We start from the raw sequence: 144,179 nt of genomic DNA, 5'->3' as shown, positions 1-144,179 counted from the left end.
TGCGCTGTTTTGTGGTGGAGAATCAGGAGGATTGGTGTTCTTTTTTGTCCCTTGCTGAGTTTGCTTTAAATAACCGTCGTCAGGAGTCCTCTGATAAGTCACAATTTTTTGGTGCATATGGGTTTCATCCGCAGTTTGGGACTTTCTCGGGAGAGGGGTCTTCTGGTTTACCTGATGAGGACAGATTCTCGTCTTTGTCATCTATTTGGCAAAAGATTCAGGATAATCTAAAGAGCATGAGTGAGAGATATAAGCGTGTGGCAGATAAGAGACGTGTGCCTGGTCCGGACCTGAATGTTGGTGATCTGGTGTGGTTGTCTACCAAAAATAAAGGTACCCTCCTGGAAGTTGGGTCCTAGGTTTATTGGGCCTTACAAAAAACCTGTCTGTCATCAATCCTGTTGCCTACCGTCTTGATCTTCCTCAGACTTGGAAGATCCATAATGTTTTTCATAAGTCCTTATTGAAACCTTATGTTCAACCCATTGTACTCTCGCCTTTGCCTCCTCCTCCGATTATGGTTGATGGGAATCTTGAATTTCAGGTCTCTAGGATTGTGGATTCTCGTCTTGTCCGCGGTTCTCTCCAGTACCTCGTTCATTGGGAGGGTTATGGTCCTTAGGAGAGGATGTGAGTCCCAGTGACGGACATTAAGGCCACTCGTCTCATCAGGGCTTTCCATAGGTCCCACCCTGAGAAGGTGGGTTCTGAGTGTCCGGAGTCCACTCGTAGAGGGAGGGGTACTGTCACAACCAGACAGCTGAGAAGCTCTGACAGAAGCCTTTCAGAACCTACTCCTTGAGTTTTCTTTGTTTTTGGTTTTCAGTTCCTCATCTCGTTAGCCTCTCTCAGCTGTCATGTAGTTGGACTGATTGCATCCCTTTAAATTCCTCCCCATAATGCATTAGTGTGCAGTTTATACAGCTTCCTGGAGTGTGTGTGCATGCTTAACCTATTTCCCCGTCTTCTACAAGTTAAGTGTTGTACATTCATTTGTGATTTTCTGTTTGCTGGATCCCAGGTGACCCTGACTCCCTCCGTGTCTAGTGTAGGGAGCCGGTGGTCGTGTCCCTTCCCTATTGTAGGGTGTTCAGGTGTTATATAGTCGAGGTACGAGGATATGCGATCATCCACCATTGGGATTATCGCATAGGCTGAGCAGTAAGGGAGAGAGCCAGGTCTGATGCAGGGGTTTCCCTTTTTGTTCCTTAGTTTTGGATCCAGTGAGTCATATATTCATTTTGCATTGTCTTGTTTCCTGTACACCTTCCGTGACATTTTGTCCCGATTCCAGTAGCACAAATATACTTTTGTATCCTGAATTATGAACCAAATCTTTTAACACGGGGTCATGCTGCCGTTCCCTTATATTTTGTAACTGGTCTGCCAGGTAGTAACCTCAAAAACAAGGAACACCCAATCCTTCTGAACAACCAGGATAGTGCAAATATCTTATTTTGATTCTGATACGTTTTCTCCCCCAAATCAACTCGCTTAGTAGCTTGTCAATGAGTGAGAACGTGCGGTTATCAATTGTGGGGATTGGCTCTGGTAGACAGGCTAGCGGACGCAGTACAGAGGCAACAACAAAGTCTTTAACTTAAACAGTTCAGTGTTTATTCACACATAAGGAAAAACAAAATGACAGTTCGCAGTTTTGGTGTTCGTTCACACCATGGAAAGTCCACAGAATACAAACATTCACCTTGTTAGCAGTTTCTCATCAGCGGTCCTCAGCAGGCTTTAGAGGCCTGTTTTTCAGCATGCGGCTCTCAGCCCTTTTGCACGGCATACATCTTCAGATCCCAAACCACAGAGACTCCACAGCTTCACTGTAAAATGGAGGATAATCCACCACACCTGACAGTGCTGACTGCTTTTTATAAGCCTTCCAAGACCTGGCCTGGAATGTGGGGAGTAGCCACCCACCCAGCACTTTGTCTACTCCCAGTAAGAGCTGTCCCGGATCAACCTTACAGCTATACTAACCAGCTGAAGTGTCAAATGCAATCTGCAATTCTGACACTTCAGGAAAAAAAACGTCTCTTACATCACCGAGACCAGGAACCTCGGTGACACATACCGACCATCAATCATGGCCCCTTGTTCCTTCCTACACAATCCACACTGGTGCAGCCATAAACTGATACAAAAGTTAAGGAAGAATAATCATTTTAATAAGTGAAATTATATCCGCCATTGATAGTGGCAATTTAGACCAAATTGTGATCTTGGCTTTTATTTTTTTAATTAACGGGGTAATGTTAAGTGGAACAAAGCCATCTATAGGGAAAAAAACTCTTATGCCCAGGTACTGAAAGGATTCCTGTGGCCCCAGTATCCTCACTCCCCCTGTGTTATTATGGACGTTCCTGTGGCAGGTGCCAGGAGATCAGTGAGACTGGCAACATGTGGTTTGATCTGACAGGTTCAATTCGTGTCTGTGTTGTTTCTGGTGATGGCCACACTCCTTGCCTCAGGTGTTGCTTATGTGGTCATTTATCCTTCCCTATTTATTGTGGCTTCTCCCGCCATGCTGTGCGGTTTATAGCTTCTGTCTGGTTTTGGATTGCTGGTGTTTGAATCTCAGCGGAGTTCCTGTGCTTCCATTGCTATTTGAAGTTAAAGGGGTTGTCCGAGTTATGAAAAAAAAAAGATATAGCACTGTAAATGTGATGGTCAGCGATATATAACTAAGCTAAGCAAGTTTTCGGCAATTTTTTTTTAATCTATTTCCTCATTTCCCTGGTTCTGGCCCTTTTTTTTTACTTGCAATAAAAACAATCTCTGCCCCTCCCCCTGCACTGCTAAGGGAGTGAATACAAGTGCTGCCCTGAGTGACATGTCTGCCTGCTGGGAGACTCAGCAGCATGTTGTTTGTGCCCAGCTCCTGTGCCCAGCATTTGTCTCTTCACTGCCTGCATCTACACAGTAAACACTTCAGCCCTGAGTCTGTGCAGCTGAAGGGGTTAAGAATCCTGGAGAGCGCAATAAGCAGCAGCCGGCAGTGCAAGGGGCGTGGCCAGCACAGTGAAGTCTTGTGTACAGATCTCTCAGGCTTGTGCGCAAACACTATCAGAGCAGGGAGAGAAGCTGACATGACAGGTCATGTGACCCTTAGTGACATCTGAGAAACCAGCCACTGGAGATAAAGTGAGTTAATTGAAAAGATGCTACATTTGCCTATTTAGAAAACATAGAAAGAATTTTAAAAAAACTCGGACAACCCCTTTAAGTGTCTTCTTCCCCTTTTGTTGATTGTTCGGGTTATATTGTTTTGCTCTTTTCCCTGTCATTTGTGTTTAGGCCTGAGAAAGACATCTGTTTGTACTACCGTTTGGAGGAACAGGTTGTCTCTTGTCCTGACATCAGGGCCCTACAGGGTGAATTAGGACTTTAGGTTACTGTGTATAAACTCACCTACCTCTGGGATCAGTTCATATTTGCAGCCAGTCAGGACTTTGACTAGGGTTTCTCTAGGAGGTGACCAGCTCCTTTCCCTAGTTTCCAGGCCTTTTCCCCTTTCTCTCCTACATTCAGGGTGGGTTTCCCTCCCACACAAAAACATGACAGTTATCCAGCATCATATCCTCCAAAGGTAGCAAAATAGTTTTGTTCCAATTATTCTCCAACCCCGCCATACCCCCGAACTCCTCCACACTATGTACAATATTTGGTAAAGTATCCGGGGTATAGCCTAAACAAAATAAAATATCATCAGCCTATAAAGACACTTTACCTACACTCCCATCCTCTCCAAAGCCTCTTATTGAAGAGGAGATAAGGGGCATCACTGACGCATACTTCTCCATAATATAACAGAAGGAGGATGAATAATCAACTCTATAACTTTCCTGAGTCTGATAGACAATAGCTTGGCGATAATTTTAATATCTGTATTAAAATTATCGCCATTATCGGTCTGTATGCACCGTCCATCAGATCTTTCCCCTTTTTGCCTATTAGCACAATAATAGCCTCCATCATAGATCTTGGAAATTCCCTCTCCTGGACTGTTTTACAAATGACCTCATCCAGGCAGGGGAGCAACACATCCTGGTATCTCCTATAGACCTCGAAGGGTAACCCATCTGAGCCCGGAGAAGTATTACCTTGAATTGATTTCAGGGCACTCTGTAGCTCGCTCACAGAGATCGTGCATCCAGAGCAGATCTCTGCTCCTCAGATGGTTTTGGGAGTTCAATGTGGTTAAAATATTCTTCTATCTCCTGTTCAGTTGTCTTTCAGTTCTATATAGGCCTGTAAAATAACAGTAAAAGGCGTCTCCAATTTCATCTTGACTGTATAAAGTATTACCTTGTAATGACCTTATTTCAAATATGGAGGGGGCGCTGCCCTGATTCTTCACAATGGAAGAGAGGGGGCCTACCAGGCTTCCCTGATTCTCTGAAGGCATTGTAACCAGAAAAAAAAAAAATTTGTTGTGCTTTTTCGTACATAAAGTCACCGTACTTCCGCTGAGCATTTATCAGTTCCTCCCTCTTAACATCTATCTGATTATTATAGTATTCTTGCTCTTCTTTAAAGGGGTTCTACAGTTTGTTTTAACTGATTATCTATCCTCTGGAAGGCAGCCACGATGCCTAAGGAAGACACAGCAGCGCAGGGACCCCATGGACACGGCACCCCTGAGGATACCACACGTGCTGCAGTCAGCGCTGACCGCGGCATCAGTGTTTTCACCGATGCCGGCGCATACAGCTGGGGTCCGGCTATCAGTGACTGCCGGACCCCTGTCACTGATGTACGGCGCGGGTCCTTAAGGGGTTGATATTCCGTATAGAAAAGTAAAAAGTGAAAGTTGTGTATGATACTCTGTGTTCTGCTAGGACTGTATATATGTATGTATATGCGCTTTCAAGACAGCAATGTGCGGCCTGGCCGGGGGAAGAAAATGTGTTCTACGCAGGCGCGGCCCACTGGTTCGGGACACAAGCGGTGGCCATATCTAGTGGATACCATAAGACAACAGTGGGGTAGGATTGAAAGATTTTTTCCAGGATAGGTAGGGATTTGCTAAAAGAACATAATTACAAAAATGCTCACAGGCACTTCTATAACAAATTAAAATAGGATCAATGAGCTGGTAATACCCCTTTAAGTCAAAGACCGCATTAGTGATGTCAAAGTGACAGGGACAGTGGTAACAAACAGCCTGTTTAATAACGCACTGCATTGAACTTGTCAGATTTGTTATGCTTTTTTAAATTACAAAAGTACATTCCAAAAAATGCAGATGCTTGCTGGTGTTTATACACACAACAATATCAGAAGAAGCAAAAGGCTTGTTCTGAACAAGCGTTCCAAAAATGCTTTTTTCAAAAGCAGTACAATATGGAAACTGACAGTTAAGGCAGGTCATATGCAGCTATGTAGGGGTATTCTTTTTTAACTTACAAAAACACATTCCAAAAATAATCCCTTAATGTGAGCAGATGCCTGCTGGTGTTTATGCACACACAGCAGTATTAGAGAAAGCTATGGCTTGTTCTGACCAAGCTGTCCAAAAATGCTCCCTTTTTTTGGAAGCAACAGCAGTACAGTATGGAACCTGATGACAAGGCAGGAGATATGCAGCTGTGTAGGAGTACTAATAGCAGCAGTGCAGTATGGAACCTGATGGGCAGAAGATGTGTTGTTCTGTAGGCATAGTAGTAGTGGCAGTAGGGGTAGTAGTAGTTGCAGCAGCAGTATAGTATGGAACATGATGGACAGGCAGACAGCAGCAGTAGCATCATTGGGCCGGTGATTAATAGCCACTGCCAACAATGGAAGATGAATTCATTGGCATCAGCCGGAGATGTGTGAAAATCAACATGGATCCATGCTTGAGTAATTTTTTAAAAATGTTTTCCACCCTTTTTTTAGGCTTCGGTGTGACACAGAACACATCCCTTGTTCCCGAGCAACAGTTTTGGAGAAACAAATGTCCAACTGGAAAGAGTCCACTACAATATATGGTAACTGTGAAGCAGGAATATAAGTCAGGTGGCACACTAGTCTGTGTGAAGTGAAATTTTTGTAATAAAATTTTAAACATTTTAGAAAATATGCAGTTGGACAGAATCCAATTCAATATCGGTCGAGAAATATTGTTGAGAAATATTTCAATAACGAAGATACCTGCATGGAGCCACCTCCAACAATACTCACAACATCTCTGCCACAACCACTACCACCACCAGACTGAAAAAATGTCCAATTGGAAACTTTACTACAATGTAACAGTGAGTGACATACAACAAAATATCCGGTACACTAATCTGTGATAGATTGAATCTTTTAAATTTTTAAACTTTTTTATTTTTAAAGAAAATGCAATTTGATAGGGTCCACTACAATGTAACAGTAAGACGCAACATGTCAGTTTGGGTCCATTCATTAGTTTGTAATGGATGAGATTTTTGTAGTTACATAACATAAAAATGCACAACTAGACATGTCTCCAGCAAAAAAACATATACTCACCATAACACTGCATGAAAGAAACTTTGCAGTAGCTTTATTGAAAACAAATGTGCAATTGGACAGTGTCCAGTGCAACTATGATGCTTCAAAAAATCAGCAGCCAGTACATATTCTTTTTTTTCGATATAAACTGGCCTGTTAGCGGACTCTTGAAAGTTAGAAAAAAGTAAGCTAGCTTTAAAAAGCAAAGCAAGCATAGGATTGGCAATGGTTGGCTGCAGCAAAAAGAACACATAGTACACTAAATAACCTGGTCCTTAGCAAAAACCTCTCTTATCAATTAATTAAATCAATTAATCTAACTAAATCGCTAAATCTTTCCCTATAAGACCCTGAACTCGCTGTATTGGCTATTCGTCTAAAGAGAAATTAGCTCAGTCAGTGAGAAAAGGTGATACGACATTCTTCAGATACATAAATGAAAAAAGGAAACTAAAACAAGGAATTACCAAATTAAAAACAAAAGAAGGAAGGTATATGGAAGAAGATAAAGAACTCGCTGACTGCCTCAATGAATACTTCTGTTCAGGTTTTACAAAGGAAAATGAAGGAGAAGGACCTCAGTTAGGAAGGAAGACGAATTAATCTTTTCATCCATGTGTCTTTACAGAAGAAGAGGTTCTAAGTCAGCTGTCTAAAATTAATACAAATAAGTCACAGGGGCCCGATAGGATACACCCAAAGCAATTAAAAGAGCTCAGCGGCGAACTAGCAAAACCATTAACAGATTTATTTAACCAATCACTGGTAACAGGAGTCGTCCCAGAAGATTGGAAATTAGCAAATGTTGTGCCCATTCACAAGAAAGGTAGTAGGGAGGAATCGGGCAACTATAGGCCAGTAAGCCTGACATCAATAGTGGGGAAATTAATGGAAACCATACTCAAGGAGAGGATTGTGGAACATCTTAAATCCCATGGATTGAAAGATGAAAAACAGCATGGGTTTACTTCAGGGAGATCATGTCAAACTAATCTTATTGATTTTTTTGATTGGGTGACTAAAATAATAGATGGCGGAGGTGCAGTAGACATCGCTTATCTAGACTTTAGTAAGGCTTTTGATACTGTCCCACATAGAAGGCTTATCAATAATATGCAGTCTTTGGGCTTGGACTCCCATATTGTTGAATGGATTAGGCAGTGGCTGAGGGACAGGCAACAGAGGGTTGTAGTCAATGGAGTATATTCAGACCATGGTCTTGTTTCCAGTGGGGTACTTCAGGGATCTGTTCTGGGACCCATATTGTTTAATATCTTTATCAGCGAAATTGCAGAAGGCCTCGATGGTAAGGTGTGTCTTTTTGCTGATGACACAAAGATTTGTAACAGGATTGATGTTCCTGGAGGGATACACCAAATGGAAAAGGACTTAGGAAAACTAGAGGAATAGTATGCAGAATATACAACCAGTGATACAGTCCTAGTGAGACCTCACTTGGAGTATTGTGCGCAGTACTGGAGGCCATATCTCCAGAAGGATATAGATACTCTAGAGAGAGTTCAGAGAAGAGCTACTAAACTAGTACATGGATTGCAGGATAAAACTTACCAGGAAAGGTTAAAAGACCTTAATATGTATAGCTTGGAAGAAAGAAGAGACCGAGGGGATATGATAGAAACTTTTAAATACATAAAGGGAATCAACTCGGTAAAGGAGGAGAGCATATTTAAAAGAAGAAAAACTACCACAAGAGGACACAGTTTTAAATTAGAGGGGCAAAGGTTTAAAAGTAATATAAGGAAGTATTACTTTACTGAGAGGGTAGTGGATGCATGGAATAGCCTTCCTGCAGAAGTGGTAGCTGCAAATACAGTGAAGGAGTTTAAGCATGCATGGGATAGGCATAAGGCCATCCTTCATATAAGATAGGGCCGGGGCTATTCATAGGATTCAGATATATTGGGCAGACTAGATGGGCCAAATGGTTCTTATCTGCCGACACATTCTATGTTTCTATGTTTCTATGTTTCTAACCTCAGTATCTGAGGAAAGGTATTAAGGGGTCATTAGTTCAGAAGACTTAAAGGTAGGCAGACAATGTCATAGAGCAGCAGGAGATGCTAGCAGAATGCTGGGGTGTATAGGGAGAGGCATTACCAGTAGAAAGTGGGAGGCGCACATGCCGCTCTACAGAGCACTAGTGAGACCTCATTTGGAGTATTGTGCGCAGTACTGGAGACCATATCTCCAGAAGGATATTGATACTTTGGAGAGTTCAGAGAAGAGCTACTAAACTAGTACATGGATTGCAGGATAAAACTTACCAGGAAAGATTAAAAGACCTTAACATGTATAGCTTGGAAGAAAGACGAGACAGAGGGGATATGATAGAAACTGCTAAATACATAAAGGGAATCAACAAGGTAAAAGAGGAGAGACTATTTAAAAGAAGAAAAACTGCTACAAGAGGACATCGTTTTAAATTAGAGGGGCAAAGGTTTAAAAGTAATATCAGGAAGTATTACTTTACTGAGAGAGTAGTGGATGCATGGAATAGCCTTCCTGCAGAAGTGGTAGCTGCAAATACAGTGAAGGAGTTTAAGCATGCATGGGATAGGCATAAGGCCATCCTTCATATAAGATAGAGCCGTCTTCATTTTCTATGTCATGCTATGCACACTACTATATCGTGAAATGTAAAATGGTGGACGCCATTTTTAGCAATTCATACAAATCAAATCTCTAAAACTCTGGCTTCATTTGAAATACAAATTTGGGGAAAATTCTAAGCACATTCATTTAGTTTAGAATCAATTAACTCGAGTCTAACCTCAATAGGTTCACATGCTTAGTAACGTAGTCTTCTTTGATCCACTTTTATGGTCATCTGTTGGATATTACATTCACAATCAGACAGCTTGTCACAACATATTTTGCAATAGATACTGTACAATGGACACTCTTGCGGAAGGTTGAATGTGAAGCAGGTTGCCGATATGAGGATATTTCTCATCTCACATGGCTTGAAGAAGAGCACCTCCGATTGCTAAGGGAGGAGCGATTGATAGACAGATACGGTATTTATAGGATTATTAGATGATTTCAGTAGTTTTCCCTCCTAGTCTTGACGTTAATGTTGTGAAATACATCTTCCTCCCCTATAAATAGCTCCATTCACAGCCTTGTAAATCAGCGTTAATGTCACCAGCTCCTGTCCATTTCATTGTTTATAAGTCTGGAGTGGAGCCCAGGATTGATGTGATTGCAAAACCTCTTTTTGTGGTTGTGAAGAATCTCTTGAGAATTTGTGAGAGTGCAGGGTTGTCAGGCCAACACAAACGGAAAACTACAAATACCCGTAGTCGTGATCCATGCCGAGTGATGAACTGATCTTCATCGGATCTTCTGCTGAAGTGAGGACATTGTTGTCACATTCAGGGTGATGGAGCTAAAGTCAGCTGGCATCACATACGCAGATATTTTTTTTAGTTTCCTCAATGTGACCAAAGACCGGACAGATGTTTGTTACATATACTTTTTTTTATAACAAAGCCCATAATGATAAAGTGAAAACAGAATGTGAGAAAACTTTGCTAATTTATTGTAAAGGAAAACCTAAAATCTTGCATTGACATAAGTCTTCAGACTCTTTACTCAGGACTTAGTTGAAGCCCCATTTGGCAGTGATTACAGCCTTTAGTCTTCTGGGGGATGATGCCACAAGATTCGGACACCTGGATTTGGGGTTTTTCTTCAGATCCTCTCCAGCTCTGTCAGGTTGGATGGGGACTATTCATGGACAGCCATTTTCAGGTCTCTCCAGAGATGTTTAAGCTCTGGCTGGGCCACTTAATAACATTCACAGAGTTGTTCCTAAGCCTCTCCTGTGTTGGCTTGGCTGTGTGCTTAGGGTCATTGTCTTGTTGTAAAGCAGGGGCGGACTGAGAACCCTCAGGGCCCCCGGGCAAAATAAATCAAGGGCCCCCTTCCAGGCCCCACCCATGTTCCACCTTCAGCCACGCCCATGCCCCGCCTCCAGCCACGCCCATGTCCCGCCTCCAGCCACGCCCATGTCCCGCCTCCAGCCACGCACTACACAAAGAACAAAAGTGCAATAATTTATTAACAAGTGCAACATAAATCCTGAGCGCCTCTGCTCTGGCGCTAGTCAGTGTGTGCGCTAGGCTAGCTAGCCTAGCGCTTTGCGCTCAGATGGCCCTGGCCCCTGGACACTCATCTCATCATTTTGAATTAATTTTAAATCATTCAAATGATCATATTAATTATTATAAAATAACATTCAAAAAGAAAAATTATATTGGGACCTACCCTAACAAGTCCTGACCAAGTCTGCCGAGTGCCGTCTCCTGCGCTGCTGCTGCTGGCTGCCGCCTGCCAGAGTGCCAGTGTGCGTCTGTGACCTGTCAGACGGTCTGACTCTGCTGAATTTATATGACTGACTGAATGAATCATCTGATTGATTCTGATCATCTAATCTGATAATTCTGATTCAATTTCTTGGCGGGTTCGGGCTGCGGCTGCCGTCTGACTCTGCTGAATATATTATGACTGACTGAGTGACTAAGTCACTCAGTCATATATATTCAGCAGAGTCAGACGGCAGCCGCGGCCCGTGCCCGCCAAGAAATTGAATCAGAATTATCAGATTAGATCAGATGATTCATTAAGTCACTGTGACTTAAAGGGTTTCTACCACCTCATTTTGACCTAATTAGCTCTCAGACACTAGAGATCTGCTAGTGTCTGATCTACCTAACAATGCTATTTTTAGACCTTTGTGTGGATCCGTTTCACTAAAAAATTAACTTTTATTGATATGCTAATGAGCCTCTAGGTGCTATGGGGGCGTCTTTTCAGCACCTAGAGGCTCCGTCTACTCACACTGTATGCCGCCCCGCTCGTCCGTCAAGCCCGCCCATCTCCTCTAGAATGCCATCCTCCATCTCATTTATCGGCCGAATTCTCGTGCCTGCGCCGTGTGCGTCTGTATTCGGCGCAGGCGCAGTGACTGTCTGAACGCTCCCTGCGCTGGCATCTTCACTGCGCCTGCGCCATCTGTTCCTCGGAGCACTCTGACGTAATCGGCGCAGGCGAGGGAGCGGACAGACATTCACTGCGCCTGCGCCGAATACAGACGCGCACGGCGCAGGCGCGAGAATTTGTCCGCTGGCTCAGATGGAGGATGGCATTCTAGAGGAGATGGGCGGGCTTGACGGACGAGCGGGGCGGCATACAGTGTGAGTAGACTGAGCCTTTAGGTGCTGAAAAGACGCCCCCATAGCACCTAGAGGCTCATTAGCATATCAATAGAAGTTTGTTTTTTAGTGAAACGGATCCACACAAAGGTCTAAAAATAGCATTGTTAGGTAGATCAGACACTAGCAGATCGCTAGTGTCTGACAGCTAATTAGGTCAAAATGAGGTGGTAATTAATGAATCATCTGATCTAATCTGATAATTCTTCTGATTCAATTTCTTGGCGGGTGCGGGCCGTGGCTGCTGGCTGTGTCTACTCACGCCCCCTGTGCAGAGGCAGCCTGAGCGGCGAGCTGAGCCAATAAATGAATCTCATCAGACTCTGCCTAGCTATGTTGCCCTGACTACGACGGCCGGCCCGGCACAGCTGCACACGCACACGCAGGCTGGGGTATCTGTTGCCCTGACTACGTCTACGAGTCTACGATGAGCACCGCGGCCACTGGCCGGCACACGCAGGGCGGGCGGCGGGTTCAAGTAGGTCACAGGTGCAAAAAAAAACAAAACATTCATTTTTTTCCGCCCTCCGCACACCCCGAAGTGCCCGACCGCTCAGTCCGCCCCTGTTGTAAAGTAAACCTTTAGCCCAGTCTGAGGTCCAGGGCTCTGGATCAGATTTTCATTAAGAATATCTCTATACTTTGTTCAATTCAGCTTTTCCTCAACTCTGACCAATGTTCCTGTCCCAGCCACTGAAAAGCATCCCCACAGCATGACGCTGCCACTACCATGCTTCATTGCAGGGATGGTATTGGGTAGTGCCTGGTTTCCTCCAAATATGATACTTAGAATGAAAGTCAAAAAGTAAAATTTTGGTTTCATTAGACCAAAGAATCTTGTTTCTGAAAGTCTGAGAGTCCATTAGGTGCTTTTTTGCAAACTTTCATCTGTCTTTTACTGAGGCCACTCTGCTATAAGCCTAGATTGGTGAAATGCTGCAGTAATGTTGACCTTCTGGAAGTTTCCTCCATCTGTACTCCATGATCTTTGGAGCTCAGCAAGTGTGACTATTGGTTTCTTGGTCACCTTTCTTGCCAAGGCCCTTTTCCACTGATTAGTTTGCATGGTGGTGCGGGGGTTCTAGCCCTCTAAGGGGGCCAATAGTTAAAAAATATTAAAAAAAGAAGCATATCCAGAGGATGATAAGAGGACCTTCTACACACATGCTGTTGGCCATACCAGTGCCGGAGGCTCCACACCAATAGCGTGTGTGTAGCTACACCAGTCCTCTTATTATCCTCTGTGTATGCTTCTGTTCGGCTCCTGATGACGCTTATATAAGCAGAAACGCATAGAGCTTTGGAACGGGCAGGGGGGTCGTGCTGTGGATGGGAATGGGTAAAACCTATAGGAGCAACTATCTGATAAGTGAGAGAGATACCGTTCCTGTCTTACAGTGTAGTATTAGTCAGCTCCAGCAAGCAGTGGCTGACACCAGCCTATCCTAACACAGCTGTAGCTTTTAGGAATCAGGGGAACCACCCATTATTGGGGTCGAGGGAGTTAGACTGAGCCATATTTGGCCAGGTGGGCTCCACGTGTGATTGACCCGCATGGTGGACTAGTGGGAGCTATTTTTGGTTCCCCATTCCTCCCCACCAGGTCACACTTAAGTGTGTGGGCGGTCTTTACGCCTACTTCCCTGGTTGAGTGATGTAGTTGATATCGGCGGTGGCAGCTCTCCTGCTGTTTACATCGGTACTTTTTCTTTTGTGTTTTGTTCCTACCTTTTTTTTTATTATATTTCAATAAAGAATTATTATTTTGTTTTAAGCGTTACCCCACACTAGCAGTGATTTATTTATTTTTTTCGTCAATGATGATGATTTTTTTAAAGGTTTTTATTTTTTTTAAGTAAAAAATAAAAATAATACACTAGTTTGGTATCGCTGGATTGAGCTGTGATGTCAAAACCCGAAAAACCTTGGTGGAATTGTGTTTCTTTTTTTCAATTTAACCCCACAAAGATTTTTTTTCCTGTTTTCCAATAACAGAAATGGTGCCGTTAAAAAATGCATCTTGTCCCACAAAAAATAAGCCATCATATGGCTATGTGAACGAAAAAATAAAAAGGTTGTCGCTATTTGAACGTGGGGAGGAAAGAACCAAAATGCAAAACCAAAAATGGGTCTGGTACTTAAGGGGTTAAACTGCAGGTTGAAATCTGTTGAGCACTGCTGATCCAGCAGAGTCATGGGAGTTGCATTAATGTTTTATGTATTTTTTCAAATAAACTATATTTTAAAAAGTTTTGCATTTTTATATGTTTTTTTTTGTTTTTTTTTTTTATCTCATAGTACCGTGTAGAGGCTTTAACATTCCACTCTTTATTTTTTTTAAACTAACAGTATTGCGGCTCACACATTTGCACAGGCCCCTATTAATACAAATTTGCCCTCAAAGACATACTTGTGGGGATCTGTTTTGGGCTCTCACCATTGTGATCCAGCCTGCCATTTACCATAGAACCAGGCTCCCTGTACAGGGCTTCTTGATCACAGCAATGAAGGCATTTTCAGTCGGGACCAATGGCAAGAGTAGGGCTATGGGTCACAACCACACTGCTCCTGATCATGGGTGTAGACAAGAAGCAGTCATATGGACAGCCACCTATGATATACATTGTCATCATGGGTCAGGAAGGAGTTAATATCTCAAAAGGAGGTACTGTATGTTCTCCATTACACTATTTTGGGAATGGATTAAGATTTGTGGTGGCTCCCACGCAAAAAATAAGGAGCATCTGACCGTTTCTATGCGTTTGTATTCAGGAATAAACTATATTCATTGGTGGCGCAGTGGCCACAGCCCCTCCCTCCTCCTCCCTGCTATCAGTCCATTGGTGGCAGCGGCACAGGAGGGAGGGACTGACTCCTTCTCCCCTGTGCTGATGAGGAGAACATGGCACGCTCTGACAGCAGCGTGTCCCATGTCAGTTCAGCTCATGTGTGAAAGAGGTAGAACAGTGGAGGGTCTAGGCGCGAATGGCGACAAGACTACAAAGTATTGAAGCCATTTTGCAATTCTAAGTCGCATTTGCAACCATTTTGGTCGCCATCTGGAGCCCTGGAGAAGTCGGCCCAGTTCTCCATGAACACAAACCCTTACTTACTGCACCAGCTTCTGAGCCACTTATTTAACTCCTTAAGCTCCCATTGTCTCTCTGATGACGCTCGTGGCACTGGTAGTATTTCTGAAAACACTACCTTGGAGGTCTTGGACTTGAGCTTCTCTCCTAGTTCCCTAAAATCATTTTTAAGAACCTTCCATCTCCCCCTGACTTTGTCATTGGTAGCAATGAGTGCCATGACCACCGGGTCTTGCCCAGCCCCACCCAGCAATCTGTCAATCAGATCCACAATATGCCGTACCCGAGCACCCGGAAGACAACACACTGTCGGCATTCACGGTCACGATGACAGATGACCCTGTCTGTCCTACTAATAATAGAGTCCCCTACCACCAGCATCTGTCTGACCTTTGCTGCACTCCTTTTCCCATCCTTCCTGCAGCGGTCAGCCTCCTGGGTGCTAGGAGAAAAGCCCTGCTGCAGTGTTGCTGGCCCTGGGATTTCATCCCTAATATCAGCCCAACAGTCATATATAAGGCGTTCCAGCTCATGAATAGCCTCCCTGGCACTTTTCCCTCGACCCCTGCTTCCTACATTAATCCAACTGCTGACCTGATAGTCCTGATCTTGCCCTCCTCCTCCCACTTCCATTTCACTGACCTCAGTAAGTGCCTGCACAATGAGGTCTAAGCATCTCTCCAGGTTTGCAATGCCCCTAGGTATTGCGAGCTGCTGATTTTAGATCCAAGATCTGGGCTTCCAAATATGCAACATGATTGCATCTAGTGGAAATGTATTCACCCTCGAATGGCTCTTCAAGGCACGCATACATAGCGCAGGATACACACTTAGTGGCATTGTCCATAGGGCACATGTTTAAATGGGGATGAAGAGTAAAGAAGGAAAACAGTAAATATGAGTTAGATTTAGACCCTGTCTGCTGTAGTTGGAGGACTTGCTAGAATCAAGCCAACAACACACAAGGAAAATCTATCAAACCTTAGTTTCTTGCTCCTTGTCTTAAACTCTGGTTCTTTAAACTCCACTTATTCACGAGCCCACTTAGTACAGCAAGCCCAGGTAGAGTGAGCTCAGGATGAGTTCAGTGGTGCAATTAATAGCAATTATACGATACCCAAATAAATAGTGACCACCAGTCGTAACTAGAAAATAATGAAGGCAGTGGACCCCTAGGTGGTGACCCCAGGGAACATGACTCATGAAGATGTTTCACTGACGTATGAAGAGGTTTCTGCATTGTGAAATCCATAAACTGATATGGAAAGGGGTGGTTGCCATGAGATAACCCCTTTGAATGCTGCAATATACCTCAATGTGACAGTCGTGCTAGAAAATGTTAAGGGCTTCTGTTCTGCATGGACCATCAAGGATAACCTGATGTAAAGCCTATGACTTGCAATGACTCATCCTTAACAGTGAGTAAAACAAATACTCAAGGAAGATCAGTGGAGACTCATCCTTCTACTCAACGTTGTATCTGAACAGCTGAAGATATGAACTCAACAAAACAGAACACATCGTGCTCGGCACCATCAATAATGATCAGATTGTTCTGGAAAATAACCTCTAATTTGTATGGAATTTCAATAGAATGTGAACCACCTTAATTTGGACTATTTACATCTAGTTTTCTTGGACAAAATAAACAGTAAAACACTGAGGTGTGCCATGAGGCATTCCAGAGATAAAATACTTGAAAGGAAGACAACTATTAAAGAGTGGGAGAAGAATAGGGAAGAACATGAATGCCAAGGGCCAGAAGGAAATGCCAAGACGAAGAGAAAGGGAATTATTGGTCTACAAGGTAATGGAGTTAGGAATGGTAAGCCAGGGTGAAGGAATAAAGGGTCCATTCACACGTCAGTATTTTTACCTTTCCAGATAAACGTTCCTTTTTTTTGCGGATCCGTTATTCAGTACAACCTTCTATTTTTTACTAAAGTGCTTGCGAATCCGTTCCGTGTTTCCGTTTTTTTTTCCCATCCATTTTCCAACGTATCCGCAAAATCGGATGACATTCGGATGGTTTTTGTGCATGTCATCTGCATTTATGCGGATCCATTGATTTGAATGGACAACGGACCCGAAAAATAGACAGAAAGTAGGACAAGCTTAATTTTTTTTCAGGATCCGCATACTCGAAAATAGAAAAACGAAACAGATTCCGTGATTCGGACAGCACTATGATTGGTGTTCGCATTTTTGCAGAGGCAATTGAAATGAATGGGTCCGAAAAAAACTTCCGATTTAAATCAGAACGGAAACGGAGTGTTATAACGGACGTGTGAATGGACCCAAACTGTAAGATCATTTATCCTCTTAAAGGAGGTGTCTCATTAGACAACCTCAGTTCATATGTCCTATTAGGTCACATGGATCTCCTTGAGGGGGTTCTACCTCTTGGGCTTACTCCCTATGAACCAGAACAGTGTCAGACTGTAATAGCACCTCATGTTCTTGAGGACATGAGCTGTTCATATATTACATAGATGGACATTCATATCTCCCCTGATGGGAAAAATGTCTGGATGCATGTAGCTTTCCCTACATAATGGGTGCTGTGAGCTGGTATCCATATAAAAAAGATCACTTTAAAGAGTTCTTCCAAGACTTAAGTATTGATACTGTATCCTCAGGGTAGATCATCAATATCAGATTGGTGGGAGTCTGACAACTGATGCTCCTGCCCATCAGGTCTTCTTAGTATACCAAGCACAGCGCCATACACTGCAGAGTGTCTGTGCTTGGTATTGCAGCTGAGTCCCCTTCACTTGAAGGAACTAATCTGCACAAAGGCAATGTGACTGATGGACCTGACGTCACAGGCTGAAGAAGAGGCTGCTGTCCTCAGCCTAGCTCTGCAGCCCCTTTCAACAGCTGATCAGGGAGGTTGCCAGTTGTTTGTATTGAAGACCTATCCTGGAAAAAACATTATGAAATTCTGAGTAAACACAGGGGGCCCTTCACTTAGGACCATACTCTGAGCCATAGTGGACCAGTACATCCATACATTACATGAACAGCCCATTGATTTCAATGGGCACCATTTAATGCTCAATTTTCCCTGTAGTGGCGGTCAATGGAATTATGTCAATAAATTAAGGATTAAGCGAGCCTCCTCTCCCCTACTGGGGACTGCTTGTGTGAATAGTGAAAAGTGAAAAGCTCCTTATACAAACATAAGCTCACTACTTTTCTGACTCTGGATGGGGAAACATATACCATATTACACATGTAGATAGAATTTCGGAGGATATGACATTTTCTATATTACTCTGCACTTTAGACTATTGGACTTCAGTATGACACAGCTATACCATGCCATCTGGACATTCTCCCGGAAAGGGTTTCCTTGGATATTATTCTTATCAGATTTGGATACTAGTGATTTTGTGTAACTGATTGTGTTCTGTCTTCATACACGTTCACACAGTGTGCAGTCTGACATTCAGCATAAACCAGTCCTGCCTTCCAAATAAGAGGACTGTTCTTTGTTTGATTGGTAAAACAGGAGTATTTTGTAAAACGACAAGAATACAAATAGCATGTATAAGTATAAAGTATAGCATAGCATGTACTATAACATATTCATTCACACTGAAAGCATATGGTAAAATGGCTGCCTATACATAGGATTACATGTCTAGCTAACAGTAGTAACAACTACCCTGAGTAACAGTTACAACTAGCTGAACAGCTCTGCAACACACAATATCCCTGAAACAAAGGAAGATCTCTCACCAGATATGCTTTTACAAGGATGGTGGAGTTTGAGAAGGAGATATGCAAAAGGACAGCTCTGCTGATGTATCCTGGAGACTGGAATTTCTCTTTCCCAGGATGCTTTGCACTCCCACAATGCAGTAACAGGAAAAACAAAGTGTAATACAACTTAACACCGCTAGATGGTGCTATAACCACACTAATCACTACAGAAATACCAAAACTGGGGCAGATGTGATCTGTAATGATTCTCAACTCTGCTGGGCAGAACAGATTCTTCATATTTAGTTTCCCTGCTATGCTACATACCATTTTCATGTTTTGGTATTATTTTGTGTTACACCTACTGTTGGATTATTTTCAGGGAGCTTTAGAATATGAAATGTATGATGTTCTTGTATTATCTAGTATAAGAGCGATAGCTATGTATGTATTGCTTCGAAAGTCCATATTATTGTCTTTCTAGTGTCTGAAGAAGGTCTGGTGAAGGACTGGAAACGTTCACCTGTATATGTTTCTTTGTGGAATTCTTAAATAAATGCACATATGAACAATATCAGAGTGCCAAATCTCATTACGGTACTGAATATGGACTAGGATCCTACTTGTGCACCTGTTCAACTATGCAGTAGCTCATAAACTCACCATCACACGTGACAGTAGTCAAAGGTGTCCAGTTTTTTTTTTATCTACCTCTGGACCTAAAACTTTAGATGTAAGGGCTGTATGTAAATACATCTAAAAAAACAAACAAAAACATAATAGCTGTTGTACAAATGAGAGTCATTTCTCACAACCTCTGTCTCCTCGAGACCTCTGGCAACCTATGTCCTGGCACAAGAAAAGGTTTCTTACATTAGCTGTTCATCATTACGTCAACCACTGCAAAAATATTAACCCACAGTGCCTCTATAGCAGGGGTCTCAAACCCAGCCAGATATATGGGCCACGCACAGAAAAAATTTACAGTTCACAGCCCAAGTGCATTTCAAATAAGATACAATACTCGCGTCGAACTCACCGCCCCGCGTTTTACTTCGCCCGAGATTGACCCCAAGAGCTTCTCTAGTTATGAGAGAGGTGTCACTACTTTTTGTGGCGTTCTAATCAGTTATCAAAAATAAATTTCACATGGATGGACAACCCCTTCTTAATGCAGACCCCATACTGGACCCTAAAAGTAATAAAGACTACCAATTCATACAGGCCTCAGATCAGCACCCAGATTCATACAAACCCCAGATTAAACCCCTAATCCATAGACACCCCAGATCACACCCCAAATTTATTCAGACCCCTAGATCAGGCTCTAAATTTATACAAACCCTGTGAGACCTCAAACTCATATAAACTCCAGATCAGACTGCAAACTTATACAGACCCCAGATTACACCTCAAATCTGACCCCAAATTCATACAGACCCCCACTTTGCATTCTAAATTTATACAGACCCTCAGAATAGGCCCCGAATTCTTACAGACCTGTATGCTTTCCGGAAATAGGGAAGTGCTTAAACCCCAGACAAGGACCAGGGAGTCATAACTAGTATCAGCGCAGCACTAGTGGCGTCATACTCCCCGCTCCCTGGGCCTCCTGTCCTATACTAATGAGCACATCCTGCTTGATGTATTGCGGGCCGCACAAAATTATCAACGGGCAACATGTGCTCCGCAGGACACGTGTTTCACACCCATGCCCTATAGGGTTGGCATTAGACAAACCAGAGTTTAAGATAGCCTCCTATTGCTCCCAGTCAGGTCAACGTGCAGTCCTATTCTTTCTGTCCAAATGACAGGACCCACACTGGAACCCCTATGGATCCAGATATAAGTCAATCATGCTGGTCGAGCACCACTAGGATTTGTCCTATGAGGGATCTGCCACTACATGCTTTAGTGCCAACGCAACATACCTGCCTCCATACAGCCCATATATGCAATCCACAAGTTTCACGATAAACATGTATACAGCACAGGACCCAAACAACCCTCCACAGGCAAAGTTGGAGTCATTGTCAAAATTATGTTTCTTTTGGAGCCCTCTGAAGCTCCATGAAGATATCAACTTGTACAAACACTTATCTGATTGAGCAGAAGCCACCGGACAATGTGTACTTGTAATACTCGCTGTAGGCTTTCGTTTCTTACCCCTTTAGAATTAAGTAAATGGAAGGTGAGCCTATAAAGGCTCAGCCATGCAGAAACATGCCAATCACAGGGCACAGATGAAAAATAATTATGTTTTGAAGACTACCTGGCCAGGGTTTCTGAAGTAAGACCCCCCCAGCCGGAGGAGAGTCCAAGGGCTCAAACTCTATGATCATGTGATCTCAGAAATATTATGGTCCTCAATCATTTCTATTGGTGTGCTACAGGTCTTACCATTAGATAAAACTTAAAAATACTAAGACTCCCCTAGGTCCATCTTAAATGTGTCTCCATAGGTCAGTCCTCTGTGTGACTGAAATCATCACCCAACCTTTCTCTAAACCTGTTTACGCATGAATAAAATAAGGGAAGTTTTAAGCCTTTTTCAAAGCTTTCCTCAAGGTTTGCGCTAATGATTCATATTTTATCACCGGCTTTTCATGGATTATAAGGTTTTGTCCATAATTACACAGATTTATAACATGTGGTAAATAATTCCCCATAAATCTATACAGCGAGGCAAAGTCATCCAAAGGTGGCTGAAGTCTGTGACAGCATTTATTGAGTGAGAGAGTTTTTGTTAGCAGATCTCGTTAATAATTAATGGTCCTTTATGTTGCAGCATATGATATACGCAGGAGGTGCTGAATAGCGCAGCAGGTTAATGTCTCACAGACAGGTCGAGTTTATGTGACCGCTCTTATCGCCAAACACTAAAAACAACACCCCTCTCATTGTACATTGACAGGACCATGACATGGACAACGTATCATTCCTATAGTTCAAAAAATAACAGGACTAAAAAAATATGGCTTATACAGGGCATTTGAAAAGTCTTTAGACCCTTTCACTTTTTCACATTTTGTTATGTTCTGGCCTTGTGCTAAAATAAAAAAGTTAAAAAATGTTACCCCCATCATTCTGCACTCAGTCCTCCATAATGAGAATGTGAAACCAGAATGTTCGAAATCTTTACTAATTTATTGTAAAGGAAAAAAATAAAATCTTGCATTGACATAAGTCTTCAGACCCTTTGCTCAGGACTTAGTTGAAGCTCCTTTGGCAGTGATTCCAGCCTCTAGTCTTCTTGAGGATGACGCCACAAGGTTTACAAATGGATTTGGGGATTTCCTGCCATTCTTCTCTGCAGATCCTCTCAAGCTCTGTCAGGTTGGATGGTGACCGTCGGTGGACAGGCATTTTTAGGTCTCTCCAGAGATATTCGATGGGGTTCAAGTCAGGGCTCAAGGACATTCACAGAGTTGATCCTAAGCCTCTCCTGTGTTGTGTCTTGGCTGTGTGCTTAAGATCATTGTCCTGCTGGAAGGTAAACCTTCGGCCCAGTCTGAGCTCCAGAGCTCTAGATGAGGTTTTCATTAAGAATATCTCTATACTTTGCGCTCTTCAACTTTCCCTCAACCCTGACCAGTCTCCCTATGCCAGGCACTAAAAACACCCCCACAGCATGATGCTGCCACCACTATGTTTCCCTGTAGGGATGGTATTGGGCAATGCCTGGTTTTCTCCAGACACGACAGTTACCAAAAACCTGACATGATGACAAGATGATTTGTGTTACGACAAAATACATTCCGTGTGCTATTAATCACAAAATCCTGTGGAGTGAAAAAACAAGCACTGCCGTAAAAAAAAATTGTGACAGTTGTTCCTGGTCATCAAGCAAAGCATGCCAGGTTAGGAGAACCTGAGTAAAGTCCCATGCACATGACAGAGCCAAGCCGATGACAGCAGATGAAGGAAGCTCTCAGTACAGTGTGGGGTACAGTATAAGAGAGCACTGCTTCTAGGAGAGAATATTGCCATACATACAGCACCCAATGGAGCCTGTACAGCAGCATGTGGAGGCCATTCAGGCTCCGCCGTGTAGATGAGCCCTTAGGACATATTCACACAGTATAGTCTTAGATGCAAATGTTTATCCTACACGTTGTTATATTTAGGATCTGTATCACACTGACCTCGAGTACGGCGCCCACTATAGGCTCATCCTGTTCCTTTCATTGTTATGTGGAGACCTGTGGCAGAATTTTAGTATCATGAGGAAAGTATGTCTTTTAGAGCAGAGTATTTTCCTCATGGAGGCATCATACCATGACATGTAGCGCCTATAGTCTCACACGTGACTAAACTATGGCTCCATTATAGGGGTACAGTAGATACAGCCTCTACTGTACCTCCATATAGTCTGTTTTCATACAGAAGGCTACAGAGAATGTTCCTGTGGAATTCCATATGAATACAATATAAAAACTGTGCCCTGTCCAGATGGCCTCCTTATTGCCCTGTCCGACTCTAAAGTCATTTTTCAGATGTTTATGACATTCATTTGAAGAACAAAATCCAACACCCTCATTACCCAGATGAAAAAGTAGATGCCTTCTTAAGGGATTTTCCAGACCACTATTAGGGCTCTTTCACGCGTCAGTGAATCACGGATGTGTGCTGTCCATGTTCTACATGGACCACTCACGTATCCTTCAACTTTAGTTTGTGTATTTACACATCAGCGGATTTCCACAGACTGTGGATTCGTGGTGACACCATGGAAGCATGCCCTATTTGATTACAAACACCTCACACACATTATAGTCTATGCTTATACGCAGGAGTCGCCATCCATGTTTGATCCATAGTTTTCACGGACCATTGGTAGGAGATCCTTTGGAACAGGGACCGTCCACCTCCCGCACTCCAGCTGAAACTACAACCCCCAGAATCCCTTTCACTTCTATGGGAGTTACAATAACAGCCGAGTAAGTGTGCATGCTGGGAGTTGTAGTTTGCCGAGTGCCGTAGGTTGCTGATCCCTGCTCTGGAAACTCATTTTCAGCCTAGCAGTGTCCATGGAATATGGATGGCACACTAGGATATGCCCCCATTGTCTTATAGGTGCGAGTCAGGAACGGAGCCCCGTAAAGTGGTGGCTGGAGCACTCTGGTCCGGCCACCACCAAGGGCTCTCCCCATACAAGTGAATGGGAGCGCACCGCACGTGACCGTCCGCCGCTCCCATTCACTTCTATGGGCCTAAAGGGAATAGCCGAGACAGTGCCCGGCTATTTTCAGGGGCCCCATAGAAAATGAATGGAGGATGGTTGACGGTCATGCACGGTGCTCTTGATATAGGTGTGGGTCCCAGAGGTGGGACCCGCACTTCTAAGACAATGGGGGCATATCCTAGTGATATGCCCCCATTGTCTGAGATGAGACAACCCCTTTAATAACTTTCAGGATTAGAAAAAACATGGCTGCGGTCTTCCAAAAGCAGTGCCACACCTGTCCTCAGGTTGTGTGTGGTACTGCAGCTTCTCCCCATACACTTCAGTGGAGCTCAGTTGCAATACCAGACACAACTTGTAGACGGGTGTGGCACTATTTCTGGAAGAAAGCAGCCATGTAACTCAGGTCTCTCATTAAACATAAAATTATTAGACAATCACAAATTGTCGGGAAGAGAGGGGAAATACTTTCATCACGTGCTTCTCTTCTTCTAGATGATGCACCCCCGTCGCAGTCACAGTCTAGGTATGTTTAGCTATGCACAGTATTTGCCAATGCCGCCATTGTTCTTTATATTAGATCAGCAGGTATTTTAGCTTTCCTTTACTCGCATGACCGGCCTTGGGACCTCGTGACTGCAGGATGATTGAAGAGACATGGGCGAGATTTATGGGCATTCGTATACCGTGAATCATACTGTGAAAGTTTCGGTTATCATCAGTTATGAGAAAAGGTGTTGAATGAAAAAAAGATCCAAAATAATAGATCCGTGCCTACGGGAACATCAGTTAGGCTACTTTCACATTAGCCTTTTTTGCGGATCCGTCATGGATTTGAAAAAACGCTTCTGTTACAATAATACAACCGCATGCATCCATCATGAACGGTTCCGGTTGTATTATGTCTTCTATAGCCCTGACGGATCCGTCTTGAACACCATTGAAAGTCAAAGGGGGTTGGATCCGTTTGCTATTGTGCCAGAGAAAACGGATCCGTCCCCATTGACTTACATCGCGGACAGAAAAAACTGCTTGCAGCGTTTTTCTGTCCGCGATGGGGACGCAACCAAACGGAACGGATGTTGGTGAATTCCGTTTAGTTCAGTTCAGTTTTGTCCCAATTGACAATAAATGGGGACAAAACGTTTTTCTTCCGCTATTGAGAGCCTATGACGGCTCTCAATAGCGGAATTGAAAACGCTAATGTGCAAGTAGCCTTACCTGGAAGGACTCTGAATCTCAAGTGCTAAAAAGTTAAGGTGACAGAAGCTTCTGACATGTCAATCAAGTCTGTGGGAAGGTCACCAAGGTGTAGGGGTTTCATGAACTGCTGTCTACAGTCAACCAGATCTTTCTTTGCCTATGCAAGCAGAGGTGCCTAGCAGAGAGAGGCAGCCATCTCAATAGAGTCACCATTTGGCGCGGCTACCTGTAAGTCAATGTCCAGCTTTTCCACAAACCTTGGAGAATGACGAGAGAAAATAACCAAGCCATATTATACCCAACCGAAGACCGCTGTTTGGGGTTACTTGTTCCTCATCAGTATGGAGTAGGATTCTGGCTGGCATGTTCCAAGGCTTGTCCAATAGGTGCCACTAGCAAGACGGTTCTTTTTCTTTTGGAGATACCTCTTTCAGTAAAAGCAAACACAGAATATATGGACTAATACTATAATTAGGGATGAGTGAAGCAGAAAACCTTGTGGTACCTTGGAACCGAACCCGAGTTCGGGAAATGGTTTTTTACAGTACAAATTAATTTATGAAGTTATTGCACGAAGAGAGACTTTGCGAAGCAATAACTTCTGCTCATTGGAGCCAATACATTTGGCTGAAGTTTTATGCGAATCGACTTCGTATGTTTCATCCGAAGTTGATTCGCTCATCTCTAACTATATTCACTAAATAAAATGAATAGGAGGAATTTGGCAAATAATTTTGATCAAAGTAATTTGTGCACATCTACTAGGACAAGATGGCCACTTTCTGGATGGTAACCTACTCTACGATACCTCTCTCTGTGCCATCCAGCCTCCTGATTCAGGGTAAGCAGGTTCCACATTTCTCTCAGTGCCAACAGGCCTCTGGATGTAGGGAGAACACACTACAGCTATAGGGCTCATGCACACAAAACATTTTTTTGCGTTCCGTATACGGGCCGTATTTTGATTCCGTATGCGGAACCATCTATGTGCTGTCCGCATCTGTTGCTCCGTTCCGTGGCCCCGCAAAAATGATGAGGCATGTCCTATTCTTGTCCGTTCTGCAGACAAGAATAGGCATTTCTATAATGGGCCTCCTGTTCCGTTCCGCAAATTGCGGAAGGCACTCAGGCGGCATCGGTTTTTTGTTCGTGTGCATGAGCCCATATACTTTTATACTGCACACACTTAAAAAGGCCTGTGGAAAGGTTGTGCACTCCTAACTTCACCCATCCTTTCCATGGGCCGATTTTAATTAGTGCGGTAGAATAGCTGTAGTCTGCTCCGGGTGGCACATAGAGAATTTTCGCACAGTAGGTTCCCACCCAGAAAGAGGCAATCTTGCCATGATGGAAGGTCATAAATCTGTGATGGCTAACCTCCGGTAAGACTGCAACTCCCAATCTGTCAAATTGCTGGGCTGTTATTTCACCAGCAAAAAAATGCGACGTTTCGACCGTAAAGGTCTTTCTCAAGCTTGAGAAAGACCTTTACGGTCGAAACGTCGCATTTTTTTGCTGGTGACATATATTCCACTGAATTGAAGACAGGAGAGTGCGGCGGTTTCTTCTATATGACGCATCTAATGTCTACTGGTGACTGGACAGAAGAGATTTTCGGATTCATCGGCTCATCATTGGAAGTTATTGTTTGTGCCCACATATTCATAAGGGGTGTGTATGAAATCTGTACATCTCAGACTTTCATGACTAGGAGGAGTTGTGTCTCCGATGCTCTGATTGGGCCAGTAGGTTTCATGAAACATTAGTTTACTGCATAATTACATGAAAGCACCCATGATTGGTGGCATTTTCCAATGTACCAGGTGTCTATGTTATCAGTTAGGGGTGTCAATAGATTTTTTTATTTTATGTGAAAGTTTTTTTTTTATTTTTTTTAGAAAGGCGGAGTACAACCATCCTCCTGATCTAATGTAATACAACCAATAGTTTTTTCGTAAAAATACAAAATACAATCGCACTCTGCAACCAGCACTCTGCCTTGCCTTTATGCTGGATGTTGAATAAGGCATTGGTGTACATTTTGGCCAAAGCGTAATAAGCCACTCACCACGTCAAGGTCGCCTCTATGAGTGGTCCCTTACCCTGGGTTCACACCTGTTATGGGCCATGACAGCCACATAAAGTCCAGGCAGCGCAGGTACAGCATGCACGCCAAGCACACTCTGCTTTTAACCCCGTCCGGTGCCATTGCAGCTTTCATGGGATCCAGGGATGCAAGTACCAACATGCATGCTGAGCCCACTATATACTTCTCCTGGAGCCTAATGGCTACTGGTAGGTGCTATGTTTTATATTGACTTTAAAACCAGCCTCCAGGGGGCAGATTAACTGGACTGCTGGTTGCAGTGTGCGATTGCATTTTGTATTTTTACGTTTCTATCTGTATTTCGCCATAGCAATCTGCACCTGCTAGGGGTTGTGCGGGCTGAATCTTCCATATTTTCTCTTTGTAGTACGTATTGGAGGTGTGGCGATCTCCAAGCAGTCAAGCACACCTGTCCAGTTAGTCTGCCCCCTGGAGGCTGGTTTTAAAGTCAATATAAAACATAGCACCTACCAGTAGCCATTAGGCTCCAGGAGAAGTATATAGTGGGCTCAGCATGCATGTTGGTACTTGCATCCCTGGATCCGATGAAAGCTGCAATGGCACCGGACGGGGTTAAAAGCAGAGTGTGCTTGGCATGCATGCTGTACCTGCGCTCCCTGGACTTTGTGTGGCTGTCATGGCCCATAAAAGGTAGGAACTAGTGTTACCCTGGGTTCACACCTGAGCGTTTTACAGCGCGTTCAAACGCGCTGTAAAACGCTTAAGACATGAAAACCAATGCTTCCCTATGGGAAGGGTTCACACCTGGGCGTTTTACAGCGCGTACGAACGCGCTGTAAAACGCCCGACGCTCAAACAAGTACTTGAGCTTCTTTGGGGCGTTTTGACGCGCGTTTGTGGCCATAGGACACTGCAGTCAATGACACAAACGCGCGTCAAACGCGCGTTTACTATTACAAAAAACGCGCATAAGAACGCGCGACTAAAACGCGCGACTAAAACGCGAGTTTGAGGAACGCTCAGGTGTGAACCCAGGGTAAGGGACCACTCATGAAGGCGACCTTGACGTGGTGAGTGGCTTGTTACGCTTTGGCCAAAATGTACACCAATGCCTTATTCAACATCCAGCATAAAGGCAGGGCAGAGTGCTGGTTGCAGAGTGCGATTGCATTTTGTATTTTTACGTTTCTATCTGTATTTTGCCATAGCAATCTGCACCTGCTAGGGGTTGTGCGGGCTGAATCTTCCATATTTTTTCTTAATAGTTTTTTCGGTTAACATAGCACTGAATATTGTAATACCAAATCATCGGTCATTTACGTCCCTCTTGATGTTCTCCCAAAGAGCCCAAACCTCAGTTGAAGCTGGTGGAGATGACCCATAGAGAGCTTCTAGAGGGGTTAAACATAGGAATGTTGTGGCTGATGTAGAAGCTTTGAGATTCACAGTGAGGACATCTCTATATATATATATATATACATAACTGGATCAGCAGCCGTAGATGGATCCTCATCATAATTAAAAATACACACACCAACAGGAAACCAGCCACGCTGTGATGTGCAAGGAGAACATTCAGTCACTGGTTCTGGTTGCACCTTGTGGACCTCTGCCCTCGTGTGCGACAGTCACCAGCAAGAGCGCGCCCTTGTGTCACTCTTAATGCATTACAATGGGTTGCAAGAGTAGGCCATGTGCCTCCAACAACATGGAAAAAAAGCCTTGATATCTAGACTTGTACAAGATCTCTGACTGATTTCATTCAGTGGACTATCCTCAAAAGCAGGGCAGGTTCTAGCTCTCGGCAAGGACATGATGTCTGCAAGTGTGTTTTGAGAGATTAAAAAGGGAGAGAAGTAAAGCCTCATTCAGTGCACATTAAAAGTGGCCATGCGTGTGTGCAGTACCATCTAAACTCCATGATAGCAAGGGTCTGCAACATCTGGCACCTCAGCACACGTGGAACTACAACTCCCAGCATGCACCCTTGCTCCGCTGTAATCCAAAGTCCCATTGAAGTGAATGGAGTATGCTGGTCGATGTCATTTTACAACAGCTGTGGTGTCGGAGGTGGCTGACCTCTGCATTATAGTCAATGGGGGGGGTTAGTAAGAAAACTGGGACCGGCCCTAGCAGACACTTAGGATAAATCCGTGGGGCATGCCATACGTTTTTTTTTCTATATAGGTTGTTGCTTAAAATGCACTCCTGGTTTAAAAAAAAAAACTCAAAGAAGGCACAAAAAAATCTAGATCGGATCAACAGGAAGACAGACCGTTGATTAAGAGACAGTAATATTTTTACGCTAGACCGCCTATACCATGTTGTTTTTGGCGCCTCCAGGACGGTCCCTTTAAATCCGGATGTTTGGGATTTGATGACTTGGAACCTGTCGCAAACAGATGAAGCAAAAGTCTGGCTTATTATGAAGATAAAGTAATTGGATGTTAAGACACTTCCTCTCTCTGCCTAATAAAAGAAGTCAAGTGCCAGATCCTTACCTGCAATAAGGAAAATACTTGTGAAGATAGTGTTATCCAGACAATGGGGCAGTGTGATCTTTATCTACAGACTACACCCGAAAACTCCGCTGCCTGCAGAACAACACATCCTCCGTCCAGACAGCATTCACACCCTTGTACTGTTTTCACATTTTGTAAAAAAGTGTTTTCCAGAGGGTACAATATTGATGACCTACCCTCAGGATCAGATTGTTGGGGGTCCGACTTCTGGCACTACTGCCAATCAGCTATTTCAAAGGGCCACAGTGCTCAGACCAGCGCTGTGGTCTCTTCACAGCATGCCAAGCGCAGCGCCGTCCATCGCATAGTGCCTGTGCTTGATATCGCAGCCTGGACACATTCACTTGAATAGGACTGAGCTGCATACAGGGCATGTGCCCAACGAATATGACGTCACTAGCCTAGATACAGGCAATGGAGCATGGGGGGCTCTTCAGAAGGCTGATCGTGGCGGTGACAGGCGTTGGACCCTCACCGCTCAGATAGTGATGACATATCCTAAGGATAGGTCATCAATATTTTACTGCCAGTAGACCTTGTTAGGGCACTTTCACACTTGCGTCACCAGAACTGCCTGCCGTATGCAAACGGAAACCATTTGTAGATGGAGCCGGATGTGGATCCGTTTCACAAATGCATTGCAATACCAGATCAGTCTCTCCGGATTCGGTATTTTTTTTTTTACATTTTTAAACCGGAAGACCGGATCTGTCAATGCGGCAATTTTAATGCACTAATACATTCCAATGGCATTCCATCAAGTTCCATCAAGCATTCCATGCTGCGTTTTTTTCTCCGTCCAAATACTGTAAAAGGACGGAACTGAAGACATCCTGATGCATCCTGAATGGATTGCTTTCCATTCAGAATGCATTAGGATAAAACCTAGGACGGGACTCAATACCGGAAAACTTTGACGCAAGTGTGAAAGTACCCTTAGGTTACAGCTTTTTCCAAAAATGGGCAATACTCATTTTGTGTTTTCAAAAACTGCTTAAAAGAGAGTCTGTCACCTACCTGACCGGTTTCAAACAGGTGACATTGTTCAGTGGGGCACAAAGACATGACACAGATGTTACCCTTGTTTAGTTCTTCAGATGCTTCAAATCGCCCAAAAAGTCGTATCATATCATATGAGCCGTCGCAAGTGCCCAGGGGCGGAGAGTTTTCTGAAAGTGCCCAAGTTTCCCCCGCCTCACTCTCGCCCAACTCCGCCCCTCAGTAAGCTGTGACATCATATTTCCCTATAGGCTGTTCGCACATCACTGCCGGGCCCGGGCATGCGCACTGTTCTGCCCACTGTTGTCAGAGGCACAGAGATATGCAGTGCGCATACGCCAATTTTACTCCAATAACTGGTGCATGCGCACTTCATATCCCTGTCCCTCTGCCCACAGTGGGCAAAACACTGCACATGCCCAGCCCGGCAGTGATGCGCAAACAGCCTATAGGGAATTATGATGTCACAGGGCCACAGGGCTGGCCTGAGCTTACTGAGGGGCGGAGTTGGGCGCGAGTGAGGCGGGGGAACTTGGGCACTTTCAGAAAACTCTCCGCCCCTGGGCACTTGCGACGGCTCATTAGCATATGATAAAAACGACTTTTTGGGCGATCTGAAGAACTAAACACAGGTAACATCTGTGTCATGTCTTTGTGCCCCACTGAACAATGTCACCTGTTTGAAACCGGTCAGGTAGGTGACAGACTCCCTTTAAAAAAAAAAAAATATGTGGAATTCCAGCCAAAATCGACTGACATCCAATTGTGGTACTGTCAACTGATTAGACATTACTTATCAATGCCCCAGACATATCAAAGTAAGTGCCCAAAGTCATGCAGTCAAAAGAAAGATCGTATCAAGGAACTGATTTGGTGAAGGGTACCAAAGAAAAATTGCAGTATTGAAGCTTTTGAAGAACACAAGCCAACTTATTCCTACATGGAAAAAGTCTGAAGCCAATTGTTCTCTTGCTAGTTAGTAGTTTGGCTAAAATGAGCAATGGGGAAAAAAAGGCCTTCGGTCAAGTAGTTAGTCAAAAATCCAACAGTCAATCTGACAGACCTCCAGAGTTCTATTGTGAATATGGAAGAACCTTCCAGAATGACGACCATCTATGCAGCATTCTACCAATCAGGCCCTTACGGTAGAGTGGCTAGACAGAAGCATCATGTCTGAAGTCAACTACACACTACTACTTATTATCTGACCAATACCATCCATATGTTGAAGCATTGTTGTGGTGGTATTAGCATGCTCTGGGGATGCGTTTCTGCAGCAGGAAGAAACTACTGATGATCCAGGGTAAGAAGAACATAGCAAAATGCTGAAAAATTATTGAAGAAAACCTGCTCCATATAGTGCTCTGGACCTCAGAAGGTTCACCTTCTAACAGGACAGACACACTGAATACAGCCAAGACACCACAGGAGTATTCATACAGTAAATGTCCTTGAGTTGCCCCGCTGAAGCCCAGACTAATGCTGGTCACACACATTCAATAGCTGTCGGGCACTTACATGTTCGGTTACGTGTGCATGGGTTGTCAATGCGGACAGAAGATAAAGCCACCACCAGACACTTCTGGTAGCAGCTTATCTCCTGGAGAACCACAAGTATTGGGCAAAAAGATTAAGTTCAACCATCCATTTCTCCCCCAACATCACCTGTCAAGGGAGATTCGGACGCTTCTCAGACGGTCGGCCAAACCCAGCTTTCTCTACCGGTTCAGCCAACATTAAACTAATGTGTATGAGGGCCTTGGACCTAAACGAACATCAGTAGAGATATTAAAAAATAGTTGAACCTGACAGCTTGTGAGGGTGTAAACCGTGGGGGATACTTTCTCTGTGCACTTTTTACTAATACGGATTATCGATATGCACCGACTGCTACAGAATCGATCTGTATACTCATCCCAAGTATCTATATATGGCAGTACCAACTGTGGTGACTGGCATTCAGTGACCAAAAAGTTATACTGACTGTCCAAAGTACTATATCTGATGGCGGTCTACCAAGTTTTCCGTGCCTGGTAGAAGTCCAATCTTCTCTATCTTGTTACTTTATAGTCAATCATTTTGCCTTTTTCTGCATACTTCTTTGGAATCGATAGCAGCTGTGGGCAGATCACGTGGGCTGTACCAGCCTGGGTCTACTTGGCATGTGTTAGTTGACATTTCAAGCCCTTTGATCTATAGCTGTGGTTTGGGCTCCGTCCAGCCATAACATTACCAGATCCTGTTGAGGTAGAAAGGAAGGTGTCGTATGACATGCTTAAGGGCAAAAAGCAGGTAAACTGGGTGTATGGTCATAAATTGATTGAGCACTTATATAAAGAGACCTGTACTTTCTGTTATCGTGGAGATGTTTCTCAGGAACGTGTTCAGTGCTGGTAACTTCACCCTAAGCTAACCCCCATTAAATACCTGACCGTCAGCATCACTTCCAGGCTTGAAAATTAAAGGTCAGTGTTGTAACACATTAAAGCAAATAAAATGGTGAAGAGCAGACCAACATCTGTTCTCACCAAAGCCTTCTACTAGTGACCAGAAAGACAATTTTTACTATAGTACATAGTAGATGACGTAACGACTCAGCTCAGTCCCACTGGGCGATGGAGCACCTACCATCTTAGACACAGTCTAGAGACAACTGCATCTGAAGCCATGTCGGAGTAGGAAGGGAAACCCATGGGAATGGCAGCTTGCTACAAATATAAGGTTTATAACTTCGGGGTAACTTGCCTGACAAAAAAAAACTGTTAAAATGGCCGTAACTATAAGGAGAAAGCGCCACCCACCGGGCTGAGCAAGTTCGGCAGGGACCAATCAGGAAATGTAGGTGCATCAGTCAAATGCACCCCCTGATTGTATACATGTAAGTTTCGTTAGCAGTAGTACAGTAGGGACCATGCATTGCATGGGTTTTTATTTTTGGGTGATCGAGATGTAGTTTACTAAAAACTACTGCATAAAGAGGCATCATCACCCTCGTTATGGAAAGTATTTTATTTGGATTTACGTAATACTAGAGGAATAAATACTAAAGCCATAGGGCCACCAATGTTAAGCCATCCACTTAGATGAAGCATGCACAAGATATAAAATCATTCTGAAAAACAAAACAAAAAAAAAAACAAAAAAAAAAACAATGTTGTAGGTGGGTCTAAATGGACAGAAGGTTGGAAACACAAGTAGACAGGGACAACAGTAGCATAACATCTTCCTTGGTTACTCGTATTATTGAGCGTACAGACGTGCTCTCTTTAGTATTAGCCCAAGTCTATATATTGCCTTAACCAATATCTTTATTTTTTTTTTTTTTTTTTTTTTTTTTTTTTTTTTTTTATGCACTTATATAACCCTACTATATTCCACAGCGCTTTACAGACATTAGCTTCCAACTGTCCCCAATGGGGCTCACAATCTAAGGTCCCTTATTAGCATGTCTTTGGAGTTGTGGAGGAAACCCACGCAAACACGGGGAGAACATACAAACGCCATTATCCTCTATATGCATATAGTCCAGTTGTATGGCGTCTGATTACTAATGGCGAATATTGCTTCTTTAAGGAAGTATATAGATATACGTTTTTTCATACTATCAGCTGAGTACTTTACATTATACTGTGAGCATTAAAGCTTTCATTATCTGCTGTATGCACACAATTCATTCATCAGTGGTGGGTTTTTCTTTGGACCAATCAGTCCTATATGACACTATATGGGTCTTGCGGATTTAAGTTAAGTTGCACATATATTTTTCCTTCATCTTTAAAGGTGATGATATTTTTGTTGATGTGGTCCCCTGATGAACCGACTATTACACGGGTCAGGGAAACGCGTTGGGACAAAGTAAAATATCTGGCGCACATGATGGGTGCTCTACTTATCTGGGGGGTAATCATAAAATCGCGATGCCATTGGATCTATAGGTGCAGATTTGGTATGTGCATGATACTCATATATTAGTCATTTTTTTGGTTTTTGATGTATATCTGGACCACTGACATTATATACTGGACAAACAGTTATAGTAGTGCTTGTATTGGGTGGTGGTACCTATCCCTTGTCAGGGACATATAGGGTGAATAGGAGGTTCCTGACACAGGTTTGCCCCTATCGGGGCGGCCATTACGTTTTTGTAGGCAGGGACTTCGTTATATAAGGCAAGTGTGAGGATGTCCCACTGTGCCATGTGTCCTACCTCCTCTAAGGGCGCTTGTCTAAGTGAACCCCTCGACGATCTAAACAGTACCACTGATGGTGGGGATAGACTTTCCCGAGGGGAACACCAGGTCGCTACCTCTTGAGGAGGATTGGCACACAAGGCAGCTGGTCCAGCGGACCTGGAGGTACCTGAGCGAGGTACCACAGGTACAGACGTAGTCAGCAGGCTGAGTCGTAACCAGGAGCAACAGTGCAGGACCGAAGGATGAGGCAGAGGTGAAGTCAAACAGGCAATAGGTGAGGGCAGGTGGCACAGATACAGGTCAGGCAATCCTGGTCGGCAACAGGAGAGTCAAGGCAAGCAGGCAGGGATCAAACAGGTAGCGGAGTCCAGGTACGAGTCAGGAACACAAGCAGATATCAGGAACCTATGCAGGACACAAGGACCTTAACACTGAGGCATCTGTGAGGGGGATGAGACACATATATGTGCCGGAGGGCTAGGATTTGTCAGCGAGGTCACATGACCTAACCTATAAAGCACAGGAAGTGACGATCACCGGCCCTTAAAGGGGTTCTGCACTTTGTTTTAACTGATGATCTATCCTCTGGATAGATCATCAGCTTCTGATTGGCGGGGGTCCGACACCCGGGACCCCCGCCGATCAACTGTTTGAGAAGACAGCAGCACCGCGGCCTTCTCACTGTTTACCGCCGGCTCACTGACGTCACGACTAGTATCAACTAGCGTGGGCGGGCTAAGCTCTGTTCACTTGAATGAAACTAGTCGTGATGTCAGTGGGCCGGCGGTAAACAGCGAGAAGGCCGCGGCGCTACTGGAGCACCGCTCCCTTCTCAAACAGCTGATCGGACGGGGTCCCGGGTGTCGGACCCCTGCCGATCAGAGGATAGATCATCAGTTAAAACAAAGTGCAGAACCCCTTAAAGGAAGTGCTGCAGGGAAGAAGCAGCTCGCATGCTGTGCCCAGGCCTGAGAAGAAACTGTGGAGGGGATCCCAGAACAACAGTACCTGCAAGGACAGAGCCCAGGACTGCAGCGGTGAATGGAAGCACTGGCAGCAGATCACCGCTGAACAGCGGCGCACAGCAGCCTCTGTTACAGAGGGCAAGATATTTTCTTTTCCTCAGCCTACCAGTCTAAGTTGTTTTATTGGCACAATTTGGGTTATTTTTAATATCATCAATAAAGGCTAGCTTTACACTGGTGAAGGTGCTCTGTGATTATAATTGATTTAGTTACACCAGTGACTGACTCTGATTACTGATATCCTTATTGATCAGATCTGTGACCTGTAGTATCTATGGTCAGTCCGCCCCTGAAATCATTTAACCCTATAGCCTGCAATGTAAATGTCCACTGCGCTGCTCTACGCAACAATAGGTTGTCTATGTCGCCCCCTCTTGGTGACTGTCTGATATGTTCAATTCCATGGAAATAAATGACCAAGGCAAAGGTGAAGCACAATTGAGGCAGCCTCTTTCTTACTGATATCACACATATGCTCCTCAAATCTTCTTCTGAACTACTTCATTTTACCCACATATTTCTTCATACAGATTCATGTGACCTTGGGCGAACTGGCCATAGACCCCACAGGGAAATTTCCTGGAGGGCCACCCAAGTCCTCCTGTGGGCTGCCAGGCAGGTGATAAAGATCTAATGTTCTCAGCATTAATAAATGTCGGCAGTATTTTGTGCTGCACTGTATTATTTTGCTCTGTCTTTTGTCAATTAGGATTTGCCTACAAGCTGGGGCCACTTTTAGTTTTTTTCCCCAGGGACACTTTAAGTTCCTAGTCAGCCCTGCACGTGGCCACATTCATAAATTGTAGAACAATTGAAGTCATGTATGATCGCGTTTCATAGTTGGTTGAATTCGTTATCTGTTTGCCTTTCTTGATTGTTTTGCGGACTACAGTTACCACAACTAAATGTACCCAAAGCTTTAGATGAGATCCGTGTCTCTTGGATCGGGGTCTGAAAAATAACTATGCACCAACCTATCCTTCAGATTGCCTCCACACAGATAGCTCATGGCTGGTCTTTTCCCTATTAGAGGGCCATCATCCTCGTCTGATCTCAGTATCCCCCACTGGGTTTCCAGAATTGTCCTTACTTCCTTATTGGCACAAAATATCTGTGCCAATTTCCTTAGGATGGAGCAACCTCTCATGATCACAATCTAATTAAAGATAACAACAAATTCCGGGAATTTCTTTTTGCTGCCATTCCAAAGGATGAAAAAATTGTCAATGAACCTCAACGATAATCCTGTCGACGATCCATTCCCTCATCTAAAATCACTTTCTTTTCCCACCAGCCCAGGTAGAGAATGGAAAAAAATAAGGCTATCAAACAAAAATATTATATTGTAGAATGAACCAAATGAGACACATGACGAACTCACTATGTCTGGAGAGATGTGAAGTTGTATGGGCATTCCTACAAGAAAGGGGATCACATCTCTTCACATGTAGAATGGAAATGTACAGGGCTTCCACATCCTGGCTCACCAAAGGTGTATTTTCTTCACAGTATACCCCACTCAGCCTTCTCAAGGCATCTATAGCGTCTCTTACATATGAAATTACAAATGACCTTGGTATTTTGTCCAGAGATGCTTATTTTCTTTCTATGCCGGCCACTATTGGTCTCCCCTATAAAGGTTCCAGAGGCTCATGAATTTTTGGTAGATTGTAGTAGGGGCGAGTCAGGAACAAACCCTAATAGTGGCCCTAATATTGTAGGTGGGTCCAAGATGACAGAAGGCGAGCAACCTCAAGTAGATATGGCCAACACAAGTAGGAGGGGTCAGCAACACCACAGTGCAACACAAAATACCTCCCAGAAGCCAGTGTCTCAGTGGTGACCATCAATAGCTTCCACATTCTGTCTTCCATAGAAGGTGAAATGTGGACAACAGCACCAAGCCAGGCCTAACTTCATCATGCTGACAGTCCTTCTACTAATAATGACCTGATATTGCCCACAGTAATATGCTCCTTAAGTGGTCCAGAAAAGAAGAAAAATATAAAATACCTAATTTCTGTTCTAAGTCACCACCTCTGATGCCCCATTTGTACACCGACTCATATAGTGGCCCATGAGGTTTAACAGCAGGGAGCCATGGGCTCAAAGGCCCCGCTGCGGGTATTCAATTGTGTCACCTGTAATACAATTGAATTCAGGAAGGCGCCTGTGGCCTCTGGCAAGGTACAGAAGAACCTGATGATCCGGGTGTTAATTACCCCTGAGAGCATCAGATCATTATGTACCACTGGCAGTGAGGGGGGCTTGGGTGGCCCCATGATCATTGGCCCAATGGGAAAATTCCCTTTAGGGCCTATGGCCAATGTGCCCCTGGAGTGAATGCTGCTACCACTGGATATTGTGGTAGCAAGGCCAGTCCATTCTTACCGATTACCTTCTTCACGACTCCTTCTAATTCCTGATTGTATGCCTCAGTGGGATTTGACTGAAGACCGTTATAACACCTTTTATAAAGATACTGGGACAGGGAAAGATATGGTTATCCTGATACCTAGTCACCCTCTGCCTTGCCTGAATTGATATGTGGGGAAGCTAATGGGAACAACAAACAGTTTAACCCATCCCCCACTGTTTTACGGTAGTAATAACCATGAAGAGATCAGTGCCAGTCACAAACACTCATTTCTTCATGGTCATCGTATGTACAACACCCAGATTACATACCGCAGGGTCACCAGTACTTATTAAATTCACCGGTTTGCCAGAGACTTCCATAATTTGGCCTCACAACCATCAAGCGGAATGTGGTTCACAACCATCAAGTTGAATGTAGATCGCAAGGCACGAAAGGCTGGGGACCTCTGTTGCAAGTCCTATCGCTTGTAACCTCTTGCATGTCCCATGGGAAAGGAGAGGTGCGAGATACTTGGCCAATAGGTTAAAAGATAAGGAAAATTACTCCACATTACAGCCACAGTTACACCGTGCTGAAGCATACAACACACACACACATATGGAAAAAGGGGAAGGGGGGGGGGGAATGGACTCTTCACCCTTCCTCCCACCATCAAAGAACAGAGCCTCAGTTTTGCTGAAATATCATTTTATTTACATTAGCTTTAAATCAAATCTTTTATAAATACAATGTAAGCATTATAACAGGTCTCAGCTGTTAAACCGGTTCTTCTACCAAAAGATAGCAGCTACATCACAGTCCTTTTATATAAAAAAAAAACAATAATGAATAAACTTCAGAGAGGAAAAGAGCTGCTACATCCACATGAAAACCTGCCCTGTATGCATTAAGGTGCAGTACAGCCATTGTCTTAGTCATTTATGAGAACATGGGGTAGGAGACAACCACATTTTTGGGACTTTGTAGTGCAGGAACTTTCACTGGTATGGGCAGGGCTACAGAAGACACTAAAAACGTTAACATCTGAACGTGGTGAACTTCGTAACGCCATGGAGTCCACAACCATCTGTAAACCACCTTCTCCATCAGCCATTTGAAACTTGGGTTTAAGAAAGCCTGTAGAAACTATATGTGAAGAAATGGAAATATCCTCTAAGACGAAACAAGTGGTTTTGCTTTTTAATCTTTCGAAGTAGGGTCGACTGGATTTTCCTACAAGAACTACATGAGTTTAGACTTTTAATCTTTGGCATGAAACGTAACACACCATTGGCAACAACCACCAAGAGAGCAACCACTTTGTGGATGGAACCAACGATGGCCTTTCTGTTGACAAGCATTGGGTGGCATCATGTCTACATGGGACACCTCCAATATAACACAAGGAACTTCTTCTAGCCAGGACGTAAATGTCGTAAAACCGTTGACGTCAATTTCAAGCGATGACTCAATTTACCAAACACAATGGTCTTTGATCAAGACAGGTTTATGATCTTCTGCCCACGACGTCCATCCATTTCTCAGCCAAAGGGATCTCCCTAAACAAACGAAATAACTCGCTTTCGCTATGTCATTGTGTTTTCACACAATACGGCCGGGGCCCTTAACAACAAGTCTCAAATATTTATCTGGGGTCCAGAGACTTAATAAATAATCTGGAAAAATACCCCATTGTCTAGATCTCTAGAAAGGATTAATCTCGGAGACAGCTGACAAAAAGGACTGCGCTGCCACCCCTGGAACACAAATAAAAAAAGCTGTTGCATAAAGAGTGGCACACTTGTGACGAGGACTGAGGATTACACAGCGGAGGTGTAAAGACGAGACGAGCTCTAAACGTGACAGCCTGAAAAACAGGTCGCGTAATACCAAGGGGCGTGACAAATTACGATCCAAGACAAACTAAGGACCTGCAAGGCGTGAAAAAGTTGAAGCTTAATCTGGCTATACGTGGACGGATCACAGGCCGGAAAGGGCTGAGGATAACGAGAGCTTCCAACACGCACACAGAAGAAAGATACAAATCCCATTTACAGCGGTGATAATATCCTTTAATAGCCTTAGATACAGGTCGGGTTGGTTATCGATGAAGAGTCCAAGTCATTGATGTTAGATCATAAATTATCTTGTGAGAATTCGGCGGCCAGGCCAGGGTTTAGGGGCCGTAAATTCCATTATAATTGCATGATTAGAGATCAAGGTACCGCGTGAAATATAATAAAAAAAAACAAGGCCTTGTGATGCATTTTTCCATTTATTTGGACTTTGAAATAGCCAAACCGATGAGGCCAGCGATCCCTGCGGCTCCCAGGGCCATTCCGCCTACAATCGCCATGCCGACTAAGCCCTCTAAAACGAGAAAAACAAAAACAAACATGAGAATGTTCCTTTTCTTCCAGTACTTGTGCCTGAAGAGGTCCCACACCTCCCCATACTCTATACTGAAGACATTCCCACCCTGAAGAGCTCCGGTCCCCTTCCCTACACTTTGTAAACACCTTCATGTCCTTCCCTTACTACTCTGTGCACCCAGTACATTCATGATCACTACTATCTCCTTTCCACACCAAACACCGTCCTGTCTTATCTCCCCCTTATTTCTGTACCAACGCATTTCGTAATTCTCCTACTCTGTTCTGTACTGGACACATTCTCTTCCATGTATTACTCCAGATTTGTACTCTTTTCTGTACAGGATGCTTTCTCACTTATCTCCTGAAGGGACACTTCCTACAGAAAGGGGTACTTTTATTACTCAATATTCATAGAAAACAAATAATTTCAGATTTTATTTGCCGTTCTCTCTCATTTCGGCAGTAATATACTTTAAAATTAAAACACAGATATTGTACTTTTGTAGAACCTCCTATACAGGTATGTAATCCACTGTCCGTTTACTGCTGCTGTGATGGGAAGATGTTATCTGCAGGGTAATCCTCATGATACTAGTAGTTGTAAGACTAGGATAAAAATGTGACCGCTCTAATGTTCTCTCAACAGGTCTAGATCAGGGATGGCCAACCTGTGGCTCTCCAGCTGTTGCAAAACTACAACTCCCAGCATGCCCAGACAGCCTACATACAGCAGGGCATGGTGGGAATTGTAGTTTTACAACAGCTGGACAGCCGCAGGTCTAGATAAAGATGCCCACAGAAAAAGACTTAGAGCAGGCATCCTCAAACTGCAGCCCTCCAGCTGTTGTAAAACTACAACTCCCACAATGCCCTGCTGTAGGCTGTTCGGGCATGCTGGGAGTTGTAGTTTTGCAACAGCTGGAGGGCCACAGTTTGAGGATGCCTGACTTAGAGCGTCACACTTTACACTAATCAATGCAGTGTTCCTCAACTCCAGTCCTCAGGGCCCACCTGCCGGTCAGGATTTGAGAATATCCCACAGAGTGAATACCTGTGGTAAGTCCTGATGCACTGACGCTAATTATGTCACCTAAGGAAATCCTAAAAACATGACCTGTAGATGGGCCCTGAGGACTGGAGTTGGCCAACACTGCTCTAATTGAGTCGCTCATCCCTCTCAGTGATGGTCTGACTAAAAAAGTCTAATTAAATGGTCTGCTGTGGTAAAAGTCCAAGCAGAGGAAGTTAAAGAGCCAGGACTGGAGGCAGAATACTGGAAGGGACTTCAAAAATGATACTCAGGAAACTATTCTAGAACATTAGCTGTTAACATGTGATAAACATCTGATCCCCCCCTATACACATGTGCTCAAATGGGAGAGGGAAGAAAGCTGCTATTAGACAAGTCTGATGCCGCCTTTCCTCCCCCAAAACAAAAGGATCGGGCACATGTTGATAAAAAGCAGCCAGATGCTCGTTTTCTCAGACATCTGGTGTCAGGTGGAGAGTCAGGAGGACCCATGGACATCTGATGACATAGGTCAAAGGGTCCATTCACACGTCTGCAATTTCGTTCCGCAAAATTGCGGACCCATTCATTCCTATGGGGCAGCATGATGTGCTGCCCGCACACGGAATTGCGGATCCGCACTTCCGTTCCCGAAAAAAATAGAACATGTCCTATTGTTGTCCGCAATTGCGGACAAGAACAGGCATATTCTATTAGTGCCGGCAACGTGCGGTCCGCAAAACACGTTGCGGACGTGTAATTGGACCCTAACGGGTATGGCCAGCTTCTAAGAACTCGCCCATTACACTATCGTGCTGCTTCTACACTGTGGACACATTCTCCTCCTCAACTCTGTTCCAAGTAGCTCACCTTTCACTGCTCTTCAACAACGCTGCTCTTTGTTCCTGACACTCAGATATTTTCCTTGATTGATGTGACCATACATATTAGAGCGGGCATGGCCAACCTGCGGCTCTCCAGCTGTTGTAAAACTACAACTCCCACCATGCCCTGCTGTAGGCAGTCTGGGGATGATGGGAGTTGTAGTTTTGCAACAGCTGGAGAGCCGCAGGTTGGCCATCCTTGTATTAGAGGAAAGCCAGCGATTTCAACAGGATCAGCCTTCTAATGTGCATGAGGGTGTCCTGACTTTCCTCTGATACTAGACGTCAGAAGAAGAAGGTAGGACCAGGCAAGCTTGACAATTCTTTCCCACAGGAGATATCTCCTCACTTCATGGGTACCTTTAGGCAATTGTATATCACTCTTTATCCACAAGATAAGCCCCATCCCTGCTCGTCTGTTACTCCTGCCCTGAGGTCCTGTCTTTGATTAACGCCCGATTACCTTTTTGCATCTTTTTCTCTATGACCTTCTCCAGCTCCAGAGCCTGTGTGTTCTTCGGTTCCTTACCGAGAAGCGTCCTCACATACTTAAGAGCTTTCTCATATTCCTGAGAACAGAACCACATTGGAAGTTACTCCACCAATCACTGAAGGACCCCCAAATTCCTACAACAAAAGGAAAATAGAGGTGGGCGCCCGCTTTACCCTCACCTTTAATCTGTGGTGGGCCACTGCCAAATAAAACAGATAGTCTCGCTGCTCATCTTTACTGCCCTTTGGTAAAAGATCTGGAGGAAAGAAAAAGCACAGAACTTCAGGATATTACTGGCTGGTTAAAATGTACACCTTTGGGGGCTTTTTTATGATGGGATTTTACTCATTTTGGGGCTAAAATTATTTTTTTGTCAATTGGTCTTTACAAAAAAACAATGTTCAGCTGTTTCTGAGATACATGGGTTACAAAATGGGCTTGAAAACGGTCACAGTCTGTTTTACTTATAACTGATCTCCTGACTTTCATAAACACTTATTTAAAGCGCGATTTAATAACATACGCTCCCCGAGCCCAGGCCTGGAGAAGAGATTGCCCAATGATTCCATTAGATGACTGGGACAATATATTGGTACATTTAGGATAAGTTTCTTATCATTTTAATCACGTTTTGGTTCAATTTATTATTTTACACAGAATCCAGATTACACCTTTACGGCTTAAATGGGGTCTGAGAAACACTTCTAAATGTCCGCAGTGCGACTCACCGGACGCCGATCATCGGCATATGGTCGTCTGAATGAGCCCTTAGTCTTATTAACGAGATTCTGAGTTGCGCACTATGACCTGACGCTGCACACAGGTGTCAGGTGCAGCGCGGGCCGGAGAACACAGGGGAGCAAGACCCGGAGATGAAGAGGAGCCGCGGCGCAGGAGAGGTGAGGAGATTATTATTTTCTTCATCTGAGGTCTGACAGGGGGTCAATAAAGGGCTGATCTGAGGTCTGACAGGGGGTCAATAAAGGGCTGATCTGAGGTCTGACAGGGGGTCAATAAAGGGCTGATCTGAGGTCTGACAGGGGGTCAATAAAGGGCTGATCTGAGGTCTGACAGGGGGTCAATAAAGGGCTGATCTGAGGTCTGACAGGGGGTCAATAAAGGGCTGATCTGAGGTCTGACAGGGGGTCAATAAAGGGCTGATCTGAGGTCTGACAGGGGGTCAATAAAGGGCTGATCTGAGGTCTGACAGGGGGTCAATAAAGGGCTGATCTGAGGTCTGACAGGGGGTCAATAAAAGGGCTGATCTGAGGTCTGACAGGGGGTCAATAAAGGGCTGATCTGAGGTCTGACAGGGGGTCAATAAAGGGCTGATCTGAGGTCTTTATTCAAATTTCCACCACCTCAGTGACTACCAACTAATATAATATATATGTTATGAGATATAAAATATCCGGATAAATTATCGGCTATCAGCCTGAAAGTTCAGATTATCAATATCAGCTCTAAAAAAAAAATAATAATTAAAAAAAATAAAATAAAAATAAATCAATATCGGTCTACCTTGTATCTCAGAAACTGCTGAACATTCCTAATAAAGACCAATTGAAAAAATTTGTTTTAGTCTAAAATGAGTGAGACGCAAATCATAAAAAAATTAATTGCCCCAAAGGTTTTAAACGTTGGGCATTTGTTGATCACAGGAGGTATCACACTCTTGCTCCTTATAGACTTATTATAGAATAGGTCTTCTTGGAAGTTATCAGCCATGCAGCCCCCCCCCTGTGTCCACAAGGTTTAGCCATCAGGAACCGTCCTTGGTTCTGAGCCCTGAGGAGAGTCTTCTCTGTGCAGCAGACATAGGGCATGGCGGCATGTGACAATGACATGAATCCGGTCCAAACCTTTAGGCACTGAGTGAATACTGAAAAACGTAAGCAAGCATCTCACTGGCCGCCATAAGAGAACGCAATACATCCAACAGGACAACTTCCCAGAAATCATTTGCCAGTCGTCTAAGGCTACTTTATCACCTGCGTTAGGTGCGGATCCGTTTTGTATCTGTACAGACGGATCCGCACCTATAATGCAAAAGCTTGTATCCGTTCAGAACGAATCCGCAATTTATTTTTTGTTCACGATAATGCAAACGGATCAGTTTTGACTTGCACTGAAAGTTAATGGGAGGCGGATCAGTTTTCAGTTGCACCATATTGTGTCAGTGAAAACGGATCCGTCCCCATTGACTTGCATTGTAAGTCAGGACGGATCCGCACGGCCAGGCAAGCAGCGTTTAGGTGTCGGCCTCCAGAGCGGAATGGAGGCGGAACGGAGCCAAACTGATGCATTCTGAACGGATCCTTATCCATTCAGAATGCATTGGGGCTGAACTGATCCGTTTTTGGCCGCTTGTGAGAGCCCTGAAACGTATCTCACAAGCGGAACCAGAAACGCCAGTGTAAAAATAGCCTAAGAGATGCCCAAAGTAACTAAAAAAGTGCCAGCCGCTGCGCTTACCTTCCAAAAACCCTGCCCCTTTCTGGATGTCGGAAGTGTACTTGCTTCGGATCAAGCACCAGGCGTACTCGAACTGCGTGCTCTTGTTCAGCGATCCTGCAGAGATTTCGGCTAGATACTTCTTCTCAAATCTCTGCAAATCCAAACACAATCAGAAACAGAATGATTTGGGAAAGCAATATTTACTGTGCAAATGTAGAACAAGGGCGAAGAAACCGGAAGCAGAATTTTATCTTAACGAGCTGACAAGACAACGCCTTCCAAAAAGTGGCCGAGAGCCCTGGTCCCTTCTCAACCACTGGAAGCTAACCATGGCCAGGTAGGGAGCTCCAGCCAGGAGATACAAGGCTGGAAGACTCCTCCATGATACCCATGTGCCGCAATAGGTAGAAATACAATGTCTACTAGACCCCCCTATAATATCCATATATCCCAATAGATTGAAATGTAATGTCCGGTAGACACCCCCCTATGATATTCATATACACTAAAAGGTTGAAATACAATGTCCGGTAGACCCCCTCTATGATATCCATACACCCCACCCAATAGTTTGAAATACAACGGCCGGTAGACCGCCTCTATAACTATAAGCCCTAATAGGATGAACTACAACATTCAGTAGCCCCCTCTATGATATCCATACACCCCACCCAATAGGATGGAATACAATGGCCGGTAGACCCCCTCTATGATACTCTATACCTCAATAAGCCACACGGACAGCCATTGTCTTCATAAGGTAAATGCTTTACATGATCACCATGGACAAGCTGTGAATGAAGGTGGTCAGTTTGAGTACAGCACCGTCACGTCATGTGGGTACGCCGTAGTGACAAGCGCGGAGAATGCGGCCCCGGGTTGGGCATGTATGTACGCTCTGCACTCTGAGGTCTCTTGGCTCTTCCTATAACTTCAGCTCACAAGCATGACAAGGTAAAGGGTTATGACAAACTCTGTTGGAGGGCACAACTCGGACAAACTCCGAGGGCACATTTGAAGAGCAAATTACTTCCATACTTGATGCCGGAGTGTGAAGGACACGTCTGTCATATGGCGACATCTCTTAGAACGTCACTCTGCAAATGTGGTGACTCAACCCATCAACACACTGGGAAAAACGCCTGAGGTGTCTCCTTCCTGGTGGACAGATTCCCGAAACAGGAGATGGACGGCAGCCAAGGGGTCAAGTTGATAATTTCCAATGAATGCCATCGAGAATTATATGAGGCGTAAGGCTGTAATGTGAAATCATTCACAGGAACGAGTTAAGGAGGTGAGCTAACATTCGCCACCTACGTGATGGGAACCGTGTATTACCCATCCAGGAAGGGCACAGCGACTAAGGAATAACCGTCTGGAGAAATGTCAGACTCACCTGAAATTCAATCAGATGTTAAAACATTTGACGACCTGAAGAATCTGATTAAGTATCACAATGGACAAATTTTAAGGTAAGGTCAAGACGCTCTATGGAAGTGGTTTTGGGGGCTTCTGGCTCAAATGAATGACATCACAGTACCTCCAAGGCTATGATCATATACTGTGCCACTAGAGGTCGCAATAACGTCTTCTTCTTTAAAGGGAACCTGTCACCTGGATTTGGGGTATAGAGCTGAGGACATGGGCTGCTAGATCGCCCCTAGCACATCTGCAATACTCAGTCCCCATTGCTCTGTGTGCTTTTATTGTGTAAAAAAAACGATTTAATACATATGCAAATTAACCTGAGATGAGTCCTGTCCCTGACTCATCTCATGTACAGGACTCATCTCAGGTTAATTTGCATATGTATCAAATCGATTTGTTTACACAATAAAAGCACACAGAGCTATGGGGACTGGGTATTGCGGATGTGCTAGATGCCATCTAGCAACCCATGTCCTCAGCTCTATACACAAAATCCCGGTGACAGGTTCCCTTTAAGGTGTACCGATACGTCTTAGACTTTTCCTGCCTTTCATCAGTGAAGGGCACACTGAACGGCACGGGCAGCGAAGCGATGCTGCTGCCTGAAACAACCAATAACAAAGCTCCTTACAGCAAGCAGCTTTGTTATTGGTTGGTTTGAGCGGCACGCCTCTCTGAAGCTACGGTGCGCAATCTAACTACATGGGCACACCATCTGCACAGGACAGCTCTAGCAGAGGGTGCTGCCAACACCCTAAAGCACCCGGAGGACCATGTGCAGGAACTAGAGCAGGTTCACCCTCCGGTCCCAGCTGCTGCTCAGAATGAGCCCAGTAAGTTAGCTCCTCTATTCCTATGCTGAGAGGAGCTGTGTATAGGGGGGCACCATGGCATATGGACACAGAAGGAGCCTCCAGTGTGTGTATGCTCTGAGGAGTGCCCCTGGCACCGGGGTTCTGAAGTTGCCCTGTACATGTGGAGGGTGGTGGCAGGAGGACCTGTGCCCTGCTGTGGCTCTCAGGCCTCTCTGCAGCACTGAGGCTGAAAGTGGAGCTAGTCGCTCTCCATAGCGCTGGTTCACTCCCATGTTACGGGTCATACATGTGTGTGACATGTCATAGGATCCACTGGTGTGGACAAGGACAGGGTGCCAGAGCTAATGGACCTACGTGCAGCTGTATGCCACCTATAACCAGAGGGCTGCTGCGGCCTACTCATTCTGTCAGGGGAGCCGTCACTTTTATGACTGACCTGTGATGAAGTACAGAGGAGATCCACTATATTGGACTTTATCACTTTAGCTTTTTTGTCCGGTCTTTTTGACAGAATCTGCAACGGAGGCTTCAAACACAGATGTGAACAAGCCCTTAACATTATGTAGGCCTACGTATTATTTCTATTACTGCAACTTTTGCACTCCTCCTCGGCTAAAAATAAACCATCAAAAACGCTCAGGACCCCTATGAGCCAGAACAAGGAGCCACTCTGTGAGAACAGCTCTTCTTCTGGTGGACTCAAGCCATCTTTGTATTACATGGACAACCATTCATCTGAACGGCCAACCTGTAATTATACAACGGAAATGCAATGGATAAAGCCATGGCTGGAAGTTTATGATGAGGTAGTCCCTTTAGTGACACAATCTCAACCACACATACAAGGTAGAGGGGCTAAGTGGTCCTCAACATGTATAGAAGGTAAGACGATGGAGGAAACTAACTGAAACCGATACAATTCTGAAAGCAGCCGTCAATCTGACTAAAGTCAGGATGTCCACCAGAAGAAAAGCAAAGGACTTCTCTACATTTTGTACACCTCAGAGGGATTAATAGCCTAGGAAAGTATAGCTGTATGTCCTCAGTGACACCAACCACAAGTTGTCACCCAGTAGGCTCAGAAATGTTTATACAATCATGTAACAAGTGTCTGAACACAAGTCTGGCAGGAGACACCTCAGTGTATACTCAAGACAACAGCACTTAGCAACTGCATACAAGAAGAGACATGCTCTCCTGAGGTGTCAGATGTATGGAGTGGACAGGTTGTGGACTGGAGATGACATGTGGGGAGGTATCAGGAGACGTGGTCAGAGATGTATGTAGAGGACAGGTTGTGGACTGGATATTATATGTGGGGGGGTATCAGGAGATGAGGTCAGAGATGTATGGAGAGGAAAGGTTGTGGACTGGAGATGACATGTGGGGAGGTATCAGGAGATGAGGTCAGAGATGTATGGAGAGGACAGGTTGTGGGCTGGAGATTACATGTGAGGAGGTATCAGGAGATGAGGTCAGAGATGTATGGAGTGGACAGGCTGTGGACTGGAGATTACATGTGAGGAGGTATCAGGAGATGAGGTCAGAGATGTATGGAGAGGACAGGTTGTGGGCTGGAGATTACATGTGAGGAGGTATCAGGAGATGAGGTCAGAGATGTATGGAGTGGACAGGCTGTGGACTGGAGATTACATGTGAGGAGGTATCAGGAGATGAGGTCAGAGATGTATGGAGAGGACAGGTTGTGGGCTGGAGATGACATGTGAGGAGGTATCAGGAGATAAGGTCAGAGATGTATGTAGAGGACAGGTTGTGGACTGGAGATGACATGTGGGGAGGTATCAGGAGATGAGGTCAGAGATGTATGGAGAGGACAGGTTGTGGACTGGAGATTACATGTGGGGAGGTATCAGGAGATGAGGTCAGAGATGTATGGAGAGGAAAGGTTGTGGACTGGAGATGACATGTGGGGAGGTATCAGGAGATGAGGTCACAGATGTATGGAGAGGACAGGCTGTGGACTGGATATTACATGTGGGGAGGTATCAGGAGATGAGGTCAGAGATGTATGGAGAGGACAGGTTGTGGGCTGGAGATTACATGTGAGGAGGTATCAGGAGATGAGGTCAGAGATGTATGGAGTGGACAGGCTGTGGACTGGAGATTACATGTGAGGAGGTATCAGGAGATGAGGTCAGAGATGTATGGAGAGGACAGGTTGTGGGCTGGAGATTACATGTGAGGAGGTATCAGGAGATGAGGTCAGAGATGTATGGAGTGGACAGGCTGTGGACTGGAGATTACATGTGAGGAGGTATCAGGAGATGAGGTCAGAGATGTATGGAGAGGACAGGTTGTGGGCTGGAGATTACATGTGAGGAGGTATCAGGAGATGAGGTCAGAGATGTATGGAGAGGACAGGTTGTGGACTGGAGATGACATGTGAGGAGGTATCAGGAGATGAGGTCAGAGATGTATGGAGAGGACAGGTTGTGGACTGGAGATTACAGCCCTGCCCTGTTATCCTGAGGGTGCTCTCACAGGAACATTTGTGGCAATTGGTAGGTCTTCCGATTTACAGATTTTCTAGGCTGCAATAGGATTTGTAACCTGAAATAATAGGAGGTCCATGCTAGGGTTGTTGCGGGTATCGAAATATCGATACCCAATCGATACTTTTGTCCCGGTATCGATATGATACCGGGATTTGACATTTATCGATACTAGGCTGCCCTACTGCACAGCCTAGCATCACAGAACATGGCGCGCACTACTGTCAGCGCGCTGATGTTCCCTCAGCTGCACAGGGTAGAAGGAGTCACTCTCTCGCTCCCCCTGTGCCGCTGCTGCCAATAAGAAGATGGAGGGGCGGGCACACTGTGCCACCAATGATAGTTTACAATGTTTGGACCCATGAAAGGTCCTCTATCAGGATATGTCGTTCGGCGCCCAGGGATCTCACTGCACTTACTAATATTCCTGGGCGCCGCTCCGTTCGCCCGCTGTTGCCCCCGGTATATTCTCCTGCTCTGTATGCTAATTGCTAGCATTGAAGCAATGGGGAGGAGCCTGCCCTTTTTCTCAGTGGGCGTTCCTTCTCCCTGGATGTAGCGCAGAGCGTCACAGCCAGGGAGAAGAAATGCCCATTGAGAAAAAGGGCAGGCTCCTCCCCATTGCTCCGATGCTAGCAATTAGCATACAGAATCGCATAGCCGGCACCTGCCTTTGACGGGGAGCTGCGTTCAGCCGGCACCAGCCTCCTGTATTAAAGGTTAATTATCATTCACCCCCCTCCAGTATTAAAATTATTAGTGGCAGTGACCACAGGGTCCCAGCAGTGTAATCCAGGGGCTCTGATCGGTTACCATGGCAGCCAGGACGCTACCGCTATTGTAGCCCTGGCTGCCATAGTAATCTCCCTGCTGCTGTGTGCACAGGACAGGAGGGAGAGTGTAAGGTCCTATTCACCCTAATACAGCTCTATCAGGGTGAATAGGACAAGGGTTCTAGCCCCTAAGTGGGGTAATAGTTAAAATAAACAAAAAAAAAAAAAAAAAAAAAAAAAAAAAAAAAAAAAAAAATAAAAAAAAAAAAAAAAAAAAATATATATATATATATATATATATATATATATATATATATATATATATATATATATATATATATATATATATATATATATATATATATTATTATTATTATTATTATGTATAAATCACCCCTTTCCCAATTTTACATATAAAATATATAACCAATAAACAAACATCACATATCGCCACGGCCAAAAAGTCCAAACTATTAAACTAAAAAAAAAAATCTCCTATGTGGTATCAAATGGTATCGAGTATCACAATACTTTTTTATGGTATCGAAATCGAATAACATTTTTTTGATCGCAACAACCCTAGTCCATGCAGCAATCAGGAGCAGATCGTGAGCACCAACCGCCGCTGCTAACATCACCATGTAACCCTTTATTTGCCATAGACATTTTGGGGATTTCGCTGTGGATTACCTTCGGCTATGCAGCAAAAATCTAATAAAAAAAGTAATGAAGAGAAGCAGTAAAGAGGACGTGAACAGCTGACATTCCGAACGCGTCACATGTGACCACTGCAGCCGACCACTAGCTGAAGTAGCCATATGCTGGAGGCAGACATAGCGATACTGGGGGGAGGGGGGGGGGGCTCGAAATCAGAGAGATGGCGGGGCTGTAACGCAGTCAGCTGTTGTCCGTACAGTGCAGAACTGCGATGGGTTCGTTGCAGATTTCACCCTGTGCACTAGCGCCATCTGCTGTCTCTTTACAGGAACTGCACCCGCTGTGTGGTCCACGTGAGACACGTCTGCCAGGAATAACGAGGACGATGGGCAGCAGGACCCAACAGAGCTCAGCTGTCATTTCTTAAAGGGGTTGTCTGGACAGTGAGTGATGAAGGAAGACCAGCGCTATATAAGCACGGCTGCCGACTTCCAGAAAAAGCGCCACCCCTGCCCATGTCTGGTACTGCAGCTCAGCCCCACCGACGTGAAGGACGTCCCCCACCACACCAAGAGGGGACCTGCTCTAAAAAGGTGTTGGCTGTTAACCCCTTTTTTGTTTAGTTTTTTGGTGATTTTGCACATGTGCCGATAGTTTTTCATTACTCCCTGGGCGAGCGGAAGGATTGCGTTTTATAGTTGTGGTTTTTATGTTTAGACCTCGGCTGTAACATAAAGCTCTACAGCGGGGGGCGCTATTTCGTATTGGTTGTGTATAGGGGGCGACTATAACCACAGCTTGGGTCGGGAGGGGGATTTTTTTTTTTGGTCTATCTCTGGGACATCCATAGGAGCCCCGGGACCTGGATAGAGCAGTCTCACCCGGCTCTCCCCGCTCTGACCTCTGAACTGCGCATGCTCCGACTCTACTTCTGCCGGCGCATGTGCGAGATCTCAGGGCAGTGAGGAATCCTAGCGCTGGAGGTGAAGTGGGTGCTCACCATGATGACCCCCACCAGACAGTACGCCCGCTGTACCGGAGCTGGTCATGGAGACGGGAGCTCTTTAACCACCTAACTGCTGGGCTGCCTTAGCTGCTGATATCTCCTGACTGGCAGCAGCTAGACGTATGGTCTTGTTTGAAACCTGACATTCCAGGCCAAAAGACCGAAGCTAAACAGGAGATCAGGAATAATCGCAGGTAAAATCGGCTTTTGCTTTCAGCGGTATTCACCGCACCTGATTTCTAACAATGATATCTTCCCATGTACTGAAGATATTGCTGTCATTCTGGTATTGTTTGAAAGCTTGAAATGTCAGCTTTCAAACAATACCAATCTACATATCTCTAGATGCGACCGAACCAGAGATATGAGCAGCTAAAGCAGCCGCCCAGGTCCTGGGGCTCCTATAGAGGCCACAATGTTAGTGAAAGACTGTAAATACTAAAGGCTAAAACAGCCCCCCCCCCCCTCCCCCCCGTCAGTCTGAAGGAGAACGAGGGAGCAGCTGCAGAGCCGACAGGAGGAAAGGAAAAATAGTAAAATACATAGAAATGTGGCATCATCATCACTTTACTGACCCACATAATAAAAGTATGTGATTTCTACCACACAGCGAACGCCGTAAATAAATTCCACGAAACTTCTATGGGCCCAAAGGAAAGAGCCGAGACAGCGCGCAGCTATTTTCGTCGGTCCCATAGAATTGAATGGAGGGCGGCTGCGCATGCGCAGTGTGGGGCTCCGTTCCTGATGCAGGGGCCCAGCCCTGTAAGACAATGGGGGTGATGAGACAACCCCTTTAACTAGCCCATAGGCTTCCCAGACCCCCGTCCGATACTCCGGGGCGTGCCGATGACATCACTGCCCATATATGGACATCGCCAGGCCGTGGAGCGGACAGCTGCTGGCACGGTGGCGTCACCCTGACTGCACAGGGCCGTTTAACCCCTTGGTGGACAAACGTGTGGCCAGTCCTTGTGCCCACTCCCTCAGAGCAGCCCCCCCTTTTAACCCTTAGTGACCTGTGAAGGTTCGTTCACACAGCGGTCCCTGCCACGCTTCTTTCCTTCAGATGCTGGAGAACCATGAAAAGGGTCCGGGCCCCCACGCCGGGCCGTGAACGTCAGCGGGAGGCTGGAGCCAGTATCCGGGCGCGGCGTCCGCTCCCAAACTCTGGGGACAAGATCCGCAGTGTCATCGGGGCGTGCCCTGGTGATGGCGTCTGTGCCGCCGCCATGTCGCATTGTCCTCCTGATGTAACTGCGTTTGATTCTGACAGGAGGAGTAAGTGAGGGCAGCAGACGCCCCGGCGCTCACCGCGTGGACACTAATACACACATTGACGCAGCCGCGTTAAAAACCGCATAAAGTAAATGGCGTTGTTGCTCATAGCAACCAAACAACAAGCTGTCCTTTTTCCTTTGGGTCTCAATGCTGCAAGCTGATTGGTTGCTGTGGGTTACCGCGCCACAGTCACGATACCTGCAGTGGTGTCAGGCCACGCCCCCTTTACCATGTCTAGTCACAGACAGTATGAGGTCACCCAGCAGTGAAGTCCTACACAGGCTCTGTCAGGGACCAGTCATCACCCTTCCTTCTCACCATAAGATCCTCCACGGCCACCAGATCGTTAAGCACAGCTTCCATCGTGACCGGAGTGACGCCCCAGCCCCGACACTTCCGGTTATGAGAGCCCCTGCCTCACAGCTCCCGTGCCGCCATCTTAAGTGAGGTCAAAGGAAACCGCCGTGGGCGACGTTGCACTAGAGAAAGAAGGAGAAGGCAGCTGACGCGCCATGTTTACTACTGGCAAAGCAGCGTCGCGTCATGACGTCACACGCCCACGCCCCATGTAACGGGCTGTAACCCCTTCCTGCCCTGTCACTTCACTCTGGAACATTCTCAGGTTGTTTCCCTCGTGACGCCTCGCACTTCATGTTAGTGGTAAATTCGAGTCACCTTTATTTATGAACAATTCCTAAATTTACCAAAAATGTGGAATTTGAATGTCTCTACTTTTAAGACATATAGTAATGCCTCATAAACGAGTTATTCCGTCCCCATATGTCCGCTTCGTGTTGGCGCCATTTTGTAAATGTCCCTTTACTTCTTTAGGACGTTAGAAGTTTAGAAGCAATTTAAAAAAAAATAAAAATTTTAAGCGCCAATTCAGTTATAAAGTGACTTTGCGAGGGGCTTACGGAATGGAAACCCCCCATAAATGACCCCATTTTAGAAACGACACCCCTCAAGTTATTTAAAACTGACGTTACAATCTTTGTTAACCCTTTAGCTGTTCTACAAGAATTAAAGTAAAATGTAGGTGAAATAAAAAAAAAATTTGCAGATATTTTAGGTTAAAGGGGTTCTGCACTTTGTTTTAACTAGATCATCAGCTTCTGATCGGCGGGGGTCCGACACCCGGGACCCCCGCCAATCAGCTGATTGAGAAGGCAGCGGCGCTCCAGCAGCGCCGCGGCCTTCTCACTGTTTACCGCCGGCCGGGTGACGTCACGACTAGTATCAACTAGTGTGGGCGGGGCTAAGCGTCATTCAAGTGAACAGAGCTTAGCCCCGCCCACGCTAGTTCATACTAGTCGTGACGCCTTCTCAATCAGCTGATCGGCGGGGGTCCCGGGTGCCGATCAGAAGCTGATGATCTATCCAGAGGATAGATCATCAGTTTAAACAAAGTGCAGAACCCCTTTAATCAATTTTTTCTTGCGACACAGCAAAATAAATCTGAATATACATTACTCTGATTCTGCCGTTTACAGGACTGTGGCGGTAAACTGCTCTATGGGCACATGGCAGGACTTAGAAGGGAAGGAGCGCCATATGGATTTTGCAGTGCGGATGGATTGGTTTACAGGCGCCATTGGTTTGTATTTTTAGGGCGATTGTCTTTTGTGGGGGCTCATTTTTTGCAGGATGAGATGTCGGTTTGATTGGTACCACTTTGGGGTACATAGAGCTTTGCGACCGCTTGGTATTACACTTTTTGTGAGGCAAGGTGACATAAAATGGCTGTTTTGGCATCACCTGATGTGTTGGATCATCTGATATTTTTATAGAGCCGGTCGTTACGGACACGTCGATGCCTAATATGTCTACTTTTCTGCAATTTTATATAACTTAAAGGGGTTGTCCAGGATCAAGATTTTTTTTAAAGAACTGTTAAATCACTATTAATAGCGGTTTGAAGGTCCCCCCAGATGTTTTTAGGTATTTTTACACTTCAGCAGGACTCTTACAGTCCCCCACTGATTGTTTACGGTAACTTCCCGCCTCAATGCTTTCTGGGTCCCAGCGCAGCATCGCGTTGTTTCAAGTGTGTGCCTGCTCCTCCGTGCAGCCGCCCCCCTAATTCACATGCCGCCTCCTGCCGCAACTATTCCTCCCCCTTAGTCACGCCCCTAAACGCCTCCTTCCTTGCTAAGAATGTGCCCTGCCCGGTGACATCACCGGAACAGAGGGGCGTGGCTTAGCGCGTGTGTTGCCGCCTAGTTGCTGCCCCTCCATGCGCTCGGAATAATTACTGCGGCTGACGGTGACATGGCTCCCTGCGAAGCGGAAGAAGAGGCTTCGCTCTGCAGAAAGGGCTCCGGTACGTCACTGACTGCGACAGAACCTGCACTTCCGGATGAAAATGTGTAAAGTGAAAAAGGGCCGTCAGAAATGTCTGGTAAGGGAAGGACAGGCACGAATGTAATATTTAGGGGACCATTGTACACATACACCAATGTCCCGGACAACCCCTTTAATTATGGGAAAAGGCTGCGTTTTTACTTTTATTTTTTATTATGTAAAATACTTTATTTAATTTTTTTTTGTTTTGTTTTACTTTATTTTTGTCTCACTATGGGACTAACTTTTGGGGGTCTGCTCCCCTGTACAATGCATTACACTACATCTGGCTGTGAGTGTATTACACAGTGTAAGGGCTCATGCACACGACCAGAAAACGGATCCGCAAAAAATACGCATGACATCCATGTGCAATCCGTATTTTGCGGAACACAGCAGCCAGAGTCCTATCCTTGTCGGTAATGCGGACAATAATAGGATGTGTTGGTCGGACCCATTGCAATGAACGGTTCCGCATTCGGTCCACAAAAAAAAAAACGGAACGGACACGGAAAGAAAATACGTTCATGTGCACAAACCCTAATACCGAGGGGGCTGCGCGATGCCTATGGAAGGCACCCGCCCTCCACTAACCCCGCTGACCGCGGCATACAGAGGGCTCAAGCGGCTCATCTGTCAGTGACTGCTGAGCTCCTGCACTCGGGACCTGTACGGCGCTGGGGCTTAAATCACATCCAGCAGTGCCGTACATGTACGTCGCTGGTCAGGAAGGGGTTAATGTACATGACGTCTATTTCTTTGTGTTATTTTATTTGTTTTTTTTTATAGATTTTGCTTTCAAACTTTAATGATTTTATTTTTTGTGTATTTTTTCCTCTTTTTCGATTATTTTATGTATGGTTAAGATTTTCATGTGACTCTTTATAATCCCCAACCAAACGACTTGCATGGAAATGCGCACCCCGCCAGAAATTTTTTGAGGGGGTTGCTGTTGTGCCACAGAACTGCACGAACATATCAACCCCGGTCTTACAGCAGCCGCGTTACTGATCCCTCTGCCATAGGACATCCCTGGATAATACAGGCTTAACCCATTAGCTGCCAGGGATATACAATAGTAACACAGTACTGGAGCAACACAGCTTCCCAGTGCCCTCTGGTGGTGAACCTCATGTATGTTCGCTCCTGGAAAAAAAAAAAGGATTTATCAAAACTGGTGTAAAGGAAAACTGACTTATTTGCCCACAGCAACCAATCAGATTCCTCCTTTCATTTTCCAGTGGAGCTGTGAAAAACATAAGGAAGAATCTAATTGCCAGTCTATAATTTTTATAAATTTCCCCTAGTGATGTAAAGAGCAAAAGAATAAAAAGAATAAGAAAAGAAGCAAACAAAGCAAACAGACGGGCGCTGGTACAGAGATATTCCAGGCAGAGTGCAGTAAAAAAAAAATATATATATATATATATATATATAAAAAAATGAACTCCGCGGCACATCCAAGTCGTGAAAAAGTAAAAGAAATTTTAATCACCAAACATGCGACGTTTCAATCCTCTCAATGGGATTTTTCTCAAGCAATGGTCATTGCTTGAGAAAAATCCCATTGAGAGGATTGAAACATCGCATGTTTGGTGATTAAAATTTCTTTTACTTTTTCACGACTTGGATGTGCCGCGGAGTTCATTTTTTTTATACCGTTTGGAGGTGGATCGCCGACTCAGCCGCTGGCACTCCGCCAGTACTATTCTGATAGTGGTGCTGCCCACATTCCTTGATTTTTATATATATATATATATACATACACTCACCTAAAGAATTATTAGGAACACCTGTTCTATTTCTCATTAATGCGATTATCTAGTCAACCAATCACATGGCAGTTGCTTCAATGCATGTAGGGTTGTGGTCCTGGTCAAGACAATCTCCTGAACTCCAAACTGAATGTCAGAATGGGAAAGAAAGGTGATTTAAGCAATTGTGAGCGTGGCATGGTTGTTGGTGCCAGACGGGCCGGTCTGAGTATTTCTGTTACTGGGATTTTCACGCACAACCATTTCTAGGGTTTACAAAGAATGGTGTGAAAAGGGAAACACATCCAGTATGCGGCCGTCCTGTGGGCGAAAATGCCTTGTTGATGCTAGAGGTCAGAGGAGAATGGGCGACTGATTCAAGCTGATAGAAGAGCAACGTTGACTGAAATAACCACTCGTTACAACCGAGGTCTGCAGCAAAGCATTTGTGAAGCCACAACACGCACAACCTTGAGGCGGATGGGCTACAACAGCAGAAGACCCCACCGGGTACCACTCATCTCCACTACAAATAGGAAAAAGAGGCTACAATTTGCACGAGCTCACCAAAATTGGACTGTTGAAGACTGGAAAAATGTTGCCTGGTCTGATGAGTCTCGATTTCTGTTGAGACATTCAAATGGTAGAGTCCGAATTTGGCGTAAACAGAATGAGAACATGTATCCATCATGCCTTGTTACCACTGTGCAGGCTGGTGGTGGTGGTGTAATGGTGTGGGGGATGTTTTCTGGGCACACTTTAGGCCCCTTAGTGCCAATTGGCCATCGTTTAAATGCCACGGGCTACCTGAGCATTGTTTCTGACCATGTCCATCCCTTCATGACCACCATGTACCCATCCTCTGTCACCAGATCTCAACCCAATAGAGCATCTTTGGGATGTGGTGGAACGGGAGCTTCGTGCCCTGGATGTGCATCCCTCAAATCTCCATCAACTGCAAGATGCTATCCTATCAATATGGGCCAACATTTCTAAAGAATGCTATCAGCACCTTGTAGAATCAATGCCACGTAGAATTAAGGCAGTTCTGAAGGCAAAAGGGGTTCCAACACCGTATTAGTATGGTGTTCCTAATAATTCTTTAGGTGAGTGTATATTGCCCGTATAGTACAGTGTATAATGTCCCTACAGTGTAATGCAGGCATGCTCAACCTGCAGCCCTCCAGCTGTTGCAAAACTACAACTCCCAGCATGCCCAAACAGCTTACAGCTATCAGCCTACAGCAGGGCATTTTGGGAGTTGTAGTTTTACAACAGCTGGAGGGCCGCAGGTTGAGCATGCCTGGTGTAATGTATAATGCCCCTATAGTACAGTGTATAATGTCCCTATAGTACAATGAATAATGTCCCTATAGTACAATGTATGATTTCCTCTATAGTACAATGTATAATGTCCTTATAGTACAATGTATGATTTCCCCTATAGTGCAGTGTATGATTTCCCTATAGTACGATGTATAATGCCCCTATAGTACAATGTGTAATGTCTGTATAGTACAATGAATAATGTCCCCAGTGTATAATGACCATGTAGTGTAATGTATAATGTATAATGCCCCTTTAGTACAATGTATGATTTCCCCTATAGTACAGTGTATAATGTCCCTATAGTACAATGTATAATTCCCCTTTAGTGCAGTGTATGATTTCCCTATAGTACAGTGTATAATGCCCCTATAAGTACAATGTGTAATGTCTGTATAGCACAATGAATAATGTCCCCATAGTACAGTGTATAATGTCCCCATAGTACAGTGTATAATGACCATATAGTGTAATGTATAATGTCCCTTTAGTACAATGTATGATTTCCCCTATAGTACAGTGTATAATGCCCCTTTAGTGCAGTGCATGATTTCCCTATAGTACAATGTATAATGCCCCTATAGTAAAATATATCATGTTCTTTTATTCTTTAGCAGATCTCAGCAGACGTCTCTCCGGTCTTTTCACTAAGGACCCGAAATCTGTAGGAAAAAGGTGCAGTTTCACCAGCTGACCCACAGGACTGGGAAGACTATCAAACTATTAAAGAGGACCTTTCACCAGTTCTTACTTTATAAAAGCGAAACCTCACACTGTAGCCCATGTTCCCTAGATGTCATATCGCGATTTTTTTTCATGATATGCCCCTCTGTTGCGCCCCTGTGTCCCTCGTTCTGTTTCAAAGCAAGAGTTGAACGCCACTCCTTATTTAGTGTGGATGGTGCTCAGTGGTAAGTATAATACCAATGTTGATAGGAAGACCACGGCACTCAAAAGAGAATGTTGCATCAATATCTTTATTTTATATATTTTGTTTTATATATCCATCCGGAATTTTTTTTTATTCACAGTGGTATACTGGCCAACGTTTCGGTCTTATCCAAGACCTTGTTCACGGCCTGAGTGTTTTCGGTAGTAGAGGCATCAGATGGACGCCATCCGATGCCTCTACTACCGACAACACTCAGGCCGTGAACAAGGTCATGGATAAGAAGAGGAGGGAATGGTAACCTCCTAACAATCCCTGACTGCTGACAGTATGAGCAAGTCCTGATGGTGAACGAACTCATACGCTGGAACCTAAGCCCTGCTGACACTTCTCACAAACCCTAACTTAGGAAGCGGGGAATGAGACAGCCGGTACCTTCCACCGTGAAGGGACCAGCGTCTACCTGAGACCTAGAAGCAACACATGCACGAAGGAGAAAACAGGAGGACTTAGCTTGAGACGAGTGAAAAGTAGAGGATCCACAAACAACCAGTATAGAACTCCAGAAGGAAAATATCAACCGCAAAGTGAGCAGTAAGAGTCAGACTTGACTAAGAGAGATCTGTCAGATAGACTCACGTGCTGCAAGTCTAGCCGATCTTCTCAGATCCCTCACAGGGCAGGCAGTGACACGTGGACAAGCTCACATTCATTAAAATGAACCAGGCATGGATCCCACAGGACTTGTCTATACCTTTGGCAGCGTAGAGAAGTATACTGGCCGTACCCAGCCATTGTTATACTCCAGCGCAGTTTGTTAGTTCTGTTTGCAATTTCCCACTGTTTCGGGACCTCCACAAACCAAACAAAAAATAAAATAAAAAACCCCACAAGACCAGCGTTGGCTACCTCTTTCACCTACACCACCACGTCCACAGCCTCCTCAACTTCCTACTGCACTCGGACCTGCGCCTCCTGGTTCAAGATTGTTATTTTTTTTTATGTTATTTTAAGTCATTTCCCTATCCATATTTGTTTACAGGGCAATTGTCCTGCTCTTACCCTCATGTTTCTTCCTTTTGCAACCCTCTAGCCCTTACTACAACTATTTTACATACCGCCACCCGAGAAGAGACCTATTATGACTACAGTCAAACAGTAATGTCATAAGTCAATGCATGTATAAGAAAATAATAAAGTTACAACATAAACAAATAATTGCACATAATACATATATGCTTCCAAATAAACCAGTGGCGTCCAGGTTTGATCACCAGTGGAAAAAAGCAGCACATACCATATGTCCCAGGAATGCAAATTTTGCCCCGATGCGTTTCTCTGAACCGTTCTCTGGGGTCAATTCATCAGGGGAGCACATAGAACAAAAAAACTCCAAAAAGCAAATAATACAAAAATGGAGGCAATAATATGTGTGCGAATCAGGTTAAACTATTTGCACTATATTTGGTCCCAAATTTGTGGGAATTGTTATTCTTTCTGGCCATGAGATTTACCATTATCACACGCCTCCCAAGTGTCCCTCTTTTTGACCCAAGTCCCTCTGTCCCTCTTTGATCCTTAAATATCCCTCTTTCTGACCTGGGGAATTAATGCATAAATGTGAAATACTAAATTGCTCCTTACTAAAGTGTCTGTATAGTTTTTATCTGTATTTTATACCATAACTTCATTATTTTGTGCAATTTGGACTTTAAAATATCTATAATTTTCTCATTTATGAAGCACAAGAAAAAAAATTGTCCCAGGAACTTGTACTCATCTAACGATCCCCAGCTGCCACAGTTCTGACAGAGCGGAGTTAGAAGCGTGGCCTAGTATGAAAAAAACTGCACCTAAAACCGTTATGGGGGCCGCACATATTGTCCCTCTTTGCGATTTTTAAAGGTTGGGAGGTATGTTATCATATGGGCATTTTTTAAATAGTTTAATCTGATTCGCACACATATTATTGCCTCCATTTTTGTATTGTTTGCTTTTTGGAGATGGTTTTTGTTATAGGTGGTCCCCTGATGAACTGACCTCAGAGAAACGCATCGGGACACAGTTTGCATTCCTGGGACATGTGCTCCTTTTTTCCACTGGTGATCAACCTTGGACGCCACTGGTTTATTTGGGAGCATATATGTATTATGTGCGATTATTTTTGTTGTAACTTTATTCTTTTCTGATACATGCATTGACTTCTGACATTACTGTTGGACTGTAGTCATATTAGTTCTGTTCTCGGGTGGCGGAATCTATCCCTTGTCAGGGACATATAGGGCCTATTAGGAGGTTCCTGACACGGGATCGTCCCTATCGGGCCGGTCATTCCGTTTTCCTAGGCAGGGCCTATAGCTTGATAGGGCAAGTGTGAGGGTGAGATATTGTTCCTTTCCTTGTCCCACCAAGCCTTATTGTTAATTGCTTTTTATGGGCACAATCTGGGTGAGTAATGGTTAGATGGTTAGGATTTACAGTGGTGAAGGTACTCTGTGAGTATATTATAACTAAATTACACTAGTGACTACCTGACATCGGATTTCAGAACTGTGATAAATACAACTATTTTACAGCACCAAAGTTCGGGTCCCCATTGATTTCTATGGGGTTCGTCCGAACCTGTTGAACCTGAACATCCACGGGTCCGCTCATCCCTAATGACGTAATGTCTCTGGGGACTTGAGGAAGGAAAAAAAAAAGTTGTTTCCTCAGGCCAAAACAGGCCTTGTTGTTAAGGGGTTAACTACGTCCCCCCCCCCTTCTCTGAGTCTTCATCTGCTGTGATAGAGAAGCCAGCGCCCATCATGTACGTCACTAAGAATTGGCTGTAGTGAGACGTCCGGGCAGGAGACGCTTACACAATCCTCACTCTTCCATTATTATCGGAAAATATTCCTGACATCCCGGAGCTCCACATGCAGCAGGTATGTAGCTATATCTCCCCCCACATATCAAGTCACCTGCTACTTACCTTATGAGAGTTACCTGAATGCATCACCATGACCTGAGAATCTCAGACTATTCCTTATCATACATGGAAAGGTCGGGGGGGGGGGGGAATAATATTAACCCCATCCTGTCCATCCCTTTTGTCTCCCTCAGTATATCTGCTAATCTGCCGTTACTTTATAATCATCCAGTCTTTACCCTTATCTCTCCACCACTGATCATAGCGGTGTCCTGACAGAGCAGAACTGCAGTATAAATCATGGCTGACTGTGGTTATATCAGTAGTAATAAGTCAGAGCAGCTAGACTTCTAGTATTTTCTTTTTCTTCCGACAGGCTTTATAAGTTAGAATGACTTGTACAAGAAATTTCCAGCATTAAAGGGGGTTTCCAAGATTCAGGCATTGATGACCTATCTTCAGGATAGGTCATCATAACAGATCGGCGGGGCCCCCAACCAATCAGCCGTCTGAGGAGGTCGCGGTTGTGCTTGTATAACTACAAAGGGAAGGTGGAGTTTTCTTTCCTGATAACCCCATTGTCTAAATTTCACCGTCATCCCATCTAATCTCATATCTCTCTCTTCGGGGGTGGGTAAAAATCCATTAAACCCTTAATAAGTAACGCGAATAAGGGATGGCTCTTTTGGTTTTGGAGCGTGATTACTTGACAACAATAATAGGCTATTACGATCTATCAGGGGTGGACTGGGAACCTAAAGTGGCCCTAAAAAAAAACCTAAATGTTGCCCCATGTTGTAGGTGGTTCCAGAGTAACAGAAGACGGGTCAACAGAAGTAAGCTGGGCCTGCAATACCACAGTGCAGCACAAAATACCGCCCCTGCAGAACCAAATATCACAGTGCTGCCCTCGCCACAGTATTGAACTTTATCGCAGCTGCACGCTAATCATGTAGCTGCAGAGTGGGGGGGCCCGCTGTCAGTGACAGCAGGGCAACCCTGACAGAAGGCAGGGACAGTTCCCAGGTGTCCTTGCCTTCTAGATCGCTGTATACACAGCGCTCACCGAGCGCTGTGTATACAGTTCAGTAAGCTCTATGCGACCGCCGGGGCCGGAAGAGTGCAGGAGCTGCCGGGTCTTTCACAGACCTCGCTTAGCCCTGCAATGAGGCTGTACAGTGCTGTATACTGCTGTACAGCCTCTCTGGGGGGTGTATTTCCCCTGTAATTGGGGTACTATGTCAGCCCCAGTTACAGGAAAAATCAATAGTGAAAAAAAAATAAAAAATGAAGTCAAATGTCTTGTATGACCTTATGGGGGACACAAAGTGTAAAATAAAAAATAAAGTGTTTTATAAAATTATAAAAAAAAATTGTAAAAAAGGTTTCACATGTAAAAAAAAAAAAAAAACACAATGAAGTAATAAAAAAAAATATATGTAAAAATAGAAAAAAAAAAAATAGACATATTTGGTATTGCCGCGTCCGTAACGACCGTCTCTATAAATATATCACATGATCCACCCCGTCCGATAAACACCATAAAAAATAAAAACTGTGTAAAAAAATGCCATTTTTGTCACCTTACATTACAAGAAGTGCAACACCAAGTGATCAAGAAGGCATATGTCCCACAAAATGGTACCAATAAAACCTCATTCTGCAAAAAATATGCCCCTAAATAAGAAAATCGCAAAAAAATAAATTAAATAAAAATATAGCTCTCAGAACATGGAGACATTAAAATATCATAAAAAATGATATTATTGTGTAAAACTTAAATAAATTAAAAAAAGTATACATATTAGGTATCGCTGAGTCTGTAACAAACTGCGCTATAAAAATACCACATGACCTTACCCCTCAGGTGAACATCGCAAAAAAAAAAATATATATATAGCTCTCAGAACATCATCAGGAGACATTAAAATATCATTTTTTTGGTTTAAATAAGTAAATAAAAAAGTATACATATTAGGTATCACCGCGTCCGTAAGAACCTGCTATATAAAAATATCACATGATCTAACCTCTCAGGTGAGCACCGTAAAAAAAAATAATAGAAACTGCCACAAAAAAGCTATTTTTTGTCATCTTACATCACAAAAAGTGCAATGGCAAGCGATCAATAAGTCATATGCACCCCAAAATAGTGCCAATCAAACTGTTATCTCATCCCACAAAAAATGAGAGCCTACCTAAGACAATCGCCCAAAAAATAAAAAAAAATATGACTCTCAGACTATGGAGACACTAAAACATGATTTTTTTTTGTTTCAAAAATATTATTATGTATTGGATGTATTACTATCTATTATAAAAATAGAGAAATTGAAATTTGAAAATGTGCAAATTTTTCGCAATTTTTGGTAAATTTGGTATTTTTTTATAATTAAAAATGAAATTTTATGACTCAATTTTACCACTGTCATAAAGTACAATATGTGACGAGAAAACAATCTCAGAATGGCCTGGATAAGTAAAAGCGTTTTAAAGTTATTACCACATAAAGTGACACAGGTCAGATTTGCAAAAAATGGCTCTGTCAGGAAGGGGGAAATGGCCCGGATGTGAAGTGGTTAATGACCCATGTGTCCAAAAAACAGATTCTCTTGAGATCAAATGAAGTGTAAACTGAAGGTCCTCCCCCCCAGAATTTAAATACTTCGTAAAAATATTTAGCATAACTTTACAATTAGACTAAAAATCTGCTCATCCTGATATCTTACAATTTTGAATGTTGAGGACATAGAGCAAGTGCCCCAGTCAAGGAGTGGAGGGTACCGTGTGTTACTTAAAAAAAAAAAAAAAAGATATGCTTTTTGGATCCATAGGCCTCAAACTATGTGTGGTGGTTGCCTGATTACTTCAATCCCTTGGGACCTTGGACACATGAGGATCGCCTCTGTGCCATAATTTAACATGCTATTGGAGCATCTGTGTCCGTTCCATAATTTATGTGACTATGTACTGAACCCAGGACTTCTCATTTAGGAAAATGGTGAGTTAACATTAGGCCTTTAATAAAATGTCTGGAATATGGAAGGGTTCAAAATAAAAAGACCTAGGCCTCGTCCTCCCAGAGCCAGAATGGGGGTAGTAGCAGCACCAGCTATACGGCCAGAAGTAGTAGTAGTAGTAATAGTAGTAGTAGTAGTGCAGTGTCCTGAAACACACTGCCTAATATTGTGATCGTGTTTCATGAAAATGTGCTTCTGCCCGAGTTCCCATAAAGTTGCATAGGGAGGGGGAGGTTCTAACAAACCTCCCAGGGCTGACTCTGCCCCGCTCTCTGAGAGGAGAAGAAGGAGGAGAGTGTGATGTCTGAGGAAAAGCTGCACCTCAGCAGCCATTTTGGAGAGTTATCTAAACTCCAGAGTTAGTTTCATGCACCAGCCCATAGAAGGGAAAGATTATAGAAGATACAGGCGACCCAGAGAGGGAGTGAGAATATTGGCAAAGGAAGGTAACTGTCGTTTATGAGGCTCCAGTCTCCTTTGCATTAGGTGGAGAGATTCTAAGCTACCAGCTGCCCACCATAACCAAAGACAAGAAGGCCACCTGTCAGGAGGTAGTATTCCTAGAGAGGATGCAGAAGTATATGACTATACAGTACAGCAGAGATAGTACATCCCTCCAGCCTGGAGAAACAAGGGATTGATTGTTATAGAGCAGGGTAGGCAACCTCCGACACTCCAGGTGTTGTGAAACTACAACTCCCAGCATGCACACTTGCTCTGCTCTTCTCATAACTCCCATAGAAATGAATGGAGCATGCTGGGAATTGTAGTTTCACAACAGCTGGAGTGCCGGAGGTTGCTGACCCCTGTTATAGAGGAAAACTAGCCCTTATGCAATTTTTGGAAACTAAACAGAACCATTGTAGAAGGTGCCATGCTGTAAATGACTTTTGCGCACATTGATGACCTTTGGATCAGCTTCAGTCAAGTACTAGGAATTTGTTAAGAGAACTGGTCTCCTTATTGTGCAAACTTATCACCTTTTTTCACCCAAGGGTGCTGGCGTCACGAACACCAGGGACCCTGCCTCCCCTGCACCTTAACCCATTCGCTACCAGCACAGTACATGTACGGTGCTGGAGCGATATGTAAACATGGCGCCCGCTTGTACGTGCAGCGGTCGCCATGGCCGGCAGGTCTCTGCTGTTTCATACAGCAGAGACCTGCGGCTAATTACAGTGACTGGCAATAATGCAGATTGTGGTAATTAAAGGCTTTAGATGCCATGATCAAGCGAGATCACAGCATCTAAATGCGCAAATACCCGGAAGCTCGCTCTTTCGGGCTTCCTACCGACACTGAACACTGTAAGCCTCGCTGATGAGGCTTTAAAGGGAACCTCTTAAAACCATCCCAAGCCGCCAGCAGTACCTGCGTGTAGCCAGCAGCGTGTTTCTGATGATGCCTTTCTTCCTGAAGGCAGATGTAGCAAAAGTACTGAAAACGTTTTAAAGGGCAGGGAAGGGGGTGTGGTTACCGTGACTTGAAGCAAGGAGGCCGCTGCCTCCTTGACTTCAAGCATGTGTGGAGAAGCGCGCCGGGCAGGGGATAAAACAATTTCAATACTTTTGCTGCATCTGCCTTCAGGAAGAAAGGCATAATCAGAAACACACTGCTGGCTACACGCAGGTACTGCTGGCGGCTTCGGATGGTTTTGGGAGGTGACAGGTTCCCTTTAAGTGTTCATGCTGCATTTCTTATTTTGGCCACAAGATGGCAGTCCAGGATAAGAAATGAGCAACTTCTAGTTTAAATGTAATTTTGAAAATCCCTGACAGAACAAAATCAAAAATTAAAAGACATTATTTATAGGCTCATATATGAGCTTCAAAATCATCACAAAAAATTTAAAAAAGTTTAAAAATATATCAAAAATAAAAAAAATATAAAAGTTTAAATCACTCCCCTTTCCGTATAATTAAAAATAAATACCTAAATAACAATAAATATAAACATCATGGGTATCATCGCGACCAAAAACGCCCATACTATTAAAATATAAAGAAAATTTCCAATACGGCAAATGGCGTAACGGAAAAAAGGGTTAAAATGGCCAATTTGCCATTTTTTCATTGCTTATCTTACCCCAATTTATTTTATAAAATGTGAACAAAAAGTCACACACACTCCAAAATGGTATCAATAAAAACTACAGATTTTTCAGTAAAAAATGAGCACCTAAACAGCTCAGTAGACATAAGTATAAAAAAGTTATGGGGGTCAGAATATGGTAATGTAAGATTTATTTTTATTTTTTTTAGCAAAGTTTACATTTTTATTTACACTATTTAGACATAAAAAACCCTACACATATGGGGTATCGTTGAAATCGTACTGACCCAGAGAATGAAGGGCATGGTTCACTTTTGCTGTAAACAAAACGCAGTGGGTACAAAATCCGTAAAACGGTGGAGGAATTGATTTTTTTTTCCAATTCCAACCCATTTGGAATTTTTTTACCGCTTCCCACTACATTTTATGTCAAAATTTATGGTGGCATTAGAAAGTAAAACTTGTCCTGCAAAAAAAAAGCTCTCATACAGCTATGTGACCATAAATATAAAAAAGTTATGGCTCAAGGGAAATAGGGAAAAGGAAAACGCAAAAATGAAAAAACCTCCGGTAGCCTAAGGGTTAAAAACCCATTTCACCAAGGACACCTCAACCACCATCTGGCGGGAGTCCCTGGACAACAAAGTGTGCCCTGAAGGAACTGGTGCTGTCCTTCTATTCACTGCACGCCGGCCCAGGGAGCTCTACAGAATTGTGAGTAAACTGCTACACCCATCAGCCCACCATAACTCACACATACGGCCCCTGCGGCCCAGTCGCTGCAGTAGTAGTAGTAGTAGTAGGCTGTGGCGCCCCGTCAGTTCTAGTTACGCCACTGACCGGATTCTGTGGGAAAATTAAACTGGCCAGCATTCTCAATCAGAAAAAATCTGTCCTCCATCTCTTGGTCTTCGTTCTGACAGCCAACCTGTATCCCCAAGCAGTACAGGTCCTTGTCATCATCATCAGCTGCTTCTTCTCCTGTTCAGACTCCTCTTTCTTGTCTTCAGCTCCATCATAAGACATCCATAACTGAATGTGTAGCCATGACAAAACTATTCTCGACCAGCAATTAGCTTATGTGTAAGCTGAACCCCCAGCTGGCCAAGTAACACTTAGTTGGGGTAAATGGGGCGCACTTCTGCACCTTCACCTAAATTTAATGTTTCCCGACTAGGGCCTGGGTGGTGTGGTAATAAGAGAACCACTGCTATATGGAAGATTTGAATCATCAGTGGCAAACTTCCGTGCCTTTGCCTAAATTGTATTTTTTGGGGCTGTGGCTTGGGTGGTGTGCTGGGAGTCTTGGCCAGGCAAGCAAGAATACCGCTGCTATGTGGAAAACTTGACTCGTCTGTCTGCGAACATCAAGCATTTTTTTTTAAAACTCATTTTCATGTTTGCGCCTTTCCTAAATTTAATTTGCCTGGTGCCTGGCCACGCTGGTGTGGTGGGAGTCTTGAAACGCGCCACAGTATATGTTGTCTGCCATTGATGTCTGATTTTATGGAAGCTAAATAAAAGCAATTGCACGTGGAGCTGGAACCTTTTTTTTTTTATCTTGGGCAAGCACTTATACCGCTGCTATATAAAAAAAATTAATTAGCCACTCCATAAATGTGGTGCGGTGTGTTTTTGAACTTTCTGTATGTTAATGCCATGTTAATATGCCTTTACCCACAGCCATGTACAGCACAGACCAAAAGTTTGGACACACCTTCTCATTCAAAGAGTTTTCTTTATTTTCATGACTATAAAGGCATCAAAACTATGAATTAACACATGTGGAATTATATACATAACAAACAAGTGTGAAACAACTGAAAATATGTCATATTCTAGGTTCTTCAAAGTAGCCACCTTTTGCTTGGATTACTGCTTTGCACACTCTTGGCATTCTCTTGATGAGCTTCAAGAGGTAGTCACCTGAAATGGTCTTCCAACAGTCTTGAAGGAGTTCCCAGAGATGCTTAGCACTTGTTGGCCCTTTTGCCTTTACTCTGCGGTCCAGCTCACCCCAAACCATCTCGATTGGGTTCAGGTCCGGTGACTGTGGAGGCCAGGTCATCTGGCGCAGCACCCCATCACTCTCCTTCATGGTCAAATAGCCCTTACTTTCAAAGTTTTCCCAATTTTTCGGCTGACTGACTGACCTTCATTTCTTGAAGTAATGGTGGCCACTCATTTTTCTTTACTTAGCTGCTATTTTCTTGCCATAATACAAATTCTAACAGTCTATTCAGTAGGACTATTGTAACGGGGTTCCGAAGGTGCACTCGGTCCCCCATTACCCGCAGACCTGTTGCTTAGCTTTGGGAATGAGGATCTGTGTTTGACCTCATTCCCAGGGCGGCGTTACTAGCTGGGTGGCTCCCTGCTCCTAAGTCTGCCTTGAGCGCCGAGCTGATCACTCGGTGCTCGACTGGTTGGTCTGTCGGTCATGTGACGCTGGCTACGTCACATGACCCTCACTCCCCACTATAAATACAGGCAGCCTGCTGGCCACAGGTTGCCTGTTAATTTAGGTTCCACCTGTGATTTGGTCTTTCCTGGCGTACTTACCTCCTGCTGAATTCCTGAAGATCCTCTGCCTGCTCCTTGTGTACTTTGCTGCTCTCCTGGTATTTATGACCCCGGCTTCTCCTGACAATTCTCTGCTTGCTCCCTTTGTACTTTGTAGCTTTCCTGGTATTGACTCGGTCCGTTCACATCCTGTTGTTTGTCTGTCTGTCATCCCTGCACTTATTCCAAGTTAGGGATTGCCGTCCAGTTGTCCCCTGTCATTAGGACTCGCGAGGCAAGTAGGCAGGGCCAGGGGTAAGGGTGGAGTGCAGTGGTCACTTCCCTTCCCCCTGTGTGTGTGTGTACGCGACCGTTACAACTATCAGCTGTGTATCCACCTGACTTCTCCACAACGCAACTGATGGTCCCAACCCTATTTATAAGGCAAGAAATCCCAGTTATTAAACCTGACAGGGCACACCTGTGAAGTGAAAACCATTTCAGGGGACTACCTCTTGAAAATCATCAAGAGAATGCTAAGAGTGTGCAAAGCAGTAATCAAAGCAAAAGGTGGCTACTTTGAAGAACCTAGAATATGACATATTTTCAGTTGTTTCACACTTGTTTGTTATGTATATAATTCCACATGTGATAATTCATAGTTTTGATGCCTTCAGTGTGAATCTACAATTTTCATAGTCATGAAAATAAAGAAAACTCCTTGAATGAGAAGGTGTGTCCAAACTTTTGGTCTGTACTGTATGTCAGAGTCACTGATATTATTTATTGTTTGTTCATTGCGTTCTACAGCGGGGGAGGGAAAAAGCAAAAATTCATAAAAATTTACAAAAAGAGAGGGTGTTATATACCAATTTCCAGGACAATTAGAGCAACTTTGGTTCGGGTAGAATTGATTTTTACTTTTTGTAAAAATTTGACTGAACCTAAAGCGAACTGAATTTCATAATGTTCACCCTTCTCTACATTGAACCTAAAGTGGATCCATTAAAGGGGTTATTCCATGACAAATGGAAAAAATGGAAATCAGAGATCATATAGAAAATGGCAATCTCTCCCTAACACAGCTAGAACCAGCCCTGTACCTCACATGGATCCAGAGATCTTCACATTCATTGCTCTGCTAGATTTATATCAAGATTTATTTCAAGCTGACAGAAGAATGAAACTGAACATGTGCGCCGGACAAAGAAATAAGAAAAGGAACAGACAGCAGGAGGCGCTATACAGATACATGTTATTGAATAACTCAGTGGCTATGCTAAAAATTTTAATTACATGCAATTACAAAAGGACGCAACTCCAGGAGCTGGTTTGAAAACTGTAGAATATTTTTTCTTGGGACAACCTGCTTTAATGGATATACAACGTTGTTAGTGATTTTTTTTTCATGGAAAATTGTCATGGTAACTTGGTGCCAGCAGGTATATTTAATGGGTGTATATTCACTTTTGGGAATGTGTCCAAGCCGAAACACGTAAAATCTATACATATTGATATGATCAAGTCACAAGCTTCATGGAAGCGACTGCCGGTCTCTTTGTAACTTTGGATTTGGAATGCCTTTCCTAGACGCGAGCATAAGGATATATGTAGGGCCAACTGAAGTGGATTACAGTATCCTGAGGATAGGTAATCAATATCTGAATCTTGGAAACCCCCCAAGTTGATTGCATTTGCATGACTGAAGCTATTAGGTGTGATTAAACGGCCTCGGGAGAGGTGTTAGAACAGCATTGTAAGTGGATGCAGCTAAGATGAAGTCACTGATGCATTTGCTTATAGTGTATATAAATCAAGGTGATCTTAAGCAAAAATCAGAGTAGCTCTTTCCCCCCATGGTGTCTGATTTAGGACAGAATAGCCAGCTGTTCGTTCTCTCTATTAGCTTCCCCCCCCATGGGTCTATTCCAGGTCCCCATGTTGTTTGGAAAGAGGAATCCTGCACAAGTGCTTGTCACCCAGTAGTAAAGTCAGTGGGAAAGTGATCCCTAGTTCCACCTGTGTAGTAGAGATGTCCGGTTTTGAACAAATCGTTCTTTTGAATCGATTCCTTTCACTGAACTGGAGGAGTCGATTCCTCTGACTGAGCTGATCCGCTTGAAGCAGCTCGGTAGTGTGACGTAGCAGAGACTCTAGCAGGTCTTGTGTAACATGATCCTAGATTGAAGGCCCTCCCAACCCACCCCGGCCTGCAACCATTTTAATTATATTAATTACCCCTCCAGTCCTGAGTTTTCTTCACCCCCTGGATGCTTGTTTTTCTTTTCCAGCTCAGCCGACTCAGCAAGTGAATCGAAGATTCGATTCATGAATCTGTTCTTCTGAATGAACTGATTCAAATGTACCGATTCATTTAAAGGATTCGAACTTCCCATCACTACTGTGTAAACACGAACTGTATTGTGTACAGTTACATAATCTATTATCTGTATTCTCCTCTCGTTTTTCCATGGTGTCAACCTTTTCAGGGTGTGGGATGGCAGATTATTGATCCCTGTTATCACTCATATCAGGATGGGGAGAAACTGACTGTAAGGTGGATGAATACCATGTATTGTCTTCTGTTATCAGCCAGTCCAGGATATGGAGAGGACAACAATAGGATGTGGAGTATAGTTCATTATCCTCTGTGTTCAGCCAGATCCAGTGCCCGCAATCTATCATTGAGTTTTACAATTTCACCGCAATAAACTTCAGATTACCAATTACCAACCAACAGTTTTAAGGACGCTATATCGCTTGCCAGGAACCGGCTTACACTCAGGAGGGAGAGCATGTCCATCCTGGACTGCCGCAGACTTATCCACAGTCTGCTGCGGGACTACAACATCTTGGACATCGACTAAGAAGAAGAGGACTAAACCCCTCGTCTTCCCCCTCCTTCCCCTGCTTGTTTCTGTCCTCTCCATAAAGCTTCGGGCATGTGATCTCCTCTGCCTACCCTCTCCTTACCACCCCTCATCACTGTCTAAATGCTTTGTTGGAAGGTTTGTGATTGAATAGGTAGGCTAGTGTAGCATGCATTGTGTTGTATAGTGTAGGTTAGCCTGTGCGTTACATAACAATACCATGCTATGTAAGACGATTGTAAGTATTTATAAAGTGCTGCCTTGTGGCCTGCGCTGCGTCACAGTACTAAGTATGTATGTTTGACGATTTGATTGTAATAAAGGCGCTTTCAATAAAAAAATAAAGATTTAGCTTTTTCTCCTAATTAAATACCCTGGAGAAATGTTTTATTGGTGTGCACCCTGACACCCAGCACCTAAGACACATGGACGCGAGCCTCTGCCTAATTACTGGCCCCTCACCCAAAATTACAGCAATCCAGTGATTGGGAAACATCTGAAGGAGAATGTAACAAGCTTTACCCCTCTACCTCATCAGCACCGGTATTTTAGTTTTCGCTTTGGGGCCCCATGTCCACTATGTACCAATCTTCAGAAGAATCCAGGACTCCATATCTTGTATATGAGGTGATGTACGTGTGTATATGAGGTATTTAAGTATCTACTATTTATACAGGACATCCCAGGAACTCTGGACCTGTTCAAACCCAACTTCAATGACAGAGCATGCCTCCACCATCCCACCAGAACCAGCTCTATAACCCCAGGGCGGTGGTGCCCCCAGGACTGGAGAGCCTTGTAGGGGTAAGAAATCCTATGTGACAGTCATCCCTGTACATTATAGGGTGGAGATTGGTTTACACTTATATATTGGCCAGATGGGGGGTGAAAGGGCATTCATGAATCTATTTCATGACACTGTTATTCCTTTATCTATAGGTAGAAGAGGTTATCCTCTAGAAAAAAGGTGAGAAAGTACAGTCTGGAGCCTTAATAATGCTGTCATCTAAATATCTATGTAAATCTCCACCTTTTCACACCAAGTCATTCCATTTCTAAAACATATCACTCACCACATATTCAACTTGTTTCTGGTTTAGAAGCCAGCAATAAGGGGGACTCAGGAGATTACCGCATACAGATATATACAGCCACCACTAGAGGCAGCTCAGGAGATCCTCATACAGATATATACAGCCACCACTAGAGGGAGCTCAGGAGATTACTACGTGCAGATATATACAGCCTCCAGTATAGGGAACTCTGGAGCTTACTGCATATAGATGTATACAGCCACCACTAGAAGGAGCTTAGGAGATTACTATCTATATACTCCAAAATTCTATGAGGGGTTTTCTCTGATAAAATAGCTGTTCCATTGAAATCCCCTATTCCATTTGGTGTCAGTCTCATAGGCTTCAGTTACCATGTGTCCATGATGTAATATCATCTGGCTGTGATGTCACTATATGAGATTACATGACCATGGACACAGTGTTACTGATGATCAACTTCAGACCATTAAAATTTTCATAAACACCCTATAATACCCCTTTCATTTCCCATTTAACTTCCTTAAAGGGGTTGTATCATCTCAGAGATTGCTGTCAATGTCTGTATCATCTCAGATATTGGGATATGCACCAATGTCTGATAGGTGCGGGTTCCACCTCTGGGACCTGCACCCATCTTTAGAAATTGAAATTAATGGGAAGTGCACTGCACTTTCACTTCTATAGGACTAGCGTAAATAGCCGAGCCAGTGCTGTCCCATAGAGATAAATGGAGAGCGCCCGTGAAATTTTCCTACCCTCGTCGCTTCCTGTTGTGATGCGGCCGCACCGCATTTTTGAAATCCTGCACGTGGTTGGACGTACCTGTGATGGGTTGCTATAGGTGCGGTCATTGTAGCTTCTGTAGTTTCTTGTCACAAGGAAAAACTTTTACGGGTGAACCCAACGTCTACCACGTGCGGGATTTCATAAACTGTCGCACCACTGGCGTGGTCTACCTAATAACCTGTGTTTGTGGACTGCGCTATATCGGCAAGACCTTCAGGGAACTGCGTAAGCGCATGGGTGAGCACATTAGTGATATCCGAAACAGCAGGGACACTCCCGTAGCGTGCCATGTGCAGTCTTCCCACAATGGACGTATCTCTTTCATCACTTTCATGGCCATCGAACATGTTAAGAAACCCGTGCGAGGTGGCGATTGGAACAGGCACATTCTTCAAAAAGAATGTTGGTGGACGTTTACCTTGAATACAGTTACCCCTTATGGCCTTAACGAGCAATTGAATTTTGGTTGCTTTCTGTGACCCCTATTTGTTCCTTGCCGGTCCCGTGGTTCTTCTTCCTGTTAAGTAATACTTCCCTTTAATTTTGGTCTACATAGAGGGATATCTTACACATATTGTTATATCCCTCAGCATGCTTGGAGAAGGGTAATCGGGGGTTGTGGTCTTCCAGCACCAGTGAGAAGTTTTCTCCTCCTTGTTTCCTCCTCTTTTGTTGTTGTGTTTTAGGCTCAGCCACACACTGACTGTAGCAATTATACAGTTATTCCCTAGCCAGTTGGGGCAACCATCTTTACGCCCCGTGTCCCCTGAAGAATCTTGGGGCTTATGTTGAGGAAACGCGTCGGGACACTTGAGTATTTTCCTGTTTCACCTGATTGGGTCTGGTTGGGGTTTTCTTTTTCCTACAGCCGTAATCAATGTGCGGTTACAACTCTGTATTACCTTTTGTATACCTGGCCTCTTTATCGCTGGTTAGGGCCTTATTAGGGCTTTCAGCGTAGGATCAGAGTTCCAGTCTAGGCCCCCCCTTGCTGGGCTTTTTGGACCCCGTCCTTTGGATACATTAATAGGGTGGACTAGGACAAGTAGGGATTTATTAGGGTCAGTGTACTCACCATGACAATACCCTACTCTATCCCTCACGCTTTTATTCTTGCCTAGCCCACCACTAGCACCAACGTTGATACCCCAGCCTTACATGGTATCGGCCTTGATACCAGGCTGAGGGTGTGTATGTTTTAAATGTTTGTCTGTCTGTAGGGGCTTTTTTATCTCCTGTTGAATTAAAAGTGATATTTTATTCTAGTTTACTGCCCCCTTACGATTAGTTTTTTTGCATCCTCTGGAGCAGTATTCAGGTGGGCTCGACTGCCTTTCCTGTTTGACCCTCTTCTTTTGTCTTTATAACCTAGAGTCAGACGACAAAGGGAAGTGCAGCATACAGAAGAAGCTGAGTTAAACAGCCAGCCTGTCAGTACAGCAGATTCAGAGAGAAACAGATATAGCGTGGAGATATAGAGTGGAGTTTGCCTGCCAGTTTCATGCTAAAGCCTGCTGGAACCAAGACAAAGCCTGTAAACTGTTTGAAGAAACGTTTATTCAAGTAAAGCTGCCATTGAACTTCATCTCAAGATCTGGACTCAAGTTATTCTTTTATCCCTCAATGAAGCAGATGAGGGGGATGTCAGTCCAGGGACAGCACTGCTGCAGCCGGACCCTTCCTCGGCCAGTCAGGGGAATGTCATCTCCAGTAAGCAGGGGACCAGGAGAGCAGGGCAGGCCAGACAGGTGCTGGTAGTGGGAGACTCAATTATTATGGGTACAGATAGGGCGATCTGTCACAAAGACTGGGATTGTCGAACGGTGTGTTATCTTCCTGGAGCTCGAGTTCGACCTGAATCAGGTTGACAGATTACTGGGAGGGGCTGTAGAAAATCCAGCGGTCATGGTCCATATCGGAACCATTGACAAAGTTAGATGTAGGTGGAGTGTCCTTAAACATGATTTTAGGGATTTAGGTCACAGGCTTAGGACAAGGACCTCAAAAGGTAGTATTTTCCGAATTATTACCTGTACCATGAGCCACACAAGAAAGGCAGTGGGAGATTAGGGAGGTTAACAAGTGGCTCAAGAACTGGTGTAGAAAGGAGGGGTTTGGGTTCCTGGAGAACTGGGCCGACTTCTCTGTCGGCTACAGGCTCTATCGTGGGGATGGGCTGCACCTGAATGGGGAAGGGGCAGCTGTGTTGGGGGAGAAGATGGCTAAAAGGTTGGAGAAGTGTTTAAACTAGGTACTAGGGAGAGGGTAATTATGTTATAGGAGGGGAAGATAGAGACCGTGGGCAAGGTAAGGGGGACTGGGGAAGAATGGAAGGAGGGACTAGAACAGTTCAGAAGGAAAGGTTTAGGGTAAAAAATATACACAAACCTCTTAATTGTATGTATACTAATGCCAGAAACCTGACTAATAAAACTGGTGAACTGGAATTGATGTGTGACGTGTGAGGAGGACTACGAAATAGTGGGAATAACTGAGACACGGCTGGAGGATAGCTATGACTGGGCGGTTAATGTACCAGGGTTACAGTCTGTTTAGAAAGGATCGTCAAAACCGGAGAGGGGAAGGGGTTTGCCTTTATGTAAAGTCATGTCTAAAGCCCACAGTCCGAGAAGATTTAAGTGAAGGACATGAACATGTAGAGTCACTGTGGGTAGAAATACATGGAGGCAAAAATAATAACAAAATACTAATAGGAGTTTATTATAAACGACCTAATATACCAGAGTCCACAGAAAATCTGCTACTAAACGAGATAGACAAGGCAGCAAATCATAATGAGGTGGTTATTATGGGGGACTTCAACTACCCAGATATAGACTGGGAAACTGAAAGCTGTACATCTCATAAAGGAAACAGGTTCTTGACAATAACCAAAGACAATTTTCTTTTCTCAACTGGTTCAGGACCCGACTATAGGGACAGCCATACTGGACTTAGTATTAACCAATAGACCTGACAGAACAACAGACGTGCAGGTTGGGGGACACCTGGGAAATTGTGACCATAAACTAATAACCTATTAATTGTCATTCAAAAAAGTGTTTCTTCAGGGAGGAACAAAAATACCAAACTTCAAAAAAGCTAAATTTAGCCAACTAAGAGAGGCCATAGGCGTAACTAACTGGGACAAAGTCCTCAAAAATTTAAATACAGCCAAAAAATTGAATATTTTTAAAGCATCCTAAAATCTAATTGTGAGAGGTACATACCTTATCGGAATAAAGGGTTAAGGAACAAGAAACAAACAAATGTGGATAAATAGAACTGTAAGGAAAGCAATAAATGACAAAAAGAAAGCATTTGAATCACTAAAACAGAAGGGGAGCCAGGAAGCACTAAAAAACTATAAGCAAAAAAATAGAATATGTAAAAACCAAATAAAAGCAGCAAAACTAAAGACTGCGAGATTAATTGCCAAAGAGAGTAAAACTAACCATGAAATGTTCTTCAATTATATAAATGGTAAAAAGTATAAATCTGAAGGTGTCGGCCTTCTACAGAGTAATGAGGGGGGAGTCGCAGAGAGCGACGAGGAGAAAGCAAAGCTATGAAATATTTTTTTCTCCAATGTATTCACTGAGGAAAATAAACTGTCAGATGAAATGCAGAATGTATAAGTAAATTCCCATTAAAAGTGCCCTGTCTGACCCAGGAAGAAGTACAGCGACGTCTTAAAAAGATAAAAAAAATTGACACATCGCCAGGACCAGATGGCATACACCCCCCGTATCCTAAGAGAATTAAGTAATGTCATAGCCAGACCCTTATTTCTGATATTTGCAGACTCTAGACTGACAGGGAATGTCCCACAGGATTGGCGCATAGCAAATGTGGTACCAATATTCAAAAAGCGTCCAAAAACAGAGCCCGAAAACTATAGGCCGGTAAGTTCAACATCTGTCGTGGGTAAACTGTTTGAAGGTTTTCTAAGAGATGCTATCTTGGAGGATCTCAATAAAAATAAGCAAATAATGTCATCTCAGCATGGCTTTATGAGGAATCGGTCATGCCAAACTAATTTAATCAGTTTCTATGAGGAGGTAAGTTCTAGACTTGACAGCGGCGAATCAATGGATGTCGTGTATCTGGACTTCTCCAAAGCATTTGACACTGTACCACAAGGTTAGTATATGAAATGAGAATGCTCGGACTGGGAGAAAATGTCTGTATGTGGGTAAGTAACTGGCTGTCACGGATCGTGTTGCAGAAAGCTGGAACATATAAATAAACATCCGACTGGCTTGATCCCAAACTAAGGAGCATATGGGTGATCCCTATAAAACCCCTAGTGCTCTCCCTGACTGCTATGCCCATGCAAAGGTCTTTATGGTAGACGATTGCATGCCCACGTACCTGATACTGTGTGACACCTGAAAACCCTATAATAGTGAAGGGACACGACCACCGGCTCCCTGCACGTAATACGGACGGAGTCAGGGTCACCTAGAATCAAGCCAGCAAGGAAACACAAATAAAGGAAAAATACTTTTCTGAGGAATCAGCAGTAGCAGCCTCCAGCAGTGAACAACTCATCCAGGAAGAAGTATAAACCGCAAAGTGAGGCAGTATGGGAGGGAATATAAAGGGAGACAATTAGTGTAAATAGGTGACAGCTGGGAGAAGGAAAGGAGATGACAAAGTGAAACCAAAACAAAGAACTCTCATGCAAGAGGTAGAGAAGAACGTCTAACAGACCTTCTCACAGGACTGGCGGTGACACTGGCTCAATGATATAAAACAAAGGGTGGTTATTAACGGTACACACTCAGATTGGGTCACTGTCACTAGTGGGGTACCTCAGGGGTCAGTATTGGGCCCTATTCTCTTCAATATATTTATTAATGATCTTGTAGAAGGCTTGCACAGTAAAATATCAATTTTTGCAGATGACACTAAATTGTGTAAAGTAATTGACACGGAAGAGGACAGTATACTGATACAGATGGATCTGGCTTAGGCAGATAAGTGTCAGATGAAGTTTAACACTGACAAATGTAAGGTTATGCACATGGGAAGGAATAATGCAAGTCACCTGTACATACTAAATGGTAAAACACTGGGTAACACTGACATGGAAAAGGACCTAGGAATTTTAGTGAACAGCAAACTAAGCTGTAGAAACCAGTGTCAGGCAGCTGCTGCCAAGGACAATCAGATAATGGGTTGCATCAAAAGGGACATAGATGCCTGTGATGAGAACATAGTCCTACCACTTTACAAATCACTAGTCAGACCACACATGGAGTACTGTGTACAGTTCTGGGCTCCTGTAAACAAGGCAGACATAGCAGAGCTGGAGAGCGTTCAGAGGAGAGCAACTAAAGTAATAACTGGAATGGGGCAACTACAGTACCCTGAAAGATTATCAAAATTAGGGTTATTCACTTCAGAAAAAAGACTACTCAGGGGAGATGTAATTGCTATGTATAAATATATCAGGGGACAGTACAGAGATCTTTCCCATCATCTATTTATCCCCAGGACTGTGACTGTGACGAGGGGACATCCTCTGCGTCTGGAGGAAAGAAGGTTTGTACACAAACATAGAAGAGGATTCTTTACGGTAAGAGCAGTGAGACTATGGAACTCTCTGCCTGAGGAGGTGGTGATGGTGAGTACAATAAAGGAATTCAAGAGGGGCCTGGATGTATTTCTGGAGTGTAATAATATTACAGGTTATAGTTACTAGAGAGGGGTCGTTGATCCAGGGAGTTATTCTGATACCTGATTGGAGTCGGCCAGGGTGGGGAAAATTGGCTTCTACCTCACAGTTTTTTTCTGCCTTCCTTTGGATCAACTTGCAGGATGACAGGCCGAACTGGATGGACAAATGTCTTTTTCGGCCTTATACTATGTTACTGTGTTACTAATTCTTCCCCCTTTTTATTGCTTCGAAGCCAAAGCCTGGGGTACAGCGGTATCCAGGTAGGAGCACTTTGAAACATATAAAGAGACATTTTAGGCCGCACTATTCCTACACCTGGGACGCGTTATATAGAGGGCCCTGGGCGGAGGCGCCCATTGCAGATGGCATAGCCCTGCACTATAATGGAAGAACCAGTTTTATCTTTTCTGTAGGACTTCCTCTCTTCTATATACACCTCTGGCTCCATATACAAGTGTTCCATATTGCAGCTAGTATAAACCAATGCTGTACACAACACTACTAGTATGAGTATTAATGATTCTCGTTGTCTTAGTCATGTGTCCATCATCCCATCCCACTGGAAGGTCACTGTCCAGCTGGATTTCCTCCCTGTTGACCTTACCAAACCTTGTGATCATGTGTCCATTAGTGAGGTTGGGATACCTATGGACTATATACAGGGATGTGGACTCCACTTGGGTATATAGACAGTACATACAGTAATTGTCTCAGTGACATCCATCTCAAGATTCAGAGCCTTGAAAAATTAATCATACCCCTTGAACTTTTCCAGATTTTTTCACGTTACAACCACAAACTTAAATGTATTCTAATGGGATTTTTTTGTGCTAGACCAACACAAAGTAGTTAGTATGCGTGAAGGGAAAAGAAAATGATACCTGATTTTCAAAATGTTAAATAAATAAAAATCTGGAAAGTGTGGCGTGCATTTGTATTTAGGCCCCCTGAGTCAATACTTTGTAGGACCACCTTTCTCTGCATTACGGCTGCAAGTCTTTTGGGGTATGTCTCTTCCAGCTTTGCACATCTAGAGGCTAACATTTTTGCCCATTCTTCTTTGCAAAATAGCTCAAGCTCAGTCAGATTGGATGGAGAGCGTTTGTGAACAGCAATGTTCATGTCTTGCCTCAGATGCTTAATAGGATTTTGGTCTGGACTGTGACTGGCCATTCTAAGACATGAATATGCTTTGATCCAAACCATTCCATTGTAGCTCTGTCTGTATGTTTAAGGTCGTTGTCCTGCTGGAAAGTGGACCCCCACCACAGTCTCAAGTCTTTTGCAGCTTCCACCAGGGTTATCTCCAGGATTGTCCTGTATTTAGCTCTATCCATCTTCCCATCAACTCTGACCAGCTTCCCTGTTCCTGCTGAAGAAAAGCCATGTTTCATGGTGGGGATGGTGTGTTTAGTGTGATGGGCAGTGTTATGTTTGTGCCACAAATAGCACTTTGTATTTAGGCCAAAAAGTTCACTTTGGTCTTATCTGACCAGAGCACCTTCTTCCACATGTTTGCTGTGTCTCCTATATGACTTGTAGCAAATTGAAAATGGGACTTCTTATGACTTGCTTTAAAAAATAACTTTCTTCTTGCCACTCTTCCATAAAAGACAGATTTGTGGAGTACACATGTCCTATGGACAGATTCTCCCACCTGAGCAGTGGATCTCCACAGCTCCTTCAGAGTGACCATGGGCCTCTTGGCTGCTTCTCTAATTAGTGCTCGCCTTGCCTTGGCTGTCAGTTTAGGTGGACAGCTATGTCTTCATAGGTTTGCAGTTGTGCCATGCTCATTCAATTTTCGGATGATAGATTGAACAGTGCTCCGTGAGATGCTCTGAGCTTTGCATGTTTTCATTTTTTTATAACTGACCCTGCTTTACTGTTCTCCACAACTTTATCCCTGACCTGTCCGGTGTGTTCCTTGGTTTTCATGATGCTGTTTGATCACTAATGTTCATCAACAAACCGCTGAGGCCTTCACAGAACAGCTCTGGTTATACTGAGAATACATTACACACAGATGGACTCCATTTACTAATTAAATGACTTCTGAAGGCAATTGTTCCTACTGGATTTTATTTAGGGGTATCAGAATAAAGGGGTGTGAATAAAAATGCACACCACAGTTTTTTATTTATTAAAAAATTTGAAACCATGTATCATTTTCTTTTCACTTCACATATTCTTGTTACTTTGTGTTGGTTGGTCACATAAAATCCCCAAAAAATAAATTTTAGTTTGTGGGTGTAACATGAAAAAATTTGGAAAATTAGAGGAGTACGAATAAATTTCAAAGCATTGAATCTTGAGATGTTGTCACTGAGACAATTACTGTACGATTATGGCTAGAGATGATCGAATCTAAGTTGACGAAGTGGAATTCGATCTGAATTTCAGAAATTATTCGATTAGCACCGAATCAAAATTTCTTCACGCTCCGTGGTAACAAATCTAATTTTTTCCTAAAATGGCTGCTGCACATGTTAGGACATGGAGCAAAGAAGTCTGGGAACGAGGGGTCACCCCCAATGCCATGCATGCAGCCAATCAGCAGCCAGCCAGCCTTGTGATGTCACAGCCCTATAAATAGCCTCAGCCATCTTGGATTCGCCCATTTTCCAGTGTACTTAGTGCAGGGAGAGATGTTAGCAGGCGCTAGGGACAGTGCTAGGAAAGACTTGAGAACTTATATTTTGCTCAATAGAAGTTCATGGAAAGAGCATTAGAAGTGTAGGAAAAGGATAGGGAGGAATTATTCCACAGTATTGAAGCAGAACAGGGTTCAATAGGAGTATTTACAGACTGGGTAAGAGGAATAATCCTATTACACCTTGCTGCACTGACTGGGGATCCAAATTGTCATTATACTGCTCTGTAATTCCAGCAAACAGTTCTTGTTATTGCGGTCTAATTTGCCCTTGAGCGGTGCAGTTATATGTTCTAAAGCCCTTTTTGGCGTGTATTAGTGGCAAAAAAAATACCGTATTTTTTGCCCTATAAGACGCACTTCCCCCCCAAAAAAGGGGGAAAAATAGCAGTGCAACTTATGGGGCGAATGCTGCATTTTGCCGAATTTTCAATGATACACCCGCCGCGCGGCGTATCAGCTGAGAGGGAGGAGGGGCTGGGGGCCGGCATCTGCTTTTATAATGACAGCGGGGCCTGTGCAGTGACTGTTTTCTACTACACGGGCCCTGCTTACTGTATAATCGTATCTGTAATTGTAGGCATTGTTAATGTATAAAGATTCAGGGTAATCAGCGCCTGTATTTTTTACAAGCGCTCGTTATCAGAGAGGAGGGAGGAGGCAGGCCGGGAGGACGGGCGCTGGCAGCATGAGTCACTACGTCACGCGCCTGCGCCGCCCACTTTATGAATGAAGCAGGAGGCGTGGGCGCATGACGTAGTGACTCACGCTGCCAGCGCCCGTCCTCCCGGCCTGCCTCCTCCCTCCTCTCTGCTACTGAGCGCTTGTAAGTAATACAGGTGCTGATTACCCTGAATCTTTATATATTAACAATGCCTACAATTATAGATAAGATTATATACAGTGAGCGGGGCCCGTGTAGTAGAATACAGTCACTGCACAGGCCCCGCTGTCATTATAAAACCAGATGCGACCCCAACCCCCTGTATTGGGGGTCATTCACACTACGGGGACACTGTTATGGAGGGGATCTGTGGATGACACATAGCATAAGATGCTATATATGTGTCATCCACAGATCCCCCACACAGTGTCACCCACAGATCCCCCATAACATTGTCACCCACAGATCCCCCATAACAGTGTCCTCAACAGATCCCCCATAACAGTGTCCTCAACAGATCCCCCATAACAGTGTCCTCAACAGATCCCCCATAACAGTGTCCTCAACAGATCCCCCATAATAGTGTCATCCACAGACCACCATTAGTTCAAAACCCACCAAAAGCACACCTTTTGGTTAAAAATATTTTTTTTCTTATTTTTCTCCTCAAAAACCTAGGTGCGTCTATGGGCAGGTTGTAACGCACCTAGTTGATCAGTTAGGATCTCAACTGCGGAAGCAATGGACATCCACTATTATCCCACCACCCTTGTGGTTGGCTGTGGGATTCGCGGTTACTCAGTATGTACCCCAGGCGTCACTCTCAGTCTTAGGCGGAGAGTTTGGGGTAACAAAATCATTTACCGCTATCCATCTAATTAGTTTTACTGATGGTAAGGAGGGACTCTCAGAATTACAGGAGTCACGAGTTAGTATAAGCTTGTGCAACGTTCAGAGTTAGCATCTAGTATGCAATAGCTTCAGAGTTAGTATATAGCATGTCCTCAGTTTAGTATATAGTATGCCATAGGTTCAAGGTTAGTATATAGCATGTCCTCAGTTTAGTATATAGTATGCCATAGGTTCAGAGTTAATATAGCATGTCCATAGTTTAGTATACACTATGCAGTAGGTTCAGAGTTAGTATAGCATGTCCTCAGTTTAGTATATAGTATGCCATAGGTTCAAGGTTAGTATATAGCATGTCCTCAGTTTAGTATATAGTATGCCATAGGTTCAGAGTTAATATAGCATGACCATAGTTTAGTATACACTATGCAGTAGGTTCAGAGTTAGTATAGCATGTCCACAGTTTGGTATACACTATGCAGTAGGTTCAGAGTTAGTATAGCATGTCCACAGTTTGATATATACTATGCAGTAGGTTCAGAGTTAGTATAGCATGTCCACAGTTTGATATATACTATGCAGTAGGTTCAGAGTTTGTATAGCATGTCCACAGTTTGGTATATACTATGCAGTAGGTTCAGAGTTTGTATAGCATGTCCACAGTTTGGTATATACTATGCAGTAGGTTCAGAGTTAGTATAGCATGTCCACAGTTTGGTATACACTATGCAGTAGGTTCAGAGTTAGTATAGCATGTCCAGCGTATCGTCACAGGGAGCCGCTGCGGTCCAGGCTGTATTGTTACAGTACCCCCCCTTTAAGGGACCCCTCCGGGGTACCCCGCTAGGAGAGGGTCGGTTGGGAAATCTTCTATGGAACAATCTTTGGAGTCTGGGAGCATGAACGTTTTGCACATCTTCCCAAGAGTCATCCTGGGGACCATACCCCTTCCATCTAACGAGATACTGGATCTTCCCCCGTCTTCTTCTGGAATCAATGAGCTGCTCAACTTCAAACTCTTCTTCTCCTTGGACCTCTATCGGAGGCAAGGGTCGAGGGTCATTTGATGGGAACGGTCTAGGTCTAAACGGCTTCAGTAGTGACACGTGAAATGTGGGATGTACCTGTAATCGAGGAGGAAGGGTGAGTCTCACCGTGTTGGGGTTAATAATCCTTTCTATTGGAAAAGGACCCAGGAATGGTCTTCCCAATTTCTTGGAAGGTACCCCCAACCGAAGGTTTTTTGTTGATAACCAAACCAAGTCCCCGACCTGGTAGGGAGGACTTTCTCTCCTATGACGGTCGTAGTAACGCTTCTGTCTTTCTTTTGCCCGTTGAAGGTTGTCTTTTAGCGTCTTAAGGGTAGTTTGCAAAGTGGTCAGATAATCGTCTGTGGCTGGAACGTTTGTGGGAAGGCTGGTTTGAGGAAGAGACCTAGGGTGAAATCCGTAATTAGCAAAGAATGGAGTATGTAATGTGGAGGAATTCGTAGAATTATTATAGGCGAATTCAGCGAGAGGAAGTAGGCCCTCCCAGTCATCCTAGAGAAATGAGCAGTGACATCTGAGAAACTGTTCCAGACACTGATTCACCCTTTGTCTGCCCATTAGTTTGGGGGTGATAGGCGGTAGACATTCTGTGGTCGATTTGAAGTCTGGAACAAAGTGCTCTCCAGAATTTGGATACGAATTGCGAACCCCTGTCTGATATGACCTGGCTAGGAATTCCATGTAACTTAATAATATTAGACAGGAATACCACGGCCGTGTCCTTGGAGGAGGGTAACTTCTTGAGGGGCACGAAGTGTGCCATTTTAGTCAGCAAATCCACTACCACCATGATGGTGTTGTTTCCTCTGGAAAGGGGAAGTTCAACTATGAAATCCATCGAGACCCGTTCCCAGGGTCTGTTGGCGATGGGAAGACTCATCAGGCGACCATAAGGTCGGTTCCTGTCAGTTTTACATGAGGCACAGGTCTCGCACGTGGAAACGTATTCCTCAATTTGTTTGGTCATCTTTGGCCACCAGAATTTCCTGCGTATCAGGGTTGTGGTTTTAGCAATGCCGGGATGTCCCACGAGGGGTAAATCATGGCAAAGTTTGATCACCTGATTGGTGAGGGAGGGTGGTATATACAGTTGGCTGTCCTTGTAAAGGAGACCCTGTTGATTCTGCGAAAGACCAGGGGGGGTATTAGCATGGTCATTAATTAGAGCATCCTTGAGCTGGGTTTTCAACGTTATGGTGGCAAGGACGAGTTTCTTTGGTGGAATGATCCATGTGGGGGCCGTGTCTGAGGTGCGAATTTCAGCCAGTCGTGACAAGTGGTCGGCCTTCCCATTTTTTGAGCCTGGTCGGTATGTAATTTGGAAGTTAAACCTGTCAAAAAAAAAACTCCACCGTACTTGACGGCCTGATAATGTTTTATTGGTTTTCAGGTATTGTAGATTACGGTGATCCGTATAAATTGTGATGGGGTGTATTGATCCTTCTAGTAAATGCCTCAAATTTTCCAGGGAGCATTTTATGGCGAGGAGTTCCTTTTCGCCTATGGGGTAATTGAATTCTGCGGTATTTAGCGTCCGGGAGTAGAAGCCGATAGGATGTAACGGAGTTGAAAAAGAGCTTCGCTGGGACAGAACAGCTCCTATGGCTGCCTGGAATGCGTCTACTTCCAGCACGTAGTGATGGTTCGGATTTGGGAGAGTCAGTATCGGTGCCGTAGTGAACCTGTTCTTTAATAACTCAAACGCTGATTGGGCGTCCTTGGACCAAACGAACTTCGTGTTGACACTAGTTAAACGGGTTAGTGGCTTAGTGGTAGCGGAGAAATCCTTAATAAATTTCCTATAGAAGTTTGAGAACCCCAGGAACCGTTGAAGAGCTTTCCTGGAATCCGGAATCGGCCAATTTTGGATGCAAGTGATTTTTGAGGGATCCATCTGATACCTTTGGGTGAAATTATGTATCCGAGAAAGGGAAGAGAGGTAGTCTCGAATACACATTTTTCCTGTTTGATGTATAAACGATGAACACTTAACCGTGCGAGAACCCAACGGACATGTTTCCTGTGATCGTGTAAGTTATCAGAATACACTAGTATATCATCAAGATAGATGATTACACATACGTCCAGTAGATCCCTAAAGATGTCGTTAATAAAATTTTGGAATGTGGCAGGGGCATTGCACAACCCGAAGGGCATCACTGTATACTCGAAGAGTCCATACCGAGTGCGGAAAGCTGTCTTCCATTCATCCCCTTTTCTGATCCTAATTAAGTTGTATGCGCCTCTCAAATCCAGCTTGGTGTAGCTTGTTGCTGTTTGTAATCTTTCTATGAGTTCGGATATTAGCGGCAAGGGGTAGCGATTTTTGATTGTTACTTTGTTCAAGGCTCTGTAATCTATAATGGGCCTTAAGCTTGAATCTTTGTTTCTCACGAAGAACATCCCTGCTGCTGCTGGGGAGGTTGAAGGCTGAATAAAACCTTTTCGTAAGTTCTCTTCTAGGTACTGTTTGAGGTGAACAAGTTCTGGTTGTGCAAATGGATAAATTCTACCCGTGGGTATCTCACTACCCGGCAGCAAGTCTATGGGGCAATCGTAAGATCTATGGGGCGGAAGAGATTCCGCCTTCTTTGCGCTGAACACCTCAGCAAAGTCTGCGTATTGGCTGGGGACCTGGTTCACTCCCACGTGCATGAGAGATTTAAGGGGAAAACAGGTCTCCATACAATAAGGTGACGTGAACTGAACTCTCCCCTGTTTCCATAGGAGAGTTGGCTGGTGTATTTGCAACCATGGCAACCCAAGAATCACGGGAAACAATGGAGAGTGTATGATATCAAGGGATAAGAATTCTGTGTGGTTATTTTCACATGTCACCATGAGGGGTTGAGTCTGACTGTGGATAGAACTAGAAGTGGTACCGTCAATGAAACTCACGGATATCGGAACGTTTTTTCTCATGTGGGGAATTTTATTTCGCTCGACCAGATGCGTGTCGATAAAATTCCCCGAAGCTCCCGTGTCCACCATGGCTTCAACGGTAGTCCGGTTTTGGTCCCACTGTAAGGTGAGAGACGTGTAAATGTAACCACCAGTACTATTTTTTGTACTGCCTATGGTACAAGACGTGCCGCTCTTATCTTCGCACTTCTTACGTATCGCGGGACATCCGTCAACGGTATGGTCAGCAGACGCACAGTATAGACAGAGCTTGAGGTTACGTCTCCGGGCTTTCTCTCTCTCGGTCAGAGGTCCTCGGATTGCCCCAATCTCCATCATCTCTACAGCAGGACCCTGGCAGAACGGTCTTGGGTTGGGTGTGAAGCCTGAGACTCTCTCGGCTCTGCGTTCCCTCAGCCGTCTGTCAATGGTGGTGGCCTTCTGCATCAAGGCATTAAGTGTAAGTGGTAATTCTCCTCGGGCTAATTCGTCCTTCAGGGCCTCAGAAAGACCTAGGCGGAACTGATTCCTGAGAGTGATATCATTCCATTCAGTCTCCCGGGCCCAGCGAGTGTATTCCGCAATAAAGTCTTCTACAGGTCGTTTCCCTTGTTTAAGGCTGCGTATAGCGGTCTCAGCGGTCAGCTGTTTACTATGGTCCTCGTAGAGAAGGGCCATTTTTTCAAGGAACAGAGGAAAGGATTCCAGGACTGGGTCTTCTTTTTCTAAATAAGTATTGGCCCATGCTCTGGGCTCCCCCCTGAGGTATGAGATCATGGTAAGTACTTTTGATCTGTCAGTTGGGTATGTCCGGGGCTGCATCTCAAACATTAATTTGCATGCGTTCAGGAAATCCCTGAACTGTCTTCGGTCACCCGAGAATAACTCAGGTGGGCTTACTTTGGGTTCAGGTCCATCACGGTGGTGTCCTGGCCCCTGAGTGACAAGTTGCCGTAGTGCCTGGTTTTCTAGCTGGAGATGTTGTACAGTCACATTGAGGGTCTCCACCCTCTTAGTGAGGGTGACGAGGTGACCTGCAACCTCCGCTGGATCCATCTGGGTTCCACTAATATGTAACGCACCTAGTTGATCAGTTAGGATCTCAACTGCGGAAGCAATGGACATCCACTATTATCACACCACCCTTGTGTTTGGCTGTGGGATTCGCGGTTACTCAGTATGTACCCCAGGCGTCACTCTCAGTCTTAGGCGGAGAGTTTGGGGTAACAAAATCATTTACCGCTAACCATCTAATTAGTTTTACTGATGGTAAGGAGGGACTCTCAGAATTACAGGAGTCACGAGTTAGTATAAGCTTGTGCAACGTTCAGAGTTAGCATCTAGTATGCAATAGCTTCAGAGTTAGTATATAGCATGTCCTCAGTTTAGTATATAGTATGCCATAGGTTCAAGGTTAGTATATAGCATGTCCTCAGTTTAGTATATAGTATGCCATAGGTTCAGAGTTAATATAGCATGTCCACAGTTAGATATATACTATGCAGTAGGTTCAGAGTTAGTATAGCATGTCCACAGTTTGGTATATACTATGCAGTAGGTTCAGAGTTAGTATAGCATGTCCACAGTTTGGTATATACTATGCAGTAGGTTCAGAGTTAGTATAGCATGTCCACAGTTTGGTATACACTATGCAGTAGGTTCAGAGTTAGTATAGCATGTCCACAGTTTGATATATACTATGCAGTAGGTTCAGAGTTGTTATAGCATGTCCACAGTTTGGTATATACTATGCAGTAGGTTCAGAGTTAGTATAGCATGTCCACAGTTTGGTATACACTATGCAGTAGGTTCAGAGTTAGTATAGCATGTCCATAGTTTAGTATATACTATGCAGTAGGTTCAGAGTTAGTATAGCATGTCCACAGTTTGGTATATACTATGCAGTAGGTTCAGAGTTAGTATAGCATGTCCACAGTTTGATATATACTATGCAGTAGGTTCAGAGTTAGTATAGCATGTCCACAGTTTGGTATGCACTATGCAGTAGGTTCAGAGTTAGTATAGCATGTCCACAGTTTGGTATACACTATGCAGTAGGTTCACTCTGAGTTCCAGGACATTAATCAGAGCAGGTAACAGGCATATACTTGCGGTAAGTTGGTCCTGGCTAGAAAGCCAGTGGCAAGAAGGTAGACAGTCCTTCACCATGTAGTTAGGCATCCAGCTTTGGATATGTGGACAGAGTCTTCAGATACCATGGAGCTAGCAGGGTGCGCACTCCATTAGTGGAACACCCTGCTTAGCACCTGTCTTCAATTTAAGGGCTGAATGGTAAGTGGGCGGAGTCACAGAAGGCCCGGCGGCCACTGCGGTCCACGCTGGAGCGCAAGCCAGCGTATCATCGCAGACGGCCGGTGCGTTCCACGCTGGAGCGCAAGCCAGCGTATCGTCACAGGGAGCCGCTGCGGTCCAGGCTGTATTGTTACAGGTCTCCTCATACTGCTGCGACTTCTCCACTCTGTGGTCTCCTTATGCTGCTGCCACCCGATCTGGCCGCCATTTTACATTTAGTCTTTTGCCAGTGTAGGGAGAGGTTGCTGTGTGGAGCTGGGATAGGCTGTTAGAGACACTAAACGCTAGCTAATAGGGCCACAAAAGTCCTTTTAAATACTGGTATAGGTGTGCTATTGATAGGTGTGCTATACTGAGGGGTGTGATATACTTAGAAAGTAGATTATAGTGCATTTGTATTGTGCAGCAGTTGTGTGCGGTTGCGCTGCGATACCACAGGTATTTATAGGGACAAGCGTTACACCGGCTTCAACAAAATACTGATTTAGGGGTGCAATATACCTGCTTCCACCAAATATTGATTCAGGGTTTCTATATACCTGATTCCACTAAATACTTATTGAGGGATGCACTATACCTGCTATTACAAAATAGTGATTAAAGGGGTATTCTCATCTTAATGATCATACCTTATTCCATTAAGTATGTACCAATGATCATTTTTGCCAATATAAACTATTATTCAATTTCTACCTTTCTAGGTCAAATATTGTGGATTGTACCCCAGTGTTTGATTTTGGTCTCCCCTAGAAACATCCACCTCCTCTGGAGCGAGTCCCTGGGCCGCGCTTGCACATAAGCTCCTCTTCTTTCTTTTTGCCTGCCACTCAGTCATCACATGAGCGCACACGCCGCCCAATGCTGCGCATGCCCAGAGTGTTGCTGCTTCACAAACAGAGCCGCGCATGCTCTGTATGCAGCGGCCGTAGAGGGAAAGAATGGTGGAGGAGGAGGGGAGCTGTCAGCCTTCAGCAGCGCAGCCCCGATCAGTGAATGGTGAGGAGAACGGGGCTGCACTGCTGTGTGTAACTGTGCCGACCCCCCCTTTCAGGTGGAGGAGGAGGGGAGCTATCAGCCTTCAGCAGCGCAGCCCCGATCAGTGAATGGTGAGGAGAACGGGGCTGCGCTGCTGTGTGTAACTGTGCCGACCCCCCCCCTTTCAGGTGGTGGAGGAGGATGAGGGGAGCTGTCAGCCTTCAGCAGCGCAGCCCCGATCAGTGAATTGTGAGGAGAACGGGGCTGTGCTGCTGTGTGTAACTGTGCCGACCCCCCCTTTCAGGTGGTGGAGGAGGAGGAGGGGAGCTATCAGCCTTCAGCAGCGCAGCCCCGATCAGTGAATGGTGAGGAGAACGGGGCTGCGCTGCTGTGTGTAACTGTGCCGACCCCCCCTTTCAGGTGGTGGAGGAGGATGAGGGGAGCTGTCAGCCTTCAGCAGCGCAGCCCCGATCAGTGAATGGTGAGGAGAACGGGGCTGCGCTGCTGTGTGTAACTGTGCCGACCCCCCTTTCAGGTGGTGGAGGAGGAGGGGGGCTGTCAGCGTTCAGCAGCGCAGCCAGGGTCAGTGAATGGTGAGAACGGGCTGCAATGGAATAGAGAAATACACTGATGTAGCAGAGCTGAATATGCCGCAGATCTGACACAGTGCTGGATGGAATAGAGAAACACACTGATGTAGCAGAACTGAATATGCCGCAGATCTGACACAGTGCTGGATGGAATAGAGAAACACACTGAAGTATCAGAGCTGTATATGCCGCAGATCTGACACAGTGCTGGATGGAATAGAGAAATACACTGATGTAGCAGAGCTGAATATGCCACAGATCTGACACAGTGCTGAATGGAATAGAGAAACACACTGATGTAGCAGAGCTGAATATGCCGCAGATCTGACACAGTGCTGGTTGGGGAGGAGAAGATAGATGTAGCCAGTGGCGCACCTACAGGGGGGGTCCAGCGGGTCTGTACCCCCCCCCCTAGAACAACCAGACATTTATTTTTTTATCCCTCAGGGCCGCACCGCCGATCACCACAGGCGGCGCGGCCCTGGATGTAATTGCGGCAGCGGTGGGGGGGCCGGGGGGGCAGTAGGAGATGAGCGCTTCCATTGTGTAACCCATTGTACCCTCGCCTTTGCCTCCTCCTCCGATTATGGTTGATGGGAATCTTGAATTTCAGGTCTCTAGGATTGTGGATTCTCGTCTTGTCCGCGGTTCTCTTCAGTACCTTGTTCATTGGGAGGGGTATGGTCCTGAGGAGAGGATGTGGGTCCCAGTGACGGACATTAAGGCCTCTCGTCTCATCAGGGCTTTCCATACGTCCCATCCTGAGAAGGTGGGTTCTGAGTGTCCGGAGTCCACTCGTAGAGGGAGGGGTACTGTCACAACCAGACAGCTGAGAAGCTCTGACAGAGGCCTTTCAGAACCTCCTCCTTGACTTTCTTTGTTTTGGTATTCAGTTCCTCATCTCGTTAGCCTCTCTCAGCTTTCATGTGTTGGACTAATTGCTTCCCTTTAATTTCCTCCCCAGAATGCTTTTCTGGGCGGCTTATACTTCTTCCTGGAGTGTGTGTGCATGCTGATCTTGTTCTCCTGTCTGCTACAAAAGCTAAGTGTTGAACATTTATCTGTTATTTTCTGTTTGCTGGATCCCAGGTGACCCTGACTCCCTCCATATCTTGTGTAGGGAGCCGGTGGTCGTGTCCCCTCACTATTGTAGGGTGCTCAGGGGTTATATAGTCAAGGTACGTGGATATGCAAACTTCCACCATTCGGATCTTTGCATAGGCTGAGCAGCCAGGGAAAGTGCCAGGTCTTCTGCAGGGGTCTCCCCTTGGTTCCTTAGTTTTTGGATCCAGCGAGTCATTTATGCATGTTGCTTTGCCTTGTTTCCTGTACACCGTCCGTGACACTTATTGAGGGGTGCAATATACCTGCTATCACAAAATACTGATTAAGGGGTTCTATATACCTACTTATACCAAATATTGATTGAGGCCTGCGATACACCGGCTTCAACAAAGTACTGATTTAGGGCTGCAATATACCTGCTTCCACCAAATATTGGGGACCTCGGAGGAAATCAACACCTGTGATGACCATTTGTTATCGAATTTCACCTATTATCATTTGGGGTTTATTCAACAGTAAAATTGTTATACGGTGACCTCCTAATGTACCTTCATCTACATTATCAATTGTTCTTTTCTGTCCGGTGAATGCCTAATGTTTGGGGCCTGTACTCCACTGGCCTGCAGTAAAATTTATATTGAAGGACCTTCTAATATACCTCCAGACACATAATTACTTTTCTGTCCGGTGAATGCCTAATGTTTGGGACCGCGGAGGAATTCAACACCTGTGACGACCACGTGTTATCGAATTTCAACTATTATCATTTGGTTTTTTTTCAAGAGGGGAGATTTCGTTAGCCATGTTTTTATTCCAATTTTATATTTTTAGTTCTTTTAAACATATGTATTTGACATGTATTTGTACTGGCCTGCAGTACATTTTTTTATCCAGTAACCGCCTAATATACCTCCAGCCACATAATTACTTGTTCTTTTCTGTCTGGTGAATGCCTCATTGTTGGGGCCTGTAGTCCAGTGGCCTAGAGTAAAATCTTTATCCAGCGACCGCCTAATGTACCTGCAGGCACATAATCACAAGTTCTTTTATGTCAGGTGAATGCCTAATTTTTGGGGCTTCGGAGGAATTCAACACCTGTGATGACCACGTGTTATCGAATTTCACCTATTATCATTTGGGGTTTATTCAAGAGGGGGGATTTCATTAGCCATGTTTTTAATCTAATTTTATATTTCTAGTTCTTTTAAACATATGTATTTGATATGTATTTGTACTGGCCTGCAGTTACATTTTTATCCTCTGACCGCCTAATGTACCTTCAGCCCCAGAATCCAAAGTTCTTTGCTGTCAGGTGAACCACTATTGCCTAATTTTTGGGGCCTGTACTGGCCGACAGCTAAATTTTTTTTATCTCTAGCCACATAATCACACCCCTGTCTCACTCCTCTGCCTCTCATTATGGTGGCATATGAACCGCATTCCCCATAAGGACCTTCTAATGTCACAGGGTCATGTGACTGTACCCCCCACCCAATACTGTGCCCCTCACCCCGTACAGTGCCCCCTTATACCCTGCATTGTGCCCTCTTACCACACCCTGTGCAGTGCCCCTAGTCATTCCCTGTATTGTGCCATCTTATTCCCTTTTATATGGTCACGGTATGGCGGTGTTATCCGGTCACTGTACAGAGGTGTTATCCGGTCAATGTATGGCGGTGGTATCCAATAACTGTACGGTCATAACTGTATCCCTTTCTCTGCCCACACCATTTTTTTTAGACCTGGCATGAGCGTGAAAAAGATGCAGATTGAGGTGCTAAGGACCTTTGCGCCATAATCTGTATCAGAAATACGCCTAACATAGACGTATTTCTATATAATAAATGACCCCCTAATTGTATTATTATTCGGGGGTAGGGATAATCTCTTTATATTATATAGATTCTAGTGTATTATACTGTGCCCTGTATTTCCCAGTAGAAAAATTATCCTTGGAAAAAACAGTCCTCATTCCTGACCACCAAGACCAGGTAGCGCTCTGTCAGTACATGGCGGCCTCCCCTCTCCGCCACGCTGCTCCGCTGTGTACTGGGGCTTATTCTGACACTAGGGCTGGGTTTACATCCTATTTTTGTCATCCATTTAATGTATACCAAAAATGTATGCGTTAACAGATGCCTCAAACTGATGCCGTACAGTGGCGTCCGTTCACCATACAGTTCCATGGTAGAAAAAAATTTACTTTAACCTATGCATTTTTTAACTGGACTCTGCAGGATACAAAAACGTGGAGTGCTGCACATTTGTATACATCAAACCGATAGGAAATAAAAATTTTCTAGGCTCCAGCAGGGCACATTTTTGAGAGTTTTTCTTTAAGACGCATAAAAATGGCCCCTGATTAAAATACATATTTTTTGTGGAAATTTTTGCTAATGATCCCTCTCTTGTATGTCACTGTCCATGTTGTGGGACTATTTGTGCACTCATAGTTTGTATTTGGTGGCTGCAAATATGACCTGAAGGTTTTTCAGGTTCGCCTGCTATTAAGGTCAATGGGCGCGATGCGAACGCGCGGTTCGTGAACATTTGATCACGAACGTGCGTTCGCGAAACGTCCGGGCCGATGTTCGTCCATCACTACTGGCTACTAAAAGATCCACTGATGCTTCAGGCTACTACCCGAGCTCCAGGCGACCCTTCTCTGATGCAGGTTTTGTTTTTGCTGCAGCAGCCCTTTAGGCCCTGATGTAGTGCACCAATTGATACGTGCTCATCACCTCCACTAGCTAGCTAACTACATGCAGAATGCAGCATGTTGTTTATCCACCAGTTACTGGCACTCAATGCTACTGTCTTGTGTCTGACCATGTTGTCCTCTTAGGAACCTCTGTTTAAAAACTCAAAGAGCATGCTCATTTGAGTGGGGATATCCTGGGTGTGACCCCCTACGCTGGCCTTTGACTCTGACCAACATTACTGCGTTACTTGGCAGTTTACTCTTACAATGTACAGTATATAAAGTGTCTTCACTACTACAGTGCGGTATACCTCTTACGTAGGAACATCAACATCCTTCATGAGGGTATATGGCTTACATGGGCTCTGTATCACAAGCTGGCTGTGAGGTCACAATTATCAGTATACAGCTTATATATAGTATGAATATACAGGGTGTTTAACCCACAGTAGTGCAGATATCAATACTTTGCTGGTGCTTTTTACAGCAAACAGTTCAACTTGGCTGGTATTGGCATTTAAACTGGGTCAACGGTAGTATAATGGTGTTTAAGTGCAAAAGTATATGGATTTTCGGGGGGCGGAGCTTGACCGCGGACTGGATGGCAGCCTGAGAGAGCTCTCTCCTGCCACGTACCTACAATAACGTTGAATTAGCTTATTCAATCGCCTAAATCATGGGCAAAATAGGGAGATATCAACCGGGGGACGGTGAAGGACTCAGCAGACCGAAGATGAACCAAGCTGCAGTCACGAAACTCTTCACTAAGAGACATGCAAGTTCTCCCGCTACACTGCCCAAGATGGCGCCGGAACCCGCTGAGCAGAGAGACTCTGAGGAAGAGCGTCACTCGAGTAGTGATGAAGAACAAACACCAAATGAAACGCTTACAGCAGCGGTGCTCAAGAAAGCCCTGGCCCAGGCACTGAGACCGGTAAGAGAGGACTTGGCAGACATAAAAACGGACTTACATGCCCTTGGGTTCCGGACGGAAGCCCTTGAGTCGGCGTGCTCGGACCTCACTGCCCATGCCTCAGGATTAGCTACCAGAACGGAGCAGTTGGAGGCTCATGTGAATACGGCATACACATTGATCGAGGATCAAGAAAATAGAAGCCGCCGAAAAAATATCTGAATTAAGGGGCTGCCGGAATCCTGGGCGGGGGATGCACTTCCTAAAGTGGCGCGTGAAATATTTGCTGGACTTTTAGATCCTGACCGTGCAAACGGGATCATAATAGAGCGGATACATAGAGCTCTCAGATTGAAACCTAAGCCAAGTGACCCACCACGGGATGTAATTTGTGGCTTGTTATCTTATGTAGACACAGCCGCGATTCTGCGCTCGGCTAGGGAGAAATCTCCGATTGACTACGAGGGAGTCGAGATCTCCCTCTACCAAGATATAGCTCCCTCTACTCTTCAGAAACGTAGAGTGCTGCGGCCGCTGTTGGACAAGCTGAGAGAAAGAAATCTGCAGTATGCATGGCTGTTTCCTTTCGGGATCTCGATCATGAAGAATGATAAGCGGATCATCATCAAGACCCCAGCTGATCTAGAAACCGCATGGTCTGCACTGGGCATCGAACCTGTAGAGATACCGTCATGGTCACCCGCAGCGGATCTGGTTCGTCTACCTCCTTTGCCTCACATGGAAGAATGGCATACTTTTACTCGTCCGAAGCCTCAACGAATGAAGAGACCTTCCGCTGCTGCTGCTGCCAACTCACCTCATCGCTGAGATCTAGTGCTAATCGGGATTTTTCTTCAGACATGGTCGCAAGGAACACTTGCAGTTTGATTGTCCCTGCAGACCTTCTGCCCGTCTTGCTGCAAGCGGATCTGTTTAGTTAGCTTTTCACCGCTACGGATTACCTATTGAGGGATATCTCATCTCCTCTTTGCCTAAAGGTTCTTCTTATTATATTATGTTAGTCTGTCCCTTGCATGAATGTTCGCCTTGACCCTCACTGCCTGTCCACCCCCCCTCCCCTTCTCTCCCACCCCCCCTTTTTACCTTCATTTCGGTCTCAGCATTAGGCGGCTCAAAATTACCTGGAGGCTTAATGCATCTTGAGTCTCCCCTGCACATGAGATCTGCGGCAGGGTAGAAGACGATTCCTGAGACTCTGTATCGGTTATTCTCAATGTGATTATGAAGAGTTTCTTAAATCTTGCTAAGTATGTAGTTCCTGCAGGAACCGATGTTCCGTCTTTTCCACCTCTACAGGGTAAAAGCTGGTGATTGGGTTAAGGTTATCTGGAATGTCATTTGTTTTTACTAGGCTTGCCCTCTATAAGGGGTCACGCTTTTGCATCTGGTGGAGGAGATGGTACATTGTAGTATCGTGAAAATGACAGCGTCTCAGATTTATGTACTGACAATTAGAGTTCTATTGACTCATGTACTTTCTCCCTCACCTCTATCGCTTTTTCCTCTTATTGCAATCGTGGGGTCCAAGTGATATTGATCTGTAAGGAGGAGGGAGTCAGCAGACCAAAGTCAGCAGACCAAAGAGAGTAGGTTGGAATTACTGAAAAGGCCGATGGGACCGGGACAAAGTGATGGTTCACTGATTTCTATTTGTGACCATGTTAGATGATTAATCTAGCCCCTCTCCTCTCTCTCTCCTTCCCCTCCTCCCTTCCCAGGGTCAAAGATAATATTTGTGATAAGGTATATGTCAACTGGCGATTTGCTAAATATGTTATGCATAACGTTATGTGTTTGTACACCACAGGTCAAGACTTGTTCACATTTTGAACATTCTCTCACCCCTGTCCTTGAGTTACTAACTCATCCTACTATCGGCTTCATTGAGCTGAAGCTCATTCTTCCTTAATACTCCCCTCTTTTCCTACTTGGTCTTTCACTCTTTATCCTTTTGCCCTTCTGACTATTTCCACTTTTCTTTCCTTCCCTACCTTCTTCCTCCAATATCAGTTTTTTTTGCTTACAGGGAAAGTGCCCATTGAAGTATGTGTGACATTAGATGCGCATCTTTTAATGTGCGGGGCGTAAATAACCCGAATAAGAGACACCATGTACTGGATATGCTCAAGAAACTTAGAACCTCCATTCTCTTTCTGCAAGAGACCCATTTTAAAAAACAAAAAATTCCGAAATTGCCTTCCAAACATTTCACTAACTGGTACCACTCATGCCACGCTTCCTCAGCCTCTAAGGGGGTATCAATAGCTGTGCACAAATCTATTCCTATTAAGATATTACAACAATACACGGACCTAGAGGGGAGGATGTTATTCCTAAGGGCCCAGATATATACTGCCAAGTTTACCTTGGCAAATATTTATGCACCCAATCGTGCACAAGTGCCATGGCTTTTAGATGCCTTAGACAAACTCAAGCTGTTTGCGGATGGGCCGATCATTCTAGGGGGTGACCTGAATGTTTCGTTAGATCCTTCACTTGATTCCTCGACCTCTAGGTCTGGTGTCTCTAAGCGTGCTTTAGCGAAGTTAAGGTCTAAATTGTCTGAACTTTCCCTTACGGATGTCTGGCGGCTGCAGAACCCCTCTGCTCGGGATTACTCATACTTCTCCCAGGTGCATAACTCGCATCAGAGGTTGGATTACCTATTGGTTCATGCTTCCCTATTGTCGAGAGTAACAGATACAGGTATTTCGGTCATGACAGTATCGGATCATGCTCCGGTTCATCTATCAATTACCCTCACTAATGACACCCCCACGACATGGAGATGGCGGCTTAACGAGCAGATTTTAGAACAGGCGGATGCATTCTCAGATATACAGACTCAACTTTCGGTCTTTTTTGAACTGAACAAACTCTCGGGTCCCAAGTTTCCAATAGTTTGGGAATCACACAAGGCTTTTGTTAGGGGACTCTTCATCTCGTGGGGGTCCAAACTCAAGAAAGAACGGCAAAAGATTATAGACGAGCTGTTAGGACAGATCACATTATTAGAAAAAGAGCACAAAAGTTCTAGCTCGTTGGAAACACAGGGGAAACTCCGAGTTCTGAGGGAAAAGCTTCTCACCTACTTACAGAATAAATCTGCCAAGGCCTATTTACACTTTAGACACAAGCTATATGCCCATGGCAATAAGGGAGGGAAGCTCATGTCCACATTGCTCAAAAAAGAAAAAGCTAAACAACATATACATGAGATCAGGAACCATGCGGGAACAGTTATATCATCCCTCCCTGAGATGGCCGAGGCTTTCCATAAGTTTTATTCGGCACTATACAACATAGACAAGACAGACGCCATGTCTGACACGAAACAAAGACAATATTTGATTGATAATTTTTTGAGAGATATCTCTCTGCCGCAACTGGATCAGGCCATGATCAACTCCCTAATTGTCCCTATCACACAAAAGGAAGTGTCTGAGGTCCTTGCCTCCTTCCCCCCGGGGAAAAGCCCAGGCCCTGACGGTCTTCCCTTACTTTACTATAAGAAGTTCCAGGAGGTGCTTATGCCTCATCTAGTAGAGTATTGTTCCTCGCTGTTTGGAGGGGACCCTTTACCAAAGCAGTCTCAGGAGGCACATATCACTCTCATAGCTAAAGAGGGGAAGGATCCAGCAGAGTGTGGGAGCTATAGACCCATTTCACTGTTAAATCTAGATCTGAAATTATGGGCCAAGCTCTTGTCCTTAAGGATAAAGAAGCTTCTGCCCCATCTGATAGGAGAGGAGCAATCAGGTTTTGTCCCGGGGAGGGAGGGGAGGACCAACACGACTAAACTGCTTACAGCAATACACCAGGCGCACGTTGAGGATAAGTCATTGGTCCTTCTCGGAGTAGATGCCGAGAAGGCCTTTGACAGGGTCAACTGGCTCTTCATGTATTCTACCCTGTTGAAGTTTGGTTTCCCCACAGGTATCATAGATGCAATCTTCTCGCTGTACTCCCACCCCTCTGCCTCTCTTTTGGTCAACGACCATCTGTCTAGTCCCTTTGGAATTACGAATGGAACCAGACAGGGTTGCCCTCTCTCCCCCACACTTTTTGTCTTGGTAATGGAAACTTTGCTACAGAAAGTGAGACAGCATCCACTTATTAGAGGTTTCCCTACGCCAGAAGGGGAATTGAAAATGTTGGCTTTTGCAGATGACCTTCTGTTCTTGTTATCTGACCCTGAGGAGGGGCTGCCCTGTCTGGCCAAATTGTTTGAAAGCTTTGGTGCGGTGTCAAACTTTAAAGTGAATGTCACAAAATCGGAGTTACTGAATATTTCCCTAGCAAAACATAGAATCTTGAGCCTCAAGGAGGCTTCATCTTTTGTTTGGGCCCAAACCTCTTTAAAGTATCTGGGAGTAAATATCCCCTCATCCTTACCCAAAATATATGACACAAACTTCCGTCCACTCCTAGAAGAGATTCAAGAAATCCTTATTGATTATGATATTCCTCTGATCTCATGGATTGGTAGGAAGAACGTTATCCAAACTTATGTGCTTCCGAAGGTCCTTTATAAGTTACAAATGTTACCAATAGCCCTACCACAAGTCTTTTTTACTAGGTTGAAATCACTTTTCTCCCGTTACTTATGGAAACAGAAGCGACCGCGGCTGGCACATGCCCTCCTTACAAGACCTGTGAGCAAGGGTGGTATAGGGCTACCGGATGTCAATACAGTATATACAGCGATCCAACTGAGGAGATGGTCCAATCTAATAGCTGTATCTGACCCACATAGTATTTCTCGGTGGTCGAGTAAGGCATACAAGGGTGACCTACTAAGGGAAATGTGGATCCCCCCCAAGAAGCGTATCACATATAACCCGTCGGATATTAATTTACTCTTTAAGGGGGCCTCAAACACGTGGGCACTGCTGTCACCAGATTTGGCTCCTGGGATCTCGCCATTGATGCCCTCTAGCTTAGTACCTGTGGTCACTGGGAGGGAATCAATGACCTTTAAGCCTATGTGGGACCAACTCTCTCATGTCTCTGTCTCAAATCTGTTCCCGAGTGGAGGGGTTCCCAGCCGTTCAGATTTACAGGCACTTCTTCCGAACTTCAGTTTTACGTTTTTGCATATCTCGCATTTTAACAGTTGTTGCACAGATTTCTTACGGACCAATTATCCCTTTAGAGAGCTCACTGACTTTGAAAGGGGGTTGACGATGCCGGCCACCAGGCTAAACAAGCTATCTAAAGTGTTGGCCATTGTGAGAAACGTGAAGCACTTGAGTAGCCCTGGGTTTATTGCCTCCTGGGAAAAGGAACTGGATATTTCTCTCACTGAATTGGAAACTAAACAGATCCTACAACACTCCCATGGCTACTCAAGATGTATACGTCTCCAAGAATCTCACTATAAAGTACTTGCTCGGTGGTACAAGACCCCGGAGTTTCTTTATTTACACGGTCTAGCTCCCACTAACCGGTGCTGGCGTTGTAATAAGCAAACAGGCACACACGCTCATATTTGGTGGGGATGTTCGGTTATCCGCCCCTTCTGGTCCGAAATAGAAAATATAATTAAAGACGTTGTGGGGACGAGTCTTACGCTGACTCCGGCAGTGGTTCTACTTGGCTACTCGTCGGCGGAAGTACGCCAATCCTCCTCATCTTTGGTCACTTACCTTTTAGCTGCAGCAAAGCCATTGATCCCCCTGAAATGGCTGAGTGTGGAACCTCCCACCATCAAGGAATGGTTTGGAAAAATACATCAAATTTGCAGGTTCGAAGAGATGTCCAGCAGATCGTGTCGTGCTCATCATAACTTTCTTCGTATTTGGAGTCCCTGGCTATCTTCATCTTACTGTAAGGACTCACAGGCTAGCCTTACTTCCTGAATAGGGCCGGATTTACCTTTGGTGTAGCGCTTGGAGGCTTTCCCACCCCCCCTCCCCCTCCCTCTCCCTCTCCCTCTCTCCACTCTCCCTCTCTCCACTCTCCTTCTCTCTTTCTCTCTTTTCTTTCCTCCCTTTTTACTTTTACTCTTTTATCGTTTTCCCTGGCTCGTACCTCTTTTGACTTTCTTCAATGTTATTGAAATGGTAGTATACTACTATATGTTAAGAAGGTGCGACTAAGCATCAGGAGATTGTAATTCTTGGTGTGATGTAACACTGGTCTCATACTATTTCCTGTTATTGTATGATTCATCCATTGATGTCATGCGCCCCACTTGGGGACACTGCTGTACTTGGATATGTAAAGTATGGATGTCAATCTATCTTTATAAATTAATAAAAAGAAAGTTGATAAAAAAAAAAAGTATATGGATTTTCCTGTAAGAGGGAAAATCTCACATTGAACCTAATGCATGGACCAGCAGGAGCAGCTTTTGGGACAGTCCAAATGGAGTCATGTATGGTGAAAGTTTCAGGTTTTGGAAGATTAAGTAGGAAATATGAAGGTGGAGGCATCAACGCAGGTTGTCGAGAAAGACGTGGTATTTTCAAAGATTTCATCATGGATTCTGGATGACATGGAGGAACCAGAGGAGCAGGTTTTATTTGCATCTTGGTTTATTTAAATTTGCATAATAGTCTTAGGAACACATATATCCTGTTGTGATGAGCTCCCCTCCTTCTCTGAGTCTTCATAATATACGTCACTAAGAATTGGCTCGTATGGGTGGTGGTGAGAAGTCCTTACAAGAGACACTTACACAATCCTCACTCTTCCTCATTGGGAAGGAAATAATTATAGGAAAGTATCTCTCCTGGGAGTGGTGCCAGGAGAGTATTATGCAGTGTTATCTCAACGGCTCTGCCATTCTTCACATAGACTCACATCCAGGAGCTCCACATGGATCCCGATGCAGCAGGTATGTAGCTATATCTCCCCCCACATATCAAGACGCCTGCTACTTATCTTATGAGACTGGCCTGAAAGCATCACTGAGACTACAGAATCCCAGACTAATCCTTATCATACATGTAAACGGGAGGGGGTTACTAATAATATTAACCCTGTCCTGTCCATCCCCTTTGATCTGCCGCGTCTGCTTGTTATCGAACCTCTACTCTCAGTATATTGGATAATCTTCTGTTAGTTTATAATCATTCTGTCCTTACCCTTATCTTTCCACCACTGATCATAGCTGTGCCCTGATGGAGCAGAGCTGCAGTATAAATTATGGATGTCTATGAACGTTCTCATTCTTCCAGGTCATGGTGTACTGGACTTGTTGTATTTTTCTTTCTTGGAGACATTTTGATAGTCATCTGTCTGACTTGTACAATAAATCTCCAGCATTAAAGAGGTTTTCTGAGATTCAAATACTGATGCCTATCTTCAGGATAAGTAATTCATGTAAGATCTGCAGGAGACCAAAGCTGGGCTGTTTGAGGAGGCCAAGGCTAATGGTGACTGCACTTGCTATTGCAACTCACTTGAATGAGCCTGAGCTGCACCTAGGTGCCTTGATGAAGGTAATTTCACATGGCAAGGAAAAGCCGGAGTGCCGAGGCCTTCTCAAACAGCTGATGGGAGGTGGTCCCGGGTGTGGGACCTCCAGTGATTAGATACCAATGACATATCAGAATCTTGGAAAACCCCTTTAATTACTGGTGACTTGTGCCTCAATCATAAAAGTAAGCTGTTGATCGCATTTGAATAACTGAATCTGGTGATTAAACTGCCTTGGGAAAGGTGTTAGCACAGCAGTGTAAGTGGCAGACTACCCCAGAGACCAATACAAGATGTAGCTAAGCTGGAGTCACTACTAATACTGTATATAAATCAAGGTATTCAATAGCAAAGGTCAGACTAGCCCCCTCCATTATGGTACCTGATTTAGGACAAAAGTGCTTGTTACACAGTAGCAAAGACAATGGGAAACAAATTGATAGTTATACCCCTGTAGACATGCACTGTATTGTGTACAGTTACATTTTCTTCTCCATTGCTCTCTGGTGTCAACCATTTCTCTGTAGGACAATGTATTATCCGCTGTATCAGTCGTAGTGCTCCCTAGTACTTGCAATTCCAGGCTGATCAGAAACTGGTTGACTGTAGGACATGGGAAGCCAGATCCAGTGACCACAATCTGTGGTTATCTTTTGCTATCATAAAATTTTATAATTTCACTGCAATAAACTTCAGATTAAAAAATCACCAACCAATTGTCAGAGGTGACAAAGGCCACGTTACATGGTGGTGGTTAGGGTTTCCTGCACTTGGGGCATATATTCAGCTTCTCCACCTAATTAAATACCCTGGACAAATTGGTGTGCACCCTGACACGGTCACCCAGCACCTGGGACACATGGACGCGAGCAACAATCCAGTGATTAGGAAACATCTGGAAGAGAATGCAACAAGCTTTACCCCTCTACCCCATCAGCACTAGCATTTTAGTTTTTGCTTTGGAGCCCCATCTCCACTGTGTACCAATCTTCAGAAGAATCCAGCACTCCTCATCTTGTATATGAGGTGATGTACATGTGTATATGAGGCATTTATGTATCTACTATTTATACAGGACATCCCTGGAACTCTGGACCTGTTCAAACCCAACCTCAATGGCAGAGCATGCCTCCACCATACCACCAGAACCAGCTCTATAACCCCAGGGCGATGGTGCCCCTAGGACTGGAGCTTCTTGTAGAGGTAATAAATCTTATGTGACATTCATCCCTGTACATTATTGGGTGGAATTTTTTTACTTCAATCTATGGGCTGGATGTGGGTGGGATGGAGGTTGTGGTATTAATTAATCTATCTCATGAGCCTGTTTCTTTATCTGTAGGCAGAAGAAGCTATCCTCGAGAAACAAGGTGAAAAAGTATAATCTGGATTAGGGGCATATATAGAAATCATGAGGCCCCATAGCAAAACTCAGAAATAGGCCCCCAATAAAAAGTATACTTTTTGCACTAACCTAATAAGGACATTATCAGTACATTTTATGTGCATTGTGTTTGTAATGGCAGAACTGGGTTAAAATGGCAGAACTAGAGCTAGCTGCATACAGATATAGATAGCCACCACTAGGTGGAACTAAGGAGCTTACTGCATACAGATATATACAGCCACCAGTAGGGGGAGCTTAGGAGATTCCTGCAAACAGATATATACAGCCACCACTAGAGGGAGCTCAGGTACTTACTACATAAAGATATATACAGCCACCACAAGGGGGAGCTCAGGAACTTACTGCATACATGTATAGACAGTCACCATTAGAGGGAGCTCAGGAGATTACACCCTCTAGATATATACAGCCATGATTAAAGGGAGCTCAGGAGATTACTGCATACAATATAAACAGCCACCACTAGAGGGAGCTCAGGAGATTACTACATACAGATATATACAGCCACCAGTATGGGGAGCTCAGGAGATTACTACATACAGATATATACAGCCACCACTATGGGGAGCTCAGGAGATTACTACATACAGATATATACAGCCACCAGTAGGGGGAACTCAGGAGCTTATGGCATACAGATATATACAGCCACCACTAGGGGGAGCTCAGGAGATTCTGCATACAGATATGTACAGCCTCCACTAGAAGGCGCTCTGTAGATTACTGCTTACAGATCTATACATCCAGCACTAGGTGAAGCTCAGGAGATTTTTGCTTACATATATATACAGACACCAGTAGGGCAGCTCAGGAGATTACTACATACAGATACAGTATATTCAGCTATCACTAGCGGGAGCTCAAGATCTTGCTACATACAGATATACACAGACACCACTAGGGGAGCTCAGGAGATTACTACATACAGATATATACAGCCACCACTAGAGGGAGCTCAGGAGATTACTGCATACATATATAAACAGCCACCACTAGAGGGAACTCAGGAGATTACTACATACAGATATATACAGCCACCACTAGAGGGAGCTCAGGAGACTACTGCATATAAATATATACAGCCACCACTAGGGGGGGGGGGGCTCAGGAGATTACTGCATATAAATATATACAGCCACCACTAGAGGGAGCTCAGGAGTTTACTGCATTCAGATATATATACAGTCATGTGAAAAAATTAGGACACCCTTTGAAACCATGTGGTTTTTTGTAACATTTTTAATAAAAGGTTATTTCATCTCCGTTTCAACAATACAGAGAGATTAAAGTAATCCAACTAAACAAAGAAAACTGAAGAAAAGTCTTTTCAAGATCTTCTGAAAATGTCATTCTACAAAAATGCCTATTCTAACTGAGGAAAAAGATAGGACACCCTCACATGTATTCCCTCTTAAATTGGCTCAGATCTCACACAGGTATATCACACCAGGTGCACATAATTAGTAGATCGTTACTCTGCATGTTGAATGAGGCTTGCCCTATTTAAACCTCAGACATTTAGTTTGGTGTGCTCCTGACTGTTGAAGTGAGAGTGAGCACCATGGTGAGAGCAAAAGAGCTGTCAGAGGACTTCAGAAAAAAGATTGTAGCAGCCTATGAGTCTGGGAAGGGATTTAAAAAGATCTCAAAAGATTTTGAAATCAGCCATTCCACTGTCCGGAAGATAGTCTACAAGTGGAGGGCTTTCAAAACAACTGCCAACATGCCCAGGACTGGTCGCCCCAGCAAGTTCACCCCAAGAGCAGACCGCAAGATGCTAAAAGAGGTCTCCAAAAACCCTAAAGTGTCATCTCGAGAACTACAGCAGGCTCTGGCTACTGTTGATGTAGAAGTACATGCCTCTACAATCAGAAAGAGACTGTACAAGTTTAACTTGCATGGGAGGTGTGCAAGGAGGAAACCTTTGCTTTCCAAGAGAAACATCGAGGCCAGACTGACATTTGCCAGAGATAAAGTTGACAAAGACCAGGACTTCTGGAATAATGTTCTTTGGACAGATGAGTCCAAAATTGAATTATTTGGACACAACAGCAGAGGACATGTTTGGCGTAAACCAAACACAGCATTCCAAGAAAAGAACCTCATACCAACTGTGAAGCATGGAGGTGGAAGTGTCATGGTTTGGGGCTGCTTTGCTGCAGCAGGACCTGGTCAGCTCACCATCATAGAATCCACGATGAATTCTACTGTGTATCAGAAGGTGCTTGAAGAACATGTGAGACCATCAGTTAGAAAATTAAAGCTGAAGCTGAACTGGACCATGCAACATGACAATGACCCAAAACATACTAGTAAATCAACCAAAGATTGGCTGAAAAAGAAGAAATGGAGAGTCCTGGAATGGCCAAGTCAAAGTCCAGATTTGAATCCCATTGAGATGCTGTGGGGTGACTTGAAAAGGGCTGTACGTGCAAGAAACCCCTCAAACATCTCACAGCTGAAAAAGTTCTGCATTGAGGAGTGGGGTAAAATTTCCTCAGACCGATGTCGAAGACTGGTAGATGGCTACAAGAACCGTCTCACTGCAGTTATTTCAGCCAAAGGAGGTAACACTCGCTATTAGGGGCAAGGGTGTCCTATCTTTTTCCTCAGTTAGAATAGGCATTTTTGTAGAATGACATTTACAGAAGATCTTGAAAAGACTTTTCTTCAGTTTTCTTTGTTTAGTCGGATTACTTTAATCTCTCTGTATTGTTGAAACGGAGATGAAATAACCTTTTATTAAAAATGTTACAAAAAACCACATGCTTTCAAAGGGTGTCCTAATTTTTTCACATGACTGTATATATACACAGTACAGACCAAAAGTTTTTTTATTTTCATGACTATGAAAATTGTAGATTCACACTGAAGGCATCAAAACTATGAATTAACACATGTGTAATTATATACATAACAAATACGTGTGAAACAACTGAAAATATGTCATATTCTAGGTTCTTCAAAGTAGCCACCTTTTGCTTTGATTACTGCTTTGCACACTCTTGGCATTCTCTTGATGAGCTTCAAGAGGTAGTCCCCTGAAATGGTTTTCACTTCACAGATGTGCCCTGTCAGGTTTAATAAGTGGGATTTCTTGCCTTATAAATAGGGTTGGGACCATCAGTGGCGTTGAGGAGAAGTCAGGTGGATACACAGCTGATAGTCCTACTGAATAGACTGTTAGAATTTGTATTATGGCAAGAAAAGAGCAGCTAAGTAAAGAAAAACGAGTGGCCATCATTACTTTAAGAAATTAAGGTCAGTCAGTCAGCCAAAAAATTGGGAAAACTTTGAAAGTAAGGGCTATTTGACCATGAAGGAGAGTGATGGGGTGCTGCGCCAGATGACCTGGCCTCCACAGTCACCGGACCTGAACCCAATCGAGATGGTTTGGGGTGAGCTGGACCGCAGAGTGAAGGCAAAAGGGCCAACAAGTGCTAAGCATCTCTGGGAACTCCTTCAAGACTGTTGGAAGACCATTTCAGGGGACTACCTCTTAAAGCTCATCAAGAGAATGGCAAGAGTGTGCAAAGCAGTAATCAAAGCAAAAGGTGGCTACTTTGAAGTACCTAGAATATGACATATTTTCAGTTGTTTCACACTTGTTTGTTATGTATATAATTCCACATGTGTTAATTCATAGTTTTGATGCTTTCATAGTCATGAAAATAAAGAAAACTCTTTGAATGAGAAGGCGTGTCCAAACTTTTGGTCTGTACTGTGTATATATATATATATATATATATATATATATATATATATTTATACACACATACAGCCACTACCACCACAATATATGGCTATATACAGTCCTAGTACAATAGTACCAGTTGTAGTATATACATAGTACTCACCATAGTGCCAATAGTAGCAACTGTAGTATATGTGCAGTACCGACCATAGTGCCAGTAGTACAAAAATTCTGGACCAAGTGTGGCTTCCAATATATCTCTGCAGAGCTTGCTACCCAACTTTCCCAGACTGCTGAAATCCAAATTTGCCTAGTTATGTAGTGATAAATCTCTTAGCCGGGCCACCTTGCTGTTCAGGGTCCTGGAAAAGCTGGGTGACAAGACTGTGGAGCTGTAATAAGGACTGATAAATATTAAAGGGCTTTTTTCACCCCACTAAACCGTTCTTTTTGGTTTTGTTTACTAATAATCCCTATACTGCGAGCTCTGCATACATAAGTTAAATAATCATTTTGGTTCAGTAGAATTTGATAAAAAGCTATTTTTAAAATATGCAAATTACCTTGCTACCAGCAAGTAGGGCGGCTACTTGCTGGTAGCAGCCGCATCCTCCGATCCTAATGACGCCCCCTCCGCATTGTGATTGACAGGGCCAGGGAACGGAATCGTTCTCTGCTGGCCCTGCCTGTTAGCATTCAAAATCTGGCGCATTTGAATAACTGAATCTGGTGATTAAACTGCCTTGGGAAAGGTGTTAGCACAGCATTGTAAGTGGCAGACTACCCCAGAGACCAATACAAGATGTAGCTAAGCTGGAGTCGCTACTAATACTGTATATAAATCATGGTATTCGATAGCAAAGGTCAGACTAGCCCCCTCCATTATGGCACCTGATTTAGGACAAAAGTGCTTGTTACACAGTAGCAAAGACAATGGGAAACGAATTGATAGTTATACCCCTGTAGACATGCACTGTATTGTGTACAGTTACATTTTCTTCTCCATTGCTCTCTGGTGTCAACCATTTCTCTGTAGGACAATGTATTATCCGCTGTATCAGCCGTAGTGCTCCCTAGTACTTGCAATTCCAGGCTGATCAGAAACTGGTTGACAGTAGGACATGGGAAGCCAGATCCAGTGCCCACAATCTGTTGTTATCTTTTGATATCATAGAATTTTATAATTTCACTGCAATAAACTTCAGATTAAAAAATCACCAACCAATTGTCAGAGGTGACAAAGGCCACGTTACATGGTGGTGGTTAGGGTTTCCTGCACTTGGGGCATATATTCAGCTTCTCCACCTAATTAAATACCCTGGACAAATTGGTGTACCCTGACACGGTCACCCAGCACCTGGGACACATGGACGCGAGCAACAATCTAGTGATTAGGAAACATCTGGAAGAGAATGCAACAAGCTTTACCCCTCTACCTCATCAGCACTAGCATTTTAGTTTTTGCTTTGGAGCCCCATCTCCACTGTGTACCAATCTTCAGAAGAATCCAGCACTCCTCATCTTGTATATGAGGTGATGTACATGTGTATATGAGGCATTTATGTATCTACTATTTATACAGGACATCGCTGGAACTCTGGACCTGTTCAAACTCAACCTCAATGGCAGAGCATGCCTCCACCATACCACCAGAACCAGCTCTATAACCCCAGGGCGATGGTGCCCCCAGGACTGGAGCTTCTTGTAGAGGTAAGAAATCTTATGTGACATTCATCCTTGTACATTATTGGGTGGAATTTTTTTACTTCAATCTATGGGCTGGATGTGGGTGGCATGGAGGTTGTGGTATTAATTAATCTATCTCATGACCCTGTTTCTTTATCTGTAGGTAGAAGAAGTTATCCTCCAGAAACAAGGTGAAAAGTATAATCTGGATTAGGCCTCCTGCACACGACAGTTTTTTTTCACGGTCCGCAAAAACGGGGTCCGTGGGTCCGTGTGCGCCCACCATCGCCCCCCCCTCCCTCCCTCCCTCTATTGTATTAAATCGTTGGTGGCACAGTGTGCCAACCACCATCGCCCCCCCCTCCCTCTATAGCAGTTACAACATTGGTGGCAGTGTGCGGCCTCCCATTCCCCCCCCCCCCATCATTGGTGGCAGCGGAGTTCCGATCGGAGTCCCAGTTTAATCGCTGGGGCTCTGATCGGTAACCATGGCAACCAGGACGCTACTGCAGCCCTGGTTGCCATGGTTACTTAGCAATAGTACAATTGTAGAAGATTCATACTTACCTGATTGCTGCTGCGATGTCTGTGTCCGGCCGGGAGCTCCTCCTACTGGTAAGTGACAGGTCTGTGCGGCGCATTGCTAAAGAACTGTCACTTACCAGTAGGAGGAGCTCCAGGCCGGACACAGACATCGCAGCAGCAAGCAGGTAAGTATGAATCTTCTACTGTTGTACTATTGCTAAGTAACCATGGCAACCAGGGCTGCAGTAGCTTCCTGGTTGCCATGGTTACCGATCGGAGCCCCAGCTATTAAACTGGGACTCCGATCGGAACTCCGCTGCCACCAATGATGGGGGGGAAGGGGGGAATGGGAGGCCGCACACTGCCACCAATGTTGTTACTGCTATAGAGGGAGGGGGGGGCCGATGGTGGTTGGCACACTGTGCCACCAACGATTTATTACAATAGAGGGAGGGAGGGGGGCCGATGGTGGTTGGCACACTGTGCCACCAACGATTTATTACAATAGAGGGAGGGAGGGGGGGCGATGGTGGGGGCACACTGTGCCACCAACGATTTATTACAATAGAGGGAGGGAGGGGGGGGCGATGGTGGGCGCACACTGTGCCACCAATGATATTCAAACTGGGGAGGGGGGGGGTCTGCCCCCTGCTGCCTGGCAGCCCTGATCTCTTACAGGGGAATATGATAGTACAATTAACCCCTTTAGGTGCCGCACCTGAATTGTGCCAGGCAGTGTATTCTAACTAGAAGCGTCCCCATCACCATGGGAACGCTTCTGTGTTAGAATATACTGTCGGAAATGAGTTTTCACGAAGTGAAAACTTAGATCAGAAAAAGCTTTTATGCAGACGGATCTTCGGATCCGTCTGTATGAAAGCAACCTACGGCCACGGATCACGGACACGGATGCCAATCTTGTGTGCATCCGTGTTCTTTCACGGACCCATTGACTTAAATGGGTCCGTGAACCGTTGTCCGTCAAAAAAATAGGACAGGTCATATTTTTTTGACGGACAGGATACACGGATCACGGCCTCGGCTGCAAAACGGTGCATTTTCCGATTTTTCCACGGACCCATTGAAAGTCAATGGGTCCGCGAAAAAAAACGGAAAACGGCACAACGGCCACGGGTGCACACAACGGTCGTGTGCAGGAGGCCTTAGGGGCATATATAGAAATCATGAGGCCCCATAGCAAAACTCAGAAATAGGCCCCCAATAAAAAGTATACTTTTTGCACTAACCTAATAAGGACATTATCAGAACATTTTATGTGCATTGTGTTTGTAACGGCAGAACTGGGTTAAAATGGCAGAACTAGAGCTAGCTGCATACAGATATAGATAGCCACCACTAGGTGGAACTAAGGAGCTTACTGCATACATATATATATAGCCACCAGTAGGGGGAGCTTAGGAGATTCCTGCATACAGATATATACAGCCACCACTAGAGGGAGCTCAGGTACTTACTACATAAAGATATATACAGCCACCACAAGGGGGAGCTCAGGAACTTACTGCATACATGTATAGACAGTCACCATTAGAGGGAGCTCAGGAGATTACACCCTCTAGATATATACAGCCATGATTAAAGGGAGCTCAGGAGATTACTGCATACAATATAAACAGCCACCACTAGAGGGAGCTCAGGAGATTACTACATACAGATATATACAGCCACCAGTATGGGGAGCTCAGGAGATTACTACATACAGATATATACAGCCACCACTATGGGGAGCTCAGGAGATTACTACATACACATATATACAGCCACCAGTAGGGGGAACTCAGGAGCTTATGGCATACAGATATATAGAGCCACCACTAGGGGGAGCTCAGGAGATTCTGCATACAGATATGTACAGCCTCCACTAGAAGGCGCTCTGTAGATTACTGCTTACAGATCTATACATCCAGCACTAGGTGAAGCTCAGGAGCTTTTTGCTTACATATATATACAGACAACAGTAGGGCAGCTCAGGAGATTACTACATACAGATACAGTATATACAGCTATCACTAGCGGGAGCTCAACATCTTGCTACATACAGATATACACAGACACCACTAGGGGGAGCTCAGGAGATTACTACATACAGATATATACAGCCACCACTAGAGGGAGCTCAGGAGATTACTGCATACATATATAAACAGCCACCACTAGAGGGAACTCAGGAGATTTCTGTATATAAATATATACAGCCACCACTAGAGGGAGCTCAGGAGATTACTGCATATAAAAATATACAGCCACCACTAGAGGGAGCTCAGGAGTTTACTGCATTCAGATATATACAGCCACCACTAGAGGGAGCTTAGGAGTTTACTGCATTCAGATATATATATATATATATATATATATATATATATATATATAGTACAGACCAAAAGTTTTTTATTTTCATGACTATGAAAATTGTAGATTCACACTGAAGGCATCAAAACTATGAATTAACACATGTGGAATTATATGCATAACAAATAAGTGTGAAACAACTGAAAATATGTCATATTATAGGTTCTTCAAAGTAGCCACCTTTTGCTTTGATTACTGCTTTGCACACTCTTGGCATTCTCTTGATGAGCTTCAAGAGGTAGTCCCCTGAAATGGTCTTCACTTCACAGGTGTGCCCTGTCAGGTTTAATAAGTGGGATTTCTTGCCTTATAAATGGGGTTGGGACCATCAGTGGCGTTGAGGAGAAGTCAGGTGGATACACAGCTGATAGTCCAACTGAATAGACTGTTAGAATTTGTATTATGGCAAGAAAAAAGCAACTAAGTAAAGAAAAACGAGTTGCCATCATTACTTTAAAGGGATTCTGTCACCTCCCCTAACCCAAAATCCTATTTTAAAGCAGCCATGCAGCACAGCTTACCTTGATTAGGCTGTGCTCTTTTATCTTGTAATCCATCCAGTAGTTTCTGCAAAAAATGACTTTTATTGATATGCAAATGAGTCCTGAATGTGCCCAGAGGGGCGTTTTGTTCCTCTTAGAGAGCTCAGTAACGCCCCTCTTACAGTGCCCAGCCCGCCTTCCTTGCACTGTCTAACCGCCCCCAGCCTGCCACAGCCTCTCCTCCCTCTCCTCCCCCTCCCTCACTGCCGAACGAACTCTCGCACAGGCGCAGTACCCACTGAGGGCTGCGCCTGTGCGATCAGCAGGAGACTGAGGGCAGGAGCTTCATCCTCGTCACTGGGCATGCGCCGAGCCCAGTGAGGTCCGATGCTCACTCTTCCCTCAGTCAGCAGGACACTCCTTAATAGTCGAAAAGGCCTGTAATGCCTCCTCCAACCAAACAGAGACGTCAGTGCCCTTCTTTGTCATATCAGTCAGAGGTTTAACAATGGTGGAATAGTTCAGAATAAAATTTCTATTATAGTTAGTAAACCCCAAAAACCGCATCAAAGCTTTCTGATTCTCTGGTCTGTCCCATTCCAGAACCGCCCGGACCTTTTCGGGGTCCATACGGAAACCAGAGTCGAAAGCAAATATCCCAAAAACGGAAGCTCCTGCACCAAAAACACACATTTTTCCAATTTGGCATATAATTTATTCTCCTGAAGGATTGTCAAAACCTGTCTCACATGATCCTGATGGGTCTTCAGATCAGGAGAGTAAATTAAAATGTCATCTAAGTAAACTACCACGAACCTCCCCACCAAGCGATGAAAAATGTCATTGACGAATCTCTGAAATACCGCTGGCGTGTTCGTTAACCCAAAAGGCATAACCAGATTCTCAAAATGACCCTTGTGCGTATTGAAGGCCGTCTTCCACTCATCCCCTTCCTTGATTCTGATCAGATTGTAGGCCCCTCTCAAATCCAACTTGGAGAACACCCTGGCACAAACAATCTGATCAAAAAAGTCGGAGATCAAAGGAAGGGGATACGGATCCTGGACCGTAATACGGTTCAATTCCCGAAAATCCAAACACAGTCTGAGTGATCTATCCTTTTTCTTAACAAAGAAAAAACCTACTGCCACCGGAGACTTAGATGGCCTAATATGACCTTTTGCCAAACTCTTGGCGATATACTTTCGCATGACCTCTCTTTCAGGTTGGGAAAGATTGTAAAGGCGAGCCTTTGGCAACTTAGCCCCTGGGATGAGATTAACAGGACAATCATAGTCACGATGAGGTGGCAATTCCTGAGTCTCACCCTCCAAAAAGACATCCGCAAAGTCTGAGAGTTATTGAGGTAGAACCGCAGTGGACACCCCAGAGATAGATGTGCCAAGACAATTCTCCTAACAAAACTCTCCCCAACCAATAATTTGTCTTGCCTGCCAATCAATAATTGGATTATGTTTTGTCAACCATGGTAAACCTAAGACTATAGGAGCAGGCAAATTCCGCATGACAAAACAAGAAATAAGCTCTACATGTGAATCACCCACCCTCAACTGAATACCATGAGCAATATGAGTGAGACTCCTTTGAGAAAGAGGTGAAGAATCTATTGCAAACACCGGAATCTCCCTTTCTAAAGTGCACGTACTTAGACCCAGATTTTGAAGGAAAAGAAAGTCAATAAGGTTTAGCCCAGCACCACAGTCAATGAATACCTCACCAAAAAAATTCTTGAGTCTAGCGCCACCATAGCTGGAAGGAGAAAATGAGAATTACAGGGAGCTTGCATATTTGCTTCTTCCACTACTCCATTCATGCTACCAAGAGTCAGGACGTTTTTTTTTCTTTCGTATCATCACGCAGTTTAACAAAAGGACAAGCAAAAACAAAATGGTCACTTTTACCACAGTAGTAACATAGTTTATGTAATCTCCTAAAGTTTCCTCCCCTACCTCAGAGTTATAAGTAATATCACCTTGGGCAGCAGGTGAGACAAAACCACACGCAGAAGGGATCCCTTGCATGGAGGGACCCTTACACCTCTCTCTGATACGTCTATCCAACCATATAGCCAAAGACATAGCATTCTCTAGAGTATCCGGGTACTCATGAAAAGCCAGGGCATCTTTCAACCTCTCAGATAACCCCTGACAAAACCACCCCGACTCAGTAGCCCATCTCCTAAACTCTATGCAGTAAACCTCTGCAGTATGTTCACCCTGTAATAAGTTACGCAATTTAGATTCTGCCATCGAGACCCGATCTGGGTCATCGTAAATCAATCCCAGGGCTTTGAAAAATTCCTCCACCGACCGGAGGGCCATAGAACCGGGCGGCAGAGAAAAAGCCCAGATTTGCCCGTCCCCTTTTAGCAGAGACATGATTATACCAACCCTCTGAATTTCATCACCTGACGAAAATGGACGCAGTCAAAAATACAATTTGCATGACTCTTTAAAGCGAAAAAAATCATCTGCACCCCCTGTAAATTTCTCGGGAAGAGTGACTTTAGTCTCCCCATCAATTTGACCTGCACCTGATGCCAGAACACTCTGACACTGTGTGACCGAACTACGCAGATCCGCAACCTCTAGGGATAATCCCTGCATGAGGTCAACCAGTGCATCAATTGACGCCATCACAAAGCCGCTGAATAATGGCAGTCACAGTATGGCGGGTTATAATGTCACAGTGGACAGTATCTCAGATATACAGACAACCAAATAAACAAGTGTCTAGGCGAGATGCTGGGGAATGGTAACCTCCTAGCATATCCCTGACTTCTGTCCCTATGCTGCTAAGCCCACATTCAGACCTTGATGGTAGGAATAATGTGTCCTCGTGCCTGGACTGCAAACACCCTAGAATCCCTGAGATGGTGAAAGGGGAGAAGGGGCCGAAGACACACAAAAAGACACGCAAATAACAAAAACAGAAACCAAACTTATCTGAGCTGGAAAAGACAATCCTTCCTTCCTTGAATCCAAGGCCAGACTGAATTCTATAACCCGCGCGGCCCTCTGGGAGTGAAGGCAATTTAAGCCAATGACCCCACCCAGAGCACCTGAAGGAAGGCGGATCCAGCATGATTCCAAAACAAAACAAAACAAATGGTTAGACACGTGATGCCAATCTGACAGACCTCCGCACACCGTCCAAGCAGGGCATGACACACACTTGACAAACTTTCCTTAGCAACCCATTTGTTTGTTTTACAATTTTTACATGCTGCCCCTTTAATCAGCTCTTGGAGGCATATTACATGCCCAAAAAAATAAATTTGAAAAATGTAATAAAATCAAATAAGAAAATAAATAAAAATGCCCACAATAACAGAAACAGTCGTCATCATCGCATCCCAATTAACGTGAAACTATACATATTACATATCAAAATGATCGACACAAAATAGGGATTTTTTTTTAGGGACTGAACAATTTATTTGGGTGTTTGTATTTTTAAAGAATAAGAAGCTATAGTGGAAAAGTTTTCCATAAATAAATAAAAATAAAAATAATAAAAAAAATAATTAAAAAGTCTTATTTGTCGCAAAACAAATAAAAAGTTACAACCGTTAACCACCACGTGAGCTGAATCACTAAAAAGTGCCTGGCCATTCAGACCTGTTCACGCCTGGTCACTAAAGGGTTAACTTATTATTGCCTTTCTATTTGCTAATAAGGAAAATTGCTTATTGGTTATCGCATGGAGCCTGTCACATGGGCATACACTCCACCCTCTGCTCGGCCGATCGCTTCTAACTCCTCTTTTTACGATTGGTGGAAGGTCTCAGTACTCAGACCCCGACCAAGCAAAACCTTTGACACGTGTGCAGTATGTCTCTCTATGACATATGAAAAGTTTCAAAAAAGTGCAATTACTCTTTAAGTGGTTAAGAAGAATCAGGACAACTGCTCCCCAATCCAACTAAGCCCACCACATTTCCTTTCTGCTTTGTGGAAGTAACCTGAGACATCGCTCTTCACATTCTCTAAACTTACTGAGATTATTCTTTAGCTTTCTTCAACAGATCTGGGCAAACTCTCTTCACCATACATCGGGAGTCAGAGTGCTGTGGACCAGGCTTCAATGTAAGGTTTCGAAATCCATACCAGAAGGACGTGGTGTCACTGTATGCGGAATCAGGGGGATGTTGCTGGGGAGGATACAGTCATGTAAGCTCCTGAGTGCCTTGTTTAAAATATTCTGTGTAATGTTTAGTTAATCTGTGCTGGCGCGGCAAGGAAATTTAACAAAATTTACTAGACTGAGTAGATATGAGTGGTAACTGTGGATGAGGGAATTGTGGAGATGGAGGAGGTAGTTGGAGATTCAGGAAGGGACTGTGGAGATGGAGGAGAGATTGTGGACATTGGGGAAGGGACTGTGGAGGTGAAAAAAGCTATTGTGGAGATGGAGGAAGGGACTGTGGATGTGGAGAAGGGACTGTGGAGATAGAGGAAGGAACTGTTAAGGTGAGGAGGGGACTGTGGAGGCAAAAAAAAGGTATTGTGGAGATAGAGGAGGAACTGTGTAGATGGAGGAAATGATTGTGGATATGGAGGAGGGAACTATGGAGATGGAGGAAGGCACTGTGGGGGTGAAAAAAGGTATTGTGCAGATTATGGATAGACGAGGTTAACATCACCGTTTATTTTTCCAATCTTCTTGTAGACAAATCCTGATGAACTAGAATGCATTGCTATTTGTTATATACACTTGAACGAGGTGATAGATTCCCTTTAATTTTGTGTGCGGTTTGGTACTTTTTTGTAGGTTTACTAACAGGTGCCAGAGAGTCAGAATTCAGGAAACAAGCAGATGACTAGCTTATTCCCTTCAAAATTGACACTAGCTCTATAAAGGTTTTATGATCCTGTAGTGTAAATGGTAATGGCATTGAAGATTTGTAAAGGCGTTGTTTAATACCAGCATTATGCCCTCATAGGGTAAAAGAAAATTATAGGAGCTCTAGCCCCCCCTCTTTGAGCAAGATTTTCCCTGAAGAGGCTATAACGAATTCCAAAAAAATTTGATTCAGTCGGTTCACCGAATTTTCCTAAAAGATTTGATTCGATCCAGATTTATTTGCAGCAAATCACAGTAAATAAAAATGCTATTTCCTGGCTGCAGAGAGCCTGTATAGTGGTGTAGAACACTGTGTCTTGCAGTAACACACATAGGGAGTCTGCTGTGGTAGTGAAACAATACTGTGAGTCCATATGACATGCAGATGACAGGCGTCACTCTTAGAATCACTGCACACTTCACTTATTTGGGCAGTTAAGGGGCCAAAACTGACCAAATAAATCAAGTGTGAGCTCAGCCTTACAGGTCGATGTTAGCGGCAGGTATAAAGAACCGTGCAGAGGCTCAAGATCCTACTGTAGCGTGAAAGAGCGCACTCCTTTTACACCATCGTCAGCTGATTCGACATAGATGTCTACAGAACCTTTTCTATGAAACGCTTATAAAAGTTGAGTGTCAGCAGTAAGTTTGTTTTGACGTCACTGATTATTTTGTCCTTCCTCTGATCCATCAGAACAATAGCCCCCAGAAAAACAGATCCTGTCTGTTGAGCATCTGCCTTCACTCAGTCAGTATTTGGTCAGTAATCCATCAGTATTGATAAAGCCAAAAAAACAGGAGTGGATCCAAAACAGAGATGACAAGTGAATGAAATATTTGCATGTCTTCTGTGTTTTGTACCCACTCCTGCTTTTGGCTACCAAATCGTAAGCCAATTCTGATGGGACCATACAGGCCTTACAGCTGCTACACATTTTTCCTTAATTCTGACAGATCAGAAGGGTCAAATAAATGATTATGTGAACCAGGCCAAAAAGGCAAAATAATGACCCAGTTATAGAGTGGGGAGGGTGGGAGAACAGATTTAGAAGTCCACAAACCAGCCCAATGACATAGTGTTAAGGTAGCAGCAGCATGAGGAGACCACAGAGTAGCCCAGTGACATAGTGGGGAGGTGGCGGCAGCAGCACATGAGGAGATCACAGAGTGGCTATTTACATAGTGTTGAGGTGGCAGAAGCATGAGGAAGCCACAGAGTGGCCCGGTGACATAGTGTAGACATAGCAGCAGCATGAGGAGGCCACAGATTGGCAAGGTGACATAGTAGGGAGGTGGCAGCAGCATGAGGAGGCCACAGACTGGCAAGGTGACATAATGCGGAGGTGGCGGCAGCAGCAGCAGCATGAGGATGCCACAGAATGGCCCAGTGACATAGTGTTGAGTTAGTAGCTCAAGGAGGGTGTGCTTTGCGGTGTACGAGTGGCTGAAATGCATGCAAACTTTCCTGGCCATTTCTAGGATGTCTTGCAGATGAATGAAAGACTTCAGGAACTGCTTGACAACCAGATTGAAGACGTGTGCCATGCAGGGCACATGGCTCATCCCTCCTTGACGCAGCGCTGACACCATGTTCTTCCCATTGTCGGTCACCATGGTTCCGATTTTGAGTTGTCGCAGAGAAAGCCAGGATTCAATTTGTTGATGAAGAACACGGAGCAGTTCCTCCCCTGTGTGACTCTGTTCGCCAAGGCAAACTAGGTGCAGAACAGCGTGACACCACCGTGCCCTGCACATGTGGTATGCTGGTGGGGCACTGTGCAGTGGAGGCTGAGGACACGGTGGAGGATGAGGAGGCAGAGGCGGACATTGTCGCAGGACCAACGGCGAGGCGGAAGCGGCGTCACCTAGTCAAGGGTACGATTTGGATGGTCAGGAACCACATTTACCCAGTAGGCCGTGAAGGACATATATTGTCCTTGACCATAGTTACAGCTCCACACGTCGGACCTTCTGTTCTACATATTTCTGCAGGGCTGGTAATGCCTTTTTGGCAAAGAAATTACGGCCTGGGACTCTCCACCTCGGCTTGGCACAAACCATCAGTTCTCTGAAAGGTGCAGAGTCCACCATTTGGAAAGGGAGAGACTGCAGCACCAGCAACTTGGCAAGGAGCATGTTCAGCTTCTGCGCCGTTGGATGAGTGCACGTATACTGTTGTCTCTTGTAAAACACTTCGGTGGTCGATTGCTGACAGAATAACTGATGAGGAGTAGGAGGGCGAGGAGCAGGAGCATCAGAACCGGTAGATGATGGGAAGAACAGACAGCTCTATTTGTTTGAGGTGGTGGAGCCTTGACTGCCTGAAATTCGGTGCGTGCCACTGGGTGATGCAGTAGTTGCTATGGCAGACTGGACCACCACAATGGAGCCACGGTTCTTCCAGGCCACTTCATGGCGACGCTGCATTTGTTGACGCAGGGCCGTGGTGCCAACATTGGCACCCTAGCCACGCTTTATATTTTGCCAAAGATTCGGCAAATGGCATTTTCACCTCCTCCAGCGGCTTAACAAAAAACTGCCACTTCGCCGAGTAGGTGATTTTACCCCCAACACTCCGCACTGACTGACTGCTACCGCTGCTGCCTACATGAACCCCTGAACCACTACTTTCGGAGCAGGTAGGCTCCTGTGAAGAAGGTGGTCTACCCTGGGCATGTTTGGTTCCCGACCTCCCACTGCTGCCACCCTGCTGAATCACGGCCACGCTCCCGACTTGCTCTGTCCACTGCTGCCTCATGTGCAAGCTGCCACCCTCTTCTCCGGATGATGATGAAGCCCCTTCGTCACCTGGCTCCCAATTGCGATCAGCTAACAACCGCTCGCAACACCAGCTCCCACGCCACTCTCCTCATCACTATTTGCCCGCCTACCAAAGGGAGCGGGGGATGTCTCCTTCAGATCTTTGCTGGGCCGTAGCTCCTGACTGTCCTCTAGTAGCTCATCCTCGTTGTATAGTGGAGCTGATCCCACAGCATATAATACTTCTCTGGCTGAGGTAACAGAAAAAAGCAAAGGTAGGTTGAGGACAAGTGAGGGCACAGGGCCTGATCCTGGGCCATGCCAACTAAGGGTTGTGTCTGATGAACTCACGACTCTTGGCTGGGGGTGTCTGGTGTCACTTGGAAAGAAGTGGATGACTGAGTCAACCATTCAAGAACTGCTGGGTTGCTGGTCAAGACACAACCGCTAGATCCCACCAGGAGCTCAGGCCTCTCGAAGTGACCCCTGCTGCTGTAAGCTGTGTACCTGGGTGGGCTCCCCAGGATACAGCGAAGTCACAGACGAGAAAAGTGACACAAACTCCAGCTTTTAGTAACCAATAAAACTTTACTAAACATTGACAACCAACATAACGATGTAAGAATACACATGGTAATATTTCCCCACCCTTGAGTCCTGTCCTAGTCCGGCTAGCTAACCCTAACTCGGTGGCGTGCACAGCAGAGCCTGAAAAGTCGATACTCTGCCGCGGAATGCAACAACCCTGACCAATGGCGCACACAGCAGAGCCTGAAAAGTCGATACTGTGCCACAAACAATCCCGGGCAGCCTGCCGAATACAGATCCTACCTATCTAACTAATGGCAGGTACAAGCTCAGTCTCAAATTCTTCAGGTACCACTAAAACAGTGCGATGAACACATCAAAACCCGGGTTCACTGACCTGACACCATCTGGTAACAGAGGATGTCTCTCATCAGGATAGTTCCAGGCCTGTAAGCACACCTGCGGCCTTCTTTCAAAGCTCCAATCAGCTCTGCTGGATACAATCCGTTCTCCTGAGGATAGGAACTGGGTACGGAATGGGTGACAGACCCTCTGTACTATCACCACGATCAATGCAGGACACTCCAATGCCGTGCTGAGACTGGCTTGTGTCTCACACACACCATCCTCCCAAGATGTCTGACTCTCTCCTTCCTGTTCTTCTCAAAAAACAGCCTGCATGAGTCATCAGCTCCTTTGCATATTGAAATTCAGCAGTCACTTGAGCTGTGTGGGGAAACAGAGGCCTCTATTGCCCAAAATGCCAAATGGCAGTTCCAATACAATTATGCACAAACATTATACAGGAAGAGCTATTCCACAATCTCACATGCCACCCCACTAGAGGATGTATCTGTAGAGGCACAACAGCATTGGGCCTCGCTGACATTCTCAGATTGAGGGGCTCAGAAATACTGGGGATGTCAGGCATATTTGACAAGGGAGGAGCTGTTGAGTGCTCAGCATTGCACCTATGTGGCAAACCTGCCACGGTCGGAATCTCTGTGGACACCTTGGCCGGGACAACCCACCATTCCTTCTCTTCCTCATCTGAGAGACTTTCCTTCATACTCTGAGCGTGAGGAGGCACCCCTTCACGCACACAGGCTCATCAAAATTGCAACGTCTAAACATATTACGGTGCAAGTTTTGTAAGGGTCCCTATGTCCCTACTGGCTCTACCTCATAGACCGGAATAGCGGGGTCTACCCTTCTCTTCACCGTGTATGGAACCGCCTCCCACCGTGCATCCAACTTCCCAGACAACCGTTTGGCTTTGACCATCACCCGATCACCCAAGGAATACCCATATTTCTGCACTGGTCTTGGGTTATGGTGTACCACCTGTCCCAGGCGCTCCTCCTCAACCTTGTGAACCGCTCTCAGCCGGCGGTGGGGCTCCTGCACCCACGCGCTGGTACTTCTCGTGGGGGCTCCATCGGTTTAGGCATGTGGAGATCTTCAATCTCGCGTCTGGCTCTTCCAAACATGAGCATATGTGGAGAGTATCCGGTGGTACTGTGTACCCTGTTGTTATAGGTCCACATCAACTTGGGAAGGTACGCGGGCCACCAAGCTTTTTGACTGTCTTCCACAGCATCTTAAGCAAGGTGCAAGGTGCAATTTAAGCGTTCGCATGCCCCGTTTCCTTGTGGATGATATGGAGTGGTGCGGGAGCGTTTAATCCTATACAGCTGGTACAGTTAGTTCATTAGAGTACCCTAAAATCATGCTCCCTGGACAAAATGAATCCTCCGTGGACATCCAAACACCTGTATAAAGTGTTTACAGACAGCTTCGGTGGCCGACTGCGGTTTGGTCTCTGGTGGGCACAGCCTCCACATACTTGGTGAAATGATCTGTCATGACTAGACAGTACAAGTGTCCCGAGGTAGAGCATCCAATCTGTACATAATCGATCATCAGATTTTCAAGGGGTGCTGAGGTGCGGATGATCAGCCCGCAGGATCGAGACTTAAGACATGCCGCGGCCACCATGTCGGCCAGATCTGGACAGTATACCAGCCGTTGGAGTCACTTGAACGTTTTGTTGCTCCCGAAATGAGCTCGCTTTCATGAGCTTCCCTGGTGGCCTCTGGTCCCAAGGACATGGGAATGACAATCTGTTGCCGGTACTGCAGCTCTGACTGTAAGTAAATGGTCCAGCACATGAGGCCCTGGGTAATTGAGAGCTTGTCCCACTGCCTCAACAACTTCTGACCCTCTGGGGTCAGACAGGCTCGTTCTTTTGGCCGAGGCCAGATCTTGCTCCCATTCTTTCACTTTCCACAAATCCCGGCAGCCATTCTGGACTCTCTCCCAATCAGCCAACATTTTCCCCACCACCAGGGTTATTCCAGATGCCACCCTACTTGAATTTGTTACATCTGGGAACAGAGGTAAGTGACCAAAATCAGGAGTTTCAGTTTCCTCTAACTCCTCATCGGCTCTGAGTCGACTGTCCTACTGGAACTTGAGAGATTGCATCCGCGTTGCCGTTCTCCCTACCGGACCGGAACTTGATGCGGTATTGGTAATTAGAAAGGCAGGCCAACCATCTTTGCTTGAGTGCACCGAGCTTGGCATTCTCCAGGTGTGGCAACGGGTTGTTGTCTGTCATAACGGTCACTTCTGAACCAGTCACGTATTTCGCAAACCTTTCGGTCATGACCCACACCAGTGCCAGTAGTTCCAGTTTAGAGGAGCTATAGTTATCAGGGTTGCGTTCTGACTCTCTTAGGGACCGGCTCCCATAAGCGATGACTATCTCCCGTCCTTCCTGGACTTGGGATAGTACGGCCCCCAGACCATGTAGGCTTCTGTCAGTATACAGCAGGAATGGCGTATCAAATCGCGCATAGGCCATGATCGGGGCATTGGTCAGCGCCTCTTTCACCGCTTCAAAGGCCTCTTTTTGCCAGGGTCCCCAGTCAAAGGGATGTTTCTTCGGGCCCCCAGCCGTGCCTTTTAGCAACTCGTTTAACAGGCCCACTAGATGAGCAAATTTGGCCATAAACTTCCTGTAGTAGCCAGCCAGTCCCACGAACGCCCGTACCTCTCGTAGTGTACTTGGCCTGGGCCACTTCTGAACGGCGTCCACCTTGCTGGGGGCCGGCTTTACCCCCTTCTGGGTGACCACATGTCCTAATTACTCTATCTGCTGTCAGAACAGGGCTTGATCTTGAGCCCATGGTCTCTTAGCCGTCCCAAGACTTGTCGCAGCTTCTGGAGGTGATCTTCAAAGGAGGCCCCAAACACTACTATGTAATCCAGGTATATCAATACTGATTCGAAGTTGAGGTCCCCCAGACAGTGTTCCATCAATTGCTGGAATGTCCCCAGAGCATTGGAGAGGCCGAAGTGCCTCTGTTTGAACTCGTAGAGTCCCATAGGTAGAATGAAGGCCGTCTTAGCTTTGTCCTTCTTGGCCACCGGCACCTGCCAGTACTCACTAGCCAGGTCAAGAGTCGAGAAGAAATTTGCTTGGCTTAGGGCTGACAATGACTCCTCAATCCGCAGGAGGGGGTAGGCATCCCGGTCAGTCTGAGCATTCAGCTTCCGATAATCCACGCAGAACCGGAGACTCCCATCTTTCTTCCACACCAAGACTACCGGAGCAGCCCACGGACTTTGACTCTCCTGGATCACCCGATTCTCCAACATGCTGGCCATCATATCTTTCACCTCCTGGTACATCTTAGGTGGGATTTGCCAGTATCGTTCCCTGATCAGTGCAGCATCGCCGGTTGGGATTTCGTGTTCGATGGCAGTAGCACACCAAAAGTCCTTGTCATGTCTCATAAAGGCCTCCTGAAATTCCCAAAGGGTGTCTTCCAGCAGCTTTTGTTCCCCCAGGGTCAGGGTTATGCATTCCACCCCCATCTGGGCCATGATCACTTGACCGTTCCACTCCGCTGTCAGGGTTTTCCTTGAATGGATCTCCACAGCATAGGTCCAGGCTGATCTCCTATCAGGCTGTAGCTTGAAGCCCCTTTGATGAGCGATACCCCCTTCGGACACATAAACTGGCCAGCAGGGTGTTTCTGGGGATGGTTAACTCGCAGTCCTCAACATTACAGCAGCGTACAGGCACACATCCATCCTTCACAATGGCGAGGGCCCGTGCTACCAGTGGGCGAGTCTGCGTATCTTCTTGATAAGCGGGCTCGATCAGGACCTCCAGTCCATTCAATCATCGTCCAGCCCCCACCGGCAGCATCAATATTCGCTCTTGTCTAGGGGGGATCTTCACCGGGTTCCTCCGTGGCATCCTCACATCTTCAATGGTCCGACCGCACATGTTACTCTTTTGCAGGCTATAGCTCCTCACCATCTGTTGTAAAACCTTCTGGGTAGGCCGGTGTGTGGTGGCCCGTTGCCAATACTTCGGCCCTTCCTTGGCATAGAGTTGATGGTCTAGGTCTCTCAGTACATTAATGCCCAGGGTCACGTCCATTCCTTTCCGGGACGAATAGCCCACCAGCACGGCCCCCTTCTTGTCGATGTCTTGCCCAAACAGTCGGATCCGCATCCAGACAATACCACGGACATCCATCTCTCTGTTATCGGCAGCTGTCAGCCTGATGACGCTCCAGTTTTCGGGCTCCATCATATGCTGTAAGTGCCTCTCGAAGAACTACAGAGGCATAAGGGTGCATTATGACCCTGTATCGACGAGGAAGCAGACCTTCCGGCCTTCCAACTCGGCTTCTAATACGGGGCTGCTGGCATACAGATCATGTTCTTTACGCAGAGGACTTAACTTCTGGTGCACCGCCGCAGGACGCCCAGCTACTTCAGCTGTTGGAAGTTTAACGTCGGCTCAGGCGCTACTTGTTCTGGGCACTCTCTGGCCATATGGCCGTACTTTTGGCAAGCCCAAGCCCGCCCCCTCACCTGGGTTTGTTCTGGGTGGAGTGGCATGAGGTGTGGAGACCGTTTCCGGAGGCCGGGACGGCTCTGCCTTTATCTAGGTCACTTCCAGACGAAGCTCTTTCAATTCTGCCCACAGGGCCTGGACCACATCCTTTAAGGACTCCGATTCTTCAGACTCCGAACGGTCCCTTGTAACATGCGTGCTATTTACTACTCTCGCTGCCGCAGGTATGGGCTCTTCCTCTCTCTCTACGCCGGCTAAGTAGACGTTGTAGAATGTTATGTCGTTCATTGTTCGGGTCATCTCTTGTAATTTGTCTTGTAAGAATTTATTAAAGAGCCCCACTATGAACTGATCTCGTAGTAGCCGGTCCACCTCCCGGAAGGCGCCCATGGTCTCATCGTTGTATCTCATTCAGCATCTCCTGTAAAGCATTGGAATATTGCATCAGGGTCTCGCCCTCTTGCTGGGATCGGTTAAAGAAGTGACTCCATAACTGTACCACTTTGGCACGCCCCCCTTGGGCTCTCTCTAACAGGGAGAATATCTTCACTAGGGTATCTCTCTTGGAGTCAGGCCTTACCATCACTGTCCGCCGGAATTCACCCTCTAGGGCTCCTAATGCAACCTCTGCCCGCAGTTCGGGGGTCAGGTTACACATTTTAACTGCACTTCGCACCCTTTCATTCCAGTCCTGCAATGTCAGGTCATACTTTTGCAGATGATGCAGCAGTGCCCCTATGGGGATGTATACTACTGGGGTAGCCATTTTGTTGGGGGCAAGCTGGTCTTGCGCCTGTGCACCCTGGGCTGGGTCCTGATCCGGCACCACTGGCGCCAGGGGATGGTCTCTTTGCATATTGAAATCTAGCAGTCACTTGAGGTGTGTGGGGAAACAGTGGCCTCTAGTCTACCAAATGGCAGTTCCAATACAATTATGCACAAACATTGTACAAGAAGCCACTCCGCTTTACTCTGCTGCGACCTGTGACTGTACCAGAAATATTTAGGCCTCTGCCAGTTCCCTGTGTAGGACCTGTCACTTCTCTGTCTGACATACTGTTAGATTAAATGAATAAAAAGGAAATTAATACACCCCAAAAAAGGCTGTCATTTACTAACCTCACCACACAACGGCTAATAAGCCCTTATTTTTTTCCACTAATAGAAGCCAAAATAGGCTTTGGAACATATAACTGCACCGCACAACGGCTAATAAGACGTACAAATATTTCCTAGTAATACACCCCTGTTAATGGCACTTGCACCCCAATAACAAGCAAGGTTTGCTGGAATTAGAGGTATCATCTATTGCAAACCTGAAAACAGCACTACAATGGCAATTTGGATCCCCAGTCAGTGCAGCAAAGTGTAATAGAATCACTTCAATTACCCAGGTTGTACACTCTCCTATTGGCAGGCCCGTCGCTAAGGGACAGGCAAAACAAGCAATTGCTTGGGGCCCGAGCTGGTTGGGGCCCCGAGCTGGACGGGGTCAAACAGAGTAACTCAGAAGATTCGATGGTATATTCTAACCCCTTGCCTGGGGGTTAGAATATACCATCGGATCTGAGTTTTACGAGCTCAGTGAGATCGCAAAAACTCAAATCCAATGGTATATTCTAACCCCCAGGCGTTCCCATGGTGACGGGGACGCTTCCCTGGGGGTTAGAATATACAGACAGGGCCATGCCGCTCACAGCAGTATATTTTAAACCAATCAGTAACTACTTTAACTTTATTCATTGCTCATTGCTGAGCTCTTAACTTGGATTATTTGGATATCTCTTACTTTGTCTTCGCTCCGGTAACTAACAGCAGGCAGCGGGGGGCGGCGCTCACTCACTGTCACTGACGTCAGGCGCCTGCTCCTCCCACTAGGCGGCGCAGGCGCGTGACGTCAGTGAGTGAGCGCCGCCTGCACTGCCTGCTGTTAGTTACCGGAGCGAAGACAAAGTAAGAGATATCCAAATAATCCAAGTTAAGAGCTCAGCAATGAGCAATGAATAAAGTTAAAGTAGTTACTGATTAGTTTATAAATATACTGCTGTGAGCGTCGGGGAGGGGGATCTGTGGATGGCACTGTAGGGGGATCTGTGGATGGCAGTGCCATCCACAGATCCCCTACAGTGCCATCCACAGATCCCCCCCTCCCCTAAACATTGCCATCCACAGATCCCCCTACAGTGCCATCCACAGATCCCCCTACAGTGCCATCCACAGATCCCCCTACAGTGCCATCCACAGATCCCCCCCTCCCCTAAACAGTGCCATCCACAGATCCCCCTACAGTGCCATCCACAGATCCCCCTCCCCTAAACAGTGCCATCCACAGATCCCCCTACAGTGCCATCCACATATCCCCCCTCCCCTAAACAGTGCCATCCACAGATCTCCCCCCTAAACAGTGCCATCCACAGATCTCTCCCCTAAACAGTGCCACCCACAGATCTCCCCCCTAAACAGTGCCACCCACAGATCTCCCCCCTAAACAGTGCCATTCACAGATCCCCCCTAAACAGTGCCATCCACAGATCCCCCCTAAACAGTGCCATCCACAGATCCCCCTACAGTGCCATCCACAGATCCCCCTCCCCTAAACAGTGCCATCCACAGATCCCCCTACAGTGCCATCCACAGATCCCCCCTCCCCTAAACAGTGCCACCCACAGATCTCCCCCCTAAACAGTGCCATCCACAGATCCCCCCTAAACAGTGCCATCCACAGATCCCCCCCTCCCCTAAACAGTGCCATCCACAGATCCCCCCTCCCCTAAACAGTGCCATCCACAGATCCCCCTCCCCTAAACAGTGCCATCCACAGATCTCCCCTCCCCTAAACAGTGCCATCCACAGATCCCCCCTAAACAGTGCCATCCACAGATCCCCCCTCCCCTAAACAGTGCCATCCACAGATCCCCCTCCCCTAAACAGTGCCATCCACAGATCTCCCCTCCCCTAAACAGTGCCATCCACAGATCCCCCTACAGTGCCATCCACAGACCTCCCCTAAACAGTGCCATCCACAGATCTCCCCCCTAAACAGTGCCATCCACAGATCCCCCCTAAACAGTGCCATCCACAGTATTTGCACTGTGCATGGGGGGGGGGGGCCTCCATGTCTATTTTGCTTGGGGCCCCCAAATTCCTTCAAACGGCCCTGCCTATTGGACCCTGTTCTGCTTCAATACTGTGGAATGATTCCTCCCTATCCTTTCCCTGCACCTTGAATAATCTTTCCCTGAACTTGTAAATCTTTTTTTCAGCACAATAAAGTCTTTCCTAGCACTGTCCCTAGCGCCTGCTGACGTCTATCCCTGCACTAAGTACACTGGAAGATGGCAAAATCCAAGATGGCTGAGGCTATTTATAGGGCTGTGACATCACAGGGCTGGCTGGCTGCTGATTGGCTGCATGCATGACATTGTGGGTGATCCCTCATTCACAGAGTTCCTTGCTCCATGTCCTAACATGTTCAGCAGCCATTTTTTACCATGAAGCGTGAGGAAATTCGGATTCGGTGTGAATCAAATTTTCCCTGAAATTCGGATCGAATTCCACTTTGTCAACTTCGATTCGCTCATCTATAGCTATAACTTTCCCAACAATAACAACTGATCACTAGAGCTACCAGATGCCCGACCCGCAGTGTCCAGCTGATTACTGGGTCTAATTAACAAAAAGTTGTCTTCTTTTCCCCCAGGTAAGGATTTCTGTTTTTCCTGCGTGCACTATCGGTTTCATCAACATTAAAAACTATTCTCGGAAAATGAGTGTCTCCATCCGAACGAACTCTGGAGAGCTTGTGTTCACTGCTGAGCTGCCCTTATCAGGCTCTGAGAAAATTATTGAGGTGAGGTTTAAAATCTGAAGGCATCAAATAATGCAGGAGGCCCATTGCTTTCTTTAAAGTCATTTGCAGACAGTGATTCTTTTTCTCTGATGTTTGCATCATCCATGGTACAACATTTATTAAGGTCCATCCATGAATTATTCATATGAAGGTGTGCCGTGTGGTGTTCCATCACCAAAGAACACAAGCAAGCATCCTTGAGGCAGAGATGCTTTGATTTCCTTGAATGAATGTATGTCGTTAACTTCAGTTGAATATCCAAGTCAAAACATTGAGTCAATATCCCTAACTTTTCCACAGATACTCAGTGTAAATGGATCTTGTCCTGTGGCCACGATAACTACGGAGGGAGCAAATTGTGATGTCAATTTCCAGTTTCCCATGGACATGGAGGCTACATTGAAAACTCTTATCTTGGCTGCATTCGTGTACATGGTGAGTTGTAGATACCAGGGATGGTCCTAGGAAAAAAACTGTGAGGATCTACATGGAGCAATTCCATCTCCAGCTCTGTAGTCAAAAAGTATTTCTTATAAATATGCACAAACATACACATTTACCACAGATAGGAGCTCCAGCCGTGTGTGTGTCCGTAAGTGTGAGGGAAACTATCTGATGATTGTTCTGGTGGAAAATGTCCATCAGATTCCTACAAAAGCTGTTCAGTGGGGCTGTACTTCTTGAAATGGACTCTCTCTGATTCTGTAAACATCATTCTGTTTGTGGCTTAACACTTCATGCAGGTTACACAGTACATATACTGTAAGATATGACACTGACACTTGGGGTACAGGATGATGACACTGACACTTGGGGTACAGGATGATGACACTTGGGGTACAGGATGATGACACTGACACTTGGGGTACAGGATGATGACACTGACCCTTGGGGGACAGGATAATGACACTGACACTTGGGGTACAGGATGATGACACTGACACTTGGGGTACAGGATAATGACACTGACACTTGGGGTACAGGATAATGACACTGACACTTGGGGTACAGGATAATGACACTTGGGGTACAGGATGATGACACTAACACTTGGGGTACAGGATAATGGCACTGAAACTTGGGGTACAGGATAATCACACTGACACTTGGGGTACAGGATAATCACACTGACACTTGGGGTACAGGATAATGACACATTGACACTTGGGGTACAGGATAATGACACACTGACACTTGGGGTACAGGATAATAATATTGACACTTGGGGTACAGGGTAATGACATTGACACTTGGGGTACAGGGTAATGACACTAACTCTTGGGGTACAGGATGATGACACTGACACTTGGGGTACAGGATAATGACGCTGACACTTGGGGTACAGGATAATGACGCTGACACTTGGGGTACAGGATAATGACACTGACACTTGGGGTACAGGATAATGACACTGACACTTGGGGTACAGGGAAATGACACTAACTCTTGGGGTACAGGGTAATGACATTGACACTTGGGGTACAGGATAATGACACACTGACACTTGGGGTACAGGGTAATGACACTAACTCTTGGGGTACAGGATAATGACACTGACACTTGGGGTACAGGATAATGACACTGACACTTGGGGTACAGGGAAATGACATTGACACTTGGGGTACAGGATAATGACACACTGACACTTGGGGTACAGGATAATGACACTGACACTTGGGGTACAGGGTAATGACACTGACACTTGGGGTACAGGATAATGACACTGACACGTGGGGTACAGGATAATGACACTGACACTTGGGGTACAGGATAATGACACTGACACTTGGGGTACATGATAATGACACGCTGACACTTGGGGTACAGGATAATTACACACTGACATTTGGGGTACAGGATAATGACACTGACACTTGGAGTACAGGGCAATAACAAACTGACAACAATTCATTCACATACAGTACAGGTATAACAGACATCTTGAGATGAACCATTTCAGAGCAGATTTAAATAAGATGATGTTACACCGGTTACTCTGTTCTCTATTCTTTTGATAATTATATCTTATGTTGTTTTTTCCCCTTTTCTGAACAGAGATATCAACTGAGTAAAATGTCTAGCAGCAGCAGCTCCTCGGCTTATCACAGGGGTCGGAACACTGCCAATCACGATGACGACCACCGTTGGGGTCATGGAGGCTTCAATGGACATCTTGGTGGTGGAGGTTTTATTGGAGGGTACGGTGGAGGAGGGAACTTTGGAGGTGGAGGAGGAGACTGTGGAGGAGGGAACTCTGGAGGTGGAGGAGGAGACTGTGGAGGAGGGAACTCTGGAGGTGGAGGAGGAGACTGTGGAGGAGGGAACTCTGGAGGTGGAGGAGGAGACTCTGGAGGTGGAGGAGGAGACTGTGGTGGTGGAGGAGGGGGCTGTGGTTAATTGTGTTTCTTAATTTCTTGTGTTCACCATCATTGTGGCAGTCAGTCACTTTTACCCTATGTCAGAATCCTCAGCCACCCCAACATCTGTCTCTGTGCTCTCACTTAGACCTTATACTGATTTCTTGGTTCTCTTTGACAGTTCTTCACAGACTATTATCCATGTCATGTACAAGGCCGTAGTATACTCTAGCTGTTCTATTTGATATGGACATCTAAGCTGAAAACTATGCCAAAGCTTCAAGAATGTTTTTTTCATATCCTTGAGTTTACAAATTCCCAAAGTAATTTTTTTCATTTTCAAAACTTTAGCCACGAGGGTCACATCCATAACTATTCCATCACATACAAAAATAATTACTAAAGAAAACAAATGCAGCTCTCACCTGTTACATCTGTTGTGAGCTCGGTTATCAGCCTGGACACGGGTGCTGCCTGGAAATTGAAAAAAGAGTGAAAAGTCCAGCTCTAAACAACAGTGAGTACTTTATTTGCATTGCGGTAAAAACTTCCAACTCTAAAGTGCAGGAAATAGTCTACGCGTTTCGGACCTTAATCATGACATGCATCACAATATTAAAGTTTCCTATATACTCCTCCTGCACCTATCCACAATGATTAAGGTGTCACAGGATCGGAAACTAATTAATAAAATCAGAACACATGATATTCTTCCTTAAAACATTCACATTCTCATAAAATCAAAGATCCAAACAATGCAATGGTTAGCGGAGAATTTTTTATCAGTAATGCTGTAAGATCAAATCACGTCTCTTATTTAAACCTGTAGGAAAACATGTACCTCACTGGAACATCCAGAAAGCCCCTCTATTCGCAGGAACCATCGAAGGACCACTAACGCAAGGTTATGTGGAATGTTAGTATACAGGGACACCACGTCTGCCGTGATCCAGGCACACGTGTCTCTCCATTCAAAATCCTCAAACGCCTGCAAGACCGACCTGTGTCCCTGATATATCCAGAAAAAGTGGAACAAGGGGTTGGAGAAGGAATCTACCCATTCTGGTAATTTTTTTGAAAATGATCCTATCCCCGCTACTACGGGTCTCATAGGCGGGGGGAAAACATTCTTATGAGATTTTGGCAATGCGTGAAAAATAGATATAATGGAATGAAGTACATCGATATAATCTATTTCTTTCTGATTGAAAATTCCCATCTCCAAACCCCTAGCCAAAATTTGTGAGATTTTTTCCTGAAATGATAAAAGGGGGTTGCCACTTAGTTTTTTATATACTGACACATCATCTAACATTTTCTCCACCTGTGTTCTATAGATGGAACGGTCTAACACTACCCCCCCCCCCCCACCCCTTATCAGCCCCCCCCCCACCTGGGGGCATGTTCTTTTTTGTTCTAGGGACTGAAATATTTAAAATTTTTATTAACATTCATCTTTATCCTGTCCTGTAAAATTCAAAGATCCCTCTCCACTAATTCTTGGAAGCGATCTAGAGCGGGGGAGCGTGACCGCAAGGGATAGAAATACCCATTTGCAGTTTTAGAGTGTAAAGAGGTATGGATCAATGCAGCGCTCTCCCGCTCTGCTTGCATTTCCTGTAGGGAGCAAACATGCATTATTTCTTTAAAATTCATGTTGACCCCTAAAATGTCATATGTATATTGGCAGTTTGTGCTCCTTCGACAGGGGAAGTAACAATGGATTCATCACTCGTAGTGAAGTGGACAGGACCTTTGCATCTACGGCAAATCACAAAAAATTTGAGGCTAATGCTTTTCACTCTTTTTTCAATATTCCATCACATAGATCAACATAGCAACATCTTACCTAACAGGACTGAAATCCAGTAAGGCCATGTAGTCCAACCTTCTAAAGGATGAAAAACGAATATAACTTTACTGCTTTACTTTTCAAACTTAGTTCCAAGGGTCCAAATTTATGGAAAATATAGTCACTTATACAGTTAGAGTGTATTCTGCGTTCCAAACGTATAAACGACTTTCTCTGTTTTCCTGCGAGTTTAACCTTGTAATGTACTTCGGAAAAAAAATCCTCAGTAAAGTTATATTGCTCTTCATCCTATGAGCTGAGGGAATCTTTTTACTTTTGTAAAGAAGGTCAAGCTCAAAGCAAGTTTCCAGCAAATGACTCTACATACTGTACCTGGATTGTGCTGAGCTGGACTTTGATTTATTTATTAAGTCCAACTTTGTATCCTGTAGTGTTGATCCAGAAGAAGAAAAAATAAACTTAGTTGCTAACTGTCCTCAGGTTTGGATAATACAACTAGAGGGGGTGATGGCACCTCCAAGGAACCACATACTCGCTTATGAGACATCCATAGGAGGGTTCATTGATTTGCCATTATCATTGTAACGGCACCGTTTCAGCAGACAAGGGGTTAAAATCCGTTTAGGCGATATGCCCCTTTCTGAGAGACAGGCACAGCTACTGCAGAACACCAACCTCCCGAACTGGATACAAAATAGCACTCCAAACTGGAACCTCGCAAATAGCTGCCGAAAGACGAACAGGAAAAGCGTCCAGTCAGCTTACACTCCTGGCAATCAGTCTCCAACAGCATACAGGGAATCCCCCCAATAACGAGACAAGGCTCCGTCTTGAGGGTCAGCAGTGATCTGATGTTCTGGCACACCCAGCCTGGTTTTTATTACAGTTTTTCAAATACAGAACAGATACAACATATCCCCACAATGCATCATGGTTTCCTCCTCTCTGCCTGGGAGACGACCGAAGACAATCCAATTATCTCTCAGGACAAAGGGGAGATCACCAATACACATGTGGAGACAACAGGACAGACATCACCATTTAAACACACAATGGCACACCCCCACAGCAAACACAGACATTTAACATATCCCCAGATAGCTCAAGTCTGAGTGCATATCATTAGGTGAATGGCACTCAGAATACACGAATACAATAATATTAGCTATCTGGGTGCCCTCACATAACATACAATTTAACCGAACGCATAATAACATAAAATACAATTCTACAGACAGATTTAAGCTGTGCGGCCGGTCTGTTTTCTCCTTTAAAGTTACTATGGGCCATAATCCTGAGGCAAGAGGCTTTTAAACAGCCCTCTCCAAAACCCAGTGGCGAGGTTGGTTTCGCCACACATCTCCCCCCCCCAGGGAAGACTAACCAGATACCTGACCTCACGCCGGTCGGTACCTGAGTTAGTCTGGCAGCCCACCCACAACCCAATACTGGACCTGTAGAATTTAGTAGGCTGTCTCTGTCCAGTGAATCCACCAAGGTTATATTGGTAGCTGGTACTCCCGGTCTCTGAGTTGCTCCCTGGCTTGGAGTGGAGGTTGCTTTGTGGGCAGGGATCAGCGGTACTCTGCCCTGGTGCCAGCGTTACCACGGAAGAAGCCTGGTTGGAGTCTGGTTGTTGGAGGGGGAAACCGACTGTCTCCCCTTTGGCTAAACTGCCCTGTTGCTGGGGGACAGGAACAACTGTCCCTACCCCCTGTGCTGTAAGTGCAGAGACCACGGTCCCATCTGCACAGTTGTGGGGCTTACTGTCTCCCCCTGGTGCGTTAAGCTGCCGCTGGGGAGAGGGGGTAACGAGCTCCTCTCCCATACATACTTCCAGCCGCTGGGGAGGGCGACCGACCGCCTCCGCTCCCAATACAGTGTCCTGCTGCTGGGGAAAGGAGACTGGGCTCTCTATTCCCTGTAGGACACTCTGCCGCTGGGGGACAGGACCGACTGTCTCTGCCCCCTGTAACTCCGTCTGCCGCTGGGGAATGGAGACTCGGCTCCCAATTTCCAAAAAATCTTGCTGCTGCTGGGGGGCAGGAACAACTACCTCTGCCCCCTGTAACTCAGCCTGCCGCTGGGGAGGGAGGCCGCTGCTCTCCTCTCCCTGCACTTCACACTGCCGCTGGGGAATGGAGACTGGGCTCCCACTGTCCCGCAACCGTAGCTTCCGATGGAGGTCCACCCAACGTGGCAGCTGACCGTCACCTTCTGCCCGGTATAGTAGGGTCGTAGACACTAGATTCCTCACGAACTTCACGTATTTCTCAGCTGGATTGGGTCCGAAGAAGTTCAGCCGCAACCACATCATACGGTCAAATTCCTCCACAGAGTATCTGTACTCCACTGCTGGTTCCATCCTGGTGCTTTTAGGGTCGCTGTACTGAGACATGCGTTGCCCTTAAATTGTAGAATCTACAGAAATTGTGTCTCCTGTAGCTGTCCTTCTGGCTGTAGGAACGATCCCGCTGCTTGCCACCAATGTAACGGCACAGTTTCAGCAGACAAGGGGTTAAAATCCGTTTAGGCGATATGCCCCTTTCTGAGAGACAGGCACAGCTACTGCAGAACACCAACCTCCCGAACTGGATACAAAATAGCACTCCAAACTGGAACCTCGCAAATAGCTGCCGAAAGACGAACAGGAAAAGCGTATCAGTCAGCTTACACTCCTGGCAATCAGTCTCTAACAGCATACATGGAATCCCCCCAATAACGAGACAAGGCTCCGTCTTGAGGGTCAGCAGTGATCTGATGTTCTGGCACACCCAGCCTGGTTTTTATTACAGTTTTTCAAATACAGAACAGATACAACATATCCCCACAATGCATCATGGTTTCCTCCTCTCTGTCTGGGAGACGACCGAAGACAATCCAATTATCTCTCAGGACAAAGGGGAGATCACCAATACACATGTGGAGACAACAGGACAGGAACCACCACCCAAACACACAATGGCACACCCCCACAGCAAACACAGACATTTAACATATCCCCGGATAGCTCAAGTCTGAGTGCATATCATTAGGTGAATGGCACTCAGAATACACGAATACAATACTATTAGCTATCTGGGTGCCCTCACAGAACATACAATTTAACCGAACGCATAATAACATAAAATACAATTCTACAGACAGATTTAAGCTGTGCGGCCGGTCTGTCTTCTCCTTTAAAGTTACTATGGGCCATAATCCTGAGGCAAGAGGCTTTTAAACAGCCCTCTCCAAAACCCAGTGGCGAGGTTGGTTTCGCCACAATCATTTTTCTAAGCATTGGGTCACCACTTGTAGTACTGTAACACCCCAGAGTGGTGTCACCACTTCTGCACCTTGCTACTGTCTTTATTGGTCTAACCTCATGTCATCTTATGCATTTATTTCCAGGTCCTCCACACTCTGCATTTCTAATGTTATGTAGCTGTTCATATGTAATGGGCCTGGTCCACCAGCAGGTGGCAGCAAATACGGCAGAGCTATACTTAGATAGGATGGAACTTTCCATTCCATTCTAACCCCCCCTCTGGAGAGAGGTGGGCGAGTCCCGCTTCCTGCAGGAAGGGTGGGGACCAGTTTCTAGTTAGTCTAGTTTACCCCATGCTAGGGGACAGGTGTGCAGGGGCACGTCTCTGCTGGATCTGCCCATAACAGCCAGAGCAGCTTAAGCTCTCCTGGCCATGGAGGCCAAAGTAAAAAGCCTCAGGAGCCAAGTTCCCTGGCATAACCATAAGTCAGACCAAAGAGAGAATTGCGGCATACAGAAGTAACAGTATATTAAGCAAGTCTGTCAGTACAGCAGAGAGAGAGAGAAAGCAAGCAGAGTTATTGAAGAAGCCTGCCAGTTTAATGCTAAAGCCTGCTGGGACCAAGACAAAGCTTGAAGACTGTTTCTGATGAATGTTTATTCAAGTAAAGCTGCTGTTCAACTACATACAACATCTGGACTCAATCTTTCTTTCAAATCCCTCAATTATTCCCCCTATTTATTGCTTCGGAGCCAAAGCCTGGGGTCCAGCCTTATCCAGGTAGGAGCACCGTGACACACATAAAGAGACATTTGGGCCGGACCATTACTCCACTCGGCATTTCCTACACCTTGGGACGTGATTTATAGTAGGGCCCTGGGGGAAGGCCGCCCGTTGCAGTACCTAATTGTAATACTTAAAGGGACACTGACAGCCCCAATTAGCATATTTAGGTATATATATGTGAGTACAGGTCTTATAAAGTCTATTAAAATGATCTAAGTATCCCCCCTGTCCACCTTATAAGTACCAAAATATAAAGTTATATAACCTGCTTGTCCGATCACCATTCTGCCCAAGGGGCGGCGTTTCATCACAAAATGCGCCCAGCCAGCCGCTCCTAACTGCCGTTCTGAAGCCCCGCCCAGCTCATCAATATTCACTTAGCTGGGCGGCGGCTACAACTCTCCCGACTCAAGTGCCCGGCGCATGCGCATAAAGCAGAGGCTGCAGCACTTGAGTCGGGAGAGTTGTAGCCGCCGCCCAGCTAAGTGAATATTGATGAGCTGGGCGGCGCTTTAGACTGGCAGTTGGGAGCGGCTGGCTGGGCGCATTTCGTGATGAAACGCCGCCTCTTGGGCAGATTGGTGACCGGACAAGCAGGTTATATAACTTTATATTTTGATACTTATAAGGTGGACAGGGGGGATACTTAGATCATTTTAATAGACTTTATAAGACCTGTACTCACGTATATATACCTAAATATGCTAATTGGGCTGTCAGTGTCCCTTTAAGGTTATTGTATGCGGTCCTTGGAGAGAAAGAGCCCAGTTCTTGGTGGTGCCATCACTCAGCAAGAACCCGTGCAGAGCTCCCCTTTCTGCATTCTACAGAGAGGCATTCTCCAGGATTCATATATTGATGAACTATCCTCAGACAGTCCAAAATTAGGAAATAGAGGCAGCACCCAATTAGGCAATTGTGAAATAAGGATGTATTTTTTTGAAATCATGTACCTTGATTGTTACTGGAACACATCTTTATTTCACCATTACCTAATTGGGTTCTGCCTCTATGTCTTCATTTTGGACTTATAGAAGGATTCACAATGGGCATTGCTCCTATTGGGGCGTGCAACTACTTTCCTTGTTTTTGGATTTGCCAGGTGGTGATGTATAAATTTTTCATGGCTATCATAAGATAGTTATCAATATGAGATCAGCAGGGGTTTAACTCCCAACACCCCCGCCAATCAGCTGTTTCAGGAGGCCACGGCGCTTCCTCACACCTTTCCAAGCACTGCACAATTTATTATGTAGCTGCTGTGCTTGATATTGCAGCTCAGCCCCATTCACTTGATCAACACGATGTCACAAGGCCCAGGAAAAGGACAAAGCACTCACACAGACTCTTCATACAAATCATTAGTGGTGGTCCCAGGAGTTGGACCCCCACCAATCTCATATTGATGACTAATCCTGAGAGATACCAGAGAACTCCTTTAAAGATAATTTGTCTGAAAATCGTGGGAACGGTCAGCGATGTGGAACCAAAATCCAGGCCCTTGTGTCCTGCATGTGTAACACCCCAGAGTGGTGTTACTACTTCTGCAACTGTCTTTATTGGTATAACCTCATGTCATTTTATGCATTTATTCCAGGTTCTCCACACTGTGCATTTCTAATGTTATGTAAATATTCATGTAATGTGCCTGGTTCACCAGCAGGTGGCAGCAGATATGGAAGAGCTATAGTTAGAGAGAGTGCAACTTGCCATTCCATCCTAACCCCCCTGTAGGGGAGTGGGCCAGCCCTACTTCCTGCAGGAGGTCGTTATTCTGGGGGACTTCAACTACCCAGATATAGACTGGGAAATTGAAACCTGTACATCTCATAAAGGAAACAGGTTCTTGACAATAACCAAAGACAATTTTTTTTCCCCAACTGGTTCATGACCCGACTAGAGGGACGGCCATACTGGACTTAGCATTAACCAATAGGCCCGACAGAACAACAGACGTGCAGGTTGGGGGACACCTGGGAAATAGTGACCATAAAGAAATAACCTATCAATTGTCATTAGAAAAAAGCGTTTTTTCAGGGAGGAACAAAAATACCAAACTTCAAAAAAGCTAAATTTAGCCAACTAAGAGAGGCCATAGGTGTAACTAACTGGGACAAAGTCCTCAAAAATAAAAAATACAGCCAAAAAATTAGATATTTTTATAGCATCCTAAAATCTAATTGTGAGAGGTACATACCTTATGGGATTAAAGGTTAAGGAACAAGAAAAAAACTAATGTGGAAAAATAGAACTGTAAGGAAAGCAATAAATGACAAAAAGAAAACATTTGAATCACTAAAACAGGAGGGGAGCCAGGAAGCACTGAAAAACTATAAGCAAAAAAATAGAATATGTAAAAAACAAATAAAAGCTGAAAAACTAGAGACCGAGAGATTAATTGCCAAAGAGACCAAAACTAACCCTAAAAGGTTCTTCAATTATATAAATGGTAAAAAGTATAAATCTGAAGGTGTCGGCCCTCTAGAGAGCAATGAGGGGGGAGTTGCAGAGAGCGACGAGGAGAAAGCAAAGCTATTAAATATTTTTTTCTCCACTGTATTCACTGAGGAAAATAAACTGTCAGATGAAATGCTGAATGTATAAGTACATTTCCCATTAAAAGTGTCCTGTCTGACCCTGGAAGAAGTACAACAGCGACTTAAAATGATTAAAAAAATGGACACATCGCCAGGACCGGATGGCATACACCCCCGTATCCTCAGAGAATTAAGTAATGTCATAGCCAGACCCTTATTTCTGATATTTGCGGACTATACTGACAGGGAATGTCCCACAGGATTGGCGCATGGCAAATGTGGTGCCAATATTCAAAAAGGGTCCAAAAACAGAGCCCGGAAACTATAGGCCGGTAAGTTCAACATCTGTCGTGGGTAAACTGAAGGTTTTCTAAGAGATGCTATCTTGTGGGATCTCAATGAAAATAAGCAAATAACGCCATATCAGCATGGCTTCGTGAGGGATCGATCATGTCAAACTAATTTAATCAGTTTCTATGAGGAGGTAAGTTCTAGACTTGACAGCGGCGAATCAATGGATGTCGTGTATCTGGACTTCTCCAAAGCATTTGCCACTGTACCACATAAAAGGTTAGTATATAAAATGAGAATGCTCGGACTGGGAGAAAACATCTGTAAGTGGGTAAGTAACTGGCTGAGTGATAGCAAACAGAGGGTGGTTATTAACGGTACACACTCAGATTGGGTCACTGTCACTAGTGGGGTACCTCAGGGGTCAGTACTGGGCCCTATTATCTTCAATATATTTATTAATGATCTTGTAGAAGGCTTGCACAGTAAAATAAAAAAAATTGCAGATGACACTAAACTGTGTAAAGTAATTGACATGGAAGAGGACAGTGACAAATCGCTAGTCAGACCACACATGGAGTACTGTGTACAGTTCTGGGCTTCTGTGAACAAGGCAGACATAGCAGAGCTGGAGAGGGTTCAGAGGAGGGCAACTAAAGTAATAACTGGAATGGGGCAACTACAGTACCCTGAAAGATTATCAACATTAGGGTTATTCACTTTAGAAAAAGACAACTAAATATCAGGGGTCAGTACAGAGATCTCTCCCCATCTATTTAATCCCCAGGACTGTGACTGTGACGAGGGGACAATCCTCTGCGTCTGGAGGAAAGAAGGTTTGTACACAAACATAGAAGAGGATTCTTTACGGTAAGAGCAGTGAGACTATGGAGCTCTCTGCCTGAGGAGGTGGTGATGGTGAGCACAATAAAGGAATTCAGGAGGGGCCTGGATGTATTTCTGGAGTGTAATAATATTACAGGCTATAGCTACTAGAGAGGGGTCGTTGGAGCCGGGAAGGAATTTATTTCCC

At 44.9% G+C, this 144,179-nt stretch overlaps 2 protein-coding genes and 1 long non-coding RNA gene across 4 annotated transcripts; 2 read left to right on the top strand and 1 right to left on the bottom strand.

Annotated features, from left to right (window-relative positions):
• Positions 1 to 38,750: 38,750 nt before the first annotated feature.
• On the bottom strand, positions 38,751 to 54,224 carry FIS1 (fission, mitochondrial 1). Its single transcript, XM_044278672.1, has 5 exons — positions 54,069 to 54,224; positions 45,296 to 45,428; positions 43,000 to 43,076; positions 42,791 to 42,896; positions 38,751 to 40,429 (listed from the first exon to the last, which is right to left on the bottom strand). The coding sequence occupies exons 1-5, from the start codon at positions 54,111 to 54,113 to the stop codon at positions 40,335 to 40,337; spliced, it is 456 nt and encodes a 151-aa protein (XP_044134607.1). The 5' UTR covers positions 54,114 to 54,224; the 3' UTR covers positions 38,751 to 40,334.
• Positions 45,443 to 60,283, top strand: LOC122927092. The gene is made up of 3 exons (XR_006387753.1): positions 45,443 to 46,749; positions 51,792 to 52,056; positions 59,788 to 60,283. It is a non-coding gene; the product is annotated as an uncharacterized LOC122927092 (long non-coding RNA).
• Positions 60,284 to 62,911: 2,628 nt separating this feature from the next.
• LOC122927090 (keratin, type II cytoskeletal 3-like) lies at positions 62,912 to 135,483 on the top strand. 2 transcript variants are annotated; one of them, XM_044278671.1, is made up of 9 exons: positions 62,912 to 62,989; positions 106,139 to 106,266; positions 106,406 to 106,433; positions 111,748 to 111,875; positions 112,015 to 112,042; positions 119,264 to 119,421; positions 131,962 to 132,111; positions 132,412 to 132,546; positions 134,167 to 135,483. In XM_044278671.1, exons 2-9 carry the CDS (start codon positions 106,189 to 106,191, stop codon positions 134,506 to 134,508), a joined length of 1,047 nt encoding a protein of 348 aa, XP_044134606.1. In that variant the 5' UTR covers positions 62,912 to 62,989; positions 106,139 to 106,188; the 3' UTR covers positions 134,509 to 135,483. The 2 variants fall into 2 exon arrangements, with proteins under 2 accessions (XP_044134606.1, XP_044134605.1); XM_044278670.1 differs by lacking the exon at positions 62,912 to 62,989 and adding an exon at positions 104,344 to 104,479.
• Positions 135,484 to 144,179: the final 8,696 nt, after the last annotated feature.

This window comes from Bufo gargarizans, chromosome 2 (assembly GCF_014858855.1).
Source record: "Bufo gargarizans isolate SCDJY-AF-19 chromosome 2, ASM1485885v1, whole genome shotgun sequence".
NCBI classification, from domain to species: Eukaryota; Metazoa; Chordata; class Amphibia; order Anura; family Bufonidae; genus Bufo; species Bufo gargarizans.
This window is presented reverse-complemented; position numbering and strand designations above follow the sequence as displayed.

Bases quoted from the DNA above. Each gene is read 5' to 3' on its own strand.
- FIS1 (XM_044278672.1), bottom strand. From the start codon at position 54,113: ATGGAAGCTGTGCTTAACGATCTGGTGGCCGTGGAGGATCTTATG. The intron at 45,429-54,068 runs GTGAGAAGGAAG...TTGGATTTGCAG, and splicing joins TGGCCGTGGAGGATCTTATG to AGATTTGAGAAGAAGTATCT. The intron at 42,897-42,999 runs GTGAGGGTAAAG...TTCTGTTCTCAG, and splicing joins TGGCCCACCACAGATTAAAG to GAATATGAGAAAGCTCTTAA.
- LOC122927090 (XM_044278670.1), top strand. The intron at 111,876-112,014 runs GTAAGAAATCTT...CTTTATCTGTAG, and splicing joins GACTGGAGCTTCTTGTAGAG to GTAGAAGAAGTTATCCTCCA. The intron at 119,422-131,961 runs GTAAGCTCCTGA...CTTTTCCCCCAG, and splicing joins GCTGGGGAGGATACAGTCAT to GTAAGGATTTCTGTTTTTCC.